The following is a 144,179-nucleotide window of genomic DNA, read 5'->3' as shown; positions in this document are numbered from 1 at the left end:
TTCTACCCACAGGGCTCGAGGGGACGTGGCAAGAGGCAGAGATGGCCCCGTCCGGGCTGAAGGCTGTGGTGCGCGAGAGTGAGTGCGGAGCCGGGGGGTCTGAGCCCGGTCGGGGGCAGGGTCTGGTTGGGTGTGGGTCTAGGGGGGCAGGGCCCAGTTGGGGGGCCCTGGGAGGGGCGCTCCTGGGGGTGTTGCACCCTCAGGGAGGATTAGGAGTCAGTCGGAGCAGAGAGCTCCCCCCCCACCCGCCTGTCACACACCAGGAGGGGGAGGAGGGTGTCTGCCCCATCCCCAAGGGCTGCCCCCTCCCATAGGAGCTGCACTTTGCGGGGGCGTCATCGTCCTCATCCTCGTCTCTTTCCATCGGGATGACTCCCGCCAGGGCCGGTGCAAGGATATTTTCCACCCTCGGCGAAACTTCCACCTTGCGCCCCCCCCCCTCTCTCCTCCCTCCGACAACTAGTAAAGTTAGCATTATAAACAGCCTGTCAGAACAGGTAACGGCTGCACGTGAGGAGAAAAATGATGTCATAGCCACCCCCCCGTAGTGAAGCAGTACACTTCTGCCCTGCCCCAACAAAGAGCTGGGGTAGGCTACAGCTGTAATGTAGGAGAGAACAAGTTAAAGCCTTACACTTGATGAGCATGGCCTCCACTGCCTTGTGCATGCTGGACTCTGAGGTGTTAGTTGCTATGTGTTAGTCATTGTCTTCTGGCAACACCCTGACCCGCTGTGAGGGCTGTGTTACTTCAGAAGCCCAACCCACTGCTGAATCTCCAGCCCAGGCTGCAGTGGACGGGGCCTGTGGCTAAATTCAGACCACAGGCCTAGGGTTTAAAAGACCCTTGGAAAGTGGATTAAGTTCTGATGTTTCATGGTTTCCCCCAGAACTGGGACAGAGGAAAAGTGGCCCACAGCTCAGGATGGCCGGTGGTGCTAACAACCCTTAGCTCTTCTCTTAGCTTTTCCTCCCTAAATTGCACAATTAGGAGGTCCTGACAGGTGACTTTTGAATACTTGGGGTGGGCCATACTGCCCTGGTTCAAGAGGGGTCTCTGAACAGGAATAGCAGGGTGCTGCGGGTCAGGAGTGAAGGGCATCTGCAGAGCCGTGACGGGGGGAACCCAGGACTGGAATAGCTGCGGGTCAGGAGTGAGGGGCACTGGCGGAGCTGGGAATGGGGAGGGGAGCAAAGGGCTGGGATAGCAGGGGGCTGCGGTCAGGAGTGAGGGGCATCTGCAGAGCCGAGAGGCAGGGATCCCAGGACTGGAATAGCTGCAGGTCAGGAGTGAGGCAGAGCCGGTGGGAGACAGACCAGGGCTGGCATAGCAGGGGGCTGTGGACAGGAATGAGGGGCACTGGCGGAGCTGAGAATGGGTGGGAGCCCGGGGCTGGGATAGCAAGGGCTCCAGTCAGTAGTGAGGGGCACTGGCACAGCTGGTGGGGGCAGTCCAGGGCTGGCGTTGGGGGGGTGTAGCTGCAGTTCAGGGTCGAAATGCCTGGGCGGAGATGCGTGGAGAAAGCAGGTCCGTGTCTGCCTTCGCCATGTCTGGATCCAGTCTGTGCTGCCAGCCCCTTACCGTGCACTCGAGCCCCACGTGCCCCAGTGAACGGGGCGTCCGCATGCCGCAGGTGTAAAGGAACTGCAGGAAAGCAGCAGGGAGGCCAGTGCGTCCTGGTGCAGAATAGCCCCTGGAGCCTCATTGGGACCGAGCAGCCAAGTCCTGATGGGCTAGAGGTGGGGTAGGGAGAGGCATTACTTGAGTTGTGGGGGAAACATAGTGTGTTGGGCAGTGCACTCACGCCCGCCCGCTATCGGGAGTGAGCGTGAGAGTGAGAGCACAGGTCAGGGTCTCGGGGCTATTGCCCTATGGGGCCAGCCAGAATCAGGTGCTTCGTAGGGGTAAAACAAACAGATGTATTATGGTAGCACCCCGGAGCCCCAGTTATGGACCAAGGCCCCATTTTGCAAGGTGTTGTACATTATTCATTAGGTGTATTACGGTAGCACCCAGGAGCATCAGTCATGGGTCAGGGTACCATTGTGCTGGGCACAACAAAAAGATGGTGCTTGGCCCGAAGAGCTGACTATCTAATTGCTTCGCTTGGCTGTGGAAGGTGCCCAGGACCGGCAGTTCCCTGAGCGGGGCATGCCTTGGAGGGGTTCTATGTGCAGGACTCAGGATTTGAAGTCTTTGTTGTGTTGCTGTCCCCCACATGCAGTAGAGGGTCCCTGGATCCCCTCCAGTCGAGGGGTGCTGGGCAGGATCTGTTCTCTTCTTGCACGGGGCCAGATCCTTAGTTCAGCTGCGCTCGTATCCAGCCTGACAGAAAGAAAGGGGGATCAGACCCATGGCCCATCTAGCCTGTCACCCCACCACGATCGCTGACTGGGGGCTCTGCTAGGAGCACAACGCTATCTGGCCTGAAAGCAGCCTCTGAGCCACTTCCCCGAGGGGTCCTTCCACCAGCCAGTGGGTCCTGGCTCAGGGCACAGCCGTCCCGTCCGAGCCCCACCGCTAATCCCTGTCTCTTTCCCTTGCAGAGATCCTCAGCGTGGTCCTTCGTAGCGTGAAGAAGGAAAGAGAATGGAAGGTAAGCAGGCCGGGCCCCCTGGGGATATGCTGTATCCATATATCGTGCTCCTCCCCCTCCAGCCTCTTGGGATTCATTAGGAACCTGAGGTTTTCCAGGCTGGATCAGATCCCTGCTGTCTAGCTCATCATCCGCCCCCAGCTAGGCTTGGGTATGTCTGCCTTCCCACTGCGCTGGATCAGACCCAGCTTGTTGCCTATTAATTTCATTTGATGACCTCTAGTTCTTGTGTTATGAGAAGCAGAAACAACACTTCCTTATTTACTTTCACCCCCTTAGTCATCTCTTTTCCAAGCTGAAAAGTCCCAGTCTTCTCTCTTCTTATAAGGAAGCTGTTCCATACCTCTAATAATTTTTGTTGCCCCTTTCTGTATCTTTTCCATTTCCAATATATCTTTTTGAGATGGGGCCACCACATCTGCACACAGTATTCAAGATATGGATGTAGTGTGGATTTATATAGAGGCAATATGATATTAATTCTGCTTATGCTCAAATAAGTTGGTTAGTCTCTAAGGTGCCACAAGTACACCTTTTCTTTCTGTTAATGTTGCATTTGTTTAATCACTGTACAGTGCCTAGCACAACAGATCTTTGACCATGACTAGGGCTCCTGGGCACTATGCTAATACAAACAAATAATAACAATGATGATGCAGAATAGACCTGAGCTCTCCCTCCTGTAGCTGGGCTGGCTCTGCAGAGTTAAGATGAGCAAAATGCAACAAATCCTCCCCCTTCTCATTTTTGTCACGACCGTCACAGCTCTGATTCCAATACACACACACAGAGCAGGCCAGCTAAGGAGATGCCATTTTTAGCCGGTCACGTTTCAGAGCAAAAGCACATCATGGTACTGAAGTGACAACTTGCCGGCGGGGTAGCAAACATATTTTCTGATGGGCAACCAAATCTGAGATTCAGGTTGACTCTAGACTGTGCAGTCCTTTAAATTCTGTCTTATTTAGAATTATAATCTTGGGGGGAAGGATTTTTTTTAGATGACTGATGCATTCAAATTGTGTGAATTGCAGTGAAGACAGGAGAGAATCTAACTCTTTGCGTTTTTTGTTTGTTTGTTTTAACTAAAACATCAGGAACCAAGTTCTTCATACAGATCATGAGCCACAAGGTAGGTGTAAAAGTGTTGACCTCTCAGGCAGGTGGAGGGGCTCAGGATGGAGTATTACTTTAAGTGTGTATAAGAAAAGATAACTGAGCTGCCCAAATACATGGCTTAATTTTTCTTGGGAACTGGTTCTTTGAATCCTCTTAAATGTATTGGGAAAAGAGGACGTTTCAGACAAAAATCTGTGGATTTTAGCATCTTGGAGGAAACCTTTTCTCTGTGGAGCACAAGAATACATGGTTCCCGGTACCCTACATTATACGTGGGCCCCCAAGAATAAGCTTGTATCCTATGCCTGCACAGCGTAGCTGTAAAGTCTACCACTTGCTGTAGTGCAGTTGATCTTTGACACTTAATAGCTGTGATGGATAAATTGAAATGACTTTAAAGTTATTTCCAGTGCCTGGAAGTTGAAGCTAGAAAAATGCAGAATGGAAATAAGGTTTATTTTTTACAGTGAGGATAACTAACCACTAGAAAAATTACCAACTGTTGTAGATTCTCCATCAAATTTTCGAAAGACATCCAATTTTGATTTCAAAAAGATCTGCTCTAGGTCAAATGGGAATTAATTCCTGGCAGTCCTATGCCTTGTGTCCTACAGAAGGTCAGCCTAGATCAGTAGTTTTCAATTTTTCTTCATTTGAGGACTCCTAAAAATTTTTGAATGGAGGTGCAGCACACCTTTGGAAATCCTAGACATAGTCTGTGGACCCCCAGGGGTCTGCAGGTGACAGGTTAAAAACCACTCCTAGATTATCATAATTGTCTCTTCTGGCCTTAGAAATCTGTGAATCTCCCCATTTTTCGTCTGTAGGGTTGATATTTTTAGGAGGAGAGTGACACTCAGAGACTGGCTCAAAGGGTCCTCCAACAAAGCTTCAGTTCTTTCAGCATCATTCAAATGGATTTAGAAGGCAACTATGGTAAGTGTTTCTTTGCTGGCTTCTAATATTCATGCAGGGAACTGGATTAGATGACCTCTCGAGGTCCCTTCCAGTCCTACAATTCTCTCTTTCTATTCATGGTTCCTGCAAAGATACAGTGAGAGACAGCTTAGATCTTTGAAAGTATGAAAGTATCTTAAACTTGGTTAAAGGAGGGAGTGGAGTAACTTTCCGCTATAGGCATTAAGTTTGGTGAATATATGCTTCTGTGTATTAGAGCAGCAGTTCACAACTTCTTTCATTCTGGGACCCCAAACCAGGTGCAGTGGTGGTCTTGCAATTCAAAACCACACAAACTTTAGAGGCAATAAAGGATGATGTGGGTCAATATCACAGCAAGAAACAATACCTAGGTTTTGCAAGGTGGGTGTGAGACTGGCTGGGTAATATGTTGGGTTGGGGACTGGGTGTACTGAGACAAATGCTTCTAGGCAGTGTATTGGGTGCAGATACTCTACATCATGCCCCAACCTTTGTGAGCCAGGAAGGCTGGAGTGGGGGCGTAACTGCAGCTGTGTGTGGTTCGTTTTATTTATTTAGTGTATGCAATCCAGCCAAGCCGCAGCATTCTTATCAGTGATGTTCAAGGCATGAAGACCTCCAGGAAGTTGCCATTTTGCAGTCCTCCACAGTGTGCATCATGGTTTGTGGGTTCCCACATTGACCTAGTGGACTATGTCCCCCAGCTGCAGCATGTCTGTGGTCTGGAGAAATGGATGATCCAACTAGCAGATCAAATTTGCTGTGTGGGGTACAAACTGGTCATAAAGGTACAGTCATGTCTTGTGCAGCCAGGGCCTAAATCAGTTTCCTGGGGATCATCCCAGTGAAGTGACTGTTCTTATTAAGGCCCTGTCCTTGCCATAATTCATAATAGACTTTATTACCAGTGGCTGGCTCCAAAATGTGTTTTGCTACAGACGCAACATGGTTAATATCCTGTTAGTACTAGGGCTGTCAAGCAATTAAAAAATGTAATCACGCATTTAAAAATAATAGAATACCATTTAAACATTTGTGGATGTTTTCTACATTTTCAAATTTATTTATTTCAATTACAACACAGAATACAAAGTGTACAGTGCTCACTTATATTTATTTTTTATTACAAATATTTATACTGTACAAAAAAACAAAAGAAATAGTGTTTTTCACTTGACCTAATACAAGTAATATAGTGCAATCTCTTTATCATGAAAGTAGAACTCACAAATGTAGAATTATGTACAAAAAGATTGCATTCTCAAACAAAACAATGTAAAACTTTAGAGCCTACAAGTACACTCAGTCTTACTTCTTGTTCAGCCAATTGCTAAGACAAACAAGTTTGTTTACATTTGCAGGAGATAATGTGTCCATGCTGATGATGAGTTCTGCTCAATAATGATCCAAAGCAGTGTGGCCCACACATGTTCACTTTCATCATCTGAGTTAGATGCCACCAGCAGAAGGTTGATTTTCTCTTTTGGTGGTTTGGATCTGTAGTTTCCACATTGGAGTATTGCTCTTTTAAGACTTCTGAAAGCATGCTCCACACCTCGACCCTCTCAGATTTTGGAAGGCACTTCAGATTCTTAAACCTTGGGTCGAGTACTGTAGCTATCTTTAGAAATGTCAGATTGGTACCTTCTTTGTGTTTGGTCAGATCTGCAGTGAAAGTGTTCTTAAAATGAACAACATGTGCTGGGTCATCATCCGCGACAGCTATAACAGGAAATCTGTGGCAGCGTGCGGGTGAAACAGCGCAGGGGGCGCACCGCTCTCCCCCAAGGAGTTCAGTCACACATTATTTAACCCATTACCAAGTGTCATCCGCATGGAAGCACGTCCTCTGGAACGGTGGCCGAGGCATGAAGGGGCATACGAAAGTTCAGCATCTCTGGCATGTAAATACCTTGCAATGCTGGCTACAAAAGTGCCATACAAAGGCCTGTTCTCACTTTCAGGTGACATTGTGAATAAGAAGTGGGCAGCATATCTCCCATAAATGTCAACAGACTTGTTTCTCTCAGTGACTGACTGACTGAACAAGAGGTAGGAGTGAGTAGACTTGTAAGGTCTAAAGTTTTACATTGGTTTGTTTTTGGGTGCAGTTATGTAACAAAAAAATCTATATTTGTAAGTTGCACTTTCACGATAAAGAGATTGCACTTCAGTACTTGTATGAGGTGAATTGAAAAATGCAATTTCTTTTGTTTATCATTTTTACAATGCAAATATTTGCAATAAATAGAATAGAGTGAGCACTGTACCTTTTGTATTCTGTGTTGTAACTGAAATCAATATATTTGAAAATGTAGAAAACATCCCAAAATGTGTAACACACAATAGAATACCAATTGAAATGTAACTGTGCGATTCATTTTTTTAATAATTTTTTTTGAGTTAATCGCGTGAGTTAACTGTGATTAATCGACAGCCCTAATTAGTACCATGGTCAGGTAAGGGTGCTGCCCTCTCCAGAGGCCTAGCAAGGTATATGGTGTTGGTTTGAGTCATTGGGGACTTTTTCCCCCCATAGTAGTTCATGGATGCACGGGCTTGGTGCTCTGGAACCATTGAATGAAGTTCAGGGCTTGTCTACGCTTCCGCTTAAGTTGATGTAACTTATGTCGGTCACAGATATGAAAAAGCCACCCCCCTGAGCTGTCCGCACCGGCGCTAAGTGAGTGGGATACACTCTCATTCTGTCATAGCTTCCACCTTTCGCTGAGGTGGAGTAATTATGCTGACAGGAAAGCGCTCTCTGGTCTTCACAGTGCGTTTACACTACTGCCCTACATTAGCGCAGCTGCAGTGAGTCTGGTGAAGACTAGCCCCCGGACCAGGACCCTCTTGCAGTGTGACGACCCCTTGGGGCACACTCTCACTAGGACAAGCCTCCTGGGCTTCAGCTCCTCCTTGGTCTGACCTCGGAGCATTCAGCATCCCTGTCTCATGCCATAAGCTCCCTGCAGTGAGCCACCTGAATAGGACAGCTGGGGAAACCTTACACGCCCTCCAAAGGGGCCATGCACCCCCGACTTCAGCAGTCAGGAGTGACTCTCAGCCAGCGGTGTAAAACAGAAGGGTTTATTAGTCGTCTGGAACACAGCATAGAGCAGAATCTTGTTAGCACAGAAAGCAGGAAGTTACAGCAAAGTTCATCTTGAGGAGACCCAGAGCCATGGGTCTCTCCTCCTGAGTCCCAAACCAGGAGTCTGACCAGCCTCCAGCAGCCCACCTACAGTCACACCCAGTTGCCCCTCCTCCATCTTGTATGCTGTTCCCCAGGCAAACCGGTCACCTGGCCTCCACCTCTCTTTGTTCTCCAATTCCTCCGACTGGCTCATGCAGAGGATGGGCCCCGGCAATCAGTTGCCAAGATACATCTATTGTCTGGGCCCAGGGAGCTAGACGGCACTTGCACCTTCCCTCTCGGGGTATCTGCAAAGGTCCCACACCCTTATCCCCCCACCTAGATACTTGTGCAACGCATAGGGAAAACTGAGGCGCGCACAGTATTCATACAAACACTAGGACACTTTCCACTTCGTCACAAGTAGCCATTTGTCCTAAGGACCTGTGTCAGTCTTTCTCAATGGCCTGTCCCTCAGATCTCCCTGACACTGTTTAGAAAGGCTGCAAGCTTTGGATTCACCAAGGGCAAGTCATGCCTGACCAACCTGATTGCCTTCCGTGATGAGATAACTGGTTCTGTGGATATGCGGAAAGCAGTGCATGTGATATATCTTGACTTTAGCAGAGCTTTTGATACGGTCTCCCACAGTATTCTTGCCAGCAAGTTAAAGTAGTGTGGATTGGATGAATGGACTATAAGGTGGATAGAAAGCTGGCTAGATTGTTGGGCTCAACGGGTAGTGATCAATGTCTCCAAGTCTAGTTGGCAGCTGATATCAAGAAGAGTGCCTCAGGGGTCAGTCCTGGGGCTGGTTTTGTTGAATATCTTTATTAATGATCTGGATGATGGGATTAATTGCACCCTCAGCAAGTTTGCAGATGACACTAAACTGGGGGGAGAAGTAGATACACTGGAGGGTAGGGAAGGGTCCAGAGTGACCTAGAGAAATTGGAGGATTGGGCCAAAAGAAATCTGATAAGGTTCAACAAGGACAAGTGCAGAGTTCTGCACTTAGGAAGGAAGGAAGGAAATCCCATGCACTGCTACAGACTGGGGACTGACTGGCTAAGCAGCAGTTCTGCAGAAAAGGACCTGGGGATTACAGTGGATGAGAAGCTGGATATGGGTCAGCAGTGTGGCCTTGTTGCCAAGAAGGCCAATGGTATATTGGGCTGTATTAGTAGGAGCATTGCCAGCAGATCGAGGGAAGTGGTTATTCCCCTCCATTTGGCACTGGTGAGGCCACACCTGGAGCGTTGCGTCCAGTTTTGGTCCCCCCATTACAGAAAGGATGTGGACAAATTGGAGGGAGTCCAGCGGAGGGCAACGAAAATTATTAAGGAGCTGGGGCACATGACTTATGAGGAGAGGCTGAGGGAACTGGGGTTATTTAGTCTGCAGAAGAGAAGAGTGAGGGGGAATTTGATAGCAGTCTTTAACTACCTGAAAGGGGGCTCCAAAGAGGATGGAGCTAGGCTGTTCAAAGTGGTGGCAGATGACAGAACAAGAAGCAATGGTCTCAAGTTGCAGTGGGGGAGGTCTAGGTTGGATATTAGGAAACACTATTTCACAAGGAGGGTGGTGAAACACTGGAATGGGTTACCTAGGGAGATGGTGGAAACTCCATCCTTAGAGGTCATTAAGGCCCGGCTTGACAGAGCCTTGGCTTGGATGATTTAGTTGGTGTTGGTCTTGCTTTGAGCAGGGGGTTGGACTAGATGACCTCCTGAGGTCCCTTCCAACCCTGATATTCTATGATTCTAAGCTGGTCCCTGGTATCAAAAAGGTTGAAAAACACTGATTTATGTTATCAATCTGGCCCATCCTCCTGACTTCCACCTATCTAGAAAACCTCCCACAGTCCGTTGGCCCATGTTCCTTTCTGTCCATGCCCTCTGTACACTGATACAAACGCGGATAAATAGCATGGAAGGTGTGAGGGGAGACACATTTGTGATGGCAAGAAAGCTGCTGCATGGACACAAACTGAATCCTGAAGAAGAGGTCTATGTATGCTTGAAAGCTTGTGTGTCTCACTGTCAGAAGTTAGTCCTCCCCTACCTTGTCCCTTCTGTGTAACTGTTAAGTGATTAAGGTGACTCATGCCTGTCTCTGGGTCATAGTATGGACTAGGAGGGAACATTTTCAAAAAGTGCCTGTGACTTAGGACCTCACTATGTTCAGTGAGTGTTGGGCTCTTAAGCACCTGCCAACCTCTGCACTTTACAGGGCCAAGTGCACTGTAGTGCAAATTGCATCCTTTACTCCAGACATGTTTGTTTGAGTCTGATATTTTTCTTAATCCAGCAGAGATGGCCTTTGTGGGATTCATACAGGGTTCATGCGCTTGGCAACATTCAGGGCACACCCGGAGTGTTGTGCTGGAGCTGTGCACACACAGCTCCTCTCAAGGGCATGAACCTTGGAATCTCGCCCAGATGACATGAACCGTGGGAAGCCTCCCAGGACTGGGCTCAAGGCCCGAGAGCAAGGAATGCGGTAGATAGAAATTGGTAAATAAGAATGTTAAACAAAGCCAGGGTATTCCTTTTATTGGTTGGAGAATGTAATGCGCGGGGGGAGAGAAAGAATAAAGGGGAAGGTGGAAAGCTGACAGGCAGAAGTCCGTTGGCAGACCAGCTCACTTGCTTGCTAAAAGCTCTGTGCTGTCTTGTATTTGAACCGCCACAGGCCTTGGAGTATGAAGGTAAATGCAAAAGGATTTACTTCAGAATGCCGTGCTTCTGCCAATCCTTAGCATGTCACTACTGTACAACTAGTTAATTTGGTAGCTTCAAGGGTTTTTATAGTAATGTTTATTTCCAGCTCACTGTTCTGCATAAGTATAGTCATTAATATGTACTGGCCACTCTGCACTACTGATTGCGCTTTCCTCATTTTTAATTGAATATTCCACTCACCCAAAATCCGAAGTGAATTTGGTTGGGTACACACAGTGAGTGCCAACTTAGCAGTTTAGCATTTTTGTCTCGGCCATTAAAAATTGATGGCTTAACCCCGTTAGAGGGCAGCTCCAGTACCTAGTATGTTTCCACTCTTGTTAATTGTGTTGAAGATGAACTTAGATCTTGTTTTACAGAATGTTTTCTTTTGTCTTTTTATTCCTTCTCTTCCAGTTGATGCTTTGGATCCAGAGAGGTTAATACAATGTCCCTATGATAATGATCATCAAATCAGGGCCTGTCGGTTTCCCTATCATCTTATAAAGTGCAGGAAGGTAGGATGGGATGTTAAGGTCTCTAATGCACTTGGGAAATCATATTTTTGTAAATGCTAATGCATGGTGAGCTCGGTATGCTGTGCTGCCTTTTGCTAGAAGGATGCATTCACTTGCTATTAGGCTGGAAGAAGCCGTCTTTATTTCATATTTATATCGCTCATCCATTTACCACTTCGTAAAAGCATCCAGTTCATATTTAGTAATGCCCTTCGGATCAGTGCATTTACCCTGAAGAAAGGCGAAACAGGTTCTTCAGAATACCTAGCTCAGTGATGGGATCCTATTCTCTTCCAACAGTTCACTCATGGGACCAGGGTATTTACTTCCCACTTCAGGCCATGGAGCAAATGCAGCCAGTGTTACATGGATGCCTTCTGGCTGGCCAAAGCAGAAGTGATCTGATGTTGCAGTTAATTCTTTTAGTTTGCAATCAGAGCAGGAGAGCTGCTAAGCCATCTTTTGTTCTATTGCTAATAACTCTATTCAGTGTACATCTGTCTGCAAGTCCCTCTTCGCAGTCTTCTATCCTGGGCGAGAATGCTGTATATTTAAGAGGAGAATCTGCTCCTTTCTTTTGTCCTCTCAGTCTAGTATCTTATTTTAAGCTCTCCAGTGCTAGTGTATATTAGTTGTACTGGTATAAGCGCACTTATACCGGTATAACTGCATCCACGTGTAAAGATGATGTACTGGTCTGATTGTGTTGGTTAGGAATCACGCCCCTAGCCAACATAGCTCTAGTAATATAAAAGCCATGCAGAGCAAGCCTGAGCAGTGGGTTCTTCCTCTTTGTATTCTTGCTCTTTTCTAAGGGTAAAGGCTCTTCAATCAGTGGGGGACAGTAGTGCTCTTCTATGTCCACACTAGTTTACCTATACTGGCAAAATGCTCCCAATATAGATGTGGCCTCAGCTGGAACATTGAGTAACTTCCCTCCTGTTTCAGGAGGGTTAAATTAACTGCGAAGACTTCAGCTCTAGCGCAGGCAGAGACTTATCATAGAATATCGGGGTTGGAAGGGACCTCAGGAGGTCATTTGGTCCAACCCCCTGCTCAAAGCCCGACCAATCCCCAACTAAATCATCCCAGCCAGGGCTTTGTCAAGCCTGACCTTAAAAACTTCTAAGGAAGGAGATTCCACCACCTCCCTAGATAACCCATTCCAGTGCTTCACCACACTCCTAGTGAAAAAGTTTTTCTTAATATCCAACCTAAACCTCCCCCACTGCAACTTGAGACCATTACTCCTTGTTCTGTCATCAGCTACCACTGAGAACAGTCTAGAGCCATCCTCTTTGGAACCCCCTTTCAGGTAGTTGAAAGCAGCTATCAAATCCCCCCTTCCTTCTTCTCTTCCGCAGACTAAACAATCCCAATTCCCTCAGCCTCTCCCCATAAGTCACGTGTTCCAGTCCCCTAATCATTCTTGTTGCCCTCTGCTGGCCTTTTTCCAATTTTTTCACATCCTTCTTGTAGAGTGGGGCCCAAAACTGGACACAGTACTCCAGATGAGGCCTCACCAATGTCGAGTAGAGGGGAATGATTACGTCCCTCGATCTGCTGGCAATGCCCCTACTTATACATCCCAAAATGCCATTGGCCTTCTTGGCAACAAGGGCACACTCTTGACTCATATCCAGCTTCTCGTCCACTGTAACCCCTAGGTCCTTTTCTGCAGAACTGCTGCCGAGCCTTTCGGTCCCTAGTCTGCAGCGGTGCATGGGATTCTTCCCTCCGAAGTGCAGGACTCTGCACTTGTCCTTGTTGAAGCTCACCAGATTTCTTTTGGCACAATCCTCCAACTTGTCTAGGTCCCTCTGTATCCTATCCCTACCCTCCAGCCTATCTACTTTTCCTCCCAGTTTAGTGTCATCTGCAAACTTGCTGAGGGTGCAATCCACGCCATCCTCCAGATCATTAATGAAGATACTGAACAAAACCAGCCCCAGGACTGACCCCTGAGGCACTCTTCTTGATACCAGCTGCCAACTAGACATGGAGCCATTGATCACTACCCACTGAGCCCGACAATCTAACCAGCTTTCTATCCACCTTATAGTCCGTTCATCCAGCCCATACTTCTTTAACTTGCTGGCAAGAATACTGTGGGAGATCGTGTCAAAAGCTTTGCTAAAGTCAAGGAATAACATGTCCACTGCTTTCCCCTCATCCACAGAGCCAGTTATCTCATCATAGAAGGCAATTAGTTTAGTCAGGCATGACTTGCCCTTGGTGAATCCATGCTGACTGTTCCTGATCACTTTCCTCTTGTAAGCAGAATCGGGATGAGCTCCACCCTGACATCTGGTGGTGAGGTGTGGCAAGTTGTGGAAAAGAACTTCAGGGGCCGATCTCATTTGCATAGGCACACCCAGCCCGCCTAGAATGAGGCCATAGCTGCCCAAATGGTCACTTTGGCTGCTGTGGGATCCCCATTGTCTCTGTTATTGGGGCAGGAAGAATAAATTGTTATTATCCTGATTATGGGAATCAAGGACAATGGAACTGTACTTGGCTTTTTGTTACGATGGAGGGACTCGCCATCAACTAAGTAGCACTCGCTAGGCAAGGGACATGGGTTCCAAAACTCTGTGAAGGGAGAGAAGCTGGGGACAGGTATTAATACTTGGTGGTATAGCAGCCCCCACCCCTCCCCTGTTTCATGAGGGCCTTACATGCTAATTGCACTTCTTCCTCTTTCCACTACAATTTTGATTCCATTAGGAGTCTAGTTACAGGCTGCTGAGCTGAGCTCACTTTGGGCTAATGGTGCACCCACACTGAGGCTCCCCTACTACAAGCTGAAATCATGAAAGAGCTAAACTTACTAAGAGCTGAAATCACTGAGTGTTGTGTTAAATAGTGGGGGAGCCTGAAGATCTATGGTAGAGCAGTTCACGGGATGGCGAGCGGAGCGGAGCAGAGCGGCTGGGGGAGCAGAGCAGTTTGTTGGATGCCTAGAGCAACTCATGGGGCGGCTGGCAAAGCAGAGCCCCATGGAGAGGTGGGGCCATCAGCTTTGGACCACGTAAGGTGCCCCTTAACCCCAATCTCCACCCAGGTTGGGAGGTAAAACTCTGCAGATAAACTTTTGAACTCTGGGGCTGCCCTGACCAGGGACAGAGACTTTTGGGTCGTTGGACTTTTGGGACTTTGGGTGATTTTGGGTTGCTGGACTCAAGAACCAAAGGGAAAGGACATGCCCCAATTTGCTTGGGCTGGGTTTTTTGCCCATGGGTTGTATTATGAATCCTGTTGGTGGTGTTTCCCCAACATAATGCCACATTGTTTCTCTCTGTTACTGAAAGGTTTTTTGCTACACTCAGACTCTGTGCTTGCGAGAGGGGAAGTATTGCCTCGTGGAGGCGCCCAGCGGGGGTGGTATATATTTGTCCCAGGTCACTGGGTGGGGGCTCGAGCTGGTTTTCCATTGTGTTATTGGAATGGATCCCCTAGATACTGAACCCGGCCCTTGTTGCTGCCAACTCTGACAGGCAGAAAGGTTACACTTATGTTCTTAAGATACAAAGGCTGACTTTAGAGAACTGGCCTGGAGAGCAGGCCCCCGCTGCCCCAGTGGCAGAGCCCTTGCCCCACCCGCAGAGTTCATTCTCCACATCACAGCGTAGAGACCCACCTTGTGGGACTCAAACAGCTGCACCGATTTGGCTCAAACATTAGAAGAAAACCACTCGCCACCTTCAGGCGAACGCCAGGCGGCAAAGCTCCAGGCCCAAGGTGACAGCATGAAGCAGAGTTCAAATCAGAGTCCTGGTGTTACCGTAACACCGGCATGGCAGTCGGTGGCAGGCTGCCAAAGCTCAGGCTCCAGGCCCAGCCCTGCCCTCACCCTGTAGCCCCCTTATCGGCCAGGGAGAGGCTACAGATAACGAGGGTGAGGGATCAATGAACAGCAGCCGCCCTCTATCCCACACAGGCTCACAGACGAGCCCGTGATGCTGTTAACAGCCACCCAAGGGACAAAGGGTGTTGGATCAATGGGACCCAGCTTCCTGCCAGGGCAGCCATCTCCTCTCACCCCAAAGCTCTGGCACAGAAGGAAAGGCTGCCTGGGAGAACCCCTTGGCAGGGAGCTTTGCTCAGGACGCAAGGGTCCCTCTGCCGGCTCTCATGCAGGGTGCCCACTGAGGCATGGGGCAGAAGCAGTCAGGTTAATCCAGTTCTTGATTGCCTTTGCACTGCAGCAGCAGCCTCTGAAGACTGATCAGCAAGCGAGGCCACGCCCTGATAAGAGGGCTGGACAGACAGATGCTGTGTGGAAAGGCCAAGCAAAGTGCCCGTGGCCTTCCCCACCCCACCAGCCCAGCCTTCCCTGCCCGCATCTGCCAATCCCAGCCTAGCCTTTGCCCCTTCTAGCCCACCGCCCATGCCCCCCATGTCCCAGCCCCCCAATTTTTCCCACCCAGCACCTGCTTCCCCCAACCCAGCCTCCTGCAACCAACACCCCCTCAACTTCCCACCCAGTGTCTGCCAGCACCTGCTGCTGCCACCGCCCCACCCCCTTCCCCACAAGCCTTCCCTGCCACCCTCAGCCAGCCTTCCCTCCCCCGGCCCAGTCAGTCTTCCCCACTTGCCATCTCACTCTCTCCAGCCTGCCCTGCCCCACCCAGCATCCCACCCCACAACCCACCCTTTCCCACCCAGTGGCTCAGCTAAGCCTTGCAGCTCCCCTCATTAACAGTGGCAGCTACTTCAGAGGACATCTCTGTGCTGGTTGTTGCTAGCGTACTTTGGAGCTAATAGGCACACAGAGCCCACCATCTATGCAGCGTCACCAGCTTCAGAGCTCAGAAGTGAGGCCCCCAAAATCATGGGATTACAAAACTGATCAGTTTGGGTTCTTTATTCATCCCTCCTTGGAGCTGCTGGACTGTGCTCCCCAGCCATGAGCGCTAGACACTGACTTCATTGGCTAGGCAAAACCTGGAATTCTCACAAATTCACATGACTCCAGGAGCTGGGACTTTAAGAAAGCCACCAGTTCTCCTGAGAGTCATTGACCTTGGCTGTGCTCAGGGGAGGCTCAGCTCTGTTCCCAGGTGCCCAGCTGTGCCCTGCTTGGGAGCACTCTGTCACAAGTGTGATATTGGGGAGAAAGGAGCACACAAGGGGCATGGCCCATGCCTGAGAGACAGTTGGACACATTTCCATGTGCAGCATCAGGTTTAAAACCTACCAGAGTATAATAAAGTGGGAATTTTCTGTAATATTTTTAATTAATTCTATGCATGCCTCAGTTTCCCTCTGCACTTCACACTGTTACCCAATGGGTCTGGAGGGTTAAAATGCCCATGGGGCAAAGCAGGAGACATGAGGTTCCTGGACTTTCAGAAAGCCTTTGACAAAGAGCCTTTGGTGAGGGTCCTAAGCAAAGTAAGCAGTCACGGGATAAGAGGGAAAGTCCTCTCATGGATCAGTAACTTAAAAGACAGGAAGCAAAGGATAGGAATAAATGGTCAATATTCAGCATGGAGAGAGGTAAACAGTGGTGTCCCCCAGGGATCTGTACGGGGACTAGTGATGTTCAACATATTCATAAATGATCTGGAAAAGGGGGTAAATGGTGATGTGGCAAAAAGTGCAAATGATAGAAACTTACTCAAGACAGATAAGTCCAAAGCAGACCGTGAACAATTACAAAGGAACCCCAGACAACTGGGTGACTGGGCAACAAAATGGCAGATGAATTTCCATGTTGGTAAGTGCAAAGTAATGCTCACTGGAAAACATAATCCCAACAATACATAGAAAATGAGGGGGGTTTATCATATCACTGATGAGCTGTTACCACTCAAGAAAGATCCTGGGGTCACTGTGGATAGTTCTCTGAAAGCATCTGCTCAGTGTGCAGCAGCAGTCAAAAAAGCGAACAGAATGTTAGCAACCATTAGGAAAGGGATAGATAATGAGACAGAAGATGCCATAGTGTTTCTATATAAATCCATCGTTTGCCCACAAGTTGTATACTATGCACAGATGATTGACCCATCTCAAAAAAGGTATCTTAGAGTTGGAAAGGGTACCGAGAAGGGCAAGAAAAATGATGAAGGGGGTAGAACAGCTTCCAGTAGGAGGGGAAATTAAAAAGACTGGGACTTTTCACAAGCTTGGAAAAATAGACAACGACGGGAGGTCTATAAAATCACGAGTGGTGTGAAAAAAATGAAGAAGGAAATGTTCGTTCTCTCTTCACATGTCAGAAGAACCAGGGGGTCACCCAATGAAATTTATTGGCAGCAGGTTAAAACTACCATAAGGAAGTACTTCTTCACACAGTGCACAGACAAGCTGTTGAACTCATTGGCAGGGGATGTTGTAAAGGCCAGAAATACAGCTGGGTTCAAAAAGAATGAGAGAAGTTCCTGGAGGACAGGTCCATCCATGACTATTAGCCAAGATGGTCAGGGATGCAACCCCATGCTCTGGGTGTCCCTAAACCACTGAACGCCAGAACCTGGGGCTGGATGATGGGGACGGATCACTCGAAATTGCCTTCTTCTGGTCATTCTCTCTGAAGCGTCTGGCACTGGCCACTGTTGTAGGGGCACTGGCACCATTTTTATAGTGGAGGTGCTCAAAGCCACTGAACAAAACTAAATGCACTATATGAGGGAAACCACTTCAAGCAAGAGGGTTCTGCCACACCCCCAGCACTCCTAGTTCCAGCACCTTGGAACTGCTGGAAGACAGGATACGGGCTGGATGGACCTTTGGTCCGACCCTGTATGGCCATTCTTAAGAGGTGTTGGGTCACGCTGTCTGAAGTTGAATGAATGGGTCATTAAGGACTGGTTGAAACTGACCCAGGTCAGTGGAGGATCTGAAAAGACAAGGGGAGCCCCAAAAACCAGGGCAGTCACACCTAGCAACCGAGGAGGAGATTTCCCCCACCTCTCTGCAGGGCCCCCAGCCAGCAGTTTTATAACCCCTCAGCCCAAGTCAGCTGACCCAGGCCAGCTGTGGGTTTCACTGCAGTGTAGACATAGCCCCCTCCTCACCCACCCACCCACCCACTCTCCCTGCCCGCTCCCAGAGCTCAGTGCAGAGTCTAACAAGTGCAGCACACCCACCCTCCTGACCCTGCTGCTGTCTAGGGCCACAGGAACTGCCAGGTGGAATCAAAGCCAGGGTCCCTCTTGCCCAGCAGCTGGTGCGAGCCCCACACTGATGGCATCTCTTCAATCATGGCCTGGCCTGGAGCTGCAGGGTCCAGGTCTTTGTTCACATTAGGGGCTGTGTCCACACACAACACATTAGCTGAGAAGGGCAATGCGAAAAAGAGACTCCAAGTGGGGAGCAGCGACCTGTGAGGAGAACTGCTCAGGGAGTGACCTCACCCCTGCACAGGATGGCAGTGCCCGGTGGGAGGCAGTGAGGTGTCAACTTGCTCCTGTGCACAAGGTTTGTGCCTTCGGCTGCAAGCTAGATGCAAAGGAGGATGCTCCAGAAGGCCAACAACCTTAGTGAGAGCTGGTGCCGGGCAAAGGAGGGAACTCAACACCCCAATGAAGCAGCCCCCACGCTGGGCAGATCAGCCACAAGACAACTGTGAGATGGACGCTGACTGCACCCCCAGAGGGGCTGACAGCATTGCATGCCGCTGTTCAGACAGAAGGGGGAGTTGGCCACAGACAGGCTTCTGAAGGCAGGAGATCTGCCACCCTCCTTAGCTGGAGTTGGGGGCCCAGGCTGGCATTCCCAGAAGCACTGGTATCCGGCTTGGCATTCATTCTGCCATTTTCTCTTTTCAATTCGTTGCCAAGTACACTTTGCCCTGGTGACTGGCCCCAGCAGGACAGGCACTGCCAGATGCTCCCCATCAGGAACCAGCATCTGCCCTTACAGCAGCAGCAGGAGCAGGAAATGCAGCTGCAGCAGGGTCTAAAGGCAGGGCTCCTGCTGAGAGCTGCCACAGGGCATCTGGCTTGGGAAGTGCCAGGCATGTCTCTCGCATAGCAAAGGAGGCAGCGTGTCCACACCAGCTGTGAGCAGCAGCCCGAATACCCAGGCTATGCTCTCACCTGGCTGTCAGTGCATCCGCATTGCTGCACATGCACTAGGACACAGGGGGCCTGGCACAGCCAAGCTGGGCTCCTCACACACAGCCGCCCCTAGGTTAGCTCCGCGGGCTGCACGAGTGCCCGTTCCCTAGCACGTTTCCTGGCCCTGGACCCACAGCAGAGCTAGGCAGCAGCACTCTTGTGATGCTGGCACTCAGGCAGCTGGCCAGTATGGTGGGCACCCGTTATTAATACTTGGCCTTTCATCAGAGACGCCACGCCCACCACAAACCAGCTACTCAGCCCCAGTGCCCCTCCTGGGGGGATGACTGGCCCCATGTGACAGAGGGGAGCAACTCAGCTGAGGTGGCCCGGGAGTCAGTTGGTGCTGCAGAGCCTGTCTCCTGGGCACTGTCAGCTTAGATGAGGGTTTTCATCGCATCACACACCCGTCACTCGCCCAGCCCTTGCAGAGTGCAGAACTGGCTGCAACTCTGCCAGACCTGGCCCAAAGCAACATGCTCAAGGGGGAGAGTTAGCAGTGGACACAGGGGAGCAGCCTCTCGACTCTCACCTCTCAGGCTCTGGCCTTCAATCCCCTTCTGCCCCACCATTACTCAGGGTAACAGATTCCTCCCAGGCTCAGGGAATCCTGGCCTTTCATGCACGTTGCCCGTACAAAGGCAGATGAACAGCCCGGCCTTCACTGGAACCATGTAGGTCAAACCAGATAAGACACCGGGGGTTGTGGAGCACCATCTCCCCTGGTGGGCAGGGGACCAGGACTCCAGCTTTTCATGCTCAGCTCTGCCACCAACTCCCTCTGTGACTTTGGGAGAGTCATTTGACCTCTCTGCGCCTCAGTTTCACAGTCTACAAAACACGCCTAATAAAATCCAGGGAAGCGTGCTTTATGGGTCAGGTCCCAGGCAGGAGAGGGGAGAGCCGCATTGAGAAGGCCAGAGGTTGTCGTTCTCTGCAGCAGAATCACGGGGCACAGCAGGGGCTTAGCGCTCTCCTCGGTCTACAGGACTCAGACCGGGGGTCATGCTGGCGTGTCTGAGAGCGGACGATGATCAGGAGCCACATGGCTCAGAGAAGCACAGAGATCTCATGGACCAGTTTCCAACTGGCCAGGCTGCGCCTTCACTCTCAGAGCCATGAGCCAGGCCCACTGTGTCACTAAGGCAGGGGTGGGCAAACTTTTTGGCCCGAGGGCCACATGGGGTTGTAAAACGGTATGGAGGGCCGGGTAGGGAAGACTGGGCCTCCCCAAATAGCATGGCCCCCACCCCTATCCACCCCCTCCCACTTCCCCCCCCCCCCGACTGCCCCCCTCAGAATCCCCGACCCATCCAACCCCCTGCTCCCTGTCCCCTGACCGCCCCCTCCGGAGACCCCCCCACCCTAACTGCCCCTGGGACCCCAACCCCTACCCAACCCCCCCTGCTCCCTGTCCCCTGACCGCCCCCTCCGGAGACCTCCGCACCCTAACTGCCCCTGGGACCCCAACCCCCCCCACTCCCTGTCCCCTATCCACACCCCGGGGGAGGGGAGGCAGCGGGGGAGGGGCCGGGGATTGGACAGGACGGTCCTGCGGGCCGGACGTCGTTTGCCCACGTCCTGTCCGGCCGCCTGAGCTCCCGGCCGGGGAGCGAACCCCGGCCCCTCCCCCGCAGCCGCTCGCCCTCTGCCCGCTGCTCCTGCCGCGGAGCGTTGCAGCGGCGGGACTGGCTCCGGCGAGCGGGGGGCGGGATTGGATGAGGGGCAGGGGGTTGCGGAGAGAGTCAGGGAGCCGGGGGCGTTGGATGGGGCGGAGATGGGGGGAGGGCGGTCGGGGGAGGGGCCGGGGCTCGCCTCCTTGGCCGGGAGCTCAGGCGGGCCGGACAGGCCGGTCCCGCGGGCCCTAGTTTGCCCGTGTTGGTCGCAGGCCGGGACTCAGAAGTGAGGGTTCCGGGTGCAGGGGGAATGGGACTGTGCAGGGGGTCCAGATGAAGGTGGTTGGGGGTCAGCAGGGGAGTCTGGGTGCTGAGGACTCAGCATGGGGGTCCAGGTGCTGGGGGGTTCAGTGGGATGGGGGGCTCATTTGGGATAGTCCAGGTGCAGGGGGCTAGTCAGGGCATGGGTCTGGATGAAGGGAGGAGGAGCTCAGCACAGATCCAGACGCAGGGGGGGCTCTGTGGGGGTAGGTCTGGATGCAGGGGGTCGCCATCCCTGCTGAAGGCAGCACAGAAGTGAGGGTGTCAATCCTGCAATGCCCCTAGAGCAGCCTTGCAACACTCCCCCATCCCCTTTTGGGTTGGGGCCCCCACTATTACAACAGCCTGAAATTTCAGGGGTAAATTTCCAAAAATGTGAAATTGTCTTATTTTCAAATCCTATGGCTGTGAAATTGACCAGAATGGACTGTGAATTTGGTAGGGCCCTAGTAATAACAGAAAGTTTATCACTGCTGTATTCAGTCTCATAGTGTGCTCCATCGCAAACGTGACAAAACCCAATACAAGAATACACCACCAATTATGGGTTTTGCTCACAAGAGTGAAAGAAGCCTAATCGAGGAAAGCATACACTCATGCCCACACAGCAGTCTCAAATAGATAGATTACTCTGCGCTTCACCCCACGTGTAGTGAAGGTTGACGGACATGTTCCATCCAAGGGCTGGCTGCAATTCAGCAAAGGATAAAATAATACCATGTGTAAAGCACTGAAATCCTTCTGGATAAAAGGCACCAGATGATCATAAAGTGTTATCAATAGTCACAACCACACATCTAATAACCAGAGGACTAAACCTACTAACCAGAGTTTGCTTCAAATAATTCCTTTCCTACTCAGTGGAGTCCAAGGGCTGTGTTATGGTGGGAACGCCAAATCCCATCCCCTTTACTTCACTACTGGTGGAGGAGAAGGGCTTCCTGCTCAGGTGTGGTCCCTGAATGTTATTTGAGACTCACACATTTTTCTGTTAGACTTGGCTACAAAGTGCCTCTTTAATTTGATGGTTTCCCAGTCTGCTGAGAAGAATGGAAACCGTCTTCTCTCCAAGACACAAACCCATCCCTGTGTCTAGTTAGAGGGAACCAATACCATTCTCTCCATCCATCCATCCCCATTCTCTCCCATCCCTATCAGCTGCTTCTTCCCTTCTCTCTGAGTTTTCTTTTTCAGGCTATAGATACATTACAGCTCAGTGCAGATGGGCAGAGTCCCTGCGTGTTTCTGGAGAGGCTCAGCCCTGGCACTGTGTCAGGGTCGGGTGCAGCCTCACCTCTGAGTCCATGTCTCAGGGGAGGCGGGGGGCTTCAGGGTGATCTCCCACCTCCATACAGCCAGTGCGCGACTCTTGCCCCTGTTGCTGCACCCGCCCTGCAAATGTGTGGGGATGACACAAGCAGCTGTGGGGAAGCCGTGGGAGCCTTGGCCAGGGCTGCCATTTAGGGAGGGTGGAGGGGCATCCCCATCTTGAGTTCCGTACCAGAGGTCTGTTCGTGGCACATAGTCGGAGCTCTTACCTGCTGCGCCATGCAGGTGCCCTCCTCCAGCTCCTGCGGTCTATTTCCTCCACTGCACTAGGGTGTCTGGGGGTGGGCAGGCAAGGAAGAGGTCAGTCGAGGGGTGGGGGTGGGGAAGCACAGGGGCCCTGGGGATGGGGGAGGGAGAGAAGCAGAGAGTCCCCAGTGGTGGGACAGCTTCAGAAAAATCTAGAGAAATTCTGCTCCTAGGTTTGATATTGTTTTATCATCTATTTAGTATGAGCATTTAATTGCATGTCATGGCTTGGGCTTTTTGGCAAGCAGCATAGGGAATGCTTAAACCTTGATTATGTATCTTAGATTGTCGTTACAATTGGATGTTTCTGAAGACCTTAGATTGAACTGCTACTGTACATAATAGAGCCATGATAAGTGCATATTTTGCTCCACTTTCCACATTTTAAAATGTGTCTAGATTAGGAAAAAGTGTCAGGGTTAGGTAAACCTCCTGTAGATGCAAGGGTGTAGTTTGTGGGGTGGGAGGGTTGCCCCTCCTCCCCAAACTGCAGGCCTCGACAGTTGTGGAATTTGCGCACCCCTCCCCATGCAGAGTCCTGTTGGCCTGACTGAAGCTGGCCCCCCAAATGTCGAAGTCAAACTATGCCTATGTGTAGACCTTTTACCTCCAGTGAGCTGGTTGACGTTGATTGCCGGGTACTCCTAGAATTAACCCACGAAAAATTCTACCAACGTTACCAGCAAATGAAAAGGATATCATTTCAATCCCATGGTATTCTTATATTCTAGCATTGATTAAAAATCCTTTTGTTTCAGATCAGCCCAAATGAAATTGAAAGATTTTCAGATTTCCCATTGTCAAACAAAACATTGAAAGGTAAGTACACCAACAGTTCTTCGGAAAGTATTTGAATAAAAGACCAATTTTCATCAGTCTTCTTCATTGGCTGTTTCAGGAGGTTTTGTTTTTAAATATCAGAGTTCCAAGATAATGTTGCCACCTGCAGGATTTTTCCTTATGGGAAAATGTATCATTATCCAAGGCAAAAAGTAAGAATCTTTTTTTTTTCTCTCCCAAATACTAGGTTTGCAAGAAGCACAGTATCGCATGGTTACTGAGATACAGAGGCAGACCATAGGCTTGTCGTTGCAAGGTAAAGATGTACTGGGAGCTGCAAAGACTGGATCAGGCAAAACCTTGGCATTTATTATCCCAGTAAGTAATTGACCTTCTCATTGGAAGCTTGAGCTTATGTAAAGTGAAGGTATTGGACAGTAAACAGCATATTTTGGTTCACCTGGGCCAGGAGGAGACGTATAATTTGACTGTAATATTTGTTCACGTAAAGCTATGAGAGACTGACGTATGTTTTGCTGTCTGAGGTTTTGTAAGATGGCCTGGGTATATTTTTGTCTCTAGAAATGTTTTGACACTTTGATATCTTGTTCTGACATTTTTATTAAGACTGATTTGTTTTTAAAAAAAGTTTTTTCTTGATAGTCCTTTACCCATATAGTTGTCTGCTAAAATTATTTAAAACTGAATGTCTGTATGGAATAAGTGTAAAATGGATCAAGGAACCTCTTTACAATTAATCTTCACTAAATATGTAATACATTGTTCATTGTAGGTTAGGCTAGAGTTCATGAAAATGGTTTGCAAAATAGACTGAAAATTGGCTCACAACCAATATTCCTTATAGGATAAAAGTTCCTAGTGGTTCAGCTGGAAAGTTAGGCTTTGCATTTCTTTTCTTTCGTATTCTAGAAAGGGATTTTTCAAGTTGGCATCTAAATTGTTTCCTCAATCAATGGTGATCAGGTTGGGAGGGCTTAATTTGGTTTTAAATTATGAGATTAGTGATGAGCATTCAATGTAGATTATTAGTTTAGGGCCCAATCCACTTCCATTAAAGTCAATGACAAAAGAGTGGGAACAGAAATGGGTATTTAGGCAAGCTCTCAGCAACCGGAATGTGCTTTATGCTAGATCTCATTCATGCTGATTCGGAAATAAATGTCTAAGTTTTGGAAGGGGGTGGGGGGAAACAATCTTCTGCATACTGTAGAAAGGAAAATGAGGTTGCTTAATTTATATCAGTAATTGAGAACTAGAGCTCTTGAAACAATTGTATGCATTTTGAGGTCCACGCATTTAAAGGGATTTGTAGAGAAGGGGCCTAGTGATAACTGGGACTTAGTGTCATCTAGAAGGAGGCTAGAAAACAAGTTTTGTTCTTCTGTGTGGCTGTGGAAATCACCATGAGTAGGGGTATCACGTCAGCTCTGGTGAAATCCTTTTGTTGTACAGCTGACCACAACAATTTGACAGCATGTGAATCTGTAATAGCAGAAGTGGACCTGCATCATGGCTGCAGTACCTTTAGTTGGAGTGCTCTGTTTCAGCCATGGTACTGCCTTGTAGGTGTGAGCCAAGTACTGCTAAGGGCATTCTACACCCAAAAATGAAAAATTCTGTGCACAATATTTTAAAATTCTGCAAATTTTATTTGTTAATTAAATGTGGAGGCTCCAGCATGGCATTGGAGAGCACAAGCCACTGGCTGCACAGAGGTGGGAGATCATTGTGCAGCCGCCCCTCCCCACCCCCCCCTACCCCCAGGGGACAGGGACTCACCGGTGAGGCTGCACCCAACCCTGACACAATGCAAGGATTGGGTCTGCCCCAGAAACACCCCAGAGTCCTGCCCCACCATGCCAGGTGCACCAGGTGTGGACAGAGAGGCTCACAAGGTGGGATCCGAGTGTGGAACGAATCCAGCTGTGGGGTGAGGGAGTTCTGTGTGGGGCAATCTGGGAGCTGGCGGCTCAGTGGGTGATCTGGATGCCCAGGAGCTTGTTGGGGGTTCTGGCTGCAAAGGTAATGGGATTCTGCATTGGGAGTCCAGGTGAAGGTAGTTGGGGCTCAGTGGGGGGAGGGGGTTGAGTTGCGGGGAGATTGAGCTCAGCAGGGGGGGTCTGACTGTGAGGGGATGTCCAGATGCTGGAGGAGTGGGGATCAGTGAGTTAGATACGATTGTTGTTATTGGGTCTCTGCATGAGAATAAAATATATGCATAGACTTTAACCCAGTTCTTCCTCTCCTTGAACTTGAGCCTGCTATGGTGTCATTATCCTGGGTTTGTGGCATCACACTATTGTCATGGAAAAGCAAATGGAGTAAATTCAGCATTATTGCGTAACGGCAGCTTCTAGCAGGACTCCTGAGAGTTTTCTCAGTATTAAGTGACTTGCCTGAAATGTGTCAGGCTGTGTGTGCCCGCTTTTTTCCCCACGAGTACGACGGGATGATTTGTCTCACACAGGTGCTCTTGGGAATGCTTCTAAAGCACTCTGGAGACTAAAGCAGCCGTACTAGTGTTCTTAAAAAGGGTAAAGGAAATGGGATTTAATTCTAATCCTGCTGAGATCACTTTCCAGTGTACAAAGGGGGCCTTTTCAGAGAGCCTCTTTTAAATGAGACATTTTCTGTGGTCGGGTAGTGGTAGAGGTACCGTGAATAGAGCTTAGCTGAATATTGGGGACAGAAGGCCTGTTTCTTGGTTGAGAAGCTGTACCCTCTGCTATACGGACTGACTACCCCTTGACTTCACCACACCTTTGTGGGGATCTCCTTTCAGAGGAATTCTGCCAGGGCCTGTATTTAAGGCTTTGCTGAAGTTTCAAGGGAAGGCTGATAAGAACCAGCCTTCAGCTATTTTTGCTGGCAGAGTGGTGATTTGAAGAGAGCACTTTCCTTCTGTAGGAAAAGCTTTACAGGCAGTGGCGTAGCTAGGACAGGGAAACTGGGTGGGCAATAATGGGGCGGTTGGGGATAGGGAGACCGGCCTCCCCCACCAACTCTAGCTGTCCTTTACTGCTCAGCAGGCACCTGACCATGAGGCTGCCTGGGGGAGGCGGGGGTGTACCTTGTAGGGGCAGGACTGGAGACCAGGGCAGCAGCATGTGGCGCTGGCAGGAGCGGGACACGGATGGACACCGACCCGGTGTTGGGAGTCCCAGCCTGTGGATTCGGGGGGCTCCAGCCCCGATCTGGGTGGGCCTGGATGCTAAGTGGGTGGGCCGCAGCCCACTCAGGCCCACCCATGGCTACAGCCCTGTCAGGTGCTTGCTGACTCCTAATCTAATGCACAGATTAACGGTAAAGCTGCCCTGCATTAGGGTTTCATTATGGGGGAATCTGCCAAGTTCTTCGAGTGCTTGCTCATGTCGATTCCAAGTAGGTGTGCGTATGCCGCGTGCACAGTCGTCGGAAGGTTTTTCCCCAAGCAGTACCCGTCGGGTCAGCTGTGGAGCCCCCGGAGCTGCGCCTTCATGGCGGTGTATATAGGTCCCTGCCAACCCGCCACCTCTTCAATTCGTTCTTACTGCCTCTGACGGTCGTTGGAGCTGTGTGTCTCTCTTGCCTCCGCAAGCAGTTTCCCCAGTGATTGGACTTTCTGTTAACCTGTAAATAGTTAATTAGTTAGTGTTAGTTTTCAGTAATTAGTTTGATAGAAGTGGGGGGTTCCCCCAAGCCCAATTCCCTCCCCTCTTGGGGTTCGGCACATGCCTCCATCCCAAGAGTTTAAGCCGTACGGGACCTGCTACAAGCTCATGTCAATGGGCAACCCCCATGACTCCTGCCTAAAGTGTCTGGGGGAGGCACATCAAACAGATCGCTTCAGATCTGCAAAGTTCTCCGCCCGAGAACAAAGAAAGAAAGGGACTTCAGGCTCAAAGAACTCCTTATGGAGGCAGCACTCCGTCCCCTGCCGGCTCTGGGCGAGCAGGACTTGGCATTAAGCACCTCTGTGCGCAGCGCTCTGGCCTCTGTTAGAGAAACTACGGCTCGCAATCACCGGTGCCAACTAAGCAGCGCAAGAAGACGAATAGAGGGCGCTCACCCATGGTCAGAGCACTGAGTCTGACAGCATAAGCGGTATGCATCCTACGCAGGGATCAGCACTGTCGACTTTGGGCCTGCAGAGGGATCCGTCAAGTCTGGTGCCACTGGACCCTCCTGCTAGAGAGTGCCAGGTGGAGGAGCAGGAGCTCCCTTCCATCCTGGACACGTTTGAGGTGGCCAGGGACTTGATTGCCATGATGGCATCGCAGTTTCCCACCAGGCAAGGTAGACCTCCGGCACCACAAGGCACGGCGCCGTCCAGAAGCAAGCCCATGATGATGAAGCTCTGCTCGCCTTCCCCACGGCACCATCCTCCGACACTGTCCCGCTTGGACCACCCTGCCAGATTGGCTGAAGAAGTTAGCTGTCTGGTTCTTAAACTCAGCAGCAGCAGTCGCTCGCTGGGTGCTCAGTGATTCTCTGCCTCCCTGTGCTCAGCTCTTGCCAAGCCCTGCTTTTGCTCTGTTCCTCCACAGCTTCAGCCCAGATCCTGTCCTACACCCAGCCTTGCTCCTGCCTCAGAACCAGCCCTGCTCCCTTCTTCCCTGCCCCCGGTGATCTGGTTCTTACCCTTGGCTCTGATTCCTGACTCCGACTCTCTCTTGATTCTAGAGTGACCAGATATCCCGATTTGATAGGAACAGTCCTGATCTGGGGGTCTTTTTCTTATATAGGTTCCTATTTCCCCCCACCTCCATCCCGATTTTTCACATTTGCTGTCTGGTCACCCTACTTGATTCTTGGCTCTGGCATTTGGATTCTGACTCTAGTTCTAATCTTTGGATCTGCTTCTTGGTTTTGGCCCTGTCTCAATCCCTGCTTTTGGCATTTGGACACTCACCACTAGGCATGACTCCCACTCTGACCACTATTCCTGACCGCCTACAACCCGGTCTCCTGACATGTGCTCAGTCTGGTTTGTGGTTTAACCATCTGGTGAGTTCCATGTAACCTTGTGCATGCCTTTGTGAGGAAACCAAGCATCACCAATAATCAGTGCATGTTACTGCACAGCGATTCTCAAACTATGGGTCGGGATCCCTTTTTAATAGGGTCGCCAGGGCTGGAGTTAGACTTGCCTGGGCCCAGGGCTGAAGCCCAAGCCTGAGCCCTGGGCAGCAGGGCTGAGACTTGGGCTTCAGCCCTGGGTTACAGCTCCCCCCACCCCCTGCCTGGGCCTGAAGCCCTTGGGTTTTGACTTTGGCCCCTTCTGGCCCGGGGGAGCTAGGGCTTGGGCGGGCTCAGGGTTTGGTTCTCCCTCCTGGGGTCGCGTAGTAATTTTTGTTGTCAGAAGGGGGTCGTGGTTCAATGAAGTTTGAGAACCCCTGTTATAGCAAGTTCTTATCTTTCTCTATTATCGTTTGCTATCCTAATGCCATGTGGGAAGTAGTTTTGTTTTGCTCTATAGGGGTGGCTTCCTGCATCAGGGCCTCTAGTGGTGGAGCACGTACGGGCTCTGGCTGGGAGTTCAGATGTGGGAGTTCAGTGGGGACACTGGGGCATGGCCACTAGGTAACTCGAGGGGATGGAAGACCACGAGTGTCGATGAAGCCCCCTCGCACTAGGCCCAGGTGTCCTTGGCGCCCCCCCCGCCAGCCTAGAGGCACTCGCAGCAGCTCTGTGTACTAGGCCCAAGTGTCCTTGGCCCCCCCGCCTGGAGGCACTCGCAGCAGTTATGCTGAGGATCTGCAACAATATGTTGCAGAGTCAGACTGCCTGAAACTAAACAAGGCCAAACAGGGCAGATATGGAAGAACAATGCTGAATAAAGCAGCTTTATGTATGGTTTAACAAATGATACAGAGAACAAGGGAACTAGCCGGGAACTGGATTGGCTGGCTATATGGATACTTAGGGCAGCTTGCTATTAGATAGGTATGCTGGGAAAAGGATGTATAAAAGCCTGTGTAACTTCCTGCTCTGGGTGCAGGATTGGAGATTTTATTCTCCCTGTACCTTTTTGCAGCTGCAAATAAACTTTTCTGCTTCTCCACCCCGTTGTGATTATTGGGTGTAGCACACCGGGTAGCGAACCAACCTCAGCTGTTGTTTAGCCTCTCGGCACCGGGTGCCGGCAACAATAACAATTATCAAAAAGTGTCATGTTTTCTCTAGTGACGTGCTAACATATTTTGCCACCAGGATAAATATGGAATAATTCTAATGAATTACCACAGATTTACATTGGTGTAACTGAAATTATGCATTCAATATCCTGTTTCAGGTTAGTAAAAATAAAAGAATGCTGTGGGTTTTGCGGACGTGTACAAGATACAGATTTATAAAAACAACATGAAAACAGGTAGTTATGCTGGGGAAAGGGGAAGCCTTATTGAAGCTGGTGGGCATACCAGTTGTCCTTTATTCAGGATCAATGTAAAAACAATCAAGCTCTTTTGTGGAATAGATGGCTGACTTAATAGAAGTCACCATCAAGTAAAGCTGGAATAGGAGTTGAGCCATACAGTGGAATGGGCTTTCACTGGGGTCTGAATGCAAATGCAGGGGGATGGGGTTCGGGGCGGGGGGGGGGAGGAAGAGAGGGAGTGTGACACCGCAGAAGCACAAAGGAGCCCCAGAGAAGTATTTGTAGTGTGATCTCAGAAAAAGTTGAGAGAGAGAGAGAGAGAGAGAGAGAGAGAGAGAGAGAGAGAGAGAGTGTGTGTGTGTGTGTGTGTGTGTGCGCGCGCGCGCGCGCGCGCTTTAGGGTAGACTGCTGGATAGAAAGAGGCTTGGAATTGTGAGCCAAGAAACTATTCCTGCTGTCGTTAGGGAAATAGAACTTTGTGTACATTCTTTGTAAATAAGCAGGATTGTGTCAAAAAAAATACCTGACTCCATCATCCATTTCTCCCCCTAATGGAAACAACTCACAAGACCCAAAATAGTCACTAATTGCTCAGGTCAAAAGGGATAACAATATTGTGAATTCTTTTGTTCTCCTGTTCTTAGATAAAGAATAGACCTGCTTCAGTAAAGAACCATAAACACTGAAAATACTGTTTTGTTCTCTCAGAGCTAGCTCTCAGTAGATCTAGAAAATAAGAGTGTTTGTTGTTACACAATCCTTAGAATTCAATTATTTGCACAAATCATTTTAATTTTTCTCTGATTAGGATTTAAAAATAAGCCATTAGATATTCTGTATAGTGTTTGGGAAATCTGTAGGATTAAAATCAGCATGTATTCTGTATACATGGCTTTACCATATATGCAACCTCACATCTACACTTGTAAGAGGACTTACAAGTAAGACTTGTAAGAGGACATTTCCTGAAGCAGTTTCAAACCACTTCAAGCTAGGACAGTTTTAAGCTACTTTATGTTTCAAATGTGAATGGTGTCCGCTGTGTCAATTAATTTTTTTAAATTATGACCATGATCTAAGATCCACATTTTCAGAATTTTCTTACATCATTCATATGCTTGGATGAATAAGGCTGCTTTCCTGAACTGCGGTCCATATTTGGAACTGTCTTTATAGTTTAGACTCAACCACCCTCCTTATACAGTTTGGAAGTTGTTCGATACTCCCTCGGGATCAGATTTACTCTTCTTTACACAGATTTGGGCCCTAGTCGGGGAGCGACGTACTCATGTAACCGAGGAGCAGAATATGAGGAGCCCTCATATGGGTTCAGTCTCTCAAGTTAGGCCTGTCTTTTTATCTTATCTATTGATATGGCATCCATCCCAAGAGTAGAAGAGCAGCTGTCCCATTTCAGACAAGATACATCTATACCTATATTGATTATTCACAATGTTTTTATCTTTGTTGTACTGTTCCTTTTGAGAAATAAGAAAATAGAGTAAAAGTAAAATGTACTTTTTCTCCCAAATCTATGTGCCATTCCTGATCTTGATTGAACAGGGGAGAGCGTCTTTCCTCTGGATTAAGAATCCAGCTGAGACAACTACCCCAGCCCCACACATTCTACAAGGGAATCCAAAGTCAGAGCAGTGGCATTCAGTGAAGGGTAGCTGCTCTCTTTGAACATCCTGATAGATGAAATAAAGGACTGGGGGTCATCATTAAAAGTACCTTAAATGGGAGCTCAATCCCCAGAGCTATGATTGCCGAATCAGGAAAAAACAAGAAAGTACGTCCTCTCAGGGATTGGCATATTCAAGTTTACAAGAGAGACGATAAAGACTGGCCATGACGTAGAAAAATCAAATTCAAGTTCGCCAGTAAGAAAAGAGCCTGAGTAATAGTCAGCTAAAGAATGGAAGGGACCAGTTTACCCAGGAAATTACAAGAGCCTTTATTAAAATGGAGAGCTACTTTTGTCCTTCTGTCTGCTTGCTTCTGGCAAAGGTTGGCTCAGGAATAGAGGGGGAATCTCTTGGGGTCCAGCAACTCTGCTGGCTTGGGAAAGTGTGCACTGCATCACCCACTCCTCCCTGTGTGAGACAATCTCTGGGCCTCTGTTTCGACGGTTCAAAACCCTTAAAAATACCTTTCTTTACAGCTCAATACAGAAATTGCCAGAACCTAGTCCTGTACTTTTTTCTTTAAAAACAAACAATGAAATGGGGATGTTTGCACGACAATGATATGAATCGATGTCTGTATTTTTATATCTTTAGACGCCCAACAAATATATAAAAATCTGCATTAAAATAACAATTAGTAAGTTGGCAAAACTGAGCAATGGAAAGTTCGGAAATGCCAGGATTCAGGGAGTCTGAGTACTGTGCACGTGCATTTTGACACAGTCTTTAATTGCACAATTATACTATTTTTTCCCACAGGCCCCTCATTCTGTGACCATTGAAGTGTTGTTTGCCTTCAGACGCTGTGTACATACTTCTGCAACGTGAACACATCAAGTCAGGTTCTAGGTCGCAGTCCTTCTCTTCCAGGGGCTCAGTGGCCAGGGCCCAGTATATCTAAAATATCAGGTAAATCCCTGGGATTAGGGTTGTGGCTGACAGGGCCTATTTCTCAGGCACCATGAAGTTTTCTACTATAAGGATGAGGCTTGTCTGTGCAGTAGATAGAGCTTTCTCAGGGGACAGTCTGTGACAGGAGAACAAACTCCCATGTCATTCCGAGGCTATTAGAGAGACAAGGTGGGTGAGGGAAAGGGTGACCAGATAGTGAGTATGAAAAATCGTGATGGGGGTGGGGTGGGATTGATAGGCGCCTAAACCCCGAATATCTGGACTGTCCCTATAAACTTAGGACATCTGGTCACCCTAGCTGAGGTAATATCTTCTCTTGGACCAACTTCTGTTGGTGAAAGAAATAACCTTTCAAGGACCTGAAGGAGAACTCTGTGCAGTCCTTTCACCAACAGAAGTTAGTCCAATAAAAGATATTACCATGACAGATGTGAGTCATATTATTAATGTACTAGAGGAAGCTGCTCAGGTACTTCATTGATGAGAACAGTAGAAAAACCTATATAGAATAAAGTGAAGGAGAAAGAGAGAGCCTCTTTCTGAGATTATCCTTTTCCTTCTCCCTAATGATCCTATTTGCTAACAAATACATACATTCTTAGTGCTGTTGTGGCTTTGTGCAGAAGTGTGAATTGTCTCAGTAGATTCTGATGTATTGTATCTTTTAGGCAAAGATATCGAAAACAGGGAATACAAACAACACCTGTTATGCAAACCCGCACCACTAGGTGGAAGCAGATATTTTGAGTTGTCATTAATTGAGAAACCATTTCAAAAAGCGAAGTAATGTTCTTGGAATTCTGCTTTAAGCCACAAGGCACACAGCTAAGCAGAGTCATCTTTTGAGAGCTGGATCTTTAATTTTTTTTCCATACGAGAACCTGCTTAAAATCCCATTAATAAACTGTGTTCTCTTCACTCTCCTATTTGTCTGTGCTGTGACGGAAAAATAGAATTGTCTGTCAATAATGGCTTTTATTTGAAGCAGAGAGTTAGAAAACATGTGTGTAAAATGCTTTGAAGAAGAAAATCTCTCTAGAAATGCAAATTATTATTATTATTGTTGTTATTGGGTCAAATTCTACAGTAGGGATTTAGGCTCCTAGCTTCCACTGATTTCAGTGGAAGTTAGGAGTCTAAAGACCTTTGAGGAGCTGGGCCTCATACCCTACTCAGACAAAACTTTGACTGACTTTAATTCAGCCTAGCCCTGCATTGGGTTAAGCCCAATATCTTACTGTACATTGTACAGAAGCTTCTTGCTAGCAGGAGTCAGTCTGCAGCTGTTTTTTCAGTAATGCTGTCAAGGTTCCTTCCCCACTCTGAACTCTAGGGTACAGATGTGGGGACCTGCATGAAAACCTTCTAAGCTTACTTTTACCAGCTTAGGTTAAAACTTCTCCAAGATACAAATTAATTTTACCCTTTGCCCTTGGAATTTCCACTGCCACCACCAAACTTTAACTGGGTTTACTGGGAAATGTAGTTTGGACACGTCTTTCCCCCCAAAATCCTCCCAACTCTTGCACCCCACTTCCTGGGGAAGGTTTGGTAAAAATCCTCACCAATTTGCATAGGTGACCACAGACCCACACCCTTGGATCTTAGAACAATGAAAAAGCATTCAGTTTTCTTACAAGAAGACTTTTAATAGAAGTCAAGGAATACCTCTGTAAAATCATGTAAAATCCCTCTACCATGGGATGCTATTGCAGGAAGGAGGTTTGCTGGGAAGAGATGGGGTCCGTCTGACCAAGAAGGAGAAGAACATCTTCATGCACTGACTCACCAACCTTAGGAGAAGAGCTTAAAACTAAGTTCAGAGGGGGCAGGTGAAAAAAGCCACCAGGTAAAAAAAGGTGGCCTTAATAGAGGACTAGCTGTGTGGGGAGAAGTAGATGTGGAAAATTGCAGTAGAATTATAGGAGAAAGAAGAGGGAAATCCATGGGGGCATCTGCTTAACATCTTAGATGTCTGTACACACAAGCAAGGAGGAATAATAATGGGGAATAAACAGTAAGAACTGGGAGTTTTAGTACATAAATCTTCACTGAGCTTAACTGCATCACAGATACTTGATGGGGTAAATCTCATGACTGGACTATTGGTATAGAGGACTATAGCTTGTTGAGGAAGGACAGGCAGGAAAAAAAAGAGAGGACACATTGCATTGTAAACCTGTTTTGAGGTCCAGAAGGAGGTGAGAAGCAGACCAGTTGAAAGTCTCTGAGTAAAGATAAAAGAGGGAATAAACAGGGGTGAGGACCTGGTAGGGGACTATTACAGACCACCAAATCAGGAAGAGGAGGGAGATGAGGCATTTCTAGAACAAACAACAGAAATATGCAAAACACAAATCCTGATCGTAATGGGGGACTTTACCTACCCAGACATCTGCTGAAAAAGGAATATGGTAAAACCCAAAATTACCCAATAAGTTCCTGGAATGTACTGGGGACAATGCTTTGTTTCAGAAAATGGAGGAAGTAACCGGGGGGACAGCCATTTTAGACTTGATTCTGACCAGCAGGGAGGAGCTGGTGGTGAATGTGAAGGTGGAAGGTGATTTGGGTGAAAGGGGTCATGAATGATAGATTTCATGATTCTAAGGAAAGGAAGGAGTGAGAATGACAGGAGAAGGACTGCCAAAAGCAGACTTTAACATCCTCAGAGAATTGGTAGGTAGTGACCCATGGGGCAAAAGTCTAAGGCATAAAGGAGTTCAGGAAAGCTGGCAGTTTCTCCAGGAGACAATATTAAAGGCACAACTGCCAATGCAAAGGAAAGAGCGGAAGAATAGTAAGAGGCCAATGACTCCATCAGAAGTTTTGTAAAGACCTGAAAATCAAAAAGAAATCCTACAAAATGGGGAAACTTGGACGAATTACTAAGGAGGAGTACAAAAGAATAGTGTGTCCGTGTAAGCGCAAAATCAGAAAGGGTAAGGCACAAAATCAGTTATACATAGCAAAGGACACATGTAACTGGAATTCTTTTTCCATGTGGTTTACTACAAAGAGTGTCATCACTCTGAATGCTTTAAAGGCAACATCATCTCCAAAATCAAGTGTGGGCTCTACATATGGCCATACATATGACACCACACTGTATTAAACGCAACAAAAAATAATTTAGTTGATTTGTTTGGCAGGACATGGAAATGAAGAATAAATTTCAATTCATTGTAAAACAATATAAACATCAATATTTGTAATACAGTCCAATAAGATTTCATCAAGCTTTTTAATCAACCGAATTAAAAAGCAAAGGAAACCAGCCACCCACACTCAAGTGTCACTGTGCATTCCAACCAACCAACCACACTCAAGTGTCACTGTGCATTCTCCAAGGCAGTTTCTTCTCTTTCTTTGTTCGGTGCTTTTATTTTCTATCCATTCAACCAGGAGCAGATTTTCCAATAAAACCAATATTGGAAAGTGTGGCAAACTGAGAGAGGGACGGAACCAAAATTCAAAATGATTTAGAGCGAATGAGAAATTCTACACTGGAGCAAATGTAGCCACCTATTGGACTGCGTACATGGATGGGCCCAGATATTGAAATGTATTTAGGTTCCTCACATCTATTGATTTCAGTGCGAGTTAGGAGCCTAAATACCTTTGAGGCTCTTGTCCATGTCATCACAGCACCTACCTGGTCAGCAGCAGTTTATGTGCTATGTCACAGTCACAGCGATGTCATAATAGTGCTTGCATATTCTGAACTGGCTATCCTGGACAGGACAGCCTGAGAGGCCAGCTGCCTATCAGTACTGGAGCTCTTTGGAGAAAGGACTGGAGGAAGTGTTGAGGAAAGATTAAAACATGAATAAATTTGTGAGTGAGCAGGAGGTAACCGACAGAGGTAAGGGTCAGCATTGTATTCGCTATATCCATTCTATATTCACACACACATTTAGAAAGCATAGGCATACAGATTAGCTGTAATGTTCTCCATTTGTATGAGCAGAACCTCAGCTGCTGTAAACCAGTGTCCCTCTGTTGACTTCCTTGTAGCTGTGTTGATTTACACCAGTTGAGGAGTTGGCCTACAGCCTCTGGACCTGGAAACTTTCCTGAGAATCTGAGTTTCTAGGGACTGTTATGGGGGAGGTCTTCCTTCTTTTCTCCCAGTTGTTTTATGTTTCTTCTGGGTCCTCATTTTGTGTCTTCTGCATCCATGGAGCCAACTCCATCAGAGATAGGGGAAATTAGAACAAAAAAGGCAGAAGGACTTCTCCTCTAGCTGTCTAAATGAAGCTCTGCTAATATCTTAAATGCAAGAGAACAAAGCATGGGCTCACATTTCTTAGCAACACTAGTGCTTCTCATCCCACACAGATGGGCAGAGTAGGTTACAGTTATGATTCCGTTTGCATCTGGGTGTTACAACTGAAGGATGCAATTTGCATAACGGATGGGCAATCACCTAACCTCAAGCAGTCTTTCCTGGGAAGGGGAAATCTTGTTAGTGCTTGGAATGCTGTTACAATGGAGACAGATAAATACGGCCTTTCAGATTTCTTGTGAAATATTAAGTCTCCTGGAGAATTTCTGCCCAGAGCGAAGAGATACATGGGAGATCAAATCCTGATTTTTTTCATACACCAGCTATTTCATTGTTTCCTCGAGTTTAAGGCCAGAAGGGACCATTAGATCCTCTAGTCTGACTTCCTGTATTTCACAGGCCACTACATTTCACCTAGCAACCCTACACTGAACCCCAAAACTTGTCTTGGACGAAACCATTTCAGTCTTTAGGAGACAAAACTGTTGTGTGCCATCGGCAGAGGACAGGAGAGACTGAGGTTCCACCAATGCCTGAGGCCCTTGCAATGGTCGAGAATTGATTAGGTCAGATATACTCAGATTATCCTAGCAGGTGATCAGTGCCCCATCCTGCCATTCAAAGGTCCCTGCCAATCTGACCAGGGGGAAATTCCTTCCCACCCACAACTCTGGAGATCAGTTGGACCCTGAGCATGTGAGCAGGACAGCTAAGGAAACAGATTCTCTGAACCATCTTAGAGCACTGGTCCACCCTAGCAGGTGTCCCATCTCCTGCTATGGTCAGTCCCTGATGCTTCAGATGAAGGTTGGAGGGACCCACCCCACCCCACCCCACTCACAGCGTACACCTCGCCAATTGTGCATGGGGGTGGGGGGGGGCGGGGGCGGGGGAATTCCTTTATGACCTCTACAGGCAACTGTACAGGGGGGAGGGATAGCTCAGTGGTTTGAGCATTGGCCTGCTAAACCCAGGGTTGTGGGTTCAATCCTTGAGGGGGCCATTTAGGGATCTGGGGCAAAAGTTGGGGATTGGTCCTGCTTTGAGCAGGGGGTCGGACTAGATGACCTCCTGAGGTCCCTTCCAACCCTGATATTCAATGAACTGGATGAACTCCGTTCCATGAGTCTTCTCTGCAAGTATTTCAACTACCATAAAAGAAGATTAAAGGCTTTCTTCAAAACAAGGGGCCTAAAGTTAAGCTTCTAAATTCATACTGAGGTCTCCAACAGTGGCCTGATTTTCAAGAGATACCGAGCCCCAAAAGTTCCCAGCATAGCCAATAGGTACATCTGGGTGCGCAGGATTTTTGAAAATGAGGCCCTGACTAAGCAAAACTCTTAAGCATGTGCTTAACTTTAGCTCTATTTCTTGGCTTAGCGTTAAATTATTATTCTGTATGCTATCAAAACTCATCAATTGACAATAAAGAGGGAAAGGAAGATTATTTTACGTGGGGACCTACTTGAAAGGAGCAAATTTGCTTCATTATGATTTCCCCGCAAGCACGCTGGGTAGTTCAGCAAACAAACCTGGTCATGAGGAGGAAGGAAGAGGATTTCCAGGATTCCCAGGTCTACTTCTCACAGTGTTTGGGCTCCTGCAGAATCTTTACTGGATAGTGAATTAAAGAGGCCAGCACCAATTTCTGCTATCAGTGGTAACCAGCCGAATCCTTTTATTTAATTTCAGGTGTTTATAATGAGGTTGTTTCCCTCCTGGCACATATGGGTGACCAAGATAAGGGCAAAATTGCCCTCAGGATTGCCTTTATAGCCGAGACCAAGTTGGCTATCGTTCTGACAGTTCTGCTCGAGAAACTGCAAAAGGATGAGGTAGGGCAGTTTCATGAAATTACATCCGCTTTCCAGGTGTCCACACCAAAGTCTGCCTGACTTCATGGGGGTACAGGGGACTGCACGGGGGTAATTCAGTGTAGAACTTGGCCTGGCGCACCATCAGGAGAATCAGTATTCGCCCTTCTGTCCTCAGGCGTAAACTCATCATGCAAAATGCTGTTCTTACAGATCAGGATGATATAATGCTCTCTAAAGAGAGCATTGTCCTTTTACACACAGTGGAGTACATGGGCTGTAGACAGTAAAAGTACACGATCGGACTAGCAGTAATCTCTTCTAATAATACTTTGCCCTTCTTTAGCATCTTCATCCAAAAATCTCAAAGCACTTCCCTAATACTAATGAATTAAGACTCACAGCACCCTGGTGAGAATGGGAAGCATTATCCCCATTTACGGATGACTTGTGTCACAGGGAATTAAGTAACTTGCTCAACACCACTTAGCAAGTTAGTCAAAGAATGTGAATAAAACCCAAGTGAACTGACTCCCTGCTCTAAATCCTAGCCAACACTCCTTTGTTATGATGACATATTATTGAGATTATAGCATCGAAGGGACCCTTATCTATATATTTTCTACTGGGGGAATTCTGCAAGAAAAAAATAAAAATGATGCGTACAATATTTGAGAAGTTCTGCAAAATTCTGCATATTTTGTTTGTCAAAATAATACAATATGATTACACCCGTTAAAATTATTTTTGGTTATTTATTTCAAAATACCTGTCAGCAAGTATGTCTGTATGAATACAGACAACAAAAAGGATTCAGGAAATGTTTTTTGACAAACCAATTCCTTACTATGCATGTTAATAGAGAACTCTGAGTAATAATTCATTTAAACTCAATACAGAACCATATTTCTTGCACCCCTTAGGCGCAGTGCAAAGGCTTGGTAGAGTCAGGGGTAATGGAGGGAAGTAAATTGCTGGGAAGGAGCCTGGGTGTGAACTTGGAGCGTTGCTGGGTATGGGTGGGAAAAGTATGGAACAGTTTTTTTGGGAGGGGCGGGGAGGAATTGTTAGGCAGCTCCCCCCATGCAGACCCTGTCTGACCCCTAAGCTCTCCCATTCAGTAAGGCACATCTGCCCCTGTCTCCATGTGTTCCTGCACCCCCATGGGTCCTTGCACCCCCGTCCACGTGTCCCTCCACTCCCACTCAGAAACCCACTCCCCCCCATCCCCATGTGTGTTAGGGGGCTTATTCCTTCACCCACTTACTTCCCTGGTCCTTCTCGCATGAACAGACAGCAACAATACCCGAAGTCCAAAGGTGCAAACAATTCGATGTTTATTGGGTGAACTTCCAGCAAGAATGATTTCAGTTTCCTTCCTTAGTGTCCCCCTTCCCAGCTCTGACACCACAGAGCCTTACAGCTGTGTCCCTGTTCCCATTCCTGCCCTTAGCCAAACATGATTCCAATTTCCCCAGCCCCATTCCCTGTTCCCATTTCCCCCTTTAGCAAAACATGATTCCAATTTCCACACCCCCATTCCCTGTTCCCATTTCCCCCACCCACACACCCACCCCCTCACTTCCTGATTGACTGCAGACTATATAGTAAAACTTGACTTCTGCTTAGCTATACCTTAACCAATCCTTTTCCTGAAATTTAACTAACCAATCCTAACATATTGTAACATGATTATGTAACCAATTATATCCCACCACCTTAATTAGTTTACACCCAGCAAAATTAATTATACAGCAGAGAGAAACAATCACAGAACCAGACAGAGATTATACAGACAAACAATGGGGAAATGGGGACTACAGTGATAGAACAAACACAGAAATGAGGATTTCACATCCCAGCTAGTGATAAGTGAGTTCTTGCCAGACAGGATGCTATCAAACTAAGTTTCCTTTTACATCTTCTTGGCCCTTCCCTTTCTCTGGAGTCAATAGGCATTATCAGAACAGGATTGTGTTCCTAACAGCCCAATAGCACCTTATTTCAATGTGACTAGTTGGGAATGTGAAGAGGTGACCGGTCGCTTCCCAGCTTATGGCTGCCTCTGCTGCTTAGCCAAAGGCCTTAGCCTAAGAACAGGGCCTCAGACTGTCACAGTAAGAGAAGGACCTTACCCTGGCAGACAGTGATTTTGATTCTTTCTTTTATACCTCTATAACTAGCCAAGTGATAAGAATACACCTAAATTCTTAGATGATAGGCCTTTACAGACAGGTCTGAACATCTGTATCCTAACAATGTGTCCCTGTACCCCCTCCCCCTGTCCCCATGTGTCTCTGTGCCCCCAGCCAACCACCCCCTGCCCTTATGTAGCTCTGCACCTCCTCCCCCATCATTATGGGGCCCTGAAGCTCCCTCCTCCTCTAACTCTGTGCCTCCACTCCCATTCAGCCCCTGCCCCAGTCTGTCCTCCCCCACTAGCCCTTATGAGCCCCTGACTGACCCCACCCCAGCATCCCACACTGTCTGTCTCCCCATAGACCCTGTCTCCTGACCTGGCCTGCTGTGAAGAAGACAGGCTCTCTCTCTTCCTGCGCTGATAGGGAGTTGCTCCTTTGTTCTATTGCCACAGCACCCTTTGGTGGGCAAGAGATGGAACGGCAGCAGCATTTCAGCAGAAGCTTTTTACTGTGCAAACAAATAAAAATATGCGGGGCTCATTAATTATGCACCTGTGCAGTAGTGCAGAATTGCCCCAGGAGGAATATTCAGACCCCTTTTTTCCATTGATTAATACTTGCATCCAACAAAGTCCATTTCTCTATTAAGGGCCAACACAGAAGGCATTTTAGTTTCCATTAAAGTACTAGGAGGCCAACTGAACTGCTTGTCTTGGCCTCTGACTCCTTTAATTATTTGAATTACTTGATTAATTATAAAAAGAAAAGGAGTACTTGTGGCACCTTAGAAACTAACCAATTTATTTGAGCATAAGCTTTCATGAGCTACAGCTCACTTCATCAGATGCATTCAGTGGAAAATACAGTGAGGAGATTGATATACACACAGAACATGAAAAAATGGGTGTTATCATACTCACTGTAAGAAGAGTGATTAATTATGTTAATTCACGTGATTAATTACTTGAATTACTTGAATTATATAGTGCTTATGTATTGATAAGTTGTCAGTGACAATTTTCAATGAAAAAAATCCTCCTTACATTTAAAAATGAATGGAAGGGGCTTCTCCCCAGTGGAGCTGTCTGTTATGATTGCAGTTTGCAGAAGCATGCCTTTTAAAGCAGAACCACTGGAACGTATAGCCAATCAAGAGATCTGATGCAGACCCTGTCTGACCCCTAACCTCTCCCAGTCAGAGATCTGATTGGCTTTGAACATTCCAAAGTGGGTTATGACCTTGGCATGCAGGTCACATAGATGTCTAGACTCACAGGAGACAGAGATGGAAAAGACCTATTGGATCATCCAGTCCATTTCCCTGCTAATGCAGGAGCATTCCCAGCAGCCATTTTCCACTGTTTTGGCCAATCTAATCTGAAAAGCCCCTAAGGACTGAACTTCCGCCTCTTTCCTAGGAAGACTATGTCATAACCTAATAGCCCTGTCTTACAGTTGGGGCATTTTTCCTGTTATCAAAGTCTAAATTGAATGTCCTTTTTTAGCTTAATCCCATTACTCCTACTTTTACCGAAATGTATTATCCTAAAAAATTCCTCTCCCTCCTTGGTGTTCACACCCTCCAGGTAGTTGTATGGTATTATCCTCTCTCCCTCAGAGTCATCCCTTGGCCGCATCGGACACAGACAGCTCTTTCCGTCTGTCTGCAGAAGTAGGGGTCTGCTCGGGCCCAATTTTTAAGCCCAACCTGAACTGGCCCCCGGCCCACTCACCTCACCCTGAGAGGGCTGAATCATTTTCCATCCTGGTCCCAACCCTTCCCCCCCAACCGGATCCTGCCACTGCATCCTGCTCATGGGGCTGGTGCAGCGGCCACTGTGTGCAGCGATGGCTCCATCCTCTGACACGGCCCCTGCTGCGCTGGGTCTGCGCTGCAGAGAGAGAGGGAGACGCTGTGACTCCTCGGCATCCTCGCTCCACAGCGCGTGCAGCGCAGGAAGGAGGTGGTGGCTGGCAGGAACACGCAGTCACGGTTGTGCCGATCCCAGGGGCTAAAGGAGGAGAGCCGACCTGACCCGAGCCCAAGAGGGTCCAGTTGTTTTCTCATCCAACCTGACCAGACGCCTGTGGTCAGGTCCCCTAGGATTTGGGTCAGGTTGCAGGGCTTTATCCAGAAGTCACTTCTGCCAGCCCCCTGCATTCTTTTTTGCTCTCCCAGGAATGACTTCCCATTTGTTGATCTCTCTGGGAATGTGGTGCTAGAAAAGGCACTCATCCAGATGCAGTCACAGCTCAGCTGAACAGAGAGGAACTGTTGTCTTCCTGTTTTGTGCCATGATCCCTGTGTGTAAAAGACCCAACCCACATGGCTCTTTGTGGTAGCCATCACACCTTGCATATACCTGTTGACTTTGTTTTCCACTGTCACCCCCCAGGGCACTTGTTGCTTCCCACTTGTCTCCCTCCCATTCTGCCAGTTACTTCTACCTCCTTTCCAGAGGTGCTAGTTTGCAGTTTTCTGAAATGAATCTTGTTCTCTCCTCAGGCTTTTAATTGCTCTGTGTCCCGCTTTATTTTTTCTCGGTCCCAACTGATCCTACAACTCCTCCATAGTTAGTCTCATCTGTGAAGTTCTACACTGATGGGCCGCATAAAAGACACCTTCGAGCGTGCTACTGTCAGTGTAGATCTAACGGCTGAGCTCATTGCCCCTGGGAGCTGTTGAGGACTTACTGCAGGAGTTGGGTATTTTATATTCCACATTTACAAATTCTGCCTGGAGTGGCTAGAGGAAGGGCAAGCTGCTCATTTTTATTGTTTGTTCTGAATAAATGAAAGTAGAGAAGGGGGCAGTGAAGGGCGCTTCCTCTGGCTCTTTTCTCTCCAGGAAGATTAAACGATGTCAGTTGCTCGGCTGCTTCTGAAGCGCTGCTAAATGCGGTGCTTGTGGAGGGCAGGGCATGTTTTACACCAGTTAAGCCACCAATTAGGGCAGGGGCTTATTAGCCAAATTACTGTCTGGTCGTCAAGAAAAACTTTTCCCAATTCTTCTCTTTTATGTTTTGTCCCCAGCAAAACAGAGTAGACATTTACTGTGTCCTGGAGAAAGTCTTACAGCAGGACACCCAGGGCCTAGAGAGACGGCTTCTGGAGAAACTAATAACACTAGCCTCAAACCACATGACAGAGACTCAGGTAAGTTAGTTCTCCCGAGATACCAATCAAAGGATCCAAAGCTTTAACTCATTCAAACTCTCTTTTTGGGGGATAAACTATATACTGAAATGAAAATGTATTCTTCTGTTAGAGGCCCACACCTTCCTCCAGACCAAAGCCCAGGTCCTAGACAGCGCTTGTGCACATGCATAAGATGGGACAACTCACACGCTGAAAGTTACACATGTGCTTAAGTGCTTTGCAGGATCAGGACCTGAGACACATGAACTGAGACCCAGAGACAGGCCTATGGTGTCTTAAGGAGCAAGTCTTTCCCGAAGTCTACTCGGGATTTCATTATTGATACTGATTTTATGTGGAAGGCGCTCTGATACTGTCGCGATAAGTGGCAGTATAAAGCCCCAAGACAGACAGAATCTGAGCTATCTCCAAAAGAAGCAGCATTGGATTTAGAATATAGTTTGCCAGCAGGAAAACCCATGGAAAAATCCCTCTCTTGTCCCAGAGGAAGTCAGCCTCCTTTTGGGGGACAGTTTATTCCAGGAAAGCTCTCGGAATATCGTGAAGCTGCCCAGTCTGTGTCTCACTTACCGCCTCAGGGAAGGGCAGGGAAAATATCATGTGACTATGGTGACCAGTCACCCACCACAAGTAGCTAACAGCGAATAGGCTAACGAAGCAGCTTGCAAGCAACTCAAAGGCTGAAAACTGTTTCGCCAAGTGACTCAAGGAATATTTATGACGAATGTCTCTACCCTCAGAAAGTTGGGTTGGTTCATTCACAACTTGTGCACAGAAAGAAGGACTTGACTCATGTAAACAACTCTGGCTAGTGCAACCGGCTTCAGTCACCTCAGTCTCTCTCTTTTGGTTTTTGTTTTTAGGAAGCAAGAAATGAACTAAAAGTGGCAGCTAGCAACACCTTAGTGACTCTGGCACGCTGCTATTTCAATGATGTCATGTATGAGCTGATGTATCGTCTGGAGCTGCCTGAAGAGTTTGTTTTCATTACGTTGGGCAACCTGTCATCTGCCTATGGTATGGTCACTTCCCTCTTTTCTTTCAAAGTGATTCTTTTTCATTTAAGGACAGGGGATTATCTCTCTACCTAAAAATGTTACCGCTAAACAGAGCTCTGTTTGAGTGTGTGTGTGTAGAAACACAAGATTAACTGCTGTTGCTAGTTCTGGCCTCCAGATCATGAGCGATCCAGCTGGAGGTGCAAGCTCTAACTTATGCCCCTGAGTGAAGTACCTTAAGGATGGGAATGAGTGGAAGATCAGGTCTAGTGGAGCTCTTCTCCACCCCACTTCCCATCCCGCCCCAGTGCCCTCTCCCTTTACTCTGGGAGTGAGTTGGGCATTGGGCACAGCTGTACACTTGTGGAGGATTCCCCTCTTCAGGGTGAATCCCCCACTGGCTTTCAATGGCTGCTTTAAAGCCATTCTGCTCTGCTTACGCAGCGCCAATGGCCTCGGAACCCATAGCATCCTGCCCCACAGTGTTTCTAAGTGTGTTGTCAGAAGGCAGAGAGCAGCTGATTGTCTGTCTTCCTTCTCTTCTGGCCTTTCTCTGCAGCACTTAAGTGTATCCCTTTTGTGGGAGTGATCCTGAACGACATGATCTCCATGTTGGAGTTAGTCAAGGACAGCAGGATGAGACAAGCATTTTGTGGTGGTAAGTGCCAGCACTTCCTGTAGGTGCCCCAAATGGATATTTAGGGGGTCTTGGTACAGATTTAAGTGACTGACCAAGTTTGCAAACAGGCCCTGAATTGTGCTCCCTTCCCTGGATTGCACCAGGTGCTGCGTTCCTTGGCTCCCGTGGCACTCAGTGAAGTTGAGAGTGCTCCTTACTTTGCAGGAGGTGCTGAGCATTTGTAAGTTCAGGCCCTTTGTGACTCACGCATATCGTTTAAAATAAACAGACACAAAGGCTGAAGCTGCTCCTCTGCCAGGAGGCTCCTGGGGGAGGAGGTGAAGGGAGCAGATTTCATTACTGTACATTTAAAAATCCCCTGTTTCCCACTCCTCCACCCATTCTCTCTCCTTAGTTTCTTCCTCATCATCATCTCCTTTCACCCTCTTTCTCTGTCTTCTCTTCTTCTCCACTTCTCTCTTCCTTTGCTTTTCAGGTGATGCTCAGTAAGGGGTTAATCCTGTGCCCTTGAGGGAAATGGGAATTTTGCCATCCACTTCATAGAGAACAGGATTGGGCCCTAATTCGTCTTAGCAAGGACACTAGATACACCTACTTTTAGGGCAAAGTGCTCCCCACTACCTTCAAATCCCAGGAAAGCCAATGGCAGTTAGGGGCACTGAACATCTTTCAGACAAACTGTAACTCAAGATGAAATCATACAGTGTTCGGGTTGAACAAACAACAACTGCAGAGGACGCGAGTCTTCAGATGATGGTCATTGAAAAAAGATGGAGAGATGTACAAAGAAAAAAGCCTTTTAAGAAACAAGAAATGGAATGGGGGAAAGAGAAATAGCTCCAGATTGATATGGGATTTCAGCATCTAGTCCTGATAGGAGTTGCCATGGAATTGGAGTAAACGATAGGCCTGGGTGTCTTCTCTGAGAAAGCAACTTCTCCTCATTATTACTATGTCCTTTTCACATTGCCTGTCTTCTCTCCTTCCGTGCAGTTCTGGAAAAATGGTCAAGGGCAGTGAATGGATATTTTACGAACTGGGAAAAGTGCTCATTCCCCAGAATGGGTGAATCACAATTCTGCCGTCAAATTCTTCCCTTATATTGTCATGTGACCAGCAACTGGCTGACTTGTGAGGAGCTGGAGGTGAGAATTGCTGGCTTTCTAAACCTTTAGCGGAAATTGTGATGTTACATTCTGTGTGTCTGGCACTCTTTGTGATGATGGCATTTAATGGTAGGTCCTTTTGGATGGAACAGATTGTCATGGAAAACATCGAAAACCCATACGTTTATAATGTCACCACATCATGGAAATTCTGTCTGTACCCAGTGTACATGGAGTCTAGTTTTGTGCACCTAATGTGCAGATGAACCCGGGATAGTGGGCTAAATTAATTCCTGGTCTAAGTCCATTCAGCCCCAGTGGAGTTACAGCAGGGATGAGTTGGCCTAGAACGCATACTAATCTGGGGAAATATTTTACCTTGTCTGGTTGTGAGGTGCATTAGAATATAATCCTGACACCAACCCTACGAGTCCTGGTTCTTTACCAGGAAATATTGGGATAGGACCGTTCCGACAGTGGAACAAGGGAAATTGCACTCATTAGAAGTAGAAAAAGTGTGCCTATTGGAAGATATTGAATGAATTCGTAGGAACATAAATTCTGTCTCTCATCTATGCAGCTCAAGCAGGCCATCATCAAAGCCCTTGGTCCCATGATGGGCATCCTGCTACACAAAAAGGAGCCACAAAATCCCATATTTAAAGAGATCTCATGGCTCCTTGAGCAATATAAGGAGGAAATTGATGTTTTTCACGTCACCAAGGTGAGGTACCACTCATTAAGGTAACTGTCTCTGTGTGTGCATGTGTGAACTGCAGGAGGAATTTGCTGCCAGTGGGGTTTCCTGGTCTAGATAGTGACTTGTTAGATAATAAATATGCACACAAGTTCTGGGTTTATACACATGGTGACCCAGGCAACAAGATTTGTAGGTAACTGCCTCTGATGAAAAGCATCCTCTGTTTCCTGGGGAGGAGGAGAAGGAGCTAAAAAACAAAACACCTGCACAACAAGATACTCCCTCCTTGTGATTTCCCAAAACATCCTGTCAACTCTGTGTCTCTCTTTTAGATCATAAGCTCCTCAGAGCAGGGGCTACCATATGTTGTCTCTGGTCGGTACCCAGCCAACTGTCAACGGTTGAAAATTAATAATAAGGAGGCTTGAGGGTCATTGCTTTGCACTGCATAACTCGACAGATATAAAATCATTGCCCGTCTGTTTCATCTACCGTTCTTTGCAGTGTTGTTGTAGCCATGTTGGTCCAAGATATGGGAGCGACAAGGTGGGTGTGATAATCTAATTGAAGATATTGTCTCACTCACCTTGTCTCTCTATTTCATCCCCCCTCAGTACCACATGAGCGAGAAGTAAGGGGCCATATTCTGTCTTCAGTGGGGCTACACAGTTGTAAATGAAGTCATGAGACAGCTCTAACTTCTTGGTAGTGATATTTACTCACCGTCTATGTTGGTTGAAGCTTTCTAGTACAGAGTATGTGGTCACTTTGGGGGTTGAAATAACCATGATTTGGAGGGAACCAATGCATCATGGACTTGTTTGATAGCATCAGGGCAGTACGCAACTGTGTAAACATAGTAAAGTATGTAGATGGCATCCGAGACATTCGGGAAGCTTCAAGCAGCAAAGGAGAAAAGTGTGTTAGATGCAGGAAGGAATTCGATTTTCACCTTTTTTTTAATCAATAACCTGGCAGAGGACATAAAATCATCACTGATAAAGTTGGCAGATGAGATAAAAATGGGGGAGTGGTAAATAATGGAGAGGACAGCTCACGGATTCAGAGTGATCTAGATCACTTAGCAAACGGGGCGCAAAGAAACAATATGCCTTTAAATATGGCTGAATGTAAATGTATGCGTCTAGGCACAAGGGATTTAGGCCAGACATACATGATGGGGGATGCTGTCCTGGGAAGCAGTGACTCTGAAAAAGATTTTGGGGGTCATGGGGCATAATCAGCTGAACATGAACTCATGCTGTGGCCAAAAAAGCGAAAGCTGGGATGCATAAAAAGGGGAATCTCAAGGAGGAGCACAGTGGTTATTTTACCTCTAAGTCTGGCACTTGTCTGACGACTGTTGGAATCCTGTGTCCAGTTCTAGTGCCCACAATTCAAAAAGGGTGTTGATAAATTGACAGAAGAGCCACAGTGATGAATGGATTAGAAACTATGCCTTACAGAGGGAGAATCAAGGAAGTCAATCTATTTAGTTTAATACACAGAAAGTAAAAGGGTGTGTGATGGGGTTTACCTACCCCGCATTGGTTCAGCAGGGGTTAATCATGCTTTGTGGGCCGAGGAGGCCATGCCCCCTCATCTCTGCTGGGCATGCTTCAGCTGGACCCAGGATACAAAAGAGAGCCGCTCAGCTCAGGCTGGGATGGCTGCCGAAGGGAGCGGAGGCGCATTGCAGGCTCCTGCAGAGAGACTGCCAGTGCTCCAGGATTCAGAGGCCAGCCGGACTGTGGCTGCAGCTGACCCCCAGCCACCCAATGCCAGAGATGGAGGAGAGACCCCAGAATCCCTGAGACTCCCATCTGCGGAAGAACGGGTGGGAAGCAGCCTAGGTGGACGAAGCATTGATCCAGTTGAGGTAGCAGGCTTGACTCAGCATGCTTTGGAAGGATCCCCGCTGAGTTGGTGGCAGATACCCCTGCGCCCTGGGCTGGGGCCCTGTGGAATAGGTAGGACCCAGTGGAGAAGGGCTCACCACTAGGCAACACTTCCCTGCTGCAAAAGGTGGTTCTATCGACTCTGGCCACTAGGCTGCATTGCCCTGCAGCCAAGGGTGGGTCTAGTGACTTTGGCCACTAGGCCGCACTGCCATCCCTAGGAGGGCAGCCCAAGTGACTCAGGCTGTTGGGCCGCGGACCCTCACCCAAGGGCTGCTGCACTGATCCCGACCATTAGGCGATGCTGCCCTAGGAGCCCGGACTGCTGTGGTGGCTAGGGAGACTAGGCCAGTTGGGCCGCTCCAGATCTACTTCAATTCCTCCTCAACCTGATACCACCCTGATGGGGTGGACCTATCCTGTGACAGGGTGACTTAATTACAGTCTATAATATCTTACATGAGGGACTCCTATTATCTAATGGGCTCTTCCGTCTAGCAGAGAAAGGTGTCACTTGATCCAATGGCTAGAAACTGAAGCTAGACACTTGCAGACTGGAAATACGGTGTACATTTTTAATGGTGAGATAATTAACCATTAGAGCCATTTATCAAGGGCCGAGGCGGATTCTGACGATTTTTCAATCAGGATTGGTATGTTTTTCTAAAAGCTCTGCTCTGGGAATTGTTCTGGGCAAGGTCTATGGCCTGTGTCATACCGACCGGAGGTCAGACTAGATGATGGCAAGAATCCGGTCCGGCTTTGGAATCTAGGAATCCCCTGAATCTGCTTCAGTCACTACATATGGCTCCTTTGTGTGCCCACCATCTGACTTTCGCCCTCTGTTGCAGAGTCTGAGCCAGCTCTTGGAGGTCTCTGGTGAATATAAGATCCCTCTACCTAAAGGGAAGTTTCAAGCCATCTGCAGTGCTCTGCACAACCAGGTGAGGGGTGGTTTTGCTTGGATCCCTTGAGCTTAGGCACAGCAGATCTGAAGCATATTAACACTGAAAAATCGATGGAATGATCGTGCAGAGCCTGGGGACCTCCTCATGCCTTACTGATTTCTGCAGGCTCAAGAGTAAGCAGGGAGCGCTCTCATTTTCTTAGCTACTATCCAGCTCAGTTTGTAAAGCAATTTCACCATAAGCCGATTATCGGGGGGAGTCAGAGTTGTAAAGTGAAAACTGTGGCTGTGTCTTGATTAGGTCAGCTCTGCTGCTCAAAACACTTTAGCTTCTCTTATCTAATGGATTGGTCATTGTCTTTGAGTCTTGCTGTGCGTGCAGGACCATCTCCCTGGGGTTCAGACCTCTAGTTGGACAAGCAGGAAGTGGAAGCTTAGAAACTAATTGAACATTTTTCTTTTCCATTGCTTCTGATTAGTTTTTCTTTGACCATTTCCCTTCTTCCCACAGATCTGTTCTCCAGCTAAGCAGCTCAGCATAGAAAACCACAAAGAGCTCTTCCATTGTGTACTTCTGCTAGGTAAGGGGAAGAAACTCTGAGTTACACAGTGGTTTCTTTGTAACTTCCTTACCTTTGTGAGGTACGGTAAGAAGAAGAGTTCTGCAGACAGTGAGGATGTGATTTCTTCCCTTGCAGCCCGTTCTTCTCCTGATGACCTGCTAGCATTCCTACACGAGCAGCTGGAGATTGAGCATGAGGCCGTTCGTGTGGCGTCTTTAGAGCTCCTGAGAGCTATTGTTGGGGCTGACTGTAAGTAACACAGGAGCAACTGTGCCAGCTGCCCTCTTGGCCGACATGCTGAGGGTTGAGTTGAGGACATCCAGAGCTAAAAGCTTGAGCTACTAGAGATTGAGCTAAAGAACCAAGGCTCTGTAGGCACGGCAGGGCTGCAACAGACTCATCACCTCTGCACCTGGGGCACAGAGGCTCTAGAACACACAGTCACCAGTGGTTTGGAGATCCACTAAGGGACCCAATGCTGCCCTAAGTTACCCCCATATGGCCCCATATGGAAATCAACAGGTTCAACTAAGTGCTGAATGTAGCCCAAGATATTTGTCAAGGTCTTTTTCAACTTCCAATATAGAAGTTAACTTGGGGCTAATGCATGATAACAATAATCAGATAAAAATAGAATACTCCTGACTCGAGAATCCTAAGTATTATACAGTCTAGACTAGATTCTGAGTCCTGTTATGCCGGTGTAAACACAGATTAACTTCAGTCTCCTCAGTCTATCAAACTCCTTTATAATATTTCCATCATGGTAGTAGGATGGCACTATTTAGAGAAATGGAATTACTTTAGATTTACACTGGTGCAACTGAGACCAGAATCTGGTCCTACGTTTTCCCCACTGATTCTGTAGAGGAGAGGAGCTTGGTACTATTCTTAACTAGGGCCCTTTGAAATCCAGGATTAATTCCAATGTGGAAAGTGAGTGTGTGTGGAACAAAGAAGTACTGTACACCTCTCCTTATCTTTCAGTGCCTGAGACAAGAGTTAAAAAGCTTCTGATTGTGAAGGCAGTGAAATCCACTCTCAGTGATCAGAATGCTACGGTAAGATTGTGTGTGGAACAGTGAATATTTCAATTTTTTCAGTGTTATGGGATGAATGGATATCTGGGTGGAGCTTTCATTCCGATCCAGATGAGAGACTGCAGAATAGAGAAGGCATGTCATTCTCCTGCCGGTGTTAAATGTATCCATGTTTCTAATCCAAGGAGACAAAATCAAAAGCATAAGGACTCTCATATCATATCCTAGCTCCTATTTCAGGCAGAAGGGCTAACAAGAAGTGCTGTGTGTAATCTCTACCCTTGCAGGTGAGGAAGGCAGCTCTTCATTTCATCAGGACACTGCTCAGTTCAGGAAGTGTGGAGAATTGTGCAGCATGGGATCTGGTAGCATATGTTTTCAGCGAGTTCAGTGTGTCCACCAGCAAACTGGTAAGGAAAGTTCTTATCACTCAGGACTCGGTCCTACCATTCTTGCATGCTGATTGCTCCCCTTGACTTCAGTGGGAGTTTTGACTCCAGGACAGCTGGACTGAATGAATAGAGCCAGAATCGGATCCGTGATATTGGTGTAAAGTCAAGGTAACTCCACTGACTTTAGTGGTGTTACTCTGGATTTATGCTAGTGTAACAGAGACCAGAATCTCACACTGGGTATTTCCATCTAACAGAGTTATCTGTGCTGCTCCAACCTCTGATGAGTCATTGAACAGTCAGAAAACACCATTCTTCAGTGCAGTGTTCTTGTACAAGGAAGCACATCTTTTTGTTTCAAATAGACTCTCCAAAAAACAGAACGATGCCCCGTTCTGTGGCTGTCAAAGCAGACCTAAACTATCAGCAAAACACTCAGTTATGCAGGCTGCATCACAGACTGTCTCAGGAGCCTGGACAAGCTTGCTGCATCTTTCACTCACTACATGCTCGACTCTACATGTACTAGTTTAAAAATATCTTCAATCCGTATTTCTATCCATGGACACAGCCCCGGGCTCCAGACACTTTGTGCTCCATGACTGAATCCATGATATGTATGAACATAAAGAGTTCAACTTGACAGTAAGTTGTTGAAGATCTTAGCTCTGCCTGGCCCCTTTTCTACAAAGCTGGAGCTTGTGGCAACACACACACACACACACACACACACACACACACACACACACACACACACACACACACACACACACACACACACACACATATATCTTAAAGAAGGCTGCTTTTTCTCATCAGGCCAGTTTTGGTCTCCTTTAAACTGAAATCAGTAGAGAATTAGGCCCACTGATAGAATCACACTCACTACACACAGAATGACCAAGCTGGTTGGGGCATCAGAAGAAAGAGATTGGATCCCCCTGGTTCTGCATATTTGTTTCCCCTGGGCAGAATTGGAATGTTTTTCCTCAGAGATCAAAAGATGAAACAGTTTTTCAAATTTTAAAAAATTGAACACTGTTGGGGGAACTCTTTTGTGTTCAGTGAATCATTCCCTTCATTTTAGGGTTTTCCTAAGCCTGGGATCTGACCCACCAGTTGGGAGTTTCTATTATTCTCTTCCCTTCAGACGTTTGTGCACTTCCAGTGCCGTAGAAAAGCAGGCACAGGTCAATGCTCAAGATGGCTTTGTAAGAGAAGGACACTGGTTCTATTGCCAGTGTCTTACTACTAGCGAATAAGTTCTATGTAGCTATCTCACAGCAGGGAACAACACTTCTCGCCCAGGGTGTTGAGGAAGAAAGCACGATCCAAACCCTGTGCATTGACATCCTGCAATGTCTGGACACCTCAGTCAATGGAATGACCCAAGTAAGTGACCTCTTGCTACTGCTTCTTGAAATAGGGACCTTCTTCCTTACGTTCCTTGTACCCCTCCACAAGGAAGCTTTCTGAAAGTCAGCATAATGGAGGATCAGCATGTCAAATTCATGCCAGGGATGATGTGACCCCTTCATCATGGAGTAAGCGGTTCACATTAGAGAAAAAATATAAAGCAACATAACTGGAAGGAATCATGTTGCAGAGATCGTCTCTTAATTCTTTCCACTGTCTGAGTGTGACTTCCCCTTAGATCCCCCATGAATACTTCTGAAATGTAGAGTTGGTGATCCTGGATTTGAAGAGATATTGGGGCTGGGACTGTGCCTTATATAGGTCTGTCAAGTTCTGGGTAAGCTTATGGTACTATCGAAATATCTCCATAATGCTCTAATGCTGGGAAAGAGGATTCATCTCTGGGTGAGAGCCCAATTGCTCACCAAACAAGATAGTGTCTTTAAAAGACAGAGTGAGGGGGCAGCGGACAGGTAGAGTGAGCAATGGGGAGAGAGAGATGAGGTGATAGGTTAGGGAAGGGTCCGTGATGAATCAAAGGAGAAGCTACATGACAGGGAGGGATTCAGACAGCAGGATACTGGAGGTCGGGGAACGGAAATAGCTCCGTACTGAACAGTCTCGCTCTTCTCTGCAGGTGTTATGGCCCAGGCTGCTGGAGTATGTGGTGCCAGCTCAGTACACGGGTACTTTGAAGCCTCTCTGCAGATGCCTGAGGGAACTGGCTGAGAAAAAGCAGCAGGAAGGAGAAGCAGCTGCTTGCCTCGACTACAGTGGACGAGGTTTATAACAGAAACTCTTTCATTTCTTCTCTCCAGGCACTATGAAATGAACAGGTTCAGTCTTCTCCAGTTCTTTCATCTGTGATCAGGAGGCTCAAATGAATGAGGGATGGTCTTGTGATTACAACACGGCCATGGGAGGGAGCTAGGAAATGTGGGTTCTGTTCCCAGCTCGCCACCAAAATTCTGATGTGACCTTGGGGAAATCACTTGATCTTTCTCTCTCAGCTTCCCCACTTGTGAAATGAAGGAGTAATTCATGCCAAGCTCACAGAGGTGCTGTGAGGTGGAATTCATACATGTTTGTAGAGCATTTTGAGATGCTCAGACTGAAAGCACTATGGAAATGCAAATTATTATCAGCTGTATTCCACATTGGTGGGCATGTTGGAAATGGATAGGTGAAGAACATCAGCAGGACTCTCTGCAAAGCCTGGCATAATTAACGCTATTCTGTTTCTTTCCCTAGTGCAACTCCCTACACCCCAGGGGCTGCTGGCGCGACTCCTGGTGAGTAGACCATGAGAATAGGTTTTCTGTGGAATGGGACAGTTAACTATACAAATTGGTTTTGTAGCTAGATGCTTGACTTAGGCTGAGGAATGTGTATGGTTGGGTCTCTCTCTCTCCGGCCTCTCCTGAGACACACTGTTCTGCATCCTCCTACTAGCTAGAATGCTTTCTTCTTCAGGAAGGCACTGCAGTAGAAGCAACAACTCCATTGGATTGTCTCCACAATGAGAGTCTCTGAACTATTCCCTCCCTCAGGAACAAACGGGTATTGTGCCGACAAAACTTAGCCTGTTTTTTCTCTTTCATTGACAGGTAGTAGCCTCATCCCCTTATGAAAGAGAAGGACACGGATGTGCTGCCTTGCAGTTACTAAAGGCCCTGCACCAAACTATCCATGCAGCAGTGGGTGAGATGTGGGGAGTAAAGATCCCATCTCTGCTGCAGTACCTTGAAGGTAAAGTGCTAGTTAGGAGGAATGTGGTCCATGGAGAATAGAAGGGAAGCCAGAAAAAGCAGCTTCGTATTGACGTGTGTTGTGCCATTCCCGTTGCAGTACGTGGGAACAGTGGGGAATTGAAATGGGGCTTCTAGGCCCACACTTTTCCTTCCTCTGGATAACTGTGAACCACTGAGACCAATTCAAACAGGGCAGAATCAGGCCAGGAAGGTTTCAGCTGAATGGAAATTTCACAGCAGTTTCCCCCACACCTTTGCTAGGTTATTTTTTGGGAAGGTCAATACGCATGAAGCTGGAGGTTAGTGAAAGATTTTGGGGTTACATATAGAGTCTGATTTTGCAAACGGACTTTTTCTGAAAATTAAACCCCATGTTTACTTTCAAGGGGGATTCAATTAAAAAACCCAGAGTTTGTCTTTCTGTAAGGAAACCTAAGCCATAAAAGCTAGGTTGGCCAAGTGGGTGCCCTAGGGAGAATCTAGGTATTGTGGGCCTAATAATGTCTTTCCCCAATTTTACAGTGGTATGAATCTATTGACGTCCATGGAAAAAACCCTTCAGTCAGTGTAGGCTGCGTCTACACGATGGCGTTATGCCAGCAGAGCTCCAGTGACGTAGCAGCGCCTGTCTAGTCTCTGTGGAGCAGGACAGACCCTAAGTGCAGCACAAGCCCGATATGTTTCTCATGAACGTCGAACCCCCCAATGGACAAGTGGGTTTGATATTCCAAAAAAGATTTTAAAAAATGAGCTGTATCTTCCCTCCTTGCTGTGGCTGTACAGAGTCCCCAGCGCTACATTGTGCTGACATTAAAGAAGGCTAGGTTAGAGCTGGACACTCAGAAACAGGGCCAGATTCTCAGCTGATGTAAATCAGTATAATTCCATTGACTTCAGTGAAGCTACACCGATTTACATCCAGTTCGGATCAAGTCCAGAATCTCTGATTCTGCAGGAAAAGTTTGTATTCCTATTAAACCCAGTCTTCTGATGTGCTGAACAGTTTTGTGAGGTGCTCAGCACCCTCAGCTCCCATTCAAGTCAAGAGGAATTGGGAGGGCTCAGCATCTCACTCCTGGTGGGTTGACGGACCCTGAATAAAAATGCCAGCAGGGTACGTAACATCTGACGAAGTGAGCTGTAGCTCACGAAAGCTTACGCTCAAATAAATTTCTTAGTCTCTAAGGTGCCACAAGTCCTCCTTTTCCTTTTGCGGATACAGGCTGACACGGCTGCTACTCTGAAACAGGACATTTTCTGTTGGTCCAACAAAGAACGTTGGCGCAGGTCCCTGTGACGGCGCAACGACTCACCCCTGCAGCGCCTCCTGCTGGCCATCTGGGAATTAGCTCTTTCCAGCACAGAGCACCCTCTGCAGGCCCATGTCCCTCTCAGACCCCGGTGCCCTTTTTACCCAGGGTGCTGCCCCCTGGTAGTACCCCCTCAGTCTCTATGGGTCTCCCTTCTCTGGGGAACGCCCAACCCTCTAATCCCCACCTTGCCTCAGTCTGGGCTACTGCGCATCATCATTATCAAGCCCCTGCACCTTGGGGCAGATTGCAGTGTAAGAGCCAGTCACCACAGGCAAGGGGGTTTGGGTCTGCTGCCTTTCCCTGCAACCCAGTACCCCTATGGGCCTTGGACCAGGCCCGATAGCCTGGGGAGTTGCCAGCCTAGAGCTTCCCTGCTCCTCTGGCCTTTCCCCAGCCCGCCCTCATTCCCAGTACCCTTTCTGCAGGCAGGCCCTGCTCCCTTCAAAACTAGAGAGAAAGACCTTCTCCTACTGGCCCACGGCCCTCTTATAAGGGCCAGCTGGGCCCTGATTACCCTGGCTACAGCTCTGGCTGCTTTCCCCGTCAGCCCAGCTGTTGTTAATCCCTTTCATAGATTCATAGATAGCAAGGTCAGAAGGGACCATTATGATCATCTAGTCCGACCTCCTGCACAACGCAGGCCACAGAATCTCACCCACCCACTCCTGCAAAAAACCTCTCACCTCTTTCCCTCCTACAGCCCTCGCCCAGGGCTGTTTTAAGCCCCTCAGGACAGGAGCGGGGTGACTCTCCCAGAACCCAATAGGTACAGTCCCATTTCGCCTTGAAAGCCCAGGTATGTTACAGCTTGGCAGACCAGGAGTTTTAGAAGGACTCATTGCAAAGGAGATACCTGGGATGACTCTTCTTGCTAATCTAGGTGACATTATTGTTTTGCCTCCTGCTTTATAGGAAACACAGAGAATTCCCTGGACCATGCACGGTGGGAGCACATGCTGCTTCAGGTAGAGGATGGCTTTCAGATGTATTGTCACAGTCCTCCCTTCCCCCTCCAAATGTATCAGCTGGGGAAAAAATAATGATAAGTTATTCATGATAAGCAGAGCTGGTCAAACCATTTCATTTGCAACTTTTGTTCAATTAAAAATGGCCTTTTTATTTTCATGGGACATTTTCAAATTTTTCAGGGTTCTTTTTTTTTTTTTTTTAAACACACACACAAAAAAACCAAAACAAAATAAGCCCAACCCAAATAGAAAATGTTTAGTTTTTTGAAACTGAAGCTGATTTTTTTTCCAGTTGCTTTGCTGTTTGTCTCCTTCCCCATTCCCCCCCCCCCCACCTTTTCAATCACAAGTGGAAGAGGGGGGAAAAAGCACGGGGACGAGGGATAAAGGGAAGGAAATGGGGAAAACAAAGAATGGAATAATGGTCATTTTTGATTTTGAAAAGCAAAATATTTTTGTGTTTTCACTTTTCATTTGTATGTTGAAAAATCAAGAAAACAAAAAAATCCCACTTGTTTTGTGAAATGGACTTACTATTGTTCAACCAGCTCTAGTTATAAATCCCTCTGTATTACCCCTGGGAACAACACAAAACTTAACCAGAAACCCAGCATGCTAATGGTGCTAATGCATCACTGGGGGACGTCTAAAGGATTTTTTTTTTCTATTTGCCACTCAAAAGAAAACTTGCTCTGAGAAACCCAAAAAGGAAAAGAGACAAGACAAGGTTTGGTGTCTGTATCTCATAGAGAAGCCTTTGTGGTCAGAAAGAGCTCTTTACAGCCTCATGTAAATCCAGAGAAGGAAGATTTTTATGGCGAGGGCTGAAAATGAAAGGAAAGGACCTAGTGACAAAGAAGCCCCAGAAGGTTTGGAGTTCCATTTGGGGTTGGATTACACTCTAGAATTTCCCATTCCAGATCCAGCCTCATTTGAAATTCTTTGGGCTCAAAAATCAACTAAGATTAGGTTCTCTTGTGAGGTTTCTGATATTTCCTGGCTGCTGTTCAAAAGTCGGGCCTGAAAGAGCAAAGTGCTGAGAGTTACTAACCTCTGGCTGACTTCAATGGGAGTTGAGGGTGTGACCCCGGGTCCTTTGGGTACCCACTGGCAGAGGCCACAGGAGTGCATAGGGTTCCCAGGATTCCCTGGATCTGATCTCTATATCATCAAAGGGTGTCATGTAAAGCCTTTCCTGGATGCCTGTGCCACACGGCATAATCCTCATAATCATTGCACAGTGACTGGATGGATAATATCTAAGGCGTTGTGGTTGTCTACTGAAATTGATGCTTTGAAGGTCTGTGCGTTGGGGCTGGTCACCAGAAGGCGATAAAGAAGTTTCTTTCAGGCAGAAGATGCTTACCTGCTTGAATGGCTGTATGTAGACTGAGTAATTATTCCCAGTGGATGCTAATCAATAGAGCAAAATTCTAATCAAGTGATTGCAAAGTCTCCAGAGGAGATTCGAGACAAGAAAAACAAACAAACAATAGGGGGTACCCTGTTTACAAGCGGACAATGGATGCTTGGAACTATATCTGGAGGTCCAGAGGTATCCTGCACCAGGTATCCTTCACCTATTGGACAAATTGCCAAGTGGCTTATGAATGGAGGATCACATTTGGTCTGGGTGTTTCCTGCTGGGAGAGAGATTTGGGGGAGCTATCCCTTGTGAGACAGGGGACTGTTTGGTTCTTTAAGTTGAAGCTCTAGAAGTGTGTTAGGATTTTATTTTTATGTAACCATTTGTTTCCATTAATTTTTCTTGCTGCTTCTCAAATCTCTGATCTTGGTGAATTAAACTCTACTTGTTTTCACTGTCAATGTATCGAAGTGTGTGAAATGGAGCAGTGATGCTGAGGTGAAACTGGTAAGGTGGTGTGTAGCAAACCTCTGAATTCTGTGAGTGTCCAGTGGAACAGGGGCTGGACATTCTGGGGATGCCCAGAGGGCTGGGCGGGTGGAGTGTACCGATTGCTTATCTGTAGAAGGACAGTGGAGCCTGGATGGGGTGAGAAGGGTGTGCTTGTGTTTCCTGTGACTGGCAGAGTCAGGAGCTGACACTTGGCAGGTACAGAGAAGGCTTCCTCGTGCTAAGGGCAGGTGGTAGTGAGGTCCCTCACAACCCTGGGTACCCTCGGGAGGTGTCATAAAGGGTCCATAGCACTTCAGAGAAGGTGCCTGGTCCTTCGTAGTCCAGGGCCCTTTGTTCAAGTTGACTAGACCCATCGTCCATCCACTCGAAAATCACTCCTCCATGGTCAGATGTCTTGGCTCCATCTCATTCTCCAATTCAGTGTCCATCTGGGTTTGGGGACTGAGAGGAATCCTCAGGCAAAGGTTCAAGAACAAGAGGCAGAGGAAGTCTGGGTTGTCAATGTTTATAGTTCTCATAGGGAAATAATCTTCCCATGACACCTGAATATTGGAAAGTTTACAACAGAACAAGGAAGCAAAAACCAACCAACCAAACAAAACCCCAAAACAACCCCCACATTCTTGCAATTAACCATCTGCTTTAACTCTGGTTTTACACTCAGTTCCTAAGAACATCTCTGGAGATGATAGACGACAGTGCCTGGAGCAGCCAGATATCCCTTGAGTTGAGCTGGCAGATGGGCGGCTATGCCAGCCCCTCCAAAGAGAAGGTTTGTTCTCTGTTAAGGTTTAGTTTCTAGTTACTTTCCCCTGAAATTCTGATTGGAGGGCTGCATAAGGCTTCTCTCAAGGTTTCATTATTTGATATTTTATTCTGCGTATAAAATGTGTTTGTACTTCTTCCCTGCTCTCTTGCCCCCCTGCCCTTCCAATATTTGCTTGGACAGGCTGCTTCTCTGTACTGCATTGTTGGTTCTCTGGCTGGGCTAGACGATGGGATGTTTCTGCAGCATGGGTGCTTGGACTTGGCTGTCTTGTTCCTTCCTGAGTGTTGCTGAGCTGGGTCTGTACTGACAGGCACGTTGTGTTCCTGATATCCCAGGGCTGGTCTCTTTCTTTCAGAGTTTCCTGTATAAGGCGCTAGGAACGTCCTTAGCAGCTTGTCGGGACCTGGTCCATGTTAAATCACAGATTCATACACTTCTGACGACAGCAGATTATATGGAAGCCCCTGAGAGACAGGTGAGGCCTCGGTCCCTCTCCCCATTTTACCAAGTAATCCCTGAATGCTCCCTGTGGGGCTCAGCTCTGAGTTGGCCTGGGACAGATGCCATTTTGCTTCCTATCCTCTTGATTGCTATTTCACTCAGCGCCCGCTCCCCATGTGTCTCAGGCCTGATTGGCACTTTACACCACTTTGGGTGAAAGGAATGGACTTGTGGGCTCGATCAGACACCTGGTTCGATCCTAACCTGTATTTCTCTTGGGTGACAGGGAGTCATTTCCATCCTCGCAGTCTGTGCTGCGAGCCACTTGGACCTCACCTTGAAGGCACTTCAGGAGTTTGGGGCTGCAATGAGCCAGGTTAAGATTTCTGGGTTCGTCAGCCTCCTGAAGGTAAAGGAGCCAGGGGGTTCTCTCAAACTTCCTCTCCCTCTAAAGCAGGGGCAGCAGCCCCGCGGTAGTGTCTGCTCCGGTCAGCTAGCATTGTCCCCCAATGTATGCGTTCTACGTGATGCCTGCCGTTAAGCAGACAGGAGCACAATGTGGAGCTGGGGTTCTCTCAAATGATTTTTATGGTCTGATGTCTCATGGCTTGAGCGCCCCTCCCATGCACAATGTGTGGGAACTACATCAGTTGCTTGCATGGAAAAGCATTGACGGTATTTTTAGCTGTTTTTTATTCCAGGTTAGTAGCTGGAAATGAGGAGGTGTTGCAAGCAGCATGTGGCTGACCAACCCGCTTTAGGTAGACCACCAGTGGTCTACGGATGACAATTAGGGAACCTCTGATTTAGAGCAGTGGTTCTCAACCTTTCCAGATTAGTGTCCCCCTTTCAGGAGTCTGATTTGTCTTGTGTACCCCAAATTTCACCTCACTTAAAAACTACTTGCTTACAAAATCAGGCATAAAATTATAAAAGTGTCCTAGCACATTATTCCTGAAAAAAAGACTGCCTATTTTCCCATTTTTGGCCTAGAATTAGAAAATAAATCAACTGGAATCTAAATATTGTACCTGCATTTCAGTGGGCAGTATATAGAGTAGTCTAAAGAAGCCATTGTATGAAATTTGAGTTAGTAACTTTGCAAGTGCTTTCTTTGTCGTCTGCTGTAAAACTAGGCAAATATCTAGATGAGTTGATATACCCCCCTGGAAGACCCCTGCAGACCCTCAGGAGTACAGAAGTCCCCCTGGTTGAACACCACTGATCTAGAGGATAGAGCAGGAGACTAGGCCTCTGGGCTCCCATTGCTGGCTCTGCCATTTACTCACTGTGCAGCCTTAGGCAAGACATTTAGCGCCTGATCTTGTACCCACCAGTGTCAATGACTAAGCTCCCGTGTACTCCACTGCTGTCGGTTCAGCCTTTTCGGCTCTCTGGGTCAGAGTTACCCAGTGGGAATGATGGCGACGGGGCGGCGAGTTCTATGGGCTCATGGTGCCCGGGCTCCAGCAGTATTCAAGGCTCGGGGGCCCGGCTCCACCAATGTTTGATTCATTCCAAGGCCAAATGAATCAGAAGAACTTGTCTCTAGTGATGTTTCCTATTGTCTAGGATTACCAGCATGGGACAAGAGGCAAGACTCGCCGCACCCTGATGCTGACATACAGCAACGTGGCTGTCCATGCTCCAAAAGAGCAGCTTCTCTCCCGAGTAGAGGCAGACATCACAAGGAACGTCCTTCACCATTACAGAACCAGTTGTCAGGTAAGAGCTTTTGCGTGACAACTGTGAGGGGCATTACCCTGAAGTTACAGCATTGCCTCTCAGTTTATAGAGAGAGGGCTTGTATTTTCTAAAACTCTCCTTTGAGCAATAATTTGTCACATAACTGAAATTTAAAACTGTAATGGGTGGAGCGTGAGCTGTCACATGTTGTATCACTTTTGTTGCTCTTCTTTGTGTTTTCTCTAGTTTTTCTATATTCTTCTGAAATTCTGTCGAGCACAGCTACACAGTAATTCAGACGCAGTCACGCTCAGGCTATTCAGAATAACACTCTAACTCCCCTAATATGTATGTATATCTAGCTCTATCTTTTGCTAACCAAGAGAGAATGGTGCTAACTTGTATTTAGTTTCTTTGCTGTCACTCTGTTTCTTGGACTCACTACTTCCCTTACCTCTTCTCTGTCGTCTTGTTTGTCTGTGCGCTCGTTATTTCTGTTCCCTAGGTGTCTGACTGCTGGTACTGACTCTCCTCTCAGTGCAACCTCGCCACGTCACTTTGCCATTCAATTCTGTCCTGTCTAAGTGAGAATCTCATTTAGCCTTTGTCAAAAAAGTTGATCACAGTTGAACCAAACGGATATCTTCCAGAAGTTCACAAATGCAAATATTCCGTAGGATGGCCCCTGATCTTGACCTCTGCAAAACACCCCCTCTGGATACATTTCCTGCCTTTTGGAAGATTTAACAATCATGATTTCTCTCTGCTCCATATTCACCAGCCAGGCCATTTTGAGGATGTGTGTTATGTGGGACTATAGACATTGCTAATAGCTGTTTTGCATTTCGTTTTTCAGGTGCTGGGCATCGCTCTTACAAACAAGGTAAATTCTAAATAATCTGCCCTCAGCTCTTGCCTTTTCTATCCACAAGTTGCTTGTTTAAATTGCATAGAGCTTGATTTCCTTGCTACATCAAGCAGGAGTCCTGGCTGCTCTGGTGTAAGTGGCCCTGGATTTCTTTCATGAACCTGGGTTTTCTCTTCTTCTGAGGTGGGTGCAGAGCCAGGGTCCTCTGCCTTCTGGAGTCTGTGGACACCTCTCTCCTCTCCTGAGGCTAGATTTAATTCCTGATCTTTATCTTCTGGACTCTGGTTCTTCTCTCCGTTTCTCATCCACATCCTCTTGTTTCTCCTTCTGGATTATGTAGGACATGCACCTAAAATTAACCCTCATCCAGAATGTCACGGAGATTAGCTGTGCCATTTTGGAGACCAGAGACTCCCAGAAGTTCAACTTCTCTTACAAACTGGAGCTCCTTGGCTACATGCTGGTGAGTGATTAGGAGCTTTGAGGACTGAAGTACAAAGGAGTTTGTTGTAATGTCATAAGACTGGTTTTCCAGGTAGATGTTGTTTTATCCATTGGCTGTGACTGTACCACTGCAGTCTCATAAGCTACCTGCATGGCACCCAGAATGCTGCTGGGTCCACTCTGAGCTTGGCAGGGATGCCGACCTATTGTGGGCTGTTAGTGGCAGGAATGGCTTGCGTCTGGCGAGTTATCTTTCTGTCCTCTGTATAGCCTGCAGATGGCCCTACGGTCCATTTCTGAGGCAGAGAGCCTGCCGAGCACGGTGTCTGTTTATTACAGGTCTGGCATATGGCCCTGTTTCAGGGTGTGAGAGGAAAGCCTCTCTGCCTTTCAAACCCATTTCCCATTTTTTTCATTTCCCTATTCATGCATTTCAGGACTTCATTAAAAAGGAAACCACTGGATTCCCTGGCATCTCCAGTTCGCTACAAGGCAATTGTTGCCATTAGACATCTGAGGTAGGCTATTTTCTGCCATATTTCCTGGCACTGTGACGTCGTCTTTGTTAGTTCATGAGTGCCAGGTTGGGAGCAGTTTGATGCCTGCCGAGTTTGGCTCACATGCTGCTCACCAGCAGAACTTTAGTTCTTGAGGGTTTGAATGTGTCCATTTGGAGGTTTGTGCTTGAAAGACACAAACTTGGAGGTTGTGGGGCATGCAGTACAATGCAGGAGAGTTCAGATGGGGAGGGAGGTGTCTGGCTTGCTGGCAGGGGGAAGGAAGCTTGTGGGTTTCTCTAAAAAGGGGACTTGAAGCTTTAGCTTTACTTCTCGATGAGCCAATACTTAATAGAGGTGCAAAGAGGTGCTCAGCTGCAAAGTGAAGGGTTGTTTGCATTTGGGGTTTTAGATTGAGACAATCTCCAGTCATTGGACCCATTTCGTTTACTTGGAGGTGGTACTGAGTCTAATGCATGACTTTTCTCTCTCTCTCTTTCTTCTGCCAGCAAACTCAAACCGTCTTTGACCTTGAAGGAAAACCGTGAGCTCCTTCATCAGTGTTTCAAAAGTTTGTTTTCCCTCCCTCCCTTGGAGAAGATGATGAAAGAGGAAGGTGAGACAGCAAAGGATGCTTTGCCTGTACAGGTACGTGACAACAATTCTCCTCAGGCACCATCCACTGTATTTCTGCCCAGCAGGCACTGGGTGATGGCAGTCACACATGGCCTCCCTGGCAAGGTTATGGTTAGCTTTCCCCAGCCCCCAGTCCCCCCCCCCCTCCACACACACAAATTATCTGTGCTGAGTCTCACTCCTTCTCTTCTGGTTTCAGTCACTGTACGTAGAGTCCTTGGAAGCCCTTGGCAAGCTAATGAAGACTTTGCTGGAGGAAGAACCAACCGCACACTGGTTCCAGGAAATGTTTCAAGTGAGTAGACCATTGAACCATGGTGGAGATTGTTTGTTTGTTTGTTTGTTTGTTTGTTTGTTTGTTGTGTTACTGCAGGGAAGAGTCAGAGATTTAGGGGGTCAAGCTTCAGTTGTGGAGGAATTTTCCACAATGGAGTGAATTGTCGGGGGAAAAAGCACCAAATTCTTCCTGGGATAAGCAGGCATGTGCCCCGCTGAAATCCACAGAAGCTATGCCATTTTATGCCAGGGCTGGATTGGGACCAACTTCTTACAATGTAGTTGACACTACTTGGACCGGCAAGAAAATCACCACTGCAGTAGCCAAATCCAAGAGAACCAGTTGAAACTGATCACTTCTTCAAAGAGGAATTCATTCATATTGAGTTAAGCCCTGTGTATGGAAACTCATCCAGAGGAGACTTCCTGTTCCTCAGACATGAACAGAATATCTTGAAGAGCTGAGGGGTGGGGAGTTTGATGCACCTTCAGTATAAAAATGAAGTTCTAAAAGGAGCTGGGCTGGGGGGGACTTCTCTGCTCTTCTTCAAATTAATAAAAAGAAATGCTCCTCTCTGTCATTTGGCCACTCCACGTGGGAGAAGTTGCCCAGGAAACAGAACACAGCAGCAGACATCAAACAGCATGCAATGTGGTAGACAGCTCCCGTCAGACAGTCTACAGGAGACATCACGTATACAGGCCCAGATTCATCTCTCATGTAACTCCTTTGGCTTCAATCACTCAGAGGTGAATCTGGTCCCTGGGACTTCCATTAGACATGTAATTCCTTCGCTCCATGGAGGTCGGATGCTTTGGAGAGGGATTTTAGTGACAATTAAACCTGTTTAAGAGGAACTTTTGGGAGGGATTTTCTGGTACTAACTCTGTCCATTCCCCTGCTCTACCAACAGCTATTAGAGACATGGCTCCGTTCAGAGAAGGAGTGGGAGAGAGAAAGGGCCTTGCAGGCCACCATCCAGCTGCTGACTGCCTATCAAGAGACAGTTCATAGCACAGTGAGTATAGCCTTCCTCTTCCTTGAGCTGACTTCCCTGCTTATATCCGATCTGACACTCAACGCAAATGCATGAAAAACACTTCCAGGGCAGCAGCTGGGATCTCAAAGTGACTAAGATCCCTCTGCTTCCATAAGAGAGAGGTTTACACAACAATGCTGTGACCACACTCCGGGCAGACTGCAAGAATTAAAGGGCAGACAATCCCCCAAACCGATGGCTTATTCTAGAATTACATTCACCAAGTCAACAGCAAAAGACCTTCCACCCTAGTTAACAAAATGCCAAACACGGTCCCCTTTTGGCATTCCAGACCTAGGCTCCCATCTAAACAGCCCAGTCTAATATAGTGAGGGGTTACTGAAAACCTGATTCACCATATGTGAGGTTCACCCATCATAAAAGACCAGATGCTTATCCCCAGGTCAATGTGAATCTCAGGTCTTTCCCAAATAGCATGCTGCCAGCCAATCCTTAATAACTAAATTGAAGATTTCTTCTTAAAAGAAAGAAGAGAGTTACAAATGGTTAAAAGATCAATATCCATATAAGTGACTGTCAATGTTCCTAGTTCAGGATCACAACAGTGATGGAATAAACTGCTGGCTTGTACAAGTCTCTCTGGAATCATCCCAACAGATCAGAATCCAAAGGCAGCTTAGATGTAAAGTCTGTTAGTTTTTCCATGCATTTTCCAGGTTCTTTCAAATGATGATTTGGAAGCTCTCTGTCTTATGGCTTACACTTTCCCTGTTCAAAGTTTCAGCAGACTAGAGATGACAGGATGAGGCCCAAGCCTTCTCTTTTCTAGCTATTCTAGCAGGCTGACAAGCCTACCTCACAAAAATGGTTACAGCAGGACCTTCCCCCGAGAAAGACTAGGCAATGCAGATCGCCTCCTGTACTTGGCTTTGAAGCTAATCTTCTATTGCGTGTGCATACACAGTAAACTAGTTACTCATTCGCATAAGGTGATTAGCCGTTCTTCCATTATAACACAGAGAGTTAAGCTGAAGACAATGTAGAAATTATTAGTTTCCTGCAGTATCTTACATCTTTCATTTTAAGGTTAACTGAACACCTTGCATACATAATGAAGACCTGAAAGGGAATGAGCATCTACAAGCTAATTTGGTTACATAGTGAAACTTCTAACCACGTATAGATCAACACAGACAAATAGGCTTAGCATCTATTGTTCATTTTTGAATGAGTTGATGTTTGCTAGTCTAATCCCTCTCCTTGAAATTCACATGCAAGTGAACTGTCTTGATACAGTGGAAGTGCCTCTTGTTAAGTAATTATGGGTCATACACAGGTTGCCTGGTCTGCCAGTGTCACAAATGCATTCTTGGTTCTTATGCTCCCAGGGTGGTAAAGGAAAATTTCTATTTAACCAGCTAAGAACATAAAACATAAGAATGGCTAACCTGCCTCCCGCAAAAGAATGGTTCATCTGGCCCAGTATCCTGTCTTCTGACTGCATTGTGTGAAGATATGCTTCCTTTGGTTTGTTTTAAACCTGCTGCCTTTTAATTTCATTGGGGGACCCCTTGGTCTTGTGTTAGGTGAAGGGCTAAATAACACTTCCTTATTGACTTTCTCTACACCAGTCATGATTTTATAGACCTCTAGCATATTCCCTCTTAGTCGTCTCTTTTCCAAGCTGAAACGTCGCTCTTTTTTTAATCTCCCTTGGGTGAGAAGTTATCCCATAGGCCTAATTTGTGTTGCTCTTCTCCGTATTTCTTCCCATTCTAACACATCTTTTTTGAGATGAGATGACCAAAACTGCACGCAGTACTCAAGGTGTGGGGGTCCTGTAGATTCATATCGTGGCATAATGATATTTGCTGTCTTCTTATCGATCCCTTTCCTAAGGGTTCCTAACATGTTGAGTGCGGTTCTCTGTTCCTCATTCTTCATGCTAATTCCTATCCCATCTTTCATGCAGATGAGGCTAGGGGAGTTGTCTCTGTTCTTCATTCTGTATGCAAATAGAGATGTCTTAATCTTGTCACCCTTCTCAGGAGGGGTCTAGGTGTGTCTCCCAACACCCTTCATTGTTCTCTGCAAGCCTTTTCTCTGATGGGTTTTGGATCAAACAGAGACTGGTGGGGGCGGGGGGTGTCTTTCATGAGTCAGACAGGCTAGATACTGTGCCCTGGTTCCCCAAAAACACAGAGCTGACTGGTCTGAACAATAAGGATGGCAAGTGAAGTCTAGTCCAACTGGAGACCATTCATTCTTCGTTTTTCGTTCTTTTTTCATTAGACTCAGGGAACTTTTGATGGGTTTGGATCTCTGATTGGACTCATAGCACCATACAGCTGTGATTCGCTGGCCACGTCCCGTCAGTGGGTGGTTGACTGTATCAGCTGCCTTCTCTGTATACAAGGTGAGGAGACCATTAGCAGGTATAAGGAATTCTTCACCTTCTTTCACTGTTGTAATGTCCATTTGTCTGCCTATCTAGTTCTTTCTGTCCTGTCTGTTGTCGCTTAGATAACAGAATGGTGGGCATCTTGTAAATACCTCATTAGAAGAGAAGATTCTGATGTGTAAAGAGCCTAGCACACTTTTGGGAACTGTACAACTAATCAATGGTCTGCATACAGGTAGATAAGCGCTAAATTCCTTCAGGCTTGTCTACACAGGGACACTAAGGAAAGTTAATCCAAATGAACTAAAGGTGTCCATTTAAAGTGCATGAGGTAAATGGCATTAAACACATGTGTGGATGCTCGGATTCTGAATTAAAATGGGCCTTATTAATTGTAGTGAATTCCATGAATGAAACTAACCTGAATAAAGGCCACTTTAATTCTAAATAAGTGTGTCCCCATAGGTGTTTAATGAAGTTTAACTAATGCATTTTGAAAATGAATGTGGATTAGCTTTCTTGAATATCTCCATGGAGACAAGCCCTTGGTACTAAACATTTTCATTCTCTTTCCCCTGCCACTGGCTGGATTGGAGGGGTTTCCTGGAATAATTCTGTAAACAAAAAGTTCTTCCAGCAGCCCTCTGTCATGAGCATTCAGAGCTATTGGAGTAAGTAGAGGCCATTTTTCCCCTCTGTGAAAGAGTAGGATATTCTCTTCACCTAATGGTTAGATGTTAAGGGATAGAGCTTGGTTATCGTTTAAGGCCATTTCCAATGAGGGTGACCAGACAGCAAATGTGAAACCTCGGGACAGGGGGTGGGGGGGAAGAGGAGTCTATATAAGAAAAAGACCCCAAAATGGGGACTGTCCCTATAAAATCGGGACCCCTGGTCACCCTATTTCCAATTATTCTTAATCAGTCCTAAAAACAGTGTTGGTGATTCAGAAACAGAATAAAGGACTCCAACCTTTGAATGTACGACATAGTAATCCCAGCATTGTTTAGAAGTGACTGATGAGCCTGGGTTTCTTGCCGAAGTTTTTTGTCTATCCCCGTCTCTTTTACAAGGAGAGTTTGGGGGAGGGATTCACCTCTGAACTGGAACCTCTGATCTACCTGCATGAGTTGTACTTGAATAGGAGCTGAGATGTAAATAGTGAGAGCAGAGAGACTACTGAAACCAGACACCCACAGAAAGCTGCTCCAAGCTGAACACAGAGCTTGTTCAATCCTGGATCATTCACAATAACATACCACGACTGGTAACGTTCAGACATTTCAGGGTGTAATCCCGACTCCATTCCAGTCACCAGGAGTTTTGCCATTGACTTCAGTGGGGCCAAGATTTTACATTATGCTGATGACAGCATAGCACATGGATCCTCCCGTATGAAGAACCATGCAGTAGGGGTTCAGTTTCCTTAATCGTTACAGTACTTTTTCTCCTTTTCTCCACTCCAGGCCAGTCCATAAACCTGGGCTCAGCAGAGGAGGAGTTGAGATGTCTCCGTGAAGCAGTAACAGCTCCAGACCCCGAGGCTCTGTTTCAGGCATCTTCCAAAATGGCCAGGGTAACTGACTCAAAAAGCTTGTGCGGATGTGCGAGTGACCGGGCACCGTTCATTTGACATTTGCTCTTTCATGATGCCTTTCCGTACTCGGAGCGAGCTGTGGGAGCGGGGCGTTGGTTGCTAGTAACCAGCAAGATGCTTTTCATAGATGTGTGCTCTGAATGCCGCGTAAAAACCAGATTCCACAGAACGTTGCACACCCATGAAAATGCGCACGCGGATGCACACACATGTAACTATCCAGCAGGGCCGGCTCTTGCTTTTTCACTGATCCGGAGCGGTGAAGCACAAAAAAATAATGAAATAAAAGAGCCCCCATGCCGCCCTAAGATTGTCCGGAACACCGCCCCTTGCAATCTGCCGCCCCAAGCACGAGCTTCCTCGGCGGGTGCCTGGAGCCGGCCCTGCCATCCAGCCATCCAGGAGAAAAACTGTGTTAGTGGAACATCAAGCTGAGAAACCACCCAGGATTCATTCTGTCACCTTGTGGGTTTGCCTTCGCCGATATTTGTGTGCACGCCTCTCTTGACTGACTTCTATGTGCTGTAAAAAGATGCAGTGTATGTAAGAGACTACAAAGGGGAAACTTACCTCCTGCATATCCAGTACAATGTTGTGCTGACTGTGCAACAGAGTCTTTGCCTCTAACCTGATATCATTAGTGTAGAAGACAAAAATGTAGTCTATAGACTAGAGAGAGAATTGTAATCCCAAATGGCGAGCTAGACAGGAGGCTAATTCGCCATTTGCTGATGCAGGTATATATATTTTTCCATTTTTAAAAGTGCTGGAGCCAAACATCATTGCGGTCTCTCCTGTTTTTGATTTGTTCCCAGGTTGTTAGTGAGTACTTTCCCTCCGAACAGGCCACTGACTTTACTGAGGCCACATTGGGTGGTCTGCTGTCTGCTAGCCCCACCTGTGCCACGGCAGCTGGACTGTGGATGAAGATCATCCTGAAGGAGTGTGGAGATGCCATGCTGGACAAGGTAAAACTGGGAACTGGAGAGCTTTTCTGCCTAAACTCTAGGCTTTTTGATCTTTGCCCTCATGTGTAAGGAAGAAAAATCTTGCTGTTTCTCCCCCTCGGACATAGAGTCGATTCCATCTCTGTTCCTACCCTAAGATAGGCAATGGCAGAATCAACAGCAGTAGACCGAGATAATCCAAGGGAAAAGGAAGATGGTTGGTTATTTATTGGTCTAGCTTGTTGCCACAGTATTCAGCCAAGAAAGGCTTGAGAAAACAGACTCTGGGGAAAATACAAGAAGACAGAATGACTGGCACTTGGAGGCCTCCAGGTATTAGGAGGCCTATGGCTAAGGGCTACATGGATTAAAAAGAGCACTGGGCTATTGCCACCCTCTTGCCAGGTTTCGGAGCCTGGGCTCCAGCCCGAGCAGGAACAGCTCCACTTTTAGCCCCATCATGCAAGCCCCACAGGCCCAGGTTGACCTGAGCTCTGAAACTCAGTGCTGTGGTATTTTTTTGCTGTGTAGACCTACCCTCCCTTTAAGAAGAGAAGGAGGGAGGGAGAAAACTCTAGTGTCTTTGGGATCCACTATTTATATGCCTTATTCTGGAGCCCAGTGCATTAGGGCTAGATGAAAGGAGCTTTCCACAAATCTTCTAACAAGGCTGGTGAAAGGCCTCAGGACAGGGAACCCTCGCAGCAGAACTGCCATGTTTGCACAGTGTTTTGAAGATGTGAAGGGCTAGGAATGAATATGAGAGGTAGTCCCCTGTTCACAGTCCCAGGCATTTACACACTGTCTTTAAAGCACTTGCATATTTTGTGCTTGTGGTTGTTGATGAGCTCTGCATTCTTCGAGGCAAATGGTCAGATTTGGCTGCTTAAATCACACCTGCAAAATCTGGGCAAGCAAAGCCGCCTTTTGTGCATGTGAACTGGTTTATGTAATGCATAGCTGGGCACCACCACATTCAATTACCTGGTATGTCTATGTGTGTGTCAGTGTTAATTTTTACAGCCGTGTGTGGGCAATTTGTGTGGGTTCAAGTTACGCAGACGTATTTGAACATTTGCTTCTTGAAGTGAGGCATTTTTAAAAAAGCAGCAAATGGCTAAAGAAAGGTTTTGATTCTGTAGACTGAATGGAGAGAAAGAAAAAGGGACATTTCTTTCTGGTTTTGTTCCTTCCAGGTGCCCGATATCCTGGCTATACTATATCGCCACATGCCTACTATCCAGGAGGGCAGCTTGAGGCAGTTCCTGGTGGAGGCAGTGTCCATTTTAGCTCACCATCACCAAGAGGCAGTGATCTCCAGCCTCCTCAGCAAAGGTCTGCCGATGGACAGGTATATACCGCTACCTATTGCATTCATCTTGGTAAAACATGGATCCCACAGCTTTACTAGGAGATGTAGGGCTTCATTTAAGCAGCAGACAGTTTGGGATCATTCCTAAGGGTTAATAGCCTGGCTCTTTCTGCAGGAAGGTCCAAGAACATGTTAAGGTGGGGTGCGGAGAGAAATTAAGTGTCATCCTGTTTCCATTCATTAATAGCTGCTTTGACATCCTAAAGACCTATTTTTACTGGTATAACTGGAGTGTATTGTTGGAAACATCTACCTCTCTAGACGCCTGAATTGAGCTCACTCTGGAAATGAGCAGTGGCTATTGGTTTCCTGGTAGCATGACAGTTTCAGGTGCAAATCCCTGGCTGATTGCAAAGACTAGGGCCAATATTATCATCAGACCTCTGCTTGGCATCAGTGAGGGTGTGGCCGCCAGAGCAGAATTGCCACCCTTGGTACTTAAAAGTGGACTGGAAGCAGATCCATCATTTCATTTAAAGATCCCTAACTGAGTTATCAGTGATCAGTGCTGGAATCTAAGATCATGAGAACGGCCATACTGGGTCAGACCAAAAGGCCATCTAGCCCAGTAGTCTGTCTTGCGACCGTGACCAGTGCCACATGCCCCAGAGGAAATGAACACAACAGGTCATTGTCAAGTGATCCATCCCCTGTTGCCCAGTCCCAGCTTCTGGCAAACAGAGGGTAGGGACACCATTTGTGAAGGGGACCTAGGATGGCCATGAATATTCGTTCTCATAGTTGTATGTCCATCTAGTAGGAATCTGGCTTTTCTTTCATCCACTTGCCTTCCAAACCCTAGCTCTTCGGGAGCCACATGCTCATGATTCCATATTGACTGGGAAGTGGAGCAAACAGGAAGTGAGGTTGGCGCTCTGTGTCCTGTTCTTCTGAAGTCTAGTATTAATGGTTAGGCTGCAGGAAGACTAGGTCACTTAACTTAGTTCTGTAACTGGAAACTCCATATTTAAACACGAGGAGCGTTAAAGGAGGACAGGACTCCTAACTCTCTCATCATAGGCAAGGAGAACATTTGGTCTTTACTAAAATATGACGCGTTCAGTGTGAGCCACAAAAGTGTCCAGGGCTCACCTGTAACTTCTGTTAAACTGCAGTGACACCGCTGAGCTGTGGAGATCTCTGGGGGGAGACCCCTTGCTTGCCACTCAAGTCCTACAAGCCCTAATAGAGAAGATAAAGACTCCAACAAGAACAGAAGGCAGCATCACCTCACAGACAGAAATTGACAGACATTTGGCAGCTGCTGAACCTCTCTCAGTAAGTTAGATGACAGACACGTCTTTCAGGCTTTCCTGTGCCCTGTGACAATCCCGCTGATGGAAAGCGGGAAGTGTGGTATAATATTGGTGTGTGGGCACTATCTCCTCTGATGGACTGTTTCCCTGAGTCCGGCTCTGCTGTCTGTGGAACAAATACGGCAGTTTTAGATACGTTACTGATTTACTTAATACTCTCTGGCCATTAGAAAGTCTTTGGAGCAGGTTTCTCACAGTGCTTTGAAAATCTTCGTTTGGACTCACAGCATGCCTTGGGAGGTCATACACATTTGTACAGATGTGGGAAAGTAAGCCACGAGTTAAGCAAGTTGCTCGCTGTCATTCAAGTTACTGGCAGAAGGGAGAATTTAGTACAGCAGATATCAGAAGGGGAGACAGGGTGTGATGGCGTTGGGAAGAGATCTCCTTTTTTACCATGCTCTCCTTTCAGGCAACATGTGCCATCTTTGAGGTGGTGTCAGCCCTGCAGTCGAGCAAAGCTGTGCAGGAACTGCTCCCAGAGTTGTTTCCTGTTCTCCTGCAGCAGGTCAGCCAAACCCTCGGACAAAAGCTGCCTTTGCCAACGAGAAGCAGCCCGAGCCAATTGCGAAGAGGGCTACAACTTACTGAGGGGAACCCTTGCCGGTAATTAGAAGGAAGGGAGAGAAACAAAGAGAATTCCAGTAGAGTTGTGTGACGCTCCCCAGGAGCTCCCAGGGTTACGAGGCACCTTACCATCACATGCCCTTCGAGTGAGGAAGTCTTGTCTGTGCCTGCTGTGGGTCAGTTCCCTGAAACAAACGCTGGCAAAACAAACGCTGCCACCCAGGCCTCCTCAGACCTCAGTCTCTTTGTACAGGTTAATGACAGGCACACACCAACCCCCGAGTCTTCTGACCATTCCGTAGAGTGTCCAGCCCTTTATCCACTGAACTCCCACAGAATGATCAGGCCTGCTGTTCCCAATGGAACAGGACACACCAGTTTATTACTTCTACTTTAGACTCTACACTAGATACTTATACTCTGTACTGCAAAACACACAGCACCTAGATATATTTCTAGTGAAAACAAGAACCGAGATTCTCAAAGAACAGAGATTCCAGTGACCGTAAGTAAGAATGCAAGCAAAAAATGGTTACATTTCAAATGAAATCATATCCTGCTCCTAGAAACTAAACTTAACCAACAGGTTAACCTCCTGTCTAAAGATGTTTCTCACCCAAAGTTCTCAACCAAGCCTGATCGCGACTCCTCTTTCATGAAGCAAACTCGCGGTCCATCTACTTCCTAAGTGAAATATGTCCCCCAAATAGACTAGAGCAAACCTTTGATGTGTACCCCAAAATTGGGTCCCCACCCCCTGTCTACTTCCTGCTACTTTTCTTTCTTTGAAGTTCTCACAGGCCTTCTCAACTGAATGTGAACCCTGCATGCTTAATGTACATGTAAACAAAGAGATGGATAAACATTTCTTGCCTGAAAGAAAACCATTTGTCACCTTTCCTGGTGACTAGTCCCGAGACACAGATCCTAAGAATGTAATTTTCAACGCATATCCATGACTCTTGACACAGCATCTGTACATGCATTTCACAATGATGTTGGTTACATGGGCTTTTATTTGAGACTCATGGGGCAATCTTTTAGTGAGCTAGAATGTACGTACCAGGCCCCTCGGCACCCACTCTGTGCCCCTCGCCAGTTAACACTAAGATTCCTGAGTCCTCAGTTGACTTCAGCTCTGGTAGCACATTCATGTACATTTCCCACCAATCTCACAACATTATTAGTTTCTCTTCTTGTTGTGTTTCTTTATTCACTGCCAACAAGGTGCTCAAATTACAGACTTCATGGTTTTATAATGTCTCTGAATTTTCCTAGGAAACCAGGATCTCAGCTCTGTTCACAGATGGGCAGCAGGTATCAAATAAACATAAGGAAGTACTACTTCACACAACACACGGTCAACCTGTGGAACTCATTGCCAAGGGGTGTTGTGAAGGCCAAAAGTATAACTGGGTTTAAAAAAAAAAAAAAGAATGAGATAAGTTCATGGAGAACAGGTCCATCAATGGCTATTAGGCAAGATGGTCAGGGATGCAACCCCAAGCTCTGGGTGTCCCTAGGCCTCTGACCGCCAGAAACTGAGACTGGAGAACAGGGATTGGATCACTTCATGATTGCCCTGTTCTGTTCATTCCTGCTGAAGAAGCTGGCATAGACCACTGTTGGAAGACAGTGTACTGGACTAGATGGACCATTGGACTGACCCAGTAAGGCTGATCTTATGTAGTGGCCACAGTGGGTCAGGTTTTCAAGATGGGTGCCTCAGTTTTGTCCACAAAACTTGAATTTGTTCAGATGGATGGGTACCTAGCTATGTGATTGCTGGCGCTGCAGACACGAGTATATATTCTGCTCATGCTGTTGGCCCATGTGCAGGCCCATTTTAGGTACCTATATGTGACGGGGTGGTAGGCTGTGCCCCGGCCTCTTCCATGGACACAGACTGCTCTGAGTCCCTCCAAAGTGTTCTAGGGATGCCTGCTCCTGAGATCCTGGTGGTAAGGGCTCTGATGACTGTTTGACCCCAATGGATGATCTTAAGTCACCTTTACGCTTGACCTTTGTTTTCTTTCTCCTCCCTCTTGTCTATACTTTCGTGTCTAGGTTCCTCCAGCCCCTTTATATATATTTCCTCTTTACCTGGCCCTTCAGGTTTTATTTCCGCCCTCCTGGGCCTCCATACCTGCCTTGGTGTCCCTGTTAGAAAGGGATTCCAGTCCATGCCCAGTAGAAGGCAGTGGGGCAATCCATCCACTACCCCTACATGTTTCTGCCTAAACTTCCCCTTAATTTTCAGAGTCACCTCTGCCATTGGGCAGAATTTATTGTCCCCATGGACCTGGTATTCAGGTTTGATCCTACCTCTGGGAAGTATCCAGTGGGGTTTCACTAACTCCTGCCTGATTAGCAAACAGGATGAAGCTGTGTCCATTAGTCCCTTTGGTGGCTCCTCCCTACCCAGACCGATGTGGTAGGTACTTTCTTTTTTCTTCCCTGCCTGGGAGTCTTGTCCCAACCACAAAACTGGGCAAACCCACAGTCCATTTTCGGACAGTCTCTTTTTAGATGTCCTTCAGGTCCATGTCGGAAGCACACCGTAGGCCAAGCTCCCACTACAGTTCCTTGAGGCTCCTCCCTCTTCTTCTTGCTGCCCTTCCCAGCTGTAGGCACTCTGGTCCTTCTCAAATCTAGTCCCTTAAACCACTGACTCACTCTGGGAATGTCCGCCTCTGCAAATTCCTCTCACTTGAACTGTGGGGTCCAGATGAACTGGCTGGCGCCACAGAACCCATACTCGGGTATGCTCAGGGAGACTCTGAAGAAACTTCCAGAACCATGCAGTCCATGATCTCCCCCACAGTCTGAGTATCTGGCCTTACCAATGAGTGGCCCAATCTTTTAATTTCTGTCCAAATGCACAGAGGCATAATCCCTCAATCCATCTTTCAACTCTACATTTCTGGCAGTACTTTTCCGTGGACAGGCCCCACCTCGTCCAGCATGGCTGCCTTAATCATGTCATAATCTCTTGCCTGCTCATCACTAAAAGCCCTATATGTGCTTCCCCGGTTAAATAGGGTGTCAGTTGAAGGGCCCACATTGTTCTGTCCCTAAGAGGTCTCACTGCTCCTCCTTGAAGAGTAACCAAAAACACATCGGGGTTGTTCGCAGGTCCCATTTTACAGTCTGATCTCCTGTGCCTGGTTTCCATTTCCTGTCACGGGACTCACCAAACTTTGGAGGAGTTGTTGCCAGACCTGGGCTTGCTCCCGTATAAATTTCTGCCGACTCTTTTGCTGTTAAACCTACCAGGCAAGGAAAGGCTGTTTTTCTGTCTGCTGGGATTGTTGGAAGGTCTGTCGGGTCTTCTACACCAGTGGTCTCCAAACTAGGGTGTGTGGGATGATCCCGGGGGGTGCGTGGCAGCAGTAGCGCCGCCGGACTGCACTCCGCCATTTTTTTCCTTCGGCAGCAGCTCTGCACGTCCACGGCTGGTGCTCCCCTCTGGCGGCCCGCCTGCGGCATTTCTTCCATCGGTGGCGAGTCTGCGGCAGGTCACCCTGGGGGTGCGTGAGCCAAAACATTTGGAGACCACTGTTCTACACCAGCAGTTCTCAACCGGGCCGGTTTTAGGGGGTCTGCCAAGCAGGGTTGGCTTTAGACTAGCTGGGGCTCAGGGCAGAAAGCTGAAGCCTTGAGCCCAGCACCTGTACTAAAGCCCCAAGTCCCTGCACCCTGTGGGGTTAAAATCTGGAGCCAGGAGCCCCAAACTCTGATGCCTGGCGGGGCAGAGGCCTGGAACTGGGCCATGGAGTATTCTTAGCATGTTGAGGGTGGGGGGAGGCTCAGAAACGGAAAGGTTGAGAACCCCTGTTCTACACTTCTCTTTGCTGCTTCATCACCCATTTCAGTGTTCCCTCCATCACCCGGACTGCCAGACCTCTACACCGGCTTCTCCAACAGGCTCTCTATTTGCATAGATAACAGGGAAATCCCTGATGAGCCCCCAGCTGTGACAGAGAGGGGTGTTGCACCCCCACATCTTCCACAAACACAGACTGCGTTGAGACTTTTTTGCTTGTAAACACCAACGTATAGTCTATTTAATCCCCCTACCAATACATAGCACCTTTATATTGTATCTCAACTTTCTAAACTCTTCTCCAAAAGTCAGGTGGGGGGTAAGGTGTTTCCACTCAGAGACCTCACTTTGTCAGGCTCTCCTAGCTTTTTGTCTTTCTGTTTCTCTTAGGGTGACCAGACAGCAAGTGTGAAAAATCAGGACGGGGGTGGGAGCGGGGGGCGGGGGAAGGAATAGGCACCTGTATAAGATAAAGCCCCAAATATCGGGACATCTGGTCACCCAAGTTTCTTTCTCTGTCTGTTCCCCTCAAAGGGCTCCTGCCCATATCCTTTTATACAGTTTCCCTGTTAATGGAATGATTGGTTCCTTGACTCACTAGCCCCAATCTGACCTCGTAATCGGGTACACCTCTATCCAATTAGGCCTTCTGTGAGGAACCGAATTAGTACAAATAGTGACCAGAGTGCTGACTCAAGTGCAAACCCTCAGCACTCTGTCACCTCATATCTGGAGATATGACCCCAAAATGTCCATTAGTGATCACCACACTCTATGCCCCCTGTTTCTGGGTCCTGATCATGTATCTTTTCCATATCACTGTACTCTGCTAGTGCCCATACTGCTTGCAGAAAGAGAAAAAGGACTGCAAAATTTTGTCCCTAGCAAAACTATGAGATGTATGAGACTGAAACTTACCTCCCAGCATCAAGTCCTTCCAGGGACACTGGTGTCCAGGACATTGCCAATGGATGAACTGCCGATTGAACAGCAGACCTGAGAAGTAACTGGAGCTTCCTGACTCTCTGTTCAAGCTGCACCTTCCTCCTGATTGCTGCAGTTCTGTGCCTCTCTTTCCCCAGGCTTTCTATCAAAGCATTAGAATCTGTGCTTTTCAAGGGTGGGAATGAGAGACTGGTGAGAGCGCTCAGGAAGCAGAGGACTTGGACTCTTGTGGAAAACCCCAAGACTCACCATGAGGGAGTGTGTCTGCTGGTGAGGTAAGAGATCTAGGAGGCATCATTTTATCCTTGGGAATGAGTAGCCACTAGAGTGGCTGAGAGGGAACCTCCCGTTTATAGTTTTGTGGGCAGGGGGTGCGGGGGTGTCCTGGGTGGAAACACACAGCTCCCACTCCTAGCTATCAGAGCTGTATGCTCAGAGCAGCTGAGTTTTTGAAGTGTGCAATCTAGCCCATGAGCGGTTTCTTTTGTCTTCCAGTCTTCTGCTAAGATCTGGACTCATAACACCTGAGATCATACAGAGCCTCCTCCCCTGGGTGAATTCCCCCTCAGAAAACCACCGAGTCACCAGCACAGCTTTCCTTGCCCAGGTAAGACACAGGGCTCTGAAGAGCAGTTTCACCATTAGACTCTTGTCTGCCTTTCTTTCGGGAGTTGTACAGTTCAGTTCATAGGAGTAATTGTCATTTTAGACAGTAGAATAGCTCCTCCTTTATATGGAAACCTCACCAGGAACTTCACGATACCTTTCTGAGTCCTTCTCTCTCTGTGGTTTTTATTGCCGTCATTGCCTATACTAGCTACACAACCACAGGTGCTGGCTGAGAGAGATACGGACAGAGTTTGGATGAGTGGACCTCTTCTGCCAAGTCCTAGTGCTGATCCTAACCAACAGCTCCTGATTTTGGTTTAGCTCAGCACATCTTCTGAATGAACCGAGCGTCCTAATACTACCAACCAAGCAACCTACAACTACATTAATGTCTATCTTAGGTTCTCATTACTCTAGTATCTGAGGACCTCCAAACTCTTTAATGTCTGTATCCCCACCACACTCCTGTGAGGTAGGGAAGCACTATGTTTCCTATTTTACAGGCAGGGAACTGATGCACAGAAGGGCTAAGTGACTTGCCCAAGGTCACACAGGAAGTCTTTGAGGGAGCAGGAAATGGAACCTGGGTCTCCTAAGTCCTAGGCTAGTGTGGGGATACCTGCTGGAGCATCCTCCCTTTCCACAGTCTTCCTCCAACATCTGCATCATATTTCCCACTTATGCTAAGCAACTATCTTCGGAGCTTATCTGGTTCTAAGAAAAACAACCTCTCTGTGCCTATGACGGGCTGTACCTGGGCTTTAAGGCTCCTTACAAGAGGCCCCGTGGTCCTATTACACCCTGCCCCAGGAAAAGAAGCCCCCAATCTGGGTCTGTCTAGAGAGGCCTCATGAAAGCAGCCAATCCGAGCCCATCAGGCTCGGCTAAAAGGAGCTGAATGAGGAGAGGCTGAGGGAACTGGGAATGTTTAGTCTACGGAAGAGAAGAATGAGGGGGGATTTGATAGCTGCTTTCAACTACCTGAGAGGTGGTTCCAGAGAGGATGGTTCTAGACTATTCTCAGTGGTAGAAGAGGACAGGACAAGGAGTAATGGTCTCAAGTTGCAGTGGGGGAGGTTTAGGTTGGATATTAGGAAAAACTTTTTCACTAGGAGGGTGGTGAAACACTGGAATGCGTTACCTAGGGAGGTGGTAGAATCTCCTTCCTTGGAAGTTTTTAAGGTCAGGCTTGACAAAGCCCTGGCTGGGATGATTTGATTGGGGATTGGTCCTGCTTTGAGCAGGGGGTTGGACTAGATGACCTCCTGAGGTCCCTTCCAACCCTGATATTCTATGATTCTATGATTCTATGAAGGGCTTTAGCAGGTCAGTTTCTGGCAGGAACTGGAGGGGCAAGAAAGGGCGCTGCTCTCTGGCCACAGAAATTCAGGGGACAGCCATAGTTTGATTCTGGCAGCCTTTACTTAAGCTGGGTTTTCAGGAAGAGAGTCCCGAAGAACTTTAACCCTGAGGTGAGGGTGAAGCTAAAAGTGGCGGGTAGGAAGAAGCGACAATGAACTGAAATCAAGCAGTGCCTAGCTCCTGTTTATAGGATCCATGGTTTGGAACCCAGAGTTAGGGGCAGGCCCAGGTTCCCCTACCACCAACAGTGGCATAAGCCCCATGGAGAGGACAATGCTAATGGAGAGCTTGAACAAAGGGCAGAATGTAAAGGACCCGGAGCTGGGGCTGGAGACCCTAGTGAGGGCAATGGGACTGTTCTGGACTACCCCAGAAGGGGTTCATTTGGACTTTGGGACTCAGCCAGAGGCCTGAGCCACAGAAGACTCACTGAGGACGGCTGGCAGGGTGCACCAGGGGTGAGAAAAGGACTGTGATACCATACCCATCCACTAAGAGGCTCTCAAGAGGTGAGTGGATCCCTATTTTAGTGCCCAAAAGGAAAGCTCCATGTTTTGTAGACCTTTCTCATTTGTGTGGAATACTAAAGTTACAGTGTATTATGTGCCAAGTATCAGAGGGGTAGCCATATTTGTCTGTATCCTCAAGACTGGGGCTGTAGGAGGACTCCTTGTTGTTTTTAGTGTATGACATGTCGGCTCAAATTCTATTCCCAATCTTAACGATCATATTGGGGCTAATGGACAGGTTGATTTTCTTTCAGCTAATGAGTGATCCCATGCTCAGGGAGAAGAAGTTCCTTAAGCCAGTCTTACACATCTTGGAAGAAAAGTCCCATGATAGGAACAGCATTGTCCGGCAGATGGCTGTAAGAGGCCTGGGAAATTTAGTCTATGGGGCGCTTGAGAAGGTAAGAGAGAATACTGACTAGAATGCAGCATAACTAGAGAAACCAAGGGAAACAGTTGTTCGGAGTTTACAGAGGCTGCACACAATGCACTAGGCCAAATTCTGCTCTCCCGCATACCCGAGTAACCTCTTTGCAGTCAATACAGAGCAAGCTAGATCCTTTGCTAAGCTGGGCATAAGCAAACAATCTGTGCACTTTAATATGACCATGTGTAAATGTCTCCATCTAGGAACAAAAAATGCAGGCCATACTTACAGGATGAGAGACTCTATCCCAAGAAGCAATGATGCTGAAAACCACTTGAGTCATGGCAGAGAATCAGTTGAGCATAAGGTGTCCCAATGCGAAGTTGTGGCCAAAAGGGCTGAAATGATCCTTAGAGGCATAAAGAGAGGAATCTTGACTAAGAGTAAAGAAGTTCTTTTCCCTCTGAATATGACGCTCATGTGAGCACTGCTGGACTGCTGTGTCCAGATCAGGTGTCCACAATTCAAGCAGGATGCTGATAAATTAGAGAGGATTCAGAGAAGAGTCCCAAGAATTCTCAAAGGATTGGAAAAGATACCTCTAGTGATAGACTCAAGGAGCTCAATCTATTTAGCTTTACAAAGAGAAGGTTAAGGAGTGACTTGAGGACAGTCTAGAACTACTCACATGGGGAGCACATTTTGAGAATGGGTTCTTCCCATTAGCAAACAAAGGGATAAGAAGATTCAATGGGGGAAAATGAAGCTAGACTAATTCAGACTGGTAATAAGGCATTGATTTTTAATGGTAATTTTAATTAACCATTGGAACAATTTACCAAGGGTTGTAGTGGATTCTCTGTCACTAGCAAATTTAAAATCAAGATTGAACGTTTTTCTAAAAGATACACTCTAGTTCCAACAGAGTCTATTTCGGGGAAGTTCAATGTTATGCAGGAGGTCAGACCGGATAATCACAAGGGTTCCTTTTGGCCTTGGAATCTAAGTAACTAGGAATCTAATAATAGGATGACACAGGTGTATTATGGCCCCAAGTTTGGCTCATTGTAGCTGGAACCTGGTCTGAAATATAGCTATAGGTCTCCCGGGGGGTGGGAGGGGGAGATGAAATTCCCACAGCTTCATAACTGCTAAAGAAAACGTATTAGAAGTGTGATCAGTGATAAGTGTTCTTTAATGTCGTATGTTTGTCCAGGTGAAAAAGCACAAGAAGTTTCTTATGGTCATACTGATCAGGGCCTTAAGTGACCCTTTCAGTTCTGAAGTCATTGGCGAGAGCATGAAAGCAGTGGCCAAAGTCCTGAAGGAGCTGAAAGAGAAGGACATAGGTTCTTCCTTCAGAGACCTCACCCAACAGATCCGGACCTACTTTGACAACGTATGTGACCAGAACTCTCCAGCCCCAGTTCAACCGATCTTGATTAGACTCCATTTACTCCCTGGGCATTGCTCATGTCAGAGTGAAGAGATGTTTCGGCCCCAGGGAAGAGAGGTGTTTTACGGAGGAGGAGAACATTAGGAGGATGGGGATGACATCCCTGCTTCCACAGTCTCCCCCTTCTGTTCTTCTTTCTTGCCACTGAGAACCTCAAAGAAAGTCTGAATACTAGATTAGGTAGCTAGATAACCATGAAAAGGGGGTTCCAAGGTACAATAGAGAGTGTTGGGCCTGCTCTATACCATTTTTACATGAGAGGGTTGGAATGATTCCATTTTGCAGAGAATTCTGAGATTTCAAATTTTGGTTTTGTTCCTATTTGTGGGAATCCCTCTCCCCAAACTTCAAAACTCTTTGTGAAACAGAATGACTATTCTCAGCCGAGCTCTATTGAAAGCCTTGGGTCCGGGCAGTCTGCTCTCAATCTATCCCGGTGCTGGGAACCCAGGAAACTGTGGGAGCTAGAAGTGCCAGGGAGTTGCCAATTTGAGAGCTGGGGTCCCAGACGCTGGGGGTTTGGAAGTCCACGATCCCAGTAAGCCTGCTAGATGGGCTTCCAAGGAGCTGAATGGGTGCACTGGCAAGACAGCAGGCAGGTTTCGAAGGACCCCTGCCTGGCTTCTGGAGGAATTTCATCCAAATGGAACTGTCGCTAAAATAGTTTGATGAATCAGCAAATTCGAATCAAAAATTAGTTCATGAAAGTGTTTCCGACTAGCTGTAGTTGGAATCCCTCGACTTGAGCGTAGAAGAGATGGCTGTGCGAGGTACGTGATGTGATTGTCCCTTAGTTACTAACTTGTGGGGCTTTCTTGGCTGTAGGAGGACGATGCTCTTCGTTTATTGTCCTTTGTCCTGTTTGGCATCCTGGCCCACCTGACCAAAAGAAAATGGAAGGGCTATTTCGCCGAGCAGGTTAGACAGAGCTGGGTCACACTTCTGCTTCACCTGCAAGACCCGAACCCCAGGGTTTCAGTGGTAAGACCGAGAGTGACTTATTTACTAAGCCAAAGGAATCTTCCTCCCAATGCCAGGGGAGCTCTGCTATTCCTGCCTGCTGTGGAGGCCCAAATTCTCCCCTCAGTTCATTGCCCTCCTGCTGAGTCAGTTCCCGCCAGGTTGCTCCATGGCTGCCTCACCAGAATCCAGGATAGGTCATGGGTCTGAGCTCGACAGCTCTCTATTCCTGTCTGTCTCTGCACACCAGGCCCCTGCCTCCCCAGAACAGAAGAGAGACCTGGTGAAGCAGCTTTCATCGGTAGATCTGTTCCAAAAAGACATTGATGCTACCTCCAGGTTGCAGTGGAAGCTCTCCCCTCTATTAGTCATTCTTTCATGTTTTCTGCCAATTACATCCAGATGAATCCCTTTTTATCCTGGAATAGATGAGCAGTCAAGCAGATGAGTTCCCTTTGAATGACCAAAGCGCTCAGTAGGGAACAATTAAATGGTGTGACACGCTTTCTTTTTTTCAGGAATGCAGAGCTACGTTTCACCTCTGTGTCCCGTTTTTGGGACTGAAGAGGCTCCAAACTGCCATGAATCAACACCTTGATGGCACAGCCAAGCTGAAGCCTGAAGAGCTCCAGGTGGACATTTGCAGACACCTTGTGAGTGAGCTGTTGAAGTGTCTGAGATTCTTGACTGGAGTGGCATGTGGTGGTATAGAGGTGTGGGGGGGATGTGTGATGGGTAATGGAAATAACGGTCAGAGTGGGATATATGACTGAGGGTGACGGGAAATGTAAATCTGCCACAGATCCCCATTTTTCCCACGTCCACCCAGTCACCTGTTCTTTCTCTGATTTACCTGTGGCTCGTAAAAGCATGTGCTGGCAGTCAAAGGGCACTTCTAGCCAGAGAGAGCTCATGTGTCCCTGATTTCCTCTAGGCCAAAGAGAATGCCGAGCTGCTGGAGAACTTGTACAAAAGCACCATCACGTACTTCTTTAGCAGCTGGGAAGAGATCCGGGCAGTTGCAGCCAAGTTAGCTGGTGAGAGATGATGCCCAGTGTCCCTTTTGGTATTCCCATTGAGGGAGAGAGAAAAAAATCCCACTGTGCAGCACTGAGCTGCCATTAATCTCTCTGTGCCTCAGCTTCCCATACATAAATGGGGAGGTTAATATCCCTACCTCTCCAGTGTGGTGGTCGGAGGAAATCATGACTTGCTATAAAGTGCTTTGGGATTGTTGCAGGGAAAGCACGGTGCAGTCATTTAGTAGTAGAGGCTGGGACACTGTCTCATAGGGCATGTTTACACTTGGAGCTGGGGGTCTAATTCCCAGCTTGATGAGACATACCCGCACTAGCCCTGAGTGCTAAAAATAGAGAGTAGCTGCGATGGCAGGAGCAGCAGGAGGTTTAACCACCCCAAGTATGATCCCATCCAAACCCCAGAGTCGATTCTCAAGGTGGCTAGCTCCTCCCACTGCTCGTGCTGCTTTAGCTACATTCTAATTTTAGCATGCGAGCGCTGTGCGAGCTAGTGTGGGCCTGTCCCATTGAACTGGGAGTGATCCCCCTCGCTCAAAGTGCAGACCCACCCACAGTGTTGCTCAGTGCTCTTCACTACTACTTCATCATTGGGAGGCATGCAGCCCACATGCCCTCAGCGCCTGCTGTTTCAGGTTCCTGGCCACACCACCTTGTCAAGGAGGCAAAAGGTTCCTCCGCTTTGGCCGTCTGCCCTCTTCTCCCAAGCATACCCAGGTGAGACAGGCAGGCATTGTGGCCTAAGTCTCACCTATCAGTCACCTTGTGGGATCCCTGCTTAGAACTCACTTATTCCTGGCCCCAGTCCTTTGCTTAGACCACGAGACCAAGACACTAGCTTAGTATGTCTCCAATAAGTGACAGCAGTGGCGAGAGGAACACAGACTCTTTAAAGCAAATGGGTTTTGTGTAAACATTCTTAAAAAAAAAAAAGTCTTTCTCATTCTCTTCAGTGTGGACTCTAAACTGCACTAGCATCCTCTTGCCCACAGCTCACCCTTAGGCCCACAGTAGGAGAGGCCAAAGACCTGTCTAGGGGCTGCTAATATCACTTTGCATTCAACAAGGGAAGGTTTTATTGTTGTTGTTTGTTTTCCATTGTGTATTTAGGCATCATCCTGGAACACACAGACAGGCAGCGTATGAAATGGCTGGATCTGGAACATCTGTTGATGTGTAAGTAATAAATACAGCTGAAGTTCTGCTCATCCGTGAGTTCTAAAGGAATTTAGCTGACAAGCAGCAGTAACCGATAACACTGGTGCAAAGTGCATCAGCCACACATCAAGGGACAAATTCACTCTCGCCCAGTAGAAAGTCAGCTTTAATTTCCCCTGAAGGAGGCAGCTGCAGAGGGTGTGATGTGAGTCCGTGCATCTCCTGGTTGTCCTGGCAAGGCCCCCTCCGCAGCCAGTGCTATCCACTCTTTGGGCTTTATTGGCTCTCTGTGGACTCCCCAGGTGAGGAGAAATTGTAGCCACTTTCTGCTACCCCAAATTTCCCACCAGCAATTTTTCTTCCAGTAGGTGCCCTGCATCCTGCACAAAGCAGCTTGGACTTGGCCTCTGTTCAATTCCAGGGTTATTGGAGCTCAGACCGTGGCTCCTGAATAGAGATGGAAAATAAACTGAAAAGTGGAAGCTATTGAAACAATGGACCTTCTTCCATTTACAGCAGAGTGGATGACTTTCTGGTCAAGTCAGGGTCTCCCCGCTTGTTGGGAGCACGGAAGGGAGCCAATGGAGGGACCTAAAGCTTTCTTTCTATTGGAGAGCTTGTGTAGCGTGGTATTCAGAGGTAGTAAGTCTCCAGCTATTTCAGGCACAGGTGACAATATGAAAAGTGAGGAATATTCATCTCTCATGTATTTTCCATCCCAATAGAAGGACTGAGCCCAGTTTCACATTTTACCATGTGATCATTCTGCTCTGGTACTTCAAGATTCTGTGATCACACTTAGCTGTGATTTGACAGTCTGTACACTAACATGTTGTCCTCTGTCATTTCAGCTCTCCAGGTCCTCAAGAAAGACCCAAGTCCCTCTGTCCAGCTGGTGGCAACTGAGGTCCTAAATGACATCTGTCCTGGCCGAGTGCTTGGGGAATGAAGCGGGAGACAAAGAGAACAAGGCTCTCCAGTAGTATAAGGCCCTACCGTCAATCAAACGTTAACCCCACCCTTGGCCCTCGTAAGCCTTGCCCACCGGTCACTGGAAGTCCCAAGCCATGAGGTATTACTTCCAGGGTCAAGGCAGACAAATGACCGGAAGCAACGTGTGTCATGTGACCCCTCTAAGAACTCCTCCCATTGTCCTCTACCAATCGGGATGGGGTTTGCCCTGATAGGAACGCCCCAAGAGAAGATTTGACCAATCGGGGGAGTTCCGGGGCAGGATGACCTGTCTGGAAGTGGTTCGTGTGACCCCTCTAAGAATACCTCCCACCACCATCTACCAATCAGTAGGTGTTTGAGCCACTGGGGACCACCCCGAGAGGAGGTCTGACCAATCATGGGGAGTTGCAGGGTGGGGTGATCTGTCTGGAAGTGGTTTGTGTGACCCCTCTAAGAATACCTCCCACCACTGTCTACCAATCAGTAGGGGTTTGAGCCACTGGGGACCACCCCGAGAGGAGGTCTGACCAATTATGGGGAGTTGCGGGATGGGGTGATCTGTCTGGAAGTGGTTTGTGTGACCCCTCTAAGAATTCCTCCCACCACTGTCTACCAGTCAGTAGGGGTTTGAGCCACTGGGGACCACCCCGAGAGGAGGTTTGACCAATCATGGGGAGTTGCGGGGTGGGGTGATCTGTCTGGAAGTGGTTTGTGTGACCCCTCTAAGAATTCCTCCCACCGCCCTCTACCAATCAGGAGGGGTTTGAGCCACTGGGGACCACCCCGAGAGGAGATTTGACCAACTGGGGGGAGTTCCGGGGTGGAGTGACCCGTCTGGAAGTGCTTCGTGTGACCCCTCTAAGAACTCCTCCCACCACCTTCTACCAATCGCGATGGGTTTCGGCTGCAGAGGACTGCCCCGAGAAGAGATTTGACCAAAATGGGGCAGGTTCTCGGATTGGGTGAACCGTCCAGAAGAGGGTCATGTGAGCCCTCTAAGAACTCCTCCCAACGCCCTCTGCCAATCAGAGTGCAGCACCATCACCCCATAAGTCCCAGCGCTGGGCAGAGGAAGCTATCTCTTACCAAGAAGACATGTTTTAGAAATTGTGGAAAGGCTGAAAGGAAACATGGACTCCTTTACCACCCCGTGAGACCTCCAGATTTTGTTTTAGCTCCGAGGACCTTTGGAGTTGTGTGGAGAAAGCGCTACGGTAGTGACGGTTCCGAGGAGGGCCCTTTGACTCAACCGTTGATGGATACGTCGGAACCCGACCCCAAAATCCAAACCTTTGTGAGGCACCCCGATGAGTGTGACAGCCTCTCATTGTCCATGCCCTAAAGTTGGAAGGTGATTGTGGCTTGGGGGAGTCACAAGGTGAACGGGAAAGATGGCGCTCAGGTAAATGAATGATTAAGAAGCGACGGTCGATCATGGCGGTGTAATGGGGTTAGGAATCAACCTGGCATTGCATAAATCTAAAAACAGGCAGTGGGGTGCTTACACTGTTTTTTGTCTGAAAATCTCTCAACAGCTCGACGATGCCTTTCTGGAGGCCTTTGAGAAGTTGCACATCGGTAGCCCTGTGGGAGTAAATCCATCGCGTATCAGCTGTTTTTGCTCCTGTCTGAGACCCAGATCTCAAGAGGAAAATCCAGAAAAGGACAAAAATGGAAGAATGAACCAGCTCAGACTGCCTCATGGTAGGGATCATGGCGTCCTTTGTTTCAGGCGGCTGTAAAAGATTGTGTTAAACCAGGCGATTAATAAAACTTATTTAAATGTGTCAGAATGAACGTGTCCCCCTCCATATTTGTGTTCGTAAAAGACGGTCCCAGGAACAGTCATGTCTCCACAGACGGCTCTGTTAAAGAAAATCTGTTAAACCCCCAGGAAAGTTGGGGGCTTTGACGGGGTCAATCTTCTTTTTCAAGTGGCCAAAAAGCATCCTAAAACTTTAAATAGAAGACAGGTAAGAGCTTGGCTTTCACACCAGGATGCTTACACTTTACACAAACCAGCTCAAATACGTTTTAAAAGAACCAGGACCATTGTTTCAGATGTGGACGCGCAATGGCAGGCAAATTTGGTCCGTATGCACCGCTTCTCCAAACACAACAGCGGTTTTAAGTACATCTTAACAGTGATAGACATTCTATCCAAATATGCCTGGGCCTTAGGCCTAAAAGACAAGATGAGCGGTGAGGAATCCAAGGCCTTTAAAGCTATTTCTTGCCAAGGTCGCGTGCCTCAAAAATGACAAACTAATCGGTGGAAAGAATTTTGAAACAAACCTTTTAGCAGATTGTTGAAACGGCACAGCGTTAACGCTTTTTGTTACTGATAATGAAGTCAAAGCAGGGGTTGTGGAGGGATTTTAACAGAACTTGAAAAAGATGTGGAGGATGTGGTGATATTTTACAGTCCATAACGCCTTTCGCCACATTGACCTGTTACCTGACTTTATGAAGAGTTACAACCAGAGCTTTTACAGAACTCTACGTACCAGACCCGCTTATGTTAACCCTTCCAATTCTCTGAAGATATGGAAACTGGTTGATAGAGACGGTTTTAAAATAAAACCGGTTGTTGCCCCTTTTAGAAAAGGCGACCACGTGAGACTATCTAAAACCAAAGGAGCTTTTGAAAAAGGTTGTGAACAGATGTTTACCAATGAGATATGTATAGTGGATGAAGCCTTAACCAGGAGCCCGAGACCTGTATACCGATTAAAAGATTACGAGGGTGAGACAGTTACTGGATGTTTTTACCCTGAAGATTTACAAAAAGTAAACCCCAAACAAGACAAGATTTGCAGGATCAAAAAAGTTCTAGCGGAGAAAGGAAAAGGGAGAAAAAAACAGCTACTGGTGAAATGGTTTGTGGGTGGGGGGGGCGATAAGTTTACCAGCTGGGTGGAAGCTTCTCAATTCTGACGTTTAGACACAAACAAACAAAAAGATTCCTCCTGCAAAGACTGAGGGAGTGAAAAATGAGCGACAGCGGGTTTTACATGACTTTGCCCAGCAATGCCAGCTCTGCAGTTTTTCCTCAAAACACCAGCTCGAACTTTACAATACAGCTAATTAAACCCTTAGATCTCCCGGGTGCCTGGGAGGTGGGGTTAGTGGAAATACAACACCCGCACAGCTGGAACGCTATCAACGAGGACACCCCTTTTGAAATCACCTTTGAAGATATGGCATAGAGTTTTATCCTATGACGAGGTTATTACTCGTCCATACCCGAATGATTGGATCATATGAACAGTACCATGGCTCGTCCTCCCCCACCGCCTGAGGTGGTCATGAACGATGACCCTGTGGGTAGAAAAGTTACCCTTAAATCCGCTGATTTTACTTTTATGTTTTCTACCAGCAGGGAGCTAGCTAACATTCTAGGTTTGGGCCCCAAGCGCAGCGTCCAAAAATTCCCCTTCTGGGCAGACATCACAGGGGGAGTTAATTCCCTGTATCTGCACACAGATATTGTAGAACACCAGTTTGTGAGGGACTTTTCTGTTCCCCTGTTACGCTGTGTCCCTGTCTGAGGAAGGAACAATGAGTTTGTCACCATCACCTACGATAAACCTCATCACGTTCCTGTCAGAAAACACCACATCGATACCATTACCATTGAAATAAAGACAGATCAGAACAGATACGTCTCATTTGTTGAACGGAGTGGATGTGAAAATTTAAATTGACGCGCAGATAAGACGCTTTCTGTTTAATGGGCAGTGCAGCTGAAGGCTTTAAATTGCGCATTGTATCAGCATCCCTTTTTGTGAAGAAAGTACGGGTGGCCCTGAGCGTTCGTCTGGGGCACGCGGAGTCCCTGCTTACCACAAATGCTAAATATCCCGTGGACCGTGTGGGAATGAAAGTGTTTAGCATCCCCGTGGGCAGCAGGGTCAATAACCAGGAGAACCTGTTTTTTGGGACAGTTACCCAAAATGCTTGTCCTAGGGTTTGTCTTATGCCTTGAGTGGAAGTTACACTAAAAATCCCTTTCATTTTAAACATTATGATATTAATTTTGTGGCCTTGTATGTGGATGGTGAACAGATACCAACCAAGCCTCTGCAACCAGACTTCGAGGCAGGATGCTGCGTGAGAGAATACATGAATCTGGTACAGACACTGGTAAACACATGACAGATCGTTCTCTGTTAATCGACCGTGAGGAGTTTCCACAGGGTTACACCTTCTTTGCCTTTGACCTGTCTCCCGACCAGGAATGCGCCGATGACTATTCCCTGATTCAAACCGGGAACCTGAGAGCAGAAATATGTTTTGGGAAGGCTTTAACCATCACCATCAATCTGATCGTGCATGGGGTTTTTGACAACATCATAGAGAGAAATCAGAGGAGAGACGTTCTGCTTGACCATATGTGAACATGGACACCGTGCAGCTCTCGTGTGTCTTATCAAGGTGCCTTACACAAAAAAGAATTTCTTAGATGTGTTCCCTTGTGATTTGGCTCCCTGGCGACAAGCTGTCTCAGAGACCCCTAGGTTTGTATCGCGCATCCACACAACCAACCTGGTGAACAATGGCTTGCCTTGTGTCTGGCGGAGCGTAACCGTGGAGAGTTTTTAGACTCATACGGGCACCCCCCGAAGAGCATGTTGTTTCCTAAAAGCATTATGAAATTTTTAAACAAAAATGCCACAGGCATTGTGTTTCACAATAGATAATTACAAGACCCCCGCTCTGTCGCCTGCGGCTATCACTGAGTGTTTTTCTTACATCATCGGAGCAAGGGTTTATCTTGTGACCGGATTTTAAAATTGTATTCTAACGACTTAGTGCAAAACGACCAGATGGTGATGAATTTTGTAAAAAATACATTTAAATTCTTGGGCATGCCTAGCCTTGCTCAAAATGTGTTTCAACAAGCCCAGACATGTGTATCTTGCAATGCTTTTTATAGCCATGTTATCCAATATTCTCAGGCATAACAGACAATGTTTTGTTTGGCATTATCCAACACATTTTTTACAAAGTAACTTTTCCCACTGTTGCTAGGCCCTGTGAGAATTGCAGAAAAGGGGTGTTTCCACCGCGTATCCATTTTAAAATCCGTAGGGCAGGGTTTTAAACCCTTCTCCTAGGACCCTCTTGTTGTAAATGACTTTCTGTGTTTTCTTAAGGGTTTTGGTCTCTATTTACCACTGATTTTTGTTCCTTACGATAGAGGGCTGCTGCACCTCTCTCTTTTTTGAGGTGTTTTCTCGCAGGCCCGTGCAATAGTCCAGGACTAGATCTTTCAAACTGTCAAAGTTGATCTTTTGACAGTTTGCCAAGTTCAGGGTAATACCTTTGAATTTCATACAGGCCTTTCCTCCCGACAGCTTATACCCGTACGTTTTCGGGCCTGCCGACACAAACTCGGTGATGTGTTGATCTGGCGGGATCTCGCTCGTGAGGGAATTTAGAAAGAATTTAGCGATTTGGCGTTTAGCGGGGTTAAACCTGATCTCGTGTTGGCACAAACGCACGCCTTCTTTCTGGTAGAAATAGTTCATGTACTTATTTTGTTTTTCTTCGTCTGTGCACCAGCTGGGATACCCTGAAGCCTCTTGTTTCTGGCGGAGGTGTCATTTGATGTACTCTGAAAAGAGTTCATCAGATTTTTCATTAAAAAGCCAGATTTCATATATTTTTGCCACCGCGTACCCCTTCGCTATGCCCGCGTTCAATTCCACCGTGCACCAAGTCCCCAGGATGGCCCTCTCCTCGTCAGTATGGATGCACATCTCCCGCTGCTCAGTTTCCGCACAGGTTCGGCATATCGGGAACATAAGTTTGCCACCCACTCTGACAGGTAACAATGGGAAAAAGAAGCCTTGGGTGGGGTACACTTTAACTTTTGCAATTCCGAAATAATTTGCAAGGGGTCCAAATTTGTCATAAACTCTATTGGGGTGTCCGATAGGGTATTCTTTGGTTTTCTTTACAAAAGGGTAGAAGCTGGTAAAATCATAATAGTGGATTTCTTCCCCGGAGTTAAGTTTGTAATATAGGCGGATAGCGTTTGTCCTCCCCCCAAAAAGAGCATCACTAGGCATGAGAGGCTAGGGCAACTGGGCTCATTTTAAATGCCTGCAAGCTCCCTGTCTGTTTCTGTCCTCACTTCCCACTCTTGCTCCCAAAGAGTCCTCACTACAAAACCAAGTTGTTTCAGATAGTCGGTCTTGAGCTGCGTCTTGTAAGAAAGAAACCCAAAAGTTGTCCCCGTCATAGGGTTTTGTGCTTTTTCACAATGACAGGTGGCACAAGCGTGGAAAAGAATACCCGTTAAACTCCAAGGCTGTGTGTACCCTGTCAACACTGGCATAACCCTCTAAAGAGTAGGAGCCTACCTCTAGTTCCCCACCCTGTAAAGCATGCCGTATTTGTATAGTTTCTTTGTGAGAGGTATTCAACAGCCACTGAATAGATGGGGTTGAATATCTTTTTCTGCCTGTGATCATTGTCTGGAGGGAGAAGAGCTACCGTGTTAGGCTCCAAAAACAGAAACCTGTACATAGCCATGCAGACAGATGCCAGTGTTATGTATCAGAATGGATCTATACCCAGTTTTATCTCGGTGAATTTACCAGGTTCTCTCTCTACTAGATCTCCCTTCTCCATCATTTTCATAATCTCTTTTCTGTATAGGATACAAGGCTGTCTCAAAATGTTGACATCCTGCTGACAGTAATACGCGAGCTCTTTCTGCAAGTCAAACGTCTCCTCCCTGTGGGCCTGCTACCAGTCGAGAAACTCTGCTTTTTCCCTGCGCATCATGCTTTCTACACCATAGTGCTCCACACATAGGGGATAGGCCGCACGTCATTTTGATTTTTGAAAGTGTTCAAAAAATGTGGAAAATACCCTTTGCACCCTTCAAACCCCATCACCTGCGGGAGCTTACCAAGCTTCATGGGCAAGAAGTTTAAAGAGTCTAGAAAACGAATGCCCAGAACCTTAACTTCCACACACATTAGTTTACTACCCTGAGTGATCAGTTCTAGGCACATCTTTTCCTTCAGTAACTGTCTAATGATGAAGTATGCATCGTAACCTTTGGAATTGTGCGCCTGGAACGTGTAGACCCGGAACTCTTTGCCAATAAAGGTCTGAACAAACATAGAAAGACACTCATCACCCTTAAATTCCCAGGACTTTTCCGGCTTGAGGGACATAGCAAAAATGTAATTGGGAGTGTGCAACCCAGTCTCCTTTGTGTATTCGGAATCATAACAAATACACTTTTCTGAGGATTCGGGCTTTCTAAGGCTGTCTATAAAACCGAGGTGACCGTCTACATCACCAGCGATCAAACCCTGACCCTGCTTACAGCGCCTCCCTTTACACCTGTGCCGCTTGTCCACGTAAGACTGACCCTTATCGCACAATGTTTTAGACAGGCATTCAGCTTGTTCTGTCGATTCCCAGTCGATGTGTCTGTCTAAACGCTCTCTGGACTGACAATACAGTCTACGGCGAGGACACCTCAGCTGCACGTCCACGCTGTCTGAGCATGTTACGCTCAAGCAGAGGCAGCAGCTGGACCTGCAAGAGTGGCCGTGACTGTGCACCGTGGGGCAAAACTCACCATAATTTTTTGCTCCGAACAACTTTTTCACAACCAGAATCCCATAGTAATGCTCATCATGCAACAGGATGAAATAAGTCTTGGGGTAAACTGCCCCCCCGTTTAAAAAAAGCCCCTTTCGCCGCATACAGCACCACCTGTATGTTGACTCCTAAATGCTGTTCAGACATTGCTACGTCACTGAGCATAATCTTTTTTTGATCTGACCAGCCCAGTTTCTCATGCAACTTTCTCGCCCCCACTAACGATTCCGTGTCCGTAGGTTTATGGTCGGTCATGACGGCCAAGAGCCCACGCGCAAAACACAGATTGGTAGCCGTGTAAGTCAGGTCTAGTAAACATTGTCTCTTTTTTATGGATGATTTGACTACTGAGGATAGAATTTAAAACTCTACGAGCGGCCCCCACCCCTGCTTTATTACAACTGTCACAACGAGGTGCAATGTCCCATTGACATGCAACTCTATTGCTCTGTGGCAGCTTTGAGGTCTGATTGAAGAAATCCTCAGCAGACAGCTCATCCCTAGTTCTTCAGACCGAAAATAATGGGTTAGTTAAATTACGGCTCTCTAAATGTAACTGAACATAATCATCAGGGCCTACCCTACCATTAACGTCATGGAGAACTAACTGTATCCCCCTGTGTATGGCTTCAACAACCTGCTGAGCTGAATTTATTCGCTCAAGATTGACAAAATGAAATTCCTCACAATACACCGACCCCCCCCAAATCTAGGTAATTCACGTTGCCAACTTCTCACTCTCTCCATACACACCTCTGCATTTTCAGGGTTACTTGGGGGTTCCTCTACGGGACCATCTACATCAGATGCTATTTGAGAGTCAGACTGTGAGGCGCTTCCGTGAGGGTCATCGGGAGGAGATGGGGACCCATCATTCTAGAGAGCCCTCTGGGGAATTTTCTAAACCAGACTCTGTGTGAGAGTCTGATTCCACCTCCCCATTTTCAGACATGCCAGTTTGTGAGCCTCCAGTCGAGGGCATCTCTTTTTGTCCCCCCTCTCCATTACCTCTTTAGCCCTTTTTAAAATTTTTACAACGACCCTGGCCTGGAACTTTTTGGCAGCCATTTGTTTGTCCCCCCTTTTGTTTACACCTGAGCTGATGTGTATCCTTGAGGGTGCCCCTTTTACCCAGGCCCCTTTCCACGACTAGTCACGCCTGCGCAGAGCCAAAAATTGAAGTATTTTTCAAAAAGTCACCCACCAAAGCTTTTGCTTTGTTGATGTGCTTTCCAGCCCTCCTTTCTTTTAGACCCCCTGAAGATACACCGTTCACCGGTATTCTGAACGAAGCATCATATTTTCCCCAAACCTTTTTAGAATACCGTTCTTTTAGAACCCCCGAGGATACAGCGTCCCTCAGTCTTCTGAAGGAAGCATCGTAGGTGGGCGTTTTCACTCACGGTTTTCTCAGGGCTTGGTGTGGAGGTGGCCGCTGAGGAACTGGAGTTGTGTTTGCGTGGTTGGTTTTTACCAGAGTCTTTGGTTTTGTCCTTGGGTTTGACGTATTTGAGGTTTGGACTGCCCTGATGCTTCATCTGCACTCTTGGGCTGTTTTGAGTTGTTAAAGGTCTCAAAGCAGATTTCTGGTTCTTTGGCTGGTCTGGTGGAGGTGTCCCTGTAGCTCTGACTACAGCATTGTCAGGAGAACTGCACATACCCGATTAGGGGGGAAGGAACATATAACAAAACTTAACTTTACCATCTTTCTCACCCACACCGATCTATTTACTTAAAATACAAAACCTCATAACCTCACAAACACAGTATATTTACTGGGCTTCATCCATCCATCTGGTGAATTTTTCTTTTCAGCTGTCTCTTTTCTTTTTCTTTTAAGCTTGTTTACCCTCTGGTCTAAGGGTCTCTCATGTTTTGACCTTACTCTGGAGCAGACAATATTATTATTATTATTATTATTATTATTGTAAATTACATGAAACTGTCTTGTAAACTTAAAAATAAAATATTCATTAGGGTGTTTTTCTATTTAAAAAGTCAGAGCTTTAAAACAAAATAATCCATTTCAGGCTGTACAACAAAGAGGAGTTTTGAGTTTATTTCTACCACTTTAAAACAAAAAACAACAAACCTGCAAACATTTTTTTAAATACACCTCATTTTGCAAAATAAAAACCAAACTGCTTTTAAAATCAACTTTTAAAATCCAGTTTAAAACACATTTTGCACAGTAAAAAAACACCCTGTTAGTTTGAAATACACCATTACCATCAGTTTGCAGCCATATACTATAAAAAAAAAACCACCTATGTTTTTTTACAGAGAGAGAGAGTTTAAAACACAGTTTGCAACAAAATACTTTTCAATAAACCCACATGCATTTAAAAGCCAATTGCAGAAAGTTACGCCCCCCATCCCCCACCCCACCCCACCCCCATGTGTGTTTGGGCCTTTGGATTAAAGAACAAGCAAAAATGTTAGTTAGTATTACCCCCAAATCCCTATCCAACCTGTGTAATACCTGAAGTTATTAAGCAAAACTCCAGTTAAAATAGTTTTTACCTTGGCCCGGTGATGAAATGCAGTTTAAAGTGACTGGTTCCATGCAAAACAGATCACACTGCAAGAAACATAGGCACCATTATTTACTAAGATAGCATGGCCAACGAGTGATAGAATAGAATATATATTTTCAGAGTTAAAAACAGGGAGCATGGCTCCTTTTGCAGTCCAGCAGCCATTCAAGAGAGTTTCTGTTGAAAGAGTCTCCAAAATACCTGAGGTTTTTACACCATCCTAAGCCTTTGTTTCAAACAGACTTCAAAATAGGAGCTAGCAGGTTGATTTGATCGCTACAACTCTCAAATAATAGCTACTTCAGGACGTTAGGCACCCCTCCCTAACATTCCCTTTTGTGATCTGGGGTGGGGGAATTTGTTATACCAATAAAATAAAAACCAGCAGGATCTTATTAAAAGGGAAAAGGCAAAATGCCACATTTATTGTGAATACAGAAAGAATCATAGTAAGCAGTTAGTTATAGCTATAACATTCCATTCAATTTCATATTTATTCACATATTCATTCATACACACACACACACACACACACACACAGAGGTTCTGCAAGGTTGTTATCAGAGTTACCAGCCTTAGAGTTGCTCATGCCAAGCCACTGGCCAGGTGGCCTGGAGACGAGGAGGGAGCAGGGCCTTTTCAGATGCACATCTGACGCTCCTGGAAGTTGGTTTGCAGAATCAGACCCCAAAGTTTTCCGTTTCTAGAGTCCATTTTTATAGGAATTTATTCGTATGCCAGCCTATGGGAATTGCTTCATCATGCTGTTGCTGAATCAATCAGCAGATGGCACATTCCTGACGGCTCCGTCTTGTTCTTCGGTTCTCCCATCCTTGAGGCTGTTGGGTGGATTCCAGTCTGCCCTCCGGGGGTCCTCTGGTTGACGCCTTCTTTGGCCGACGGACACTGGATTCTTAGGCTGGCACCTCCCTGATCATTCAGTTATTATCCACACCAAGCATCCATCCACATACATCCTCTATCTCTATTTTAAAGCACAATCGTTAACAAAGCCAGATAAATACAACAAAAGGGCGGGGAGTCTCTGTGTGCTGTTTCTGTTGTTACAAAGTATTGCTTTGAGAACAGACTCCGTCTAGGATGTACTAACACAATTAGCAGCTTGCAACTTTCACCCGGCGAGGGAGAGAAACAGTCCCAAAACCCAAGAGACCTCTTAATTAGTAATACCCTGGAATTTAAACTATGGGGAATCAAACTCATTTGTGATTTTAATACAGAACTTCTTTAGTATGATCCAACAAATTAAGCTGTCTGCACAACCGAGCTGCTTTTGGCCACATTTTTTTCCTTTTAGTTAAAATGCATTTTTCTGTAGGGCCTTCTTACAGTATTAAACAGTAAATCACCAATCCGTAATGTAACTGTACCCATTTCCAAGTGGGGACCCTTTGCAGATCTCAGTAAATGTCTTTGGGGCTTGTTTTTTAAACATGTTTCTTTCATGCTTAAAGTTTAGGGTGGGGGGTTGAAATAAAATGGTTGTATCACAACCATAATAAGCACCCACAGCTTTTAAAAATTTCTCTTTCGAGCAAATGCTTGTTCTAAAGCATGGTGAAGATTTGTGAACCCTTCAAACATTTCAGTTTGGGGTTAGACCCGTGTGTGTGTGTGTGTGTGTGTGTGTGTGTGTGTGGTGGGATTTTTTGGTTGGTGGTTTTGGGTTTTTTGGGTAAATATAGTATTTTAAACTTTTAATGGCTTTGAATTGCTAGAAAGAGTGACCCATAGCATTCAAACAACTCCTGGGTCATATTTAAACTGTCCAGTAGAGTTGTGCCAGTTCCTGGGTCATTTTCACTGTCCAATAGTGCTCTACCAACTCCAGGGATTATATTTCAACTGCCCAATAGCATCTGCGAATTCCTGAGGTTTTATTTCATTTCATATTAATCCGAACTCACCCACCCACCTCCCTTACTATGGGTGCACACCCATCAAATTTATCCCTATAGCAACAAGGGTAAGGAATCACAGTTACCTTCGCTATTCAGTGGGGGTGTGGTTAAAACCATTCAGTTCAACAGGATGAGTCAACTCTATTGTACTGAAACACATGTCTGAACCATCCCTGTTTTGTTTTCGTGTTGTAAGCAGAGGCAGGATGAGCTCTACCCTGACATCTGGTGGTGAGTTGTGGAAAAGGACTTCAGGAGCTGATCTCCTTTGCACAGGACACTCACCCCACCTAGCATGAGCCCACAGGAGCCCAAATGGTCACTTTGGCTGCTGTGGGATCCCCAGTTTCTCTGTTCTTGGGGCAGGAAGAATAAAGTGTTGTTATCCTGATGATGTGAATCAAGGACAGTGGAACTGTCCTTGGCCTTTTATGACGGAGGGACTCGCCATCAACTAAGTAGCACTCGCTAGGCAAGGGACAAGGATTCCAAAAGCCAGTGAATTGAGAGAGTTTGGAGGTTTGTGCCTAGTGGTGTGAGCTTCCTTCTGAGGGCTCCAAACACCAATTACACTTTCTCTCCATTGTGTAATGTCAGAGGTAATTTTGATTCTATTAGGAGTTTGGTTATAGACTGCAGAGCTGAATTCACTTTGGGTTCAAGGTGCTCCAGCTCTGAGGCCCCCCTACTACTTAACACAGTATTCAGTGATTTCAACTTGTTGTAGGGGAGCTTCAGTGCCCCACTGGTGGGGGCTTGACCCGGTTTTGCGTCATGTTACTGGAATGGAGCTTCTAGATACTGAACCCAGCCCCTGTTGTGGCCAACTCTGATGGGCAGAAGGGTTACACTGTAAACACATTTTTAGGATTTGTTCCCCTCCCACTTCACAGCTTTTTGCTATAAATGGGTCTCTTTTACACAAAGACACAAGACCTAGGTTCTCACAAACCATTTTTTTAAATTTAAAAATCATACAGCTTCTTGAAAACAAACCCAGATGCTCCATTAAAACTTTTAGCTCACTTAAGGGCCAGAGACCTTCTAACAGAAACACAGATAATCACAAAGCCCTTTTCATTCAATTTTTTAAAATGTACAGCGACCAAGTTTTATATTGCATGTTTGTCCCCTCATCATTCTCTCAATTAATCCTTTTAGATTTCTTACAAATAGTCTTTTTCTTAAGCAGGGTTCTGTCCCTTTTTGTGTGGACCAGGCAGTCAATGTAACGCTGTAAGCAGGCATCTTCCGGTTTGGACATTTTCTTTAAAACACGGTCAGGGTCTCCACTGAATTGCACAGCATTTCTCAAGGTCACCCCTTGCGCTAAATGTTCTTGGGTTAGGCACAGACGTTGCATAACATAACCTATGGCAATAATAGTGTTCAATAAGCTTTCCAAACACAGCTCAGCACACAGGCCCCAGAACTTGCAGTTTCTAGCCATTGAAGTCCAAGTCACAGTCATGGTGCCATTGGGCTGGGGCATCTATGACACAGCCCTCACAATTTTCAAAAAGCTTTTCCCTAAGACAGTGATGAAGAACAGCATAAACAGCAACGCGTACAATAGTCCGCATAACATTTTTACGCTCGTGACGTGGCACTGGCTCAGCGAGTTCCATGCCAGGCCTCCTCCTAAACTCCTCCTAGCCGTCCTCCTCGGAGTCATCTTCCACAATTTCTAGCGGCGTTGAGCAAAAACAAGACGGGCCTGGTTCACCTTTCCTGCTTGATGCAACGCCGTCCAGGGCCTCCGGGTCCTCTAGAAAGGCATCGTCAAGCTGTCGAGAGATTTTCAGACAAGAAACAAGCGTAAGTGCCCACTGCTTGTTTTTAGATTTACACAACCCCTGGTTCCTAACCCCATTACACCCAATCATCGACCGTCGCTTCTTAATCATTCATTTACCTGAGCTACGTCTTTTCCATTCACCTTGTCTGCCAGTGCCTCCCCCAAGCCATGATCGCCTTCCTCCTCCAGGGTGGCGGATGACGAGAGGCCACCATGCTCATCGGGGTGTCTCATGAGCGGTTGGGCTTCAGGGTCGGATTCTGGCATATCCATCAATGGCTGGGCCAAAGGAATCCCCTTGGCTTCTCTCTCATCCTCTTCAGAACTGTCGCTGCTGTAGCGCTTTCTCCACACAACTCCAAAGGTCCTCGGGGCTAAAACAAAGTCTGAAGTTCTCACAGGGGTGGTAAAGGAGTCCACGTTTCCTCTCAGCCTTTCCACAATTTCTAAACCACGTCTTCTTGGTAAGAGATGGCCTCCTCTTCCCAGCGCTGGGACTTATGAGGTGATGGTGCTGCACTCTGATTGGCAGAGGGTGTTGGAAGGAGTCCTTAGAGGGGTCACACGACCCTCTTCTGGGCGGTTGACCCCGTCCCAGAACCCACCCTATTTTGGTTGAATCTCCTTTTGGGGCTGTCCAATGTGGCCAAAACCCATCGTGATTGGTAGAGGGTGGTGGGAGGAGTTCTTAGAGGGGTCACACGAGCCACTTCCTGATGGGTCACCCCGCCCCAGAATTCCCCCCAATTGGACAAATCTCCTCTCGGGGTGGTCCCCAGCGGCTGAAAACCCTCCTGATTGGTAGAGGGCAGTGGGAGGAGTTCTTAGAGGGGTCACACAAACCCCGGAACTCCCCCTGATTGGTCAAATCTTCTCTCGAGGCGTTCCTGTGGGGGCAAAATCCATCCTGATCAGCAGAGGACAGTGGGAGGAGTTCTTACAGGGGTCACATGACACACCTTGCTTCCGGACATGTGTCCGCCTTGACCCTGGAAGTAATACTCCCATGAGGTGGGACTTCCAGTGACCCGTGTGCAGGGCTTACGGGGCCAAGGGGTGGGGTTAACGTTCAATTGATGGTAGGGCCCTTATACTACTCGCTCCCGCTACCCAAAATTGGAACAAGAGAGACTATAATACTGGAGAGAAAGAAAGGAATGTTTTAAATGTTTTAAATTCTTGTACTGTGCTGTAAATTCTTTTCCCTAAATTAATTCAAAACATTAATTTGTATTTTCTATTTTTCTATTTTTTTGTTGTTGTTTTATAACACAATACAGCAACTAGAATACTGGCCAGTATTATACTTTTATAAATAGAATACAACAACCATAACGCTGGCCCGTATTAGCCATTCTCCTACTGCTCAGATGCTGTAAGGGAGAGAAGGATCAGGCCCTGTAAAGTAGGCTGGGTTGATTTTTTATGACTCCAAGTGTTTTTATTACACATCAGGACATCTAGTCATTCTGATGGACGTGCAGCCTCTGGACAAGCTCAGTGATAAGCATGTACATTACACTGCTTGCTCAGGGGTCATTACTATAGAAACAGCCAAGTACTGGCCCAGATCCTCAAATACACCTGAGCTTTAGACTTTGGGTTGTTCTAAATTACGCTGGCTTGTAACAGCCATTGCTGTACGGGAGATTGCTGTAGCACCGGGGTCGGCAACGTTTGGCACGCAGCCCCCCAGGGTTAGCCCCGTGGCGGGCCGGGCCAGTTTTTTTACCTGCCGCGTCCGCAGGTTTGGCCGATCGCGGATCCCACTGGCCGCGGTTCCCCACTGCAGGCCAACGGGGGCTGCAGGAAGCCGTGGCCAGCACATCCCTCGCCCCGCGCTGCTTCCCGCAGTAAAACAGAAGGTTTATTAGACGACAGGAACATGGTCTAATACAGAGCTTGTAGGTGCAGAGAACCAGACCCTTCAGCGGGGGGGGTCCATTTTGGGGGGCAGTGAGCCAGACAACCACATCTGCCCTTCACTCCATGTCCCAGCCAGCCCCAAACTGAAACTCCCTCCAGCCCCTCCTCCTCTGGGCTTTGTCCCTTTCCCCGGCCAGGAGGGCACCTGATTCCTTTGTTCTCCAACCCTTTAGCTCTCACCTTGCAGGGGGGAAGGGCCCAGGCCATCAGTTGCCAGGAAACAGGGTGTCGGCCATTCTCTGTGTCCAGACCCCTGCACACACCTGCCCTCTAGGGCTCTGCAACGATCATACACCCTTACCCCACCACCTAGATCCTTAAGAACTGCCTGGGGAAACCGAGGCACCCCCACACTATTCAGAGGAAACATTAAGAACAGTCCCACTTCGTCACACTGGGTATGAGATTTTGCTGTTTGTGCAGGGAGCTGGGAGCCCCAGGGTGCCCTGTTTAACCCTGGGACTTGGTGCCTCGCCAAGAGGCCCTGCAATGAGTGTTGGGCTGAAACCCAGCCAGCTTGGTTTACATCCGGCCCACAACAGCGTCAGATGGAGCAAACAGGCCAAAGTGAAAGCAGAGCCACTCCCCAAGCCTCTGGGAAAGACTGACCTGCCTTGCGGGGCGGGTGTGCAATTCCTAGCTTCTGCCTCCCTCCCGCCTGCTGTTAACGGGAGGCAAACAGAGACTGCAATAAACCCCTCTGATAGGAACGAGCCTGCGCTGCTGGGGAACGGAGCCACTCGGAGCGGATTAAAAGCCCTAGTCCCAGAGCCAGGGCAAGCGCTCTCCTCTGGACAGCGGTTGGGGACGTCATACAGGGCGGCTTTCGGGCCCAGGGTTCATCCTGGCGCTTCAGCTGCTAGTGACCTAGGGCCTCCTGTTCTGCAGCGCTGAGACCCACAGCTGCACTGAAGTCACTGGGGCAGATCCACTGCTCGTGTCAGTGACCACGGCTCCAGGAACGGGGCTGGAGAATGTGCTGTGCCCCTGAACAGGGCTGGGACAAACTGCCCCAGACGAGGTCTGCCCTGATGGGAGCTGTGGGGAGCCCAGTGTACTGGAAGCTGCTGCTGCCCCAGAGTTTGTGATGGAGAATGTGGGGTGACGGGGGAGGGAGGGGCAATTCAGCACAAACAGCTCCTTTCGATTTCCTCCCAGCCACCCCAGCATGCCTGGGGACTCCCCTCCCCAATCAATCAAAGCCCAAGACGGGGATCTGAAGCTCTATATGAAGTTAATCCTCCGCCAGCTGACGTAACCCACGCGCCTTCTGGGTGTGGTGTTGTGTCCCATCGAGTGGCACCAAGACCATTCGAGAGAGAGAGAAGATGAGTCTGCTCTGCAGCCGTCGCTAACAGCCAGGGGGCTTTTAGCTCATGCAATAGAGGCTCATGCACTAAGCTCCAGAGGCCCCAGGTTGGATCCCCACCCACCGACGACCAGGGTCTGTGGGTGTGACGCTGGCGTGGCTGGCAAGGGGCAGCAGGAAGGGTTTCCACTGAGCGTTAAGGGAAAGGAACTTGCTGGCGGTGACACGGTGCAGCTGTCTGGTTGGCACACCGGGAAAGGAACATGGAGAAGAGCTCCAGCCCTGGCTGCGTCCCCAGCTCTTGTCTTGGCATTCTAAGAGGCTAACAGATGCAGTGCGAGCTTTGAAAGCCAACACACCGTGTTCTGGGCCTGGAGCAGCGGCTGGGAAGCGTTCCCAATCAACAACCGCCCCGGGATCCCTGTAATCCGCACCAGAGTTCAGGGGGAGGGGAGGGAGCTGGAGGGCCTTTGAAAACACAGACAGCTTGATGCCAGCCTTCCCTGGCTGCATGGATCTATCCTCCAGAACCATGCCACCAAGGGCCCAGTCCTGCAGCGGGACAGCCGGAGGGTTGGTGTCGCTATCCTCCCATTCTACAGAGGGGGAAACTGAGGCACAGAGCTGGGCCACGTCAGGGCGCAGCTGGGGATGGAGCCCGTCAGATCCTCATGAGCTGCTGTGCGGTGCTAGCGCTTGTGTCTGCGCCAGCTATAAACACAGGCCCCCTTGTGCAGGCCCAGCCGTCCGTCCCCTGGCGGGCAGCAGTGCCCATGCAGGAGCACCCACGCAGCCCCCCACCGCCCTCGGCTGCAAAGCAGCCCCAGCCCCACGGCAGGGTTACGTTCTCCTCCCCTGCCCTGTGTTCTGGCTCCTCCAGGACCCTTCACGAGGCTGGCAGGGGAGCGCTGAGCTTGGAGCCTGGCCAGGCTGGAGCTGGCCCAAAGGAAACACCTCCACGGTCTTTCCAGGTGCCACCCAGTCCCCTGGCGCCTGCAGGAAGGTTTGGGGTAATCACACACACGCTGGGTCTCCCAGTCACCAACGCTTTGCCCGGAGCCTGGCTCGGAGGGAAGCGCAGACCCAGTCCAGCCAGCCTTGACCTCCCTCTCCGCGGAGCTGGGAACGTGCCTGGAGCTGCCAGCCCAGTCCTGTCTACTCAGCGAACGGCTTGCTGCTGCTCTTTCCCGGGTCTCCTCCTCCCTCCCCAGCCCTGGAGCCAGACGAACACCCACACACAGGCCTACTGTGCCCATGGCTGTACAGCGGCTGCAGGGCTGCAGCCATCGCGTCCTGGACATATTCAAGGGGAGCCCGATGGGATTGGCCAGGCAAGGAGGGCATGAGCCCTGCCCAGCTAGGATGGGGCACTGTCCCCAGGCTGCTGCATCAAAGCCAGCCCTGGCTAGGAGCGATTCTGCAACCCAGGAGAGATTCTGCAACCATCCGCCTGCTGGAGAAAGACATCAAGGTGAACTTGTCCCAGCTTGGAACTCCCTGTAGCCAATGGGATACATTTGGGTTAGGAAAAAGAAAAGAAGTACTTGTGGCACCTTAGAGACTAACCAATTTATTTGAGCATAAGCTCCCAGTGTCAGCTGTGCCAGGGCCCCCAAGACCTTTGGGCCTGGATTGGGGGGGATCATGACTAGGGTGGAGCTGGGACCCAGGGACAGGTGAAGCTGCACCAGGCTTGCAGAAGAGCTCATCCTGCAGAGACCTGCATGCAGACCCTGCTGGAGGGAGATTGTTTGGGGCAGAGCAGGGTGACTTGGGGGGCTTACAGCAGGGCTGGGGGGAGGCAATGGGGGTAGCAGGGAGGGGGAGAGGTTTACAGTAACTGCAAGCTGTATACAGTGGATGGGTTGAGGGGCCAGGGCGTGATTTGGGGTAGGGAAGTGGGAGGCAGGAGGTGCGGGTGGGTGATACCCCCATGCAGCGGCAGTGCCCCCTGTAGGCAGCACGGGTGCATCCAATTGGCCCTAGAGGAAATATTGTCTAAAGATCGGAGTTCACCAAACCCAGGCTGAGCTAGCCCTGTCCCCAACCTGCCCATCCCTTGTGGGTATGGACTGCAGCCCGGTGCCCCCTGCCCTGGGCCTGGCCATGCTGGGGGCTGAGCGATCCCAGAATGATGCCCAGCGCACACCCCTTCTCCCGGGCAGGGACCCAGCATCTCGTCCCCCAGCCCTCCCCAGAGTCGGCCCCCAACCTCCAGGGCTGGGTGAGGGGTGGGGAAGGCGACCGGCCTGAGCCAAGTTCACAATTATGCAACCAGTCCATGTGATGCTGCTTATCATCTTACCGAGCAGCCCAAAGCCGGCTCACCCGCCACTTTCCTGGCATTTCGTTGCCTGAAATTAAATCACATTTCCTAATTACTGGGTGGGCTCCAGCTGCTGGGCTGGGCTGGGCTGGGCTGGGCTGGGCTTTAAGAAGGGGGCAGTGTAGTGTGATCAGCATCAGTCACAGAGACAGCCTGTTGGAGAGAACCCCCCCAAAGCCCGAGACCCCCCTCACCACAGCCAGCCCCCCAGGCTGCATCTAACGAGGCCCACTCACCTCCCTCTGCCCTGCAGGAAACTCAGCCTGGCTGGTTCCTACAGGGCCCATCCAGCCCAGTATCCCATCTCCCTGCTGTGAGCAAACGTCAGGCCCTGCCCACTTGCACGTTCCCAGAATCTGGCCAGCCCAGCGCTGATCGTGCAGAAACGCGCAGTCCTGGACAGTGCTCGGCACAAAGGACTCACACAAACACATTCCAGAAGCGTGGTACAAAAACCACAATATCAAGAAGGGCACAAAAACATTCTCCAAGGATAACAGGAACACACTGAGCCCTCCTAAAAGATAAGGTCAAATAGCAACGTAATAAATACAAATGTTTTAATCAAACCAACATGTACAAAAAAGTGGACAATAACTAGCCAGGTCAGAGGGCAGTATCTAAGTCAGAGGGGCAGCTTTTTTGTATCAGGGTATCTCTGAGAGAATGTGTTTGTCCAGCCAAAGGGGAAATGGAAAGTCCCGCCATTCACTGAGCTGCGTCCATTGTCACAGGCATACATGTCTTAGTATCCTCGTAGAGTCTGCCAGGTGCTATTACCATGCCTTGTCAACAATAAACCTGGCCGCGTGCCTTCGTCCCTTAACGGATCTTGTGGTCATTGGGCGGTTCACTCAAGGTCTGCTGTGCTGGCTGTCTGCGCAGAGCTGGGGCAGCACACAGAGAGAACACACACACGCAGTGAAATATCTAACAACAGAGGCAATCAGTAAGGATGTTTCACAATGGCTCGTTTGGTTTCAAAGGGCAGGCCCAGCACTTTACACTAATTCATGCTTCTCCCCTGTTGGGGGAGTTACACAGGCCATGGCTACACTACAAAATCAAATCGCCCTGCGTGCAGCCGCCACAGTAGTTACAGCGCTTGTGTGTGTGTACACCTGGCTCCTTGTGTCTGTGGTGTGTGGTATCGATTGTACTGTCAGTGTGGGGCATTGCGGGACAGTCGATGTAAGCAACGCAGTATGTACACTGACACTGCATTGACCTAACTACGCTGACTGGGGGCGGTGGCATGATTAAGTCAGCAAAGCAGGTGAGTTACATCAGCGGGAGCCAAATTTTAGTGTAGATGCAGTGTTAGGTGGACGTAAGCTGCCTTGCAAACTCAGTGGTGTAGAGCAGTTACAGAGGTTTACGATGCAAACATTCATTCTAACTTTATACCACGGGCTACAGAGGTTATGGGAGAGATCAATCCTGCAAGCAATTCCACAAGTCGAAACACTCCACACACGCTGATCAGCAGCTGTTTTCACACGGCTAACACACAGGCTGGGTCAAGCTCTGCATTTGTCCGTGTTCAGTGAGGCCTAAGGGCCTGGGCATGAGCTGGCACCTGGTCTGCTAGCGTCACAGGGCCCATCTAGCCCAGTACCCCGCCCTCTCCCTGCTGCCTCCTTCCCCAATTCAGATCAATGGGGCCAGCCACCCCAGCACCAGCTACTTCAGAGGAAGGTGCAAGAACCCCCTCCTAGTGGCTAATGATGACATAACCAGTCAGGGGAGGGGGGGAAGGGGGGCATATCCCCCTCATCCTGACAGTCAGCAGTGGCCTTGTGCCCTCTTTTCTAAATTCTGTCTTGACACCCTTGCTCCCCTACCCCCACCATCCTTGTCTGAATCCTGCCCGGCTCGCAATGTCATTGACATCTAGTGGCAGTGAGTTCCCCTGGCTAATTATGTAACTTCCCTTGACATTTGCTTTCACAGAGCGTCCCATTGCTCTTGCAACACTGGGGCAGGTGAAGGGGGGGCAAATAGGAGCACCCCCACCCTTTCATTATATTCTGTACCTATTTCAACCCTGCTTCTTTCGCTCCTCTTTAAACAAAAGCCTGAGCTTTTTTGTTGGTAAATTGGCCTTTTTCTTGACAGTGTTGTAGAAAAAAATTGCTTCTTTCTAAACATTTCAGGTTTTTGATGAGCAATTTAAAAACAGCCTTCGAAAAGTTACCCCTCCCTCCCCCATTTCTCTGCCCTTTGTCCTTTTCTCATTTGCCACTGGAAAGTGGATGGGAGGGGATGAAAAAAACCACACACACACACACGTACATTTTTGGCTTTTGAAAATATTTTGCAAGGGGTGAAAACATAAGGGTTCCACACACACCCCCAAATTTCCAAGGCAGCTCAATTGTGGGGCTGCTGCTCTTCCTGCTGCCCTTCTAGTGCCAGGGTAGACCAACACCCTGTCACACTTTAACCCTTAAACGGCCAGCGTTGCCAACGCCCATCATTGCATGGTGAGCCCAGCAGTGGGTGGGGGGGTGAGTTGGAATGGGATCAGTCACGAAGAATCTTCGCTTTCGTTAGATAAAGTGCCCACCCTCGGCGTGGAGGAGAAGCCCCAGACCTCGCACCCTCCCAAACACAGCCATGCCAGAATGCAAACAAATATTAAAATCTTGTGATTTTTTAAGCAAATCTCATGATTTTGAGGCCTGACTAGTGACTTCTGAATGTTGGGACACAAGAGGGGCACCAAAGCTGATGGGCCCGCTCGGCCTTCGTGCCACCTGGACAGAGGCACCTGTGTGGGACCCGGGGTGGCTCGTGCCTCCCCACACTTGGGACAGACAATACTAAACATCTCATGGCTCCCCCTGGCAGTGCATGGAGGGAAAGCCGCTCCCGAGCTATGGCCACAGAGTCAAGAGAGGCAGTGTGGCCTAGTGGGTAAAGCACTGAACTGGGATGCAGCAGACTGGAGGTCTATGGCTGGCTCTGCCACTGGGTGACCTTGAGCAAATCCCTTCCCTGCCCTCTGCCTCAGTTTCCCCATGTGTACAGTGGGGATGATGACACTGACCTCCTTTGGGAAGTGTTTTGCTGGACAGTGCTATGTAAGATGAATAATAATATTCTGGGCTGGCTAGGGGGCGTCTCTCCTCTCTGGGGCACGGGTTCGAATCTGTCCCAGGGAAGCAGTGTCTGACAGTGGGTGGTGGCTGTGGAGAGGGGCTCAGTCAAGTTCCTGTTGGGACAGCACCCGCGTTGCCTGCCGGCTGTGGGACTGGCACGCTGGGGCTACAGAGCCTGAGCTCCGCTCTGCCCCTAGATGGGTCCCTTCAGGGCAGGGCCGTTGGCGTGGGGGATGGGGGTGTGACGCAAGCCTTGGGCTCTGGGGCAGTCGAGCTGGCCCTTTCCCCAGTGCTGGAGTCCCCTCCACAAGGCCCAAAGCTCCCCAGGCCTGAATCCTGGCCCCACGGAGCCCGGCTCGAGGGGAGGGGGGGCATTTCCTGCAGCCGCACTGCCTCTCCGGTACAGCCAGTGGCCTTGGCACTCTGGGGCAAGGCAAGTCACTTTCCAGCCTCCACCCCTGGTGCCACGGGGCACAGGCCAGCCCAGGGCTCTGAGGAAGATGGGGCGTGCCCTCCGCCCCTCTGATTTAAACGTCTCTCTGTCCCTTCCCCCCGCTCCATGGCCCCGTGCACAGCTCTCCTCTTTCTGCATCTTCCCCTCCTGCTCTTTAGGATCTGGCCCCCTGGGGTACCCAGGTGTCAAGGAAACCTGCTCCCGGCTGGGGAGCCATGGTTGGCTTTTGGGCCCCAGGCTTCTGCATGGCCCTGGCTAATGAGCCCCCTGGGAGGGCAGCGCTGCCCTGCGTGGGCCCTGGGGCCTCGGCAGGAGCTGCCACAGAGAGCCAGCGGCAAAGCTGCCAGTGGAGGCTTCTCCAGTGCCCTGCAGAGTGGGGGAACTGGGCTGAACTGGGGCCAGCGTCAAGGCCATGGGAAGTAGCAGCCAGGTAAGGGGCTGGGTTCCCCACTGTTGGGCCCTATGGGGGTGCTGGCTGAGGGACCCTGTGCCCATGGCGTTAGAGGGATTGCAGGGACGAGGCCCTGGGGGCTGCTGGGCGTTTGGAGAGGGGTCTGTGTTCAGCTCCCATCTCCCCACACACGCTTCTGATCCAGAATGGCCTGGGTGCGAGACTTTCCCCTGGCTGGTGCCAAATGGCCAGTGTTTGCTGGGATGCTTTGGACCCGGCAGCTGCTCCCTGCCCCTGGGGGAGGTTCATCGCTGGGGCAGTGCTGCCAGCCCAAGAGACTGAGGGCCTGGGCCCCACAGCAGATCACTCTGTACTCCACCCCTTGCCCTGCCCGAGAAGGCGGGGAGGGCACTCTTGGCCAGTCCTTGGCTGTCAGCTAATGCCCGTCAGAGCATGGACCCATCCCCCTAGGGACGGGGTTGAGACCCCCAAACTCATGTCACACATAGGCCTGCTGTGCGCTGGCAGTGGGGCAATCCCTTCCCTGCCAGGGACTGCGGGGGGAGGCTCTTGGGGCAGAGATGGGACCAGCGGGGCATCCCTGGCACAGCGAGGGAGCAGGTCTGTAGTCCTGGCCTGGAGAATCCGTTATCCACCGCTCATTACCCGCTGCCCAGTCGAGGCACCGAAAAGAAACCGTGTGATTTTAGGTGACCTATCGAGTGGCACCTAGTGCGACTCAGAGCGACATGGCTGGCACGAAGGGCTCGGTGAATGGGGGGGCTGGCTGGGAGCGGGGCACTGACTGAGTCACTGGGCTCCCACGGCCAGAAGAATCTCGGCCCCAGCCTTGCACCACCCCAGGGCCCCAATCTCTGCTGAGGCCTTGCCCACCTCCCTGGCAAGAGGCCCAGCAGCTCTGCTCAGTCCCAGGACTAGAGTCACTTGTATTCCAGTCACTCAGTTCATCCCTGGGGTTGAGAAGTAGCCACCTCTGGGGTGGGGTGCAGGGGCTATTTATACAGGGATCCTTTGCCCAGCACTGAGATGCAGCCACCTCTGGGGTGGGACGGAGCAGCTGTTTAACAGCCACACAGCACAGTAGATTAGGACAAGTGAAGAATCCCACATCTAGTTGCACTGCGCTGCACAGAGCATGGGGAGCTGGGCCAGGGAGCCAGGGGGGAGGGACAGCTCAGTGGTTTGAGCATTAGCCTGCTAAACCCAGGGTTGTGAGTTCAATCCTTGAGGGGGCCATTTAGGGATCTGGGGCAAAAATTGGGGATTGGCCCTGCTTTGAGCAGGGGGTTGGACTCGATGACCTCCTGAGGTCCCTTCCAACCCTGATATTCTATGATTCTATGACCAGGCTGCACTGCACATGGGCTCCTTAGTGACAAGCGCTCAGGAGCTTAGATTTACAACCCCCAAAATAGCACAAATTGAGCACTATGCTGGGGCCGGCACAGACTAGAAGGGGCGAGTGCCCCCTACTGGGTCCTCCCACCCCACTCACTGCAGCCCCTAGCACCCCATAAGCTCCATCCATGCATAGTAAGGGGACTGGCACATGGAATTGCAAGCCCAATAGCACGGATTTCTGATGACTGTAAACTCGGGGCGGGGGAGTGGAGAATTGCTAATATAGTTCCTATTTTTAAGAAATGGAAAAAAACGTGGTCCAGGTATCTACAGGCCTTTTAATTTGACCTCAGCTCTCTGCCAGGTCTGGGGACAAATTCTGAGAGAGAAAGTAACGAAGGACAAAGGGGTGAACGGTAACTGGGATAAAATACAACCTGGTTTAACAATCGGTAGGTCCTGCCAGGCCAACCTGAGCGGTGTCTCTGCGAAGATAACTGAGGTTTCAGACAAAGGAAACGCAGTAGATCTAATCCAGTGGTTCTCAAACTTTTTGTATTGGTGACCCCTTTCGAACACCCAGCCTCTGAGTGCGACCCCCCCTTAAAAATTAAAACCACATTTTTGATATTTAACACCATGTTAAATACTAAATTTAAACCCTATTGCTTAAAATGAATTGACCTTTACTCACTGCTTTTAAATTAAGACTAAAACACAGCGGGTGGCGGGGCTCGGGGCTGACAACCCTGTGCGTGCTCCCGGCTGATAACCCTCAGCATGGCCGGGCTCCGCCTGAAACCCCATTACAGGGGTCGGGGCTCCCAGCGTCCTGGATGCCCCAGCTCAGGGCTCACAGCCCCGCTCCTGGTTGGGGTCAGGACTTGCAACCCCATGTGGCAGTCAGACTCAGGGATCACAGCCCCGCTCCTGGCCAGGGTTGGGGTCTGGGCTTGCAGCCCTGTGTGGGGGTTGGAGTCGGGGCTCGCAACCACAATTCCCTGTCGGGGTCGGGGCTCACAGCCCGGCGCAGGGGTTGGGGTCAGGACTCACAGCTGCACACCGGGGTCGGGGCTCACAGCCTGGCGCAGCGGTCGGGACTCACAGCCATGTGCGCGGGTTGGGGCTCGTAGCCCAGCAGCTCCACACAGGGGTCGGGGCTCACAGACTGGCACAGGGGTCAGGGCTCGCAACTTACAGCCACGCGCTGGGGTCGGGGCTCGTGACCTCCCCACTTAACTGGGTTGTGACCACCCAAGGGGTCATGGCCCCCAGTTTGAGAACCAACGATCTAATCTACCTGGTTGTCAGTGAGGCATTTGACACAATTGGGAAATTATTAGTTCAATTGGAGAAGATGGGGTTTAATATGAGAACTGAAAGGTGGATAAGGAACTGGTGAAAAGGACCTGCAGAAAAGGACCTGGGGTTACAGCAGATGAGAAGCTGGAGATGAGTCAGCAGTGTGCCCGTGTTGCCAGAAAGGCTAACAGCATATTGGGCTGCATTAATAGGAGCATTGCCCACAGATCGAGGGAAGTGATTATTCCCCTCTATTCAGCACTGGTGAGGGCCTCATCTGGAGCATTGCGTCCAGTTTTGGGCCCCCACTACAGAAAGGATGCGGACAAATTGGAGAGAGTCCAGCGGAGGGCAATGAAAATGAGTAGGGAGCTGGGGCATGTGACTTATGGGGAGAGGCTGAGGGAACTGTGGTTATTTTGTCTGCAGAAGAGAAGAGTGAGGGGGGATTTGATCGCTGTCATGGAGTCCCCGGGCGATGCTCTGGAACTGCTCCCCATGAAGCCAGTCAGGACTCTGGGGAAGTCTCCTGTCTGTGAGCAGACTGTCTGCAGGACACACGGCTCACACAGCTTCCTGGGTCTGACCTCGGAGCATTCAGCATCCTCTGCCCCTCCGTGCGCTTCCCACAGCGAGTCCGCTCAGGCAGGGCTCCTGGGGAAGCCAGAGGGTCCTGCCCCCCAACTTCACAGTCAGATGTGACTCTCAGCGAGCCAGTAAAACAGAGGTTTATTAAATGACAGGAACATGGTCTAAAACAGAGCTTGTAGGTGCAGAGAACAGGACCCCTCAGCTGGGTCCATTTTGGGGGGCAGTGAGCCAGACAACCACGTCTGCCCTTCACTCCATGTCCCAGCCAGCCCCAAATTGAAACTCCCTCCAGCCCCTCCTCCTCTGGGCTTTGTCCCTTTCCCCGGCCAGGAGGTCACCTGATTCCCTTGTTCTCCAACCCTTTAGCTCTCACCTTGCAGGGGGGAAGGGGCCAGGCCATCAGTGGCCAGGAAACAGGGTGTCGGCCATTCTCTGTGTCCAGACTCCTGCACACACCTGCCCTCTAGGGCTCTGCAGTGATCAGACACCCTTATCCCACCACCTAGATCCTTAAGAACTGCATAGGTGAAACTGAGGCACCCCCACACTATTCAGAGGAAACATTAAGAACAGTCCCACTTCGTCACATCAGCGCCCCCACAACTTGTCTAGGATTTTATCGGTGGTAGGCATCGGACACGGTGATGGCACTGAACTTCCCATATCCACACAGAACCGGATCAACCCATCCTTCTTGGGGACCAGCACCATGGAAGAGGCCCAGGGGCTGGAGGATGGCTGGATCACCCCTAAAGCCCGCATGTCTCCAACCTCTCTCTCCAGGTCCTGGGCTGTTTTTCTAGTGACCCTGAATGGGGAACACCTGATGGGAAGATTGGCTCCTGTTTCCACCCGGTGAACAGCCAGGTTAGTGAGCCCAGGCCGGCTGGAGAACAGCTGCCGGTGTGAAGGCAGCACCTCTCTGATCTCTGCCTGCTGGGCAGGGGTTAGCTGGTCTGAGAGGAGAATTGATTCCAGCGAGGGGTCAGCCCCCCCCTCAGGGAGGAGTCCCACCAGGGGATCCTCTCCCTTCTCCTCCCACTGCCCACACCCAGCCAGCCCCAACTTCTCCCTGTCCCAGTATGGCTTCATCATGTTGACATGGTGCACCCGGTGGCGGTGTGCCCGGATGGACAGTTCCACGACATATTTCACTTCATTTTCCTGTCTGATGACCTTGAAGGGGCCGTCCCAGGCAGCTTGCAGCTTGTGCTTCCTCATGGGGATGAGAAGCATCCCCTGATCCCTGGTAGCCTAGAAGCAGGCACGTGCTGAGCGGTCGTACCAGACCTTCTGCTTCCTCTGTGCCCTTGCTAGGTTTCCCCTGGCCAAGCCCATGAGCTCCGCGAGCTTTTCCAGAAAGGTCAGAACATACTCCATCGGGGGAGGCCTTCCCCCCGCACTCGTCCCTCATCAAGTCGAGGGGTCCCCTCACCCTCCTCCTATACAACAACTCGAAACGGGAAAACCCTGTGGATTCCTGGGGCACTTCCCTGTATGGGAACAGCAGGTGGGGTAAATACTTCTCCCACTCCTGTGGGTGCTGGTCCAGAAAGGTTTTCAGCATCATCTTTAGGGTCCCATTGAACCTCTCCCCCAGCCTGTTGGACTGAGGGTGAGACGCTGAGGCCCAGGTGTGTCAGACCCCACACTTCTCCCACAAGCACTGGAGCAGTGTTGACATGAAGTTGGACCTCTGGTCTGTAAGGACCTCCTTGGGGAACCCACTCTGCTAAAAATGGTGAGCAGCGCGTCTGCCACGGTGTCTGCCTCCATAGAGGACATGGCCACTGCCTCGGGGTAGCGCACAGCGAAATCTACCACCACCAGAATGTATTTCTTCCCCGACTGGGTTGCCCTGCTGAGGGGCCCCACTATGTCCATGGCCACCCTCTGGAAAGGCTCCTCTATGATGGGCAGAGGTCTCAGAGCTGCTTTACACTTATCCTGGGCCTTCCCCCCCCCCACTCTGGCAGGAGTCCCAGGCCCTCAATACTGTTGGACGGCATCAAAGGCCCCGGGCCACTAAAAGTGCTGCAGCAGCCTCTGCCTGGTGCACCAGATGCCCTGAAAGGGGAATATTGTGGGCCAAATACAACAGTCTGTGGTGGTCCCTCTGGGGGAGGACCACCAATTGCCTCCTGGCTTTCCAAGGTTCAGTTGGCCCTGAACCAGCCTGTCATAAATATAAAGGGAAGGGTAAACCCCTTTAAAATCCCTCCTGGCCAGAGGAAAAATCCTCTCACCCGTAAAGGGTTAAGAAGCTAAAGGTAACCTCGCTGGCACCTGACCAAAATGACCAATGAGGAGACAAGATACTTTCAAAAGCTGGGAGGAGGGAGAGAAACAAAGGGTCTGTGTCTGTCTGTATGCTGCTTTTGCCGGGGACAGAACAGGAATGGAGTCTTAGAACTTTTAGTAAGTAATCTAGCTAGGTATGTGTTAGATTATGATTTCTTTAAATGGCTGAGAAGAGTTGTGCTGAATAGAATGACTATTCCTGTCTGTGTGTCTTTTTTGTAACTTGAGGTTTTGCCTAGAGGGATTCTCTTTGTTTTGAATCTAATTACCCTGTAAGGTATCTACCATCCTGATTTTACAGAGGTGATTCCTTTACTTCTATTAAAAGTCTTCTTGTAAGAAAATTGAATGCTTTTTCATTGTTCTAAGATCCAAGGGTTTGGGTCTGTGGTCACCTATGCAAATTGGTGAGGATTTTTACCAAACCTTCCCCAGGAAGTGGGGTGCAAGGGTTGGGAGGATTTTGGGGGGAAAGATGTGTCCAAACTACATTTTCCCAGTAAACCCAGTTAAAGTTTGGTGGTGGCAGTAGAAATCCAAGAGTAAAATAATTTTGTACCTTGGGGAAGTTTTAACCTAAGCTGGTAAAAGTAAGCTTATGAGGTTTTCATGCAGGTCCCCACATCTGTACCCTAGAGTTCAGAATGGGGAAGGAACCTTGACACAGCCCATTCCCGGTACAGGAATCCCTTCTCCCACAGAAATCTCTCCCGGCAGTCCTCCCCCTGGGATCCTGCACCACTGTGGCCAGCAAGGGCCCTCAGTTTCTCTAAGGAGGGATCCTCCTGCAGCTCCATCTGGAATTCGGCTGCTGGGTTTGAGGGTACAGCCCTGGTTTGCAGTGCCTCAGTTTCCCCACCTTGGGACAGAGGCTCTGGCCCAACACTGTCAAGCCCTACCCTCGGTGCTTCGGTATCTCCCCCCCGCCCACCCCCGGCATAGCCCTATCGACTGCGGCCTCCTGGACCTGCGGTGCCCCCTCTTGGTGGGCTTCGGTTGACCCCCCCCCGCCGGGTTCTGCTCGGCTGCCATTTCCTCCATCTTCAGGCATTGAGCCACCTTGTGTCCTTTTTGGCCACAGTAATTACATTTCAGGTCCCTCAAGTCCCACGGGGGATTGGCCCACCCCGACCTTCAGGGGCACCCATGAGTTGGGCTACCTGGAGTCCCACCCTGGAGAGGTCTCTGTGTGACTCCCCTTCTGAGTCATAGAATCATAGAATATCAGGGTTGGAAGGGACCTCAGGAGGTCATCTAGTCCAACCCCCTGCTCAAAGCAGGACCAATCCCCAACTAAATCATCCCAGCCAGGGCTTTGTCAAGCCTGACCTTAAAAATATCTAAGGAAGGAGAGTCCACCACCTCCCTAGGTAACGCATTCCAGTGCTTCACCACCCTCCTAGTGAAAAAGTTTTTCCTAATATCCAACCTAAACCTCCCCCACTGCATCTTGAGACCATTACTCCTCGTTCTGTCATCTACCACCACTGAGAACGGTCTAGATCCATCCTCTTTGGAACACCCTTTCAGGTAGTTGAAAGCAGCTATCAAATCCCCCCTCCTTCTTCTCTTCCGCAGACTAAACAATCCCAGTTCCCTCAGCCTCTCCTCATAAGTCATGTGTTCCAGTCCCTTAATCATTTTTGTTGCCCTCTGCTGGACTCTTTCCAATTTGCCACATCCTTCTTGTAGTGTGGGGCCCAAAACTGGACACAGTACTCCAGATGAGGCCTCACCAATGTCGAGTAGAGGGGAACGACCACATCCCTCGATCTGCTGGCAATGCCCCTACTTATACATCCCAAAATGCCATTGGCCTTCTTGGCAACAAGGGCACACTGTTGACTCACATCCAGCTTCTCGTCCACTGTCACCCATAGGTCCTTTTCTGCAGAACTGCTGCCGAGCCATTCGGTCCCTAGTCTGTAGCGGTGCATGGGATTCTTCCCTCCGAAGTGCAGGACTCTGCACTTGTCCTTGTTGAACCTCATCAGATTTCTTTTGGCACAATCCTCCAACTTGTCTAGGTCCCTCTGTATTCTATCCCTACCCTCCAGCGTATCTACCTCTCCTCCCAGATTAGTGTCATCTGCAAACTTGCTGAGGGTGCAATCCACACCATCCTCCAGATTATTTATGAAGACATTGAACAAAACCGGCCCCAGGACCGACCCTTGGGGCACTCCACTTGATACCGGCTGCCACCTAGACATGGAGCCATTGATCACTACCCGTTGAGCCCGACAATCTAGCCAGCTTTCTATCCACCTTATAGTCCATTCATCCAGCCCATACTTCTTTAACTTGCTGGCAAGAACACTGTGGGAGACCGTGTCAGAAGCTTTGCTAAAGTCAAGGAACAACACGTCCACCGCTTTCCCTTCATCCACAGAGCCAGTTATCTCGTCATAGAAGGCAATTAGATTAGTCAGGCATGACTTGCCCTGGGTGAATCCATGCTGACTGTTCCTGATCACTTTCCTCTCCTGTAAGTGCTTCAGAATTGATTCCTTGAGGACCTGCTCCATGATTTTTCCAGGGACTGAGGTGAGGCTGACTGGCCTGTAGTTCCCAGGATCCTCCTTCTTCCCTTTTTTAAAGATGGGCACTACATTAGCCTTTTTCCAGTCGTCCGGGACTTCCCCCGATTGCCATGAGTTTTCAAAGAGAATGGCCAATGGCTCTGCAATCATGTCCGCCAACTCCTTTAGCACTCTCGGATGCAGCGCATCCGGCCCCATGGACTTGTGCTCGCCCAGCTTTTCTAAATAGTCCCGAACCACTTCTTTCTCCACAGAGGGCTGGTCACCTCCTCCCCATGCTGTGCTGCCCAGTGCCGTAGTCTGGGAGCTGACCTTGTTCGTGAAGACAGAGGCAAAAAAAGCATTGAGTACATTCGCTTTTTCCACATCCTCTGCCAGTAGGTTGCCTCCCTCATTCAGTAAGGGGCCCACACTTTCCTTTACTTTCTTCTTGTTGCTAACATACCTGAAGAAACCCTTCTTGTTACTCTTAACATCTCTTGCTAGCAGCAAGTCCAGGTGTGGTTTGGCCTTCCTGATTTCACTCCTGCATGCCCGAACAATATTTTTATACTCTTCCCTGGTCATTTGTCCAGTCTTCCACTTCTTGTAAGCTTCTTTTTTGTGTTTTAAGATCAGCAAGGATTTCACTGTTAAGCCAAGCTGGTCGCCTGCCATATTTACTATTCTTTCTACACATCGGGATGGTTTGTCCCTGTAACCTCAATAAGGATTCTTTAAAATACAGCCAGCTCTCCTGGACTCCTTTCCCCCTCATGTTATTCTCCCAGGGGATCCTGCCCATCAGTTCCCTGAGGGAGTCAAAGTCTGCTTTTCTGAAGTCCAGGGTCCGTATTCTGCTGCTCTCCTTTCTTCCCTGTGTCAGGATCCTGAACTCAACCATCTCATGGTCACTGCCTCCCAGGTTCCCATCCACTTTACCTTCCCCTACTAATTCTTCCCGGTTTGTGAGCAGCAGGTCAAAAAGAGCTCTGCCCTTAGTTGGTTCCTCCAGCACTTGCACCAGGAAATTGTCCCCTACACTTTCCAAAAACTTCCTGGATTGTCTGTGCACCACTGTATTGCTCTCCCAGCAGATATGGGAGACTTCAGTCACCCTGATGAGAACCAGGGCCTGCGATCTAGTAACTTCTGTGAGTTGCCGGAAGAAAGCCTCGTCCACCTCATCCCCCTGGTCCGGTGGTCTATAGCAGACTCCCACCACGACATCACCCTTGTTGCTCACGCTTCTAAACTTTAATCCAGAAACACTCAGGTTTTTCTGCAGTTTCAATCTTGAGCTCTGAGCAGTCATACTGCTCCCTTACATACAGTGCAACTCTCCCACCTTTTCTGCTCTGCCTGTCCTTCCTGAACAGTTTATATCCATCCATGACAGTACTCCAGTCATGTGAGTTATCCCACCAAGTCTCTGTTATTCCAATCACATCATAATTCCTGATGTGGAACTCCCTCCTGCCCCCTATCTGCTGTTCACAAACTCATCCAATAGTGCCCCTGCACTGCGCAGATCTTTAGGCTTCCAGTCCACTAACCACATCCTAAGGTCTGGAGGGCAGATGTCATACAGCTGCCCCAACCCCACCAGGTTACACCCCTCCTCTGTGGTAGTGGCCCCTGTGCCCTTCCCACACCTACAGGGATATTCCCCCAGCAGATTGGCGACCTCCTTGTAAGTGACACCTGGGGTCTTGCGTACACCCCGGAATCATTTCCTGTACGCCTTGGGGGTCAGTTCATACTTCAGCAGCAAAGCCTCTTTGAACAGGTCATAGTCCCCCATCTCAATACCATCCATTTGGCTGAATGGCTCTATGGCCTTGGGACCCAGTAGGGGGGTCAGACAGTGTCATAACCATACAGCTAAGGGTAGCCTAGAATTCCTCCTTACCTAGTGTTGGCCCATTCCCAGCTTCTGGCAAACAGAGGCTAGGTACACTTCAGAGCTTGGGTTTGCATCCCTGCTCATCCTGACTAATTCATGAATTAATCTAGTTCTTTTTTAAACCCTGTTATAGTCTTGGCCTTCACAACTTCCTCTGGCAAGGAGTTCCACAGGTTGACTGTGCATTGTGTGAAGAAATACTTCCTTTTGTTTGTTTAATAGGCAACAGGCTTAAATTTGATTTGGTGATCTCTGGTTCTTGTGTTATGAGAAGCAGAAATAGCACTTCCTTATTTAGTTTCTCCACACCAGTCATGATTTTATAGACCTCAATCATATCCCCCCTTAGTCGTTTCTTTTCCATGCTGAAAAGTCCGAGTCTTCTCTCTCCTTATAAGGAAGCTGTTCCATACCCCTAATCATTTTTGTTGCCCCTTTCTGTATCTTTTCCATTTTCAATATATCTTTTTGAGATGGGGCAACCACATCTGCACACAGTATTCAAGATATGGATGTAGTGTGGATTTATATAGCGGCAATATGATATTAATTCTGTTAATGTTGCATTTGTTTAATCACTATAGAGTGCCTAGCACAACAGATCTTTGTCCATGACTAGGGCTCCTGGGCACTATGCTAATACAAATAAATAATAACAATGATGATGCAGAATAGACCTGAGCTCTCCCTCCTGTAGCTGGGCTGGCTCTGCTGAGTTAAAACGAGCAAAATGCAACAAATCCTCCCCCTTCTCATTTTTGTCACTACCATCACAGCTCTGATTCCAACACACACACACACACACACACACACACACACACACACACACAGGCCAGCTAAGGAGATGCCATTTTTAGCCAGTCACGTTTCAGAGCAAAAGCACATCATGGTACTGAAGTGACAACTTCCAGAGGCCCCAGCATGGGCCGGGCAGCTTAGTCTAAGCAGGGCAGCCCATACTCATGAGCAGACACCCCTCCCTACTTGCCCACACTCCCAGCATACATAGGGTTGCCAGGTGTCTGGTTTTTGACTGGAACGCCCAGTTGGAAAGGGACCCTGAAAAGGGTCCCGTTAAAAGTCCGGTCGGCGGTGCTGCAGGGCTAAGGCAGGCTGGTCCCAACCTGTCCTGGCACTGCGTTGCGCCCCAGAAGCGGCCAGCAGGTCCAGCTCCTAGGCGCGGGAGCCATGGGGCTCTGTGTGCTGCCCCCACCCTGAGCACCAGCTCCACACTCCCATTGGTTGGGAACTGCAGCCAATGGGAGCGGGCGGTGGGGGGGGGTGTCAGTGCTTGTGGGTGAGAGCAGCGCACCGAGCCTCCTGGCCCCCAGCCTAGGAGCTGGACCTGCTGCTGGCCACTTCCAAGTCAAGCGCAGAGCCAGGACAGGCAGGGAGCCTGCCTTAGCCCCGCTGACTGAGGTAAGCATGTGCCCCAACCCCCTGCTCCAGCCCTGAGCCACTCCCCCAAACCCAGAGCTCCGTCCTGCACCCCCAGCCCCACCCCAGAGCCTGCACCGCCAGCTGGAGTCCATACCCAATCCTGCACCCCAACCCCCTGCCTCAACCCACAGCCCCCTCCCGTACTCTGAATTCCTCAGCCCCAGCCTGGAGCCCCTCCTGCACCCCAAACCCCTCATCCCCGGCCACACCCCAGAGACTTCAGCCCCAGCCCCAGCCCCAGCCCTCACTCTCTCCCACACCCCAACCCCTTGCCTGAACCCACAGCCTCCTCCCACACTCTGAATCCCTCGGCCTCACCCCCCAGCCCGGAGCCCCCTCCTACAGCCCAAACCCCTCATCCCTAGCCCCACCCCAGAGCCCGCACTCCAGCTGGAACCCTCACCTCCTCCCGCACTCCAGCTCCCTGCCCCAGCCCAGAGCTCCCTCCTGCCTGAACCCCTCATTTCTGGCCCCACCCCAGAGTCTGCACCCCCAGTTAGAGCCCTCACCCCTCCCATACTCCAATCCCCTGCCCCAGCCCAGTGAAAGTGATTGAGGGCAGGGGAGAGCGAGCCACCGAGGGAGGGGGAATGTAGCGAGAGGGGGGCAGGGGCAGGCGCAGGGGCAGGGTGTTTGGTTTTGTGCAATTAGAAAGTTGGTAACCCTAAGCATAAACAGCTCCCAGACCCTCAAGCTGCACTCCCAGAGTGCACTGCTCCCCTCTCAGCTGATGTCCCAGCCTGCACCGCTCCACCTCGGACCCACGTTCCCAGCATGCACTGCTCCTGCCCCTCACCTGCTGTCCCAGCCTGCACCGCTCCACCTCGGACCCACGTTCCCAGCATGCACTGCTCCTGCCCCTCACCTGCTGTCCCAGCCTGCACCGCTCCACCTCTGACCCACGTTCCCAGCATGCACTGCTCTACCATCCAGGCTGCGCTCCATCCCCTGCCACCACTGCTGTCCCAGCCTGCACCATGGCCCCTTAGCCGCACTCCCCCATTCGCCCCGCCCTCCCAACACGGCCTGCTCCAATCCAAGCCCGACCCTGGGGGGCGCCAGCTAACCCCTGCGCCGAGTGCCCAGGCCCCTCCCGCCCCGCCCCTTCCGCGGGCGGGCTGACTTGAGCAGCCTCGCTGGGGTGCCCGAGGGGAGGGGGCGGTTGGAGCCTCGCTGGGGTGCCCGAGGGGAGGGGAGGGGAGGGGGCGTGAGCACCTCGCTGTGGTCTCACGGCGCAGGACAAGGGAGCTTCGCGGTGCCTGCTCCGGAGCTCCAGGAGCCGCCTTCGCACTGAGACCACGCGCCCCTGGTTCGGCGCAAAGTCTGCTGGGTAACGCCTCCTGCCGGGTTCCCCTCCCCTCCCCCGGGCCGGTAACCTATTCCCTCTTCCCTCCCCCCGGCCGGGTAGCCCTTCCCCCTCCCCTCCTTGTCCCTCCCCCTCCCCCCAGCCGGGTAGCCCTTCCCCCTCCCTCCCCCTTCCCCTTTCCCCGGCTGGGCCGGCGGGGTAGCAAACATATTTTCTGATGAGCAACCAAATCTGAGATTCAGGTTGTCTCTAGACTGTGCAGTCCTTTAAATTCTCTCTTATTTAGACTTATAATCTTGGGGGGAAGGATTTTTTTTAGAGGACTGATGCATTCAAATTGTATGAATTGCAGTGAAGACAGGAGAGAATCTAACTCTTTGTGTTGTTTGTGTTGTTTGTTTGTTTTAACTAAAACATCAGGAACCAAGTTCTTCATACAGATCATGAGCCACAAGGTAGGTGTAAAAGTGTTGACCTCTCAGGAAGGTGGAGGGGCTCAGGATGGAGTATTACTTTAAGTGTGTATAAGAAAAGATAACTGAGCTCCCCAAATACATGGCTTAATTTTTCTTGGGAACTGGTTCTTTGAATCCTCTTAAATGTATTGGGAAAAGAGGATGTTTCTGACAAAAATCTGTGGATTTTAGCATCTTGGAGGAAACCTTTTCTCTGTGGAGCACAAGAATACGTGGTTCCCGGTACCCTACATTATACGTGGGCCCCCAAGAATAAGCTTGTATCCTATGCCTGCACAGCGTAGTTGTAAAGTCTACCACTTGCTGTAGTGCAGTTGATCTTTGACACTTAATAGCTGTGATGGATAAATTGAAATGACTTTAAAGTTATTTCCAGTGCCTGGAAGTTGAAGCTAGAAAAATGCAGAATGGAAATAAGGTTTATTTTTAACAGTGAGGATAATTAACCATTGGAAAAATTACCAACTGTTGTAGATTCTCCATCAAATTTTCAAAAGACATCCAATTTTGATTTCAAAAAGATCTGCTCTAGGTCAAATGGGAATTAATTCCTGGCAGTCCTATGCCTTGTGTTCTACAGAAGGTCAGCCTAGATCAGTAGTTTTCAACTTTTTTTCATTTGAGGACTCCTAAAAAATTTTGAATGGAGGAGCAGGACCCCTTTGGAAATCCTAGACATAATCTGTGAACCCCCAGGGGTCTGCCAGTGGCAGGTTAAAAACCACTCCTAGATTATCATAATTCTCTTCTGGCCTTAGAAATCTGTGAATCTCCTCATTTTTCGTCTGTAGGGTTGATATTTTTAGGAGGAGAGTGACACTCAGAGACTGGCTCAAAGCGTCCTCCAACAAAGCTTCAGTTCTTTCAGCATCAGTCAAATGGATTTAGAAGGCAACTATGGTAAGTGTTTCTTTGCTGGCTTCTAATATTCATGCAGGGAACTGGCCTAGATGACCTCTCGAGGTCCCTTCCAGTCCTGCAATTCTCTGTTTCTATTCATGGTTCCTGCAAAGATACAGTGAGAGATCGCTTCGATCTTTGAAAGTATCTTAAACTTGGTTAAAGGAGGGAGTGGAGTAACTTTCCGCTATAGGCATTAAGTTTGGTGAATATATGCTTCTGTGTATTAGAGCAGCAGTTCACAACTTCTTTCATTCTGGGACCCAAAACCAGGTGCAGCGGTGGTCTTGCAATTCAAAACCACACAAACGTTAGAGGCAATAAAGGATGATGTGGGTCAATATCACAGCAAGAAACAATACCTAGGTTTTTCAAGGTGGGTGTGAGACCGGCTGGGTAATATGTAGTTGTTGGGTCGGGGCCTGGGTGTTCTGAGACAAATGCTTCTAGGCAGTGTATTGGGTGCAGATACTCTACATCATGCCCCAACCTTTGTGAGCCAGGAAGGCTGGAGTGGGGGCGTAACTCAGCTGTGTGTGGTTCGTTTTATTAATTTAGTGTATGCAATCCGGCCAAGCCGCAGCGTTCTTATCAGTGATGTTCAAGGCATGAAGAGCTCCAGGAAGTTGCCATTTTGCAGTCCTCCACAGTGTGCATCATGGTTTGTGAGTTCCCACACTGACCTAGTGGACTATGTCCCCCAGCTGCAGCATGTCTGTGGTCTGGAGAAATGGATGATCCAACTAGCAGATCAAATTTGCTGTGTGGGGTACAAACTGGTTATAAAGCTACAGTCATGTCTTGTGCAGCCAGGGCCTAAATCAATTTCCTGGGGATCATCCCAGTGAAGTGACGGTTCTTATTAAGGCCCTGTCCTTGCCATAATTCATAATAGACTTTATTCCCAGTGGCTGGCTCCAAAATGCGTTTTGCTCCAGACGCAACATGGTTAATATCCTGTTAGTACTAGGGCTGTCAAGCAATTGAAAAATGTAATCGCGCACTTAAAAATAATAGAATACCATTTAAACATTTGTGGATGTTTTCTACATTTTCAAATATATTTATTTCAATTACAACACAGAATACAGAGTGTACAGTGCTCACTTATATTTATTTTTCATTACAAATATTTATACTGTACAAAAAAACAAAAGAAATAGTGTTTTTCACTTGACCTAATACAAGTAATATAGTGCAATCTCTTTATCATGAAAGTTGAACTCGCAAATGTAGAATTATGTACAAAAAAAATTGTTTTGTTTGAGAATGCAATGTAAAACTTTAGAGCCTACAAGTACACTCAGTCTTGCTTCTTGTTCAGCCAATTGCTAAGACAAACAAGTTTGTTTACATTTGCAGGAGAAAATGTGTCCACGCTGATGAGTTCTGCTCAATAACGATCCAAAGCAGTGTGGCCCACACATGTTCACTTTCATCATCTGAGTTAGATGCCACCAGCAGAAGGCTGATTTTTCTCTTTTGGTGGTTTAGATCTGTAGTTTCCACATTGGAGTATTGCTCTTTTAAGACTTCTGAAAGCATGCTCCACACCTCGTCCCTCTCAGATTTTGGAAGGCACTTCAGATTCTTAAACCTTGGGTCGAGTATTGTAGCTATCTTTAGAAATCTCAGATTGGTACCTTCTTTGTGTTTGGTCATATCTGCAGTGAAAGTGTTCTTAAAATGAACATCATTTGCTGGGTATTCATCTGCGACTGCTATAACAGAAAATCTGTGGCAGCATGCGGGTGAAACAGTGCAGGGGGCGCACCGCTCTCCCCCAAGGAATTCAGTCACATGTTATTTAACCCATTATTTTTTTAACAAGTGTCATCCTCATGGAAGCATGTCCTCTGGAACAGTGGCCGAGGCATGAAGGGGCATACGAATGTTCAGCACCTCTGGCATGTAAACACCTTGCAATGCCGGCTACAAAAGTGCCATACAAACGCCTGTTCTCACTTTCAGGTGACATTGTGAATAAGAAGTGGGCAGCATATCTCCCATAAATGTCAACAGACTTGTTTCTCTCAGTGACTGACTGAACAAGAGGTAGGAGTGAGGAGACTTGTAAGGTCTAAAGTTTTACATTGGGTTTGTTTTTGGGTGCAGTTATGTAACAGAAAAATCTATATTTGTAAGTTGCACTTTCACAATAAAGAGATTGCACGTCAGTACTTGTATGAGGTGAATTGAAAAATGAGATTTCTTTTGTTTATCATTTTTACAGTGCAAATATTTGTAATAAATAGAATAGAGTGAGCACTGTACATTTTGTATTCTGTGTTGTAATTGAAATCAATATATTTGAAAATGTGGAATACACCCGAAAATGTTTAATACACACACACACAATAGAATACCAATTGAAATGTAACTGTGCGATTCATTTTTTAAAAAAAATTTTTTTTGAGTTAATCGCGTGAGTTAACTGTGATTAATCGACAGACCTAATTAGTACCATGGTCAGGTAAGGGTGCTGCCCTCTCCAGAGGCCTAGCCAGGTATATGGTGTTGGTTTGAGGCATTGGGGACTTTTTTCCCCCCATAGTAGTAGTTCATGGATGCACGGGCTTGGTGCTCTGGAACCATTGAATGAAGTTCAGGGCTTGTCTACGCTTCCGCTTAAGTTGATGTAACTTGTGTCAGTCACGGATATGAAAAAGCCACCCCCCTGAGCTGTCCGCACCGGCACTAAGTCAGTGGGACACACTCTCATTCTGTCATAGCTTCCACCTTTCACTGAGGTGGAGTAATTATGCTGACAGGAAAGCGCTCTCTGGTCTTCATAGTGCGTTTACACTACTGCCCTACATTAGCGCAGCTGCAGTGAGTCTGGTGAAGACTAGCCCCCAGACCAGGACCCTCTTCCAGTGTGACTGCCCCTTGGGGCACACTCTCACTAGGACAAGCCTCCTGGGCTTCAGCTCCTCCTTGGTCTGACCTCGGAGCATTCAGCATCCCTGTCGCACACCATAAGCTCCCTGCAGTGAGCCACCTGAATAGGACACCTGGGGAAACCTTACACGCCCTCCAAAGGGGCCATGCACCCCCGACTTCAGCAGTCAGGAGTGACTCTCAGCCAGCGGTGTAAAACAGAAGGGTTTATTAGTCGTCTGGAACACAGCATAGAGCAGAATCTATTTAGCACAGAAAGCAGGAAGTTACAGCAAAGTTCAACTTGAGGAGCCCCAGAGCCATGGGTCTCTCCTCCTGAGTCCCAAACCAGGAGTCTGACCAGCCTCCAGCAGCCCACCTACAGTCACACCCAGTTGCCCCTCCTCCATCTTGTATGCTGTTCCCCAGGCAAACCGGTCACCTGGCCTCCACCTCCCTTTGTTCTCCAATTCCTCCAACTGGCTCGTGCAGAGGATGGGGCCCAGCAATCAGTTGCCAGGATACAACTATTGTCTGGGCCCAGGGAGCTAGACGGCACTTGCACCTTCCCTCTCGGGGTATCTGCAAAGGTCCCACACCCTTCTCCCCCCACCTAGATACTTGTGCAACGCATAGGGAAAACTGAGGCGCGCACAGTATTCATACAAACACTAGGACACTTTCCACTTAGGACAAATGGCTACTTGTGACGAAGTACCTGTGTCAGTCTTTCTCAATGGCCTGTCCCTCAGATCTCCCTGACACTGTTTAGAAAGGCTGCAAGCTTTGGATTCACCAAGGGCAAGTGATGCCTGACCAACCTGATTGCCTTCCGTGATGAGATAACTGGCTCTGTGGATATGGGGAAAGCAGTGCATGTGATATATCTTGACTTTAGCAAAACTTTTGATACGGTCTCCCACAATATTGTTGCCAGCAAGTTAAAGTAGCGTGGATTGGATGAATGGACTATAAGGTGGATAGAAAGCTGGCTAGATTGTCGGGCTCAACGGGTAGTGATCAATGGCTCCATGTCTAGTTGGCAGTTGGTATCATTCGGAGTGCCCCAGGGATCAGTCCTGGGGCTGGTTTTGTTCAACATCTTTATTAATGATCTGGATGATGGGATTAATTGCATCCTCAGCAAGTTTGCAGATGACACTAAACTGGGAGGAGAAGTAGATACGCTGGAAGGTAGGGAAGGGTCCAGAGTGACCTAGACAAATTGGAGGATTGGGCCAAGAGAAACCTGATAAGGTTCAACAAGGACAAGTGCAGAACTCTGCACTTGGGAAGGAAGGAAGGAAATCCCATGCACTGCTACAGTGTAGAAAAGGACCTGAGGATTAGAGTGGATGAGAAGCTGGATATGAGTCAGCAGTGTGCCCTTGTTGTCAAGAAGGCCAATGGTATATTGGGCTGTATTAGTAGGAGCATTGCCAGCAGATCGAGGGAAGTGGTTATTCCCCTCCATTTGGCACTGGTGAGGCCACACCTGGAGCGTTGCGTCCAGTTTTGGTCCCCCCACTACAGAAGGGATGTGGACAAATTGGAGGGAGTCCAGCGGAGGGCAACAAAAATTATTAAGGAGCTGGGGCACATGACTTACAAGGAGAGGCTGAGGGAACTGGGGTTATTTAGTCTGCAGAAGTGAAGAGTGAGGGGGAATTTGATAGCAGTCTTTAACTACCTGAAGGGGGGTTCCAAAGAGGATAGAGCAAAGCTGTTTTCAGTGGTGGCAGATGACAGAACAAGAAACAATGGTCTCAAGTTGCAGTGAGGGAGGTCTAGGTTGGATATTAGGAAACACTATTTCACTAGGAGGGTGGTGAAGCACTGGAATGGGTTACCTAGGGAGATGGTGGAAACTCCATCCTTAGAGGTTTTCAAGGCCCAGCTAGAGAAAGCCTTGGCTTGGATGATTTAGTTGGTGTTGGTCTTGCTTTGAGCAGGGGGTTGGACTAGATGACCTCCTGAGGTCCCTTCCAACCCTGATATTCTATGATTCTAAGCTGGTCCCTGGTATCAAAAAGGTTGAAAAACACTGATCTTTGTAATCAGTCTGCCCCGTCCCCCTTACTTCCAGCTATCTAGAAAACCTCCCACAGTCCATTGGCCCATGTTCCTTTCTGTGCATGCCCTCTGTACTCTGATACAAACGTGGATAAATAGCATGGAAGGTGTGAGGGGAGACACATTTGTGATGGCAAGAAAGCTGCTGCATGGACACAAACTGAATCCTGAAGAAGAGGTCTATGTATGCTTGAAAGCTTGTGTGTCTCACTATCAGAAGTTGGTCCTCCCCTACCTTGTCCCTTCTGTGTAACTGTTAAGTGATTAAGGTGATTCATGCCTGTCTCTGGGTCATAGTATGGACTAGGAGGGAACATTTTCAAAAAGTGCCTGTGACTTAGGCCCTCACTATGTTCAGTGAGTGTTGGGCTCTTAAGCACCTGCCAACCTCTGCACTTTACAGGGCCAAGTGCACTGTAGTGCAAATTGCATCCTTTACTCCAGACATGTTTGTTTTAGTTTGATTTTTTTCTTAATCCAGCAGAGATGGCCTTGGAGTCTGAAGGTAAATGCAAAAGGATTTACTTCAGAGTGCCGTGCTTCTGCCAATCCTTAGCATGTCACTACTGTACAACTAGCTAATTTGGTAGCTTCAAGGGTTTTTATAGTAATGTTTATTTCCAGCTCACTGTTCTGCATAAGTATAGTCATTAATATGTACTGGCCACTCTGCACTACTGATTGCGCTTTCCTCATTTTTAATTGAATATTCCACTCACCCAAAATCCGAAGTGAATTTGGTTGGGTACACACAGCGAGTGCCAACTTAGCAGTTTAGCATTTTTGTCTCGGCTATTAAAAATTGATGGCTTAACCCCGTTAGAGGGCAGCTCCAGTACCTAGTATGCTTCCACTCTTGTTAATTGTGTTGATGATGAACTTAAATCTTGTTTTACAGAATGTTTTTTCTTTTGTCTTTTTATTCCTTCTCTTCCAGTTGATGCTTTGGATCCAGAGAGGTTAATACAATGTCCCTACGATAATGATCATCAAATCAGGGCCTGTCGGTTTCCCTATCATCTTATAAAGTGCAGGAAGGTAGGATGGGATGTTAAGGTCTCTAATGCACTTGGGAAATCATATTTTTGCAAATGCTAATGCATGGTGAGCTCAGTATGCTGTGCTGCCTTTTGCTAGAAGGATGCATTCACTTGCTATTAGGCTGGAAGAAGCCGTCTTTATTTCATATTTATATCGCTCCTCCATTTACCACTTCGTAAAAGCATCCAGTTCATATTTAGTAATGCCCTTCGGATCAGTGCATTTACCCTGAAGAAAGGCGAAACAGGTTCTTCAGAATACCTAGCTCAGTGATGGGATCCTATTCTCTTCCAACAGTTCACTCATGGGACCAGGCTATTTACTTCCCACTCAGGCCATGGAGCAAATGCAGCCAGTGTTATATGGATGCCTTCTGGCTGGCCAAAGCAGAAGTGATCTGATGTTGCAGTTAATTCTTTACTTTGCAATCAGAGCAGGAGAGCTGCTAAGCCATCTTTTTTTTTATATTGCTAATAACTCTATTCAGTGTACATCTGTCTGCAAGTCCCTCTTCGCAGTCTTCTATCCTGGGCGAGAATGCTGTATATTTAAGAGGAGAATCTGCTCCTTTCTTTTGTCCTCTCAGTCTAGTATCTTATTTTAAGCTCTCCAGTGCTAGTGTATATTAGTTGTACTGGTATAAGCGCACTTATACCGGTATAACTGCATCCACGTGTAAAGATGATGTCCTGGTCTGATTGTATTGGTTAGGAATCACGCCCCTAGCCAACATAGCTCTAGTAATATAAAAGCCATGCAGAGCAAGCCTGAGCAGTGGGTTCTTCCTCTTTGTATTCTTGCTCTTTTCTAAGGGTAAAGGCTCTTCATTCAGTGGGGGCCAGTAGTGCTCTTTTATGTCCACACTAGTTTACCTATACTGGCAAAATGCTCCCAATATAGATGTGGCCTCAGCTGGAACATTGAGTAACTTCCCTCCTGTTTCAGGAGGGTTAAATTAACTGCAAAGACTTAAGCTCTAGCGCAGGCAGAGACTTATCATAGAATATCGGGGTTGGAAGGGACCTCAGGAGGTCATTTAGACCAACCCCCTGCTCAAAGCAGGACCAATCCCCAACTAAATCATCCCAGCCAGGGCTTTGTCAAGCCTGATCTTAAAAACTTCTCAGGAAGGAGATTCCACCACCTCCCTAGGTAACCCATTCCAGTGCTTCACCACCTTCCTAGTGAAAAAGTTTTTCCTAATATCCAACCTAAACCTCCCCCACTGCGACTTGAGACCATTACTCCTCGTTCGGTCATCTGGTACCACTGAGAACAGTCTATATCCATCCTCTTTGGAACCCCCTTTCAGGTATTGGAAAGCAGCTATCAAATCCCCCCCTCCTTCTTCTCTTCTGCAGACTAAACGATCCCTGTTCCCTCAGTTTCTCCTCATAAGTCATGTGTTCCAGTCCCCTAATCATTCTTGTTGCCCTCCGCTGGACGTTTTCCAATTTTTTCACATCCTTCTTGTAGAGTGGGGCCCAAAACTGGACACAGTACTCCAGATGAGGCATCGCCAATGTCGAGTAGAGGGCAACGATCACGTCCCTAGCTCTGCTGGCAATGCCCCTACTTATACATCCCAAAATGCCATTGGCCTTCTTGGCAACAAGGGCACACTGTTGACTCATATCCAGCTTCTCGTCCACTGTCACCCCTAGGTCCTTTTCTACAGAACTGTTGCCGAGCCATTCGGTCCCTAGTCTGTAGCGGTGCATGGGATTCTTCGCTCCGAAGTGCAGGACTCTGCACTTGTCCCTGTTGAACCTCATCAGATTTCTTTTGGCACAATCCTGCAACTTGTCTAGGTCCCTCTGTATTCTATCCCTACCCTCCAGTGTATCTACCTCTCCTCCCAGTTTAGTGTCATCTGCAAACTTGCTGAGGGTGCAATCCACGCCATCCTCCAGATTATTTATGAAGACATTGAACAAAACCGGCCCCAGGACCGACCCTTGGGGCACTCCACTTGATACCGGCTGCCAGCTAGACATGGAGCCATTGATCGCTACCCGTTGAGCCCGACAATCTAACCAGCTTTCTATCCACCTTATAGTTCATTCATCCAGTCCATACTTCTTTAACTTGCTGGCAAGAATACTGTGGGAGACCATGTCAAAAGCTTTGCTAAAGTCAAGGAATAACATGTCCACTGCTTTCCTTTCATCCACAGAACCAGTTTTCTCGTCATAGAAGGCAATTAGATTAGTCAGGCATGACTTGCCCTGGGTGACTCCATGCTGACTGTTCCTGATCACTTTCCTCTCCTCTAAGTGCTTCGGAATTGATTCCTTGAGGACCTGCTCCACGATTTTTCCAGGGACTGAGGTGAGGCTGACTGGCCTGTAGTTCCCTGGATCCTCCTTCTTTCCTTTTTTAAAGATGGGCACTACATTAGCCTTTTTCCAGTCATCCGGGACCTCCCCCGATCACCATGAGTTTTCAAAGAGAATGGCCAGTGGCTCTGCAGTCGTATCCGCCAACTCCTTTAGGACTCTCGGATGCAGCACATCCAGCCCCATGGACTTGTGCTCGTCCAGCTTTTCTAAATAGTCCCGAACCACTTCTTTCTCCACAGAGGGCTGGTCACCTCCTCCGCACGCTGTGCTGCCCAGTGCAGTAGTCTGGGAGCTGACCTTGTTCATGAAGACAGAGGCAAAAAAAGTACATTAGCTTTTTCCACATCCTCTGTCACTAGGTTGCCTCCATCATTCACACTTTCCTTGACTTTCTTCTTGTTCTCTAGTTTGTCGCTTACTTAATTTAAAAATAAAGTGGCTGAATTATTTAGGGTTTCAAAGCACTTACTCCCCAGGTCGGCTTCTTAGGGCAATTTCATCTGTGCATTGAACCATGCCAGTGCTGACACTGCAACAGTTTCACTGTGCTTGTTCTGGGGCTGATCTTCAGCCAGATAAATTCAGGGCGTAGTTTAAATGTAAAAATAAACAAACATAGGCTGTAGCATAAAGGATGCGTATGCTTTGCTGTTTTTCCACTGCTTTTGTGCTCAGGACCTGAACTAAGTTTGACTTTCCTTGTTTTAATTTTTTCAACCTATTTCAGGATGCAGATTGCACAAACCCTTCACTAGTGATTAGAAAACACAAGGGTTTGGGTGAATTCAGTGAGATAGCACATGCTTTTTCTGTTTCTCTAGAACCACCCTGAAATTGCAAAGCAGCTAGACACATGCCCCTTTAATGCCCGCCATCAGGTTCCCCGAGCTGAGATCAGCCATCATATATCAAGCTGTGATGACAAAAGCTGCATTGAGGAAGACATTGGTGAGAAAATAGTAGACTCCTTTGGCTCTGTAAACTCACTTTGGGAACTCTTGGGCTAACGGAGTTCTAACGTAACTTTTGCTGTTAATGTTAGATTGTTTTAATGCTCTATTATTCCATAAGCAAACCTTTACCTGTAGTGCTTCATGATCCTGAAGTAGCAGGAGTCCTTGAAGGCTTGAGTTTCATTCATTCTGTGTCCATGGAAATTCTCCTAAGCATCTGAGAGGCAACTGGCTTGCATTACATGTGTTATCTGCCAGAGATTTTAGCATTAAAATGGGAATTGTGCATTATGCCATAAACTGTGTGTGTTGAATGAGATCTAGTTGGGAATCTGGATGGCTTAGAGAGGAAAGATAGTGGCCATGAGAGAGGTGGGTCTCCAGTGCAGATCTGACCTGATAGTGACCAAAAATCTTTATAGCCTGTCTAGTGGCATATGTGAAATAAATTGGTCTCAGTCCAGTTCTTAATGGACAAGTGTCTAGATCATAACAATCCTCCCTTCTGTTACATCCTACTTGACTATCTTAGCAGAAAAGCCATTACTGAGCCAGGGAGGCTGAATAACTTTCCCAACAGGAGTTGGGTTCCTCCAGTTCAGAGTGGGGCAAGTTGGGGAGGGGAGTATGGAGAAGCTTCCCTACCACTGCCCATGCTGTCTGCTCTGTGATGAGGAGTTCACTATCCAGGTCTGTCAGCCCAGCACCTAAATCACTTGGTTATGTGGGTCGTGTTCCAGTTCTTCCCCCCACTGATATCTATACGGCTATGACTACACTGGAAAACATACCTATTCTCTGGCAAATGTAGAGTTGTACTGAAGATAGCAATGATGTGCATGTTAATGTAGACAGGGCTTAGAGCATGACAGTAGTGAAAAAACCCTGAGAAGATTTTTGTGACATGACAGTAGAAACACACCTGAACCCTCTCCCAATTCGTATGTTGGAGCAGCTGCACCATTGCTGAAAGATGTGTGCAGAATTGTTTAGCTTTAGAAAAGGCCTAAAACAGGCATTGGCAAATGGGGGCCACATCCACCCTGCCAGATCATTTGATTTGGCTTGCCAAACATTCGGTGTTGTAGCAAACCTTTCTGAGTTAGACAATATATAGCCTCTTAAGGTATGGCCCACCAAAGGGTTCTCATGGATTTTGTATCCCTTTGCTACCTTCAAAATGCCCATCCCTGGCCTAAGAGTTTTGCTCCTAAGACTAGGGGAGTACCTGATCAGCTTCCAGTGTATGCTGTTCCTCTCCAAGGCCTAGAGCTATTCTACAGCTAGGTCAAAAAATGATTAATGTACCTAAAATAGGATTTTATTTTATCCAAAAAGATTTTCTCACTAAGACTCTTCTTTGCTTTAAGTGAGTCAGTCAAATAACTGCCAGGGAGAGAAGATGAACATTGTCAGCATGTGGCAGCCGCCCCCATGTGACGAAGATTGGGATAGAGGTAAGGAAGTAGGCTGAGGACACGGGCTGTCAGCGCCTGCTATTCCCTTCTTCTTGTCCCCAAAGAAGTCACATGGACTAGGAGAGAGAGGTCCCATAGATCCTTCTGCACAGATCATGTGTTGGGACACCCAATTATACTGTCCCTGAACAAATTAAGTTCCCCTGCTTCACAGGCTCTTCCACATGCCTTCTATTCTTTACAGAACTTCTGTTGTTTTCCATATAGTCTGTTGCACCATCTGTGCTTTGATGAAAATGGAAATTGATGATAACCTTTACACTTTATATTTCTCAGTTAAATGTCTGCTCTGCTGTCACTTATGCCAAGCCTTAGAAAATTCTCATTCCGTTTTGTAAACCTAGCAACGTCTCTGTCGTATTTCTTATTTGATGTTGCTATGACGCTTGCAGAAGTTACTCGGTACTGAGCCACAGTGATGTCTGTTTCCTTTTGGCAGATCTACAGGAGCAATCAAATTCTACTTTCGTTTGGGGCACGTTCAGTAGTGGCGTAAACAACAGGTAGCAAAAGGTGTATTTCTTGTGACAGTGCTTTCCATAAATGATGTGCTTTCAGACTACTTTGAACTCTTGCTGCTGTGTTGTTGGGAAGATGCAATTTACTTTATGAATCCTATTTTTGGGGTGATGGTGGGGGCGTTCCCACTGGCATGACTCAACAGTCCTGTGCCCCTGGGTCAATGTTTCCTGTCTCCTTTTAGTGGCAGATCCATATGAGAGTATAAGAACATACTGTTGCTACCAGATAATGGTTACTCCTCTAGTTCTACTGTAGTACTCTTAGTGCTGATGGTCGTGGGTTCAATCCCCACTGGTTCTGTATTTGTGGGGGGGGGGGGTATTAAACACTAAACTGTTACGCTGGGCTTGATAGAAATGCAGACTGATGTCAGCTGTTAAGCAATTTAGGCTTAAACTTCTGACAGCTAATCTAATCTCTCATGGCCTGAGTCAGAAATAATCATTTTGTTGTTTGTGTAATCACAATGCGGGATTGGAAAATGAAGCATAATGTGTCTGGTCATTATCTCTGTCTCACCCCTGAACACCCAAATCATTGTACTGCGCCTTACCTGTCTAATCAGAGGTCATCAACATATGAACTTCTACAGCCTGTAACAGTGACATAGAATTGTAGGGCTGAAGGGACCTCGAGGTTCTCTAGTCCAGTCCCATGCACTCATGGCAGGACTAAGTATTATCTAGACCAGTGGTTTTCAAACTGCGGGTCGTGACCCAGAACTGGGTTGCGGAATGAAGGGCACTGGGTCGCGGCGGCTCTCGTCAGCACTGCTGACTGTTAAAAGTCCCGTCGGTGGTGCTGCCCAGCTAAGGCAGGCTAGTCCCTAGCTGTTCTGACACTGCACTGCGCCCTGGAAGCGGCCAGCAGCAGGTCCAGCTCTTAGGTGGGGGGTGAGCCCCAGGGCTCCATGCGCTGCCCCCGCCCCGACCACCGGCTCTGCACTCCCATTGGCCAGTTCCCGGCCAGTGGGAGCTGGGTGGGGCAGTGCCTGTGGGCGAGAGCCATGCAGAGCTACTTGCACCCCTGCGCCTAGGAGCCAGACATGCTGCTGGCTGCTTCCGGGGTGCAGTGTTGTCCGCGGTGCCAGGAAAGGCAGGAAGCCTGCCTCTGCACCCCAGCTGCACCGCTGACCAGGAGCCTCCCGAGATAACACCACACCCCTGCCCCAGCTCTGAACCCCCCAAACCCAGAGCCCCCTCCTGCAGCCCCAGCCCAGAGCCCTGACCCCCTCCCACACTCTGAGCCCCTCATTCCTGGCCGCAGCCCACACCCCAGACTCCTCATCCCCAGCTCCTTTGGATCGCGGGCATCAACAATTTTTTTTCAACTGCGTCACCAGAAAAAAAGTTTGAAAACCACTGATCTAGACCATCCCTCACAGCTGTCTGTCTAACTTGCTCTTAAAAATCTCCAGTGATGGAGATTCTGCAACCTCCCTAAGCAATTTATTCCAGTGCTCAACCACTTGGACAAAAGGAAAAACTTCCTGTCAAACCTAAACCGCCCTTGCTGAAATTTAAGCCCATTGTTTCTTGTCCTATTCTCAGTGGTTAAAGAGAACAGTTTTTCTCCCTTTTCCTTGTAGCAACCTTTTCTCTACTTGAAAACCGTTATGTCCCTCCTCAGTCTTCTCTTCTCCAGGCTAAACAAACCCAATTTTTTTCAATCTTCCCCCATAGGTCGTGTTTTCTAGACCTTTAATCAGTTTTGTTGCTCTTCTCTGAACTTCCTTCAATTTGTCCACATCTTTCCTGAAATGTGGCACCAATCATTGGACACAATACTCCAGATGACATTTAATCAGCATGGAGTAGAGCAGAAGAATTACTTCTCGCGTCTTGCTTACAACACTCCTGCTAATGCATCTCAGAATGATGTTGACTCCTATTTAGCTTGTGATCCAGTATGACCCTCAGATCCTTTTCTTCAGTACTCCATCCTAGGCAGTCATTTCCCATTTTGTATGTGTGCAACTGATAGTGGAGTACTCTGAATTTGTTCTTATTGAATTTCATCCTGTGACGGGTTCCCCCAGGGGTGCCACCTGGGACTGGGGTTCCACTGAGCCCACTGACTCACCAGCCTGGGCTCCCTCTCAGCACTGTGCTGCTGTCACAGGCTATAGACGGCTCCTGGACCTACATTCCCAGCAGCATTCACACAGGCAGGGACACACCCAGCTGCAGTTTCATGCAGGCTTTGGACAGCCACTGCATGATCCAGCAATAGAGAGGCTACAGCCAAAATAACCCCCAGTCTGGGACCCCAGAGCTGTACCATCCCGCCCTGATCAAAACCCCAATCAGTATGAATTTATTACCCAGTTCGCCATTCCTTCAATGTGGAGAGGACAATGCATACTTGTGTTAACCAGGCTGAGATTTTTCCCCAGACACTTTGGTCACAGGCATACCAGTTTAGATAAAGCAAAAAAGTTTAACTACAAAAGAGAGATTATAAATGATAGAAAACAGACCAAAGCAGATTACCTCGTAAATAAACAGAACTGCAAACTATAAGCCGAAAATACTAGAAAGATTGGATATGAATTAACAAATTCTCACCCTAGGCTGATGATAGTCAGGCTTGCAGATTCTTAAGGGACAAGCTGCATTTGTTTTGCAGCTTGGGATCTCCTACCCTGTTCCAAGACTTTTTCTTTTAGAGCTTCTCTCTGTGGAGTTGTGGGGAAGTGAAGAACAACCAACGATGTCACTCCTTGCCTTATATAGCTTTTTCATATGGCAGGAGCTCTGTTTCAAACTTGGTTCCCAGACCAGTTTGTGGAAAAATTCAGGTACCCCAAATGGAGTCCAGAAGCATGGTCTGGTCACGTGCCCTTGCAGAGTCATAGCAGCCATAACTTACAGAGTGGCCTTCCACAGGAAGGCTAAGCTATTCCACAGTCCATTGTCTTTGTTGATGAGCCATTAGCACTGTTTGGCTTCTTCACTGTTGTACCTGAAAGGCTGGCTGTGGGTGTTTTCCAGAGTAAGCCCCTTTGAAATACAGATACCTAGTCAATATTCATAACTTCAAATACAAAAATGATACATGCATACAAATAGGATAATCATATTCAGCAAATCATAATTTTTCCAATGACACCTTACATGACCGATCTTGTACAAAACATCATAATTATGCCATAATCAATGATCCTAATAATAACACTATGATGAATACGGAGTGTTACACATCCTATTTACTTCAGACCATTTCTCCAGTTTGTCCAGATCATTTTGAATTTTAATCCTATCCCCCAAAGTACTTGTAACCCCTTGCAGCTTGGTATTGTCTGCAAACTTTATAAATGTGCTCTCTATGCCATTATCTAAATTGCTGATGAAGATACTGAACAGAAGCGGACCCAGAACTGATCCCTGTGGGACCCCACTCAATATGCCCTTCCAGCTTGACTGTGAGCCACCTACTCTTTGGGAACGATTTTCCAACCAGTTATTCACCCACCTTGTAGGAGCTCCATCTAGGTTGTATTTCCCTAGTTTGTTTATGAGGAGGTCATGCGAGACCATATCAAAAGCCTTATTAAACTTAAGATACACCACATCTACCATTACCCTCCCCCATCCACAAGGCTTGTTACACTGTCAAAGAAAGCTATTAGGTTGGTTTTGCCACGATTTGTTCTTGGCAAATCCATGCTGACTGTTCCTTATCGCCTTATTATTTTCTAGGATTCGGCAATTTGATTGCTTAATTATTTGCTCCATTATCTTCTCGGGTACTGATGTTAAGCTGACTGGTCTGTAATTCCCCAAGTTGTCCTTATTCCCCTTTTTATAGATTTGGCGCTATATTTGCCCCTTTTCCAGTCCTCTGGAATCTCCTGTCTTCCATGACTTTTCAAAGATAATTGCTTATGGCTCAGATATCTCCTCAGACAGCACCTTGAATATTTTAGGATGTATTTCATCAGGCCCTGCTGACTTGAAGACATCTAACTTGTCTAAGTAATTTTTAACTTGTTCTTTCCCTATTTTAGCCTCTGATCCTATCTCATTTTCACTGGCATTCACTGTTAGACGTCTGCATGAAGTCTGCATGTATAGAGATGACTAGGGCATGTGTGCTGAGATGCCATTTACAGTTGAGGGCAGTGCAATACTGATAATCAAGCTTTAACTCTGGTTTTTCTTGCTGTCTTTGGCTTATTTCTTTCTTGTCTGGATGACTGATTCTGGGGATTTTAGTCAAAGTAGATGGCATCAACATGTTGCACACTTTTCTCTAGCCTTTGCGAGGAGAAGTAACTGTTCTGATTGCATGAAGGTTTGTTTAAATTAACATACTCTGTTGTCTTCAGTTTTAGAAAGATACTTGAATATTTATAGTAAAAGGTACTTGGCTAAAAGAAGTACACATGTGTAGGATAATTCGTATTTGATCTCTTTCAGCCCTGGGTCCAGCGTAGTAATGGAAGAGAAGAGTAACCTAATCTCAGGCATGAGAGCACCTAAGTCCTTACCATATAGCCTATCCTGGAAAAGCAGTAAGTACAACGGCTGGTGGTCTCCTCATGCTGTAAGCTGGAACCTACATGTTAGCTCAAAGTGGAACGGGATAACTTTTCTCTGTATTTTTATTCCGTGTGTCAGCATTCCCCTACATAAACTGAAATGCTTTTATTACCACCATCAGCAAGTGGAGATGGAGAGCTCTGTAACACAATCCTCCCTAGAAGCAGCTGCATTTCTGTAGTGGATGGAGTGTCTTCTGTATCCAGGTTTTATTTTGCTGTAGGTGGCATTGTGTCAAAGGTTGTCAGGCTCCATGTATTGCCCCCATTACTGTAGCATCTGACATTTAAATTGTTCACCGCTCTTGGTTGAACAAAAGTCGAGGCTTACAAACAGGGCTGAGTTTGGCACAGTGGAGCTCAGCACAGTTGTAGCTCTTCGGGTTCAGCTGCTACTGAAGTCAGTGGACGCTGTACACGTGTGCAGCAGCTGTAGCATTTGGTTGGTTTTGCAAAACTTGATTGAAATCTCAGAGCTAGGGTGTGTCTATCCAGGAAAACCTACCAGTGTTACTTCCAAGGGGATGTAATCTAAACGAAAAAGGCCATTGTTTGGAATAAGTGTTCACGTAGGAAGTCACCCACTTAGTGGTGTAGTAATGTGTATTCCTTAGGGAATTCTGCACTAAAAAATTAAACATTCTGCACACAATCTTTTAAAATTCTGTATATTTTATTTGTCAAAATAATAATATAATCACACCAGTTTCAATTATTTTGGTATCTTCTTTCAAACTACCTGTCAGCCAGTATGTCTGTAACAATACAGACAGCAAAAAAGATTCCCCCAGGAGTAGAGAGTCAAAGAAACTCCTACAGCAACCCAGTTCCTGTTTCTCTGTTATGCTTTTGTTGGGCACCTGTCTGAGTGTGTCACACACATCAGCTGGGCCCATCTTTGGGAGAAATCTCTGTCCCTCCAGTCTTAGGCATCCACACCCCCTACCCTCCCAGAGTCCAGCTGTGGGGGACTAAGGGGGTGCCCCAGACACCTGCACCCCCTACCACCCAGAACCCAGGGATCCAGAGGGAGAAACAGCCTGATGCTGGGTCCCAGGCTTGTACAGAGTTTCCTGCATGCCACTTTCTTCCTTCAGGACATGCTGGGAACTGCACCTGCATGGAAAAGTCCAGCTCCCCCTCGCCCTGGCAGTGTCATGTATTTGCAAGCTGGAGAGCCAGGCTCTGCTAGGTCCCGCATCTGCTACTGACAGCCAGCAGCTTTGCAGCACTAATTCTGCTCTGGGGGGAGGGGGGAAATGAAATTATGTGCAAATTCTGCACTGTGTTGTGGCACAAAATTCCCCCTGGAGTAAATGTTGGTAATTTCCCCTATATACAAGCCTGGGTCTGTTCCCAATGGTGTCTATGGATGAGTCTATTGTAGTTGTTGGGGAGTGTGGGCTCAAGACTTGGCATTTTTCTCAGTCATCTGAGTCCATCCCTGATGAGCTGAAATGGCTGTTATCCCTCCCAAAGTCAGATCCTGAGCTTCAGCTCCATGCCTTACTCTGAATGCCCTGTCTCAGCCCTTTGCTGCATGGCTGCCGTGCTTTCCTGTCCACCACATGTCCTGCTAGTGGAGGGGACGTGGATCTCCGATCCGCAGATGTCAGGCTGTGGGGACTGGAAACGGCTCAGAAAAGAGAAGCAAAAATTACCCAGGGTCTGGAATGGCTTCCATACAAGGAGAGACTAAAAAGATGACTAAGCGGGATGTGATAGAGGCCTATAAAATCATGATTGTTGTAGAAAAAGTGAATAGAGAAGCATTATTTACCATTTCACACAATACAAAAACCAGGGGGTCACCTGATCAAATGAATAGGCAGTAGATTTAATACAAACAAAAGGAAGTACTTTTTCACACCGTGCACAACTAACCTGTGGAACTCATTGACATGGGATGTTGTGGTGACCAAAAGTGTAACTGGGCTTAAGCAAGAAGTGGATAAGTTCATGGAGGATAGCTCCATCAATAGCTATTAGCCAAGATGATAAGGGATGTTACCCCATGCTTTAGGTGACTCTAAATCTGTAACTGCTAGAAGCTGGGAGTGGAAGAGAGGGATGGATCACTCCATAATTGCTCTGTTGTGTTTACTCCCCTTGAAGCTCTGGTAGGGGCTACTGTTGGAGACAGGATACTGAGCAAGATGGAATATGATCTGACCCAGTATTGCAGCTCTTATGAGCTCTTGCCACATATGACTCTTCACAAGGTTTTGTTCTTTAAAAACTGATTCAGTTGCCCAGTGTCCCAAGAACCCGATTCCCAAAGCATTGAGTTCAGGGTAACTATTATTAAACAGCCTGGTGGTATTCCATGCCATTTGGATCTTAGGGAGGGAGTTTCATGTACTTACACTATACTTAATTGAAAATCTTTTACCCCTTAAACAGCAACAAGCATTAACTGGAAGGAGGTGTGACCCATTGAGTGTTTTTCTTGGTCCCCTTGTCAAACTGTAGCCGTGATGGACTGGCCATAAAGCTGTCCTGTTCCGGGGATGCCTGTGGCTTGAAAGAAAGCAAGATTTTGCAAGAGAATTCCTTTGAAGTAGCCATTAGTTTAAACATTGGGGAGGATTATGGTCTTTTACTTCTGAGTATATGACAGAGTTTCTGTGATCTGAGCATCTGTTCCCAGTGTGAGCCCCACTTGCTACAGAGACTGTCTCCTTGATCTTGGGCAAGTTACTTAAGCTCCCCGTGCCTCAGTTTCCCCATCTACAGAATGGAGGGATGGTAATACTTACCCTGCAAGTTAAGTATTACTAGTTAGCTGAGAAGATAAACATGCAACTTATAACGCATCCTCAGATGAAAGGTGATGGAGAAGCACAAAATAGCATTTTTGCGGTTTACACTTTGGGTAGGAATTTGCCAGTTTAAAAAAAAAGGCCTCCACTTTTGCAGGAGATCCCCATTGAAATACACACGTTACTTGACGCCTGCTGTAAATTGCCAGGCAAAAGCGTGAATGAACTGAGAATGCAGCATCGTGGACACAGTTATTTGCAGTACAAAACACACTCCACATAAATGGGGGCTTGGTGTGAAGCTTATTTCTGTAGTTTATTTTTATCACTGTATTTTGAGCTAGTAGGTCAGGATTCATGTAACTGTAACTCTGAGGTGCTGAGCGATGAATACATTTCAAAAGCATAACGTCTAATAGTCTGGTTGCAATCTGATTTAAGAAAAATCTGAAAATTGTAATACATTATGCTAATCGACTCCTTCTTTGCACCAAGCAGGGTATTTTTTTTTTACCCTTTAAGTGCAGTTGTCCTGTCAAAAGCAGCCTTACATAAAACACATGGGCGGGGGAACAAGAGAGATGATTAATTCCCAAGTTTTCCTCAGGTGTTAGGCCAGAAAATTCATGATGATATTATTTATATCATTGTTACAACCAGGATCTCATGGTGCTAAGGGCTGTACAAACAGAGAACAAAAAGACAGTCCCTTCCCCAAAGAGCTTAGAATCCAAGTAA

The 144,179-nt window shown here is 48.0% G+C and overlaps 1 protein-coding gene across 1 annotated transcript; it reads left to right on the top strand.

Annotated features, from left to right (window-relative positions):
- The first annotated feature begins 79,471 nt into the window (after positions 1-79,471).
- LOC141975316 (uncharacterized) lies at positions 79,472-143,157 on the top strand. The gene is made up of 11 exons (XM_074935610.1): positions 79,472-79,537; positions 81,665-81,811; positions 82,994-83,176; positions 84,059-84,214; positions 124,754-124,847; positions 130,738-130,838; positions 134,005-134,131; positions 135,507-135,593; positions 136,054-136,117; positions 140,558-140,684; positions 143,152-143,157. The coding sequence occupies exons 2-11, from the start codon at positions 81,668-81,670 to the stop codon at positions 143,155-143,157; spliced, it is 1,089 nt and encodes a 362-aa protein (XP_074791711.1). The 5' UTR covers positions 79,472-79,537; positions 81,665-81,667.
- The last annotated feature ends 1,022 nt before the right edge of the window (positions 143,158-144,179 follow it).

The sequence above is a fragment of the Natator depressus genome, chromosome 20 (genome assembly GCF_965152275.1).
Source record: "Natator depressus isolate rNatDep1 chromosome 20, rNatDep2.hap1, whole genome shotgun sequence".
In the NCBI taxonomy this organism is placed as follows: Eukaryota; Metazoa; Chordata; order Testudines; family Cheloniidae; genus Natator; species Natator depressus.
This window is presented reverse-complemented; position numbering and strand designations above follow the sequence as displayed.

Bases quoted from the DNA above. Each gene is read 5' to 3' on its own strand.
- LOC141975316 (XM_074935610.1), top strand. From the start codon at position 81,668: ATGAGTGATCCCATGCTCAGGGAGAAGAAGTTCCTTAAGCCAGTCTTA. The intron at 81,812-82,993 runs GTAAGAGAGAAT...ATGTTTGTCCAG, and splicing joins TCTATGGGGCGCTTGAGAAG to GTGAAAAAGCACAAGAAGTT. The intron at 124,848-130,737 runs GTAAGTGTTTCT...CTTCTCTTCCAG, and splicing joins GGATTTAGAAGGCAACTATG to TTGATGCTTTGGATCCAGAG.